The following is a 144,179-nucleotide window of genomic DNA, read 5'->3' as shown; positions in this document are numbered from 1 at the left end:
TCAGTCGCAGCCCTACCCGGTCCAGTCTGAGTAGCACCTCCTCCAGGTTGTGGAGGTTTTCTACAGTATCGCGACCCGTGATGAGGATGTCGTCTTGAAAAACCACTGTCCTTCGAATTGAATTGAGGAGGCTTTCCATATTTCGCTGAAAGATCGTGGCGGCCGAACGAATCCCAAACGGACATCTGTTATACTTAAACAATCCCTTGTGCGTCGTGATGGTGGTCAGCTTCTTCAACTCACTCGCCAGCTCCTGGGTCATGTAAGCTGAGGTCAGGTCCAATTTTGAAAAAAGTTTGCCACCGAATATCGTCGCAAAGAGGTCCTCCGCTCTCGGTAGCGGGTACTGATCTTGGAGTGACACCCGATTGATGGTGGCCACATATCCTGACCGACTCATCCGCCTTGAGCACCGGCACAATCGGGCTCGCCCAGTCACTGAATTCGACTGGCGAGATGATGCCTTCCATCAGCAGGAGGTCCAAATCGCATACTATCTTTTCCCGCATCACATACGGCACCGCTCTGGCCTTGTGGTGTACTGGCCTGGCGTCCGGGTTTATGTGAATCACTACCTTGTCACCCATGAAAGTGCCGATGCCGGGTTGAAATAATGAGTCAAATTTGTCCACGATCTGTGAGCAAGCTACTTGCTCCACAGAGGAAATTGCATTGAAATCGCCTCATTTCCAGTTCATGACAACAAGCCAATTCCTCCCCAGGGTGGGACCGTCCCCTGGGACAATCCAGAGTGGCAACCTGTTCTCTGAATCTTTGTGGGTCACGACTATCGTGGTGCTGCCTAGCACCGGAATGATCTCCTTTGTATATGTCCATAGCTGTGCGTCAATCGGCAATAATTTTGGCCTCCTGGCCTTGGACATCCACAACCTTTCGAACTGTTTGATACTCATCAGGGACTGGCTGGCCCCCGTGTCTAGCTCCATTAATACTAGGATGCCATTGAGGAACACTTTCATCATTATCGGTGGCATCCTGGTATATGAACTGTAAATGTGCTCCACATGAACTCGCTGAACTTCAGCTTCCAGCGATTTCCCCTAATATTCATTTGGCCTCGTAGGGCTTACATCGGGCCCGTCCTGCTCGTACATCAACCTGGCTGCAGGCTTCCTACACATACGCGCCAAGTGACAGCTGACGTTGCAGTTTCTGCAGGTATATTGCTGATACTTGCAAGCTCTGGCTGGGTGTTTGCCTCCACACCTCCAGCATGAGCTGAAGGCCCCATTGTTGGAAACAAAAGGTTCATTACCAGTCGATCGTCTCTGACTGTCTCTGTAACTCTCCTTAAGTGCACCATTAACAGGTGTTGATGGCCCCATTACTGGTCGCATTGTCCATTGCGATGGCATGAATTGCCGTTCAGCTAGCCATTGTCTCTGTTGAATTCCCCTTTTGGGTTCGACTACATGCTGGGGCATGTCCGATTGCCCTTGTCTGCCTAGAGAACTGTGTGCCACGTTAACAATGTTGACTCCCTGGCCGTTTGCCACTTTTGAGCCAAGTTTTTTGTCATGCATGATTCTGGTCTCTTCCTCCCCTGAGATAAATGTCTGGGCTATCAGAGCCACCGCTTCCAAGGTCAAGTCTTTGGTCTCAATCAGTTTCCTGAAAAGCCTAGCGTGCTTGATGCCCTCAATAAAAAAAAGTCTCGCAGCATCTCCGCTCTGCATGCATCTGGGAACTTACATAGGCTCGCCAGTCGCCGGAGATCTGCCACGAAGTCAGGAACGCTTTGCCCTTCTCGCCGTCGGTGCGTATAAAACCGGTGTCTCGCCATGTGCATGCTGCTCGCTGGTTTAAGGTGTTCCCCGATCAACTTACTGAGCTCTTTGAACATCTTGTCCGCCGGCTTCTCTGGCGCTAGAAGGTCCTTCATCAGGGAGTACGTTCTGGATCCACAAACCATCAGGAGATGAGCCCTGCGTTTGTCGGCCGAATCCTGTCCCAACCATTCCTTAGTGACAAAACTTTGCTGTAGTCTCTCAATACAGTTGTCCCAATCATCACCAACACAGTATCTCTCTTCTGTGCTGCTAGTGGCCATGCTCGCGTGGTTTAAATCCCAGTTTCTTGTTGCCAATGATATGTCCTTACTGTACAGTATAGATGCACACGAGGCCCATACTTGAGAGAAGGTCACTCACACTTTCCAACAATACTCTATCTGCCAAATTTTTGCCCACTCACTTAGCCTGTCTATGTCCTTTTGCAGGTTTTGTGTGTCCTCCTCACACATTGCTTTTTCTCACATCTTTGTACCATCAGCAAATTTGGCTACATTACACTCAGTCCCGTCATCCAAGTCGTTAATATAGATTGCTAATAGTTGGGGTCCCAGCATTGATCCCTGCGGCACCCCACTAGTTACTGATTGCCAACCTGAGAATGAACCATGTGTTCAGGTGATGGTTAATGCCCAGGCAGTGAAGATGAAATTTATCCTCTCTCTCTTTCATCTCTTTTCCCTATTTTTTCTAGCTCCAGCCTTTCACCTTCCTCTCTCTCTGATTCAAGTCTCATGTTCTCACTATCACCCTCTCTCTCCCTTAAATTGGTATACCTTTTAGAAAACTAAAAATTACAACAGGATTGTGCCAGAAGACTGTTTTTTCTCTCGTACAGACACGCAAACAACCTCTTTTAAAAAAAAACACACAATAAAAATGTTACCTCAGCAAAGCTTTTAAAATTTGCCCTCTTGTTTTCAAAATTATTTGAAGTAAAGCTACTGGACAGAATATGCTAGGAGGTTAAAAAAAAAATCCCATCAGTACAGCTGACTGGTTCTGATGCATCCTGGGAGATCACTCATGCATAAATGGCATAATCCAAATTCAGCTTAGAGTCACAGCCCCGGGCAAAATATTAACTCTAAGCTGGCTTTGTGGAGAAGTTAAGTTCTTCAAGTAAAATCTATAACAAAGGCATTATAATAGAAGATAATTCAATTATACATTTAATTATGTTAACATTTATTTTAGTTCAATCCTTATTTTCAACAATAGAAATTTCTGTTATGAGATGGTAGCCGAAAAGGGTCTAGAGAGATTAGATAGAGACTGTTCACATTGGTGGAAGGATCGAGAACCAGAGGACACAGATTTAAGGTGATTGGCAGAAAAACCAAAGGCGATAAGAGGCAAAACATTTTTATGCAGTAAGTAGCTGTGATCTGGAATGTACAGACTGAAAGGATGGTGGAGGCAGATTCAATTGTGGCTTTCAAAAGAGAATTGGATAAGTACCTGAAGAGAAAAAAAATGCAGGTCTACGGGAAAAGGGCAGGGGAGTGGGGCTAGCTGAAGTGCTCTTGCAGAGAGCCAGCACGGGCTCAATGGGCCAAGTGGCTTCCTTCTGCGCTATAACCATTCTATGATTCTATGTTTTTTTGAGAAAACATTTTAGATTGCACAGATTGGCCAGATTGTACAGATTTGGGGTAAAATATGAGTTATTGTGTGTCACACAGTGTGACAGCTTTAACATTGAAAATACCTATGACAGTGCTAGCTATTGGAGTAACAGCTACTGCAATGAGATTTCAATGAGCTTCATGCTCCACATAAAGAAGTTAACATAAAATAAATAGTTATCGATGAATGAGGCTTAAGCATAATGTGAAATGGTAATCAGGAATGTATCTGTCTATGATTTTCCAATACGCAATGTTGGGCGGCAAAGATCCTTGCTGCCAGTGTGTACTGGTAACATTTATATCTCTGAAAGATTTATTGATGAGGGCTAAGCATAACATGTAAAAACCAGATTCTAAAACCGAATTTATATTAATTATATGGTAGATATGTTAGAAATGAAAGTATTGTAATTGGAGATTTAAAGCAGATATGGGTTTGGTACTGTGCAGTGATTTAAAAATACAGATGCTTTGTCATCACAACATTATCTGATGTACCATTGTACCATATTAGATGTAGAGCACATTGTTTATAGTTCTTTTAAATGAGGAATCACATAAATGCCCTCGCTAATAAAGAAAGACTTACATTTATATAGCGCCTTTCACGATCACTGGACGTCTCAAAGTGCTTTACAGCCAATGAAGTACTTTTGGAGTGTAGTCACTGTGGTAATGTGGGAAATAATGGGGTTGAAATTGGTCGACATACCGCCCCCTACCACCCGCGTACTGCCCGGGTACAACCCAAGAATGCGATTTTGGTCAAAAAACACCTACTTACCACTGACGTACCGCTGGGCGAAATATTCATCATTGACATACCGCCAAATGGTATGCACACCATTCGCCATGCAGGACCACCTGCATACCGCCCAAAAAGTCCGATTTTCATCGCATACCGCCGAAATACCACTGGAGCTGCATACCGTCCTGAAAAAGGTGGTTTTACGTGATGGCAAGTGGGCGGGAATGGGCGGAGTGCACAGATCCTCCATTTTGGAAATCGAGAACTGTCAGCTCAAGCGGCAGCTGTGTATTTCTGAGGTGAACAGTGATTTTACACTGTGATTTTGATTGGAAAAGGAACATTTACTATTACTGAGTAACTTATTAAGATAGAAAGGCATTTTAGTTATATTTTTTTCAAGAATGGGGCTTGTATTATCTCAGCCTGGATTACTGACAACCTGTCTAATGGAGGAACCAGACATGAGGAAGTTTATTCAGCATAGTTATAAGTGTAATGGAAGAGGTCGCAGAATGATGATGATGAAGAGGAGGAGGAGGCCTTACCCACAAATGATCTTCAGGGAGAAGTGTTCATACTTGGACCTGACTGATCAACGGTGTGTTCAGAGGCTGTGCTTCCTAAAAGAGGTCATCACTGAGATTTGCCAGTTCATTAAGGCAGACCTGCAGCCCAGTACCAGCAACATTACTGCACTCTCTGGTGAGATGAAGGTGACTGTGGCACTTTCCTTTTATGCATGTGGGTCTTTTCAGGCATCAATTGGGGACATATGCTCTATTTCTCAATATGCTGCTCATCGGTGCATTCGACAGGTAACCGAAGCACTGTATGCACGCCAGATGGAATTTATAAACTTCCCAATGACCAGGGAGGCACAGAGTGACAGGGCTTTGGGATTTGCACGCATTGCCAGCTTCCCCAAGGTGCAGGGTGCTATTGGCTGTACCCATATTGCCCTGCGAGCACCATTACAAAAGGAGGAGGCGTACCGAAATGTGCAGCTCTTATGTGACCATACACAGCAGTGAATGCCAACTTTCCAGGGAGCATCCATGATGTGCACATCTTGCGGTAGAGCACTGTGTCCGACCTGTTCAAGTCTGTGCTGGATGCTGGGGGACAAAGAGTTCGGCCTCGGCACCTGGCTCTTGATACCCCTATGGAACCCTCAGACAGAAGCCGAGCAACGATACAGTAAGAGCCATATAGCCACATGTAACATAATTGAAAAGACAATTGCAGTGCTGAAGCAACACTTTTGTTGCTTGGATCTCTCGGGAGGCAGGCTGCAATACCACCCTGAACAGGTTGCTCTGTTCACAGTGGTGTGCTGCATGTTGCATAACAAACTCTATGGTGGAGGATGTTCCAGCTGTCCCACATGGAGCTGATGTATCCTCCTCTGCCTCCACCCCACCTCCAACTTCACTGGCTGCCGGATCAGCGGCTCTTCATCTTCTTCATCTCTGCCAGTGGTAAAGTCGGGAGAGAGCTTGGTGATGTCAGAGTGGAGGCAGTGGGTCTGTCATCTGTGTTGCTGTGGTCTGAATCATCCGAGTCTGGAAGTACAAAACAACATTTAAAAAAGCTTGACACCAGGGGAGGGGTCAGGGTTACAATAGGACATAGTACAGTGACTTATCACAGTCTTGCTTAAAAGTCCACCACTGCTGCAGTACTGCATAACATATCACAGACAGACAATACATATATGAGTTGCATTATATGCCTCCAACATTCCAGTACATCACATGAGGCCAACATTACAGTGCAATAAACTGACATTACATTACATCAGGCCAACATTACAGTTACAGTTACATTACATGACATGAGAGGACCGCAACACAGACTGCACTTTATTCAACTTACCATCTTGTGTGACTGGGTCAGCTCCAATGCCAGTGGTGGCACGGTTGCTATCCCCAACCAGGGACAAGGCACGGATCTCGATGTCAGTCAGAGGCTCCTGGGTTGTGGGTCCTCCCCCCAAGTGCCACTGATCCGCTGCTATTGCAGATGTCTTCTTCTGCAGAAAGTAAAGTAAATCAAAGTAAAAATCTTCAATCCATTTACCATCGCACACACACACACACAAAAAACACTGCGTGGATCCTTTGTCATTGCCTGAAAAGCACGAATACATCGCCATAACCATAAGATAAATAACATCATCTGTGTGACACTGAAGCTACATTTACATGGTACATAGCACATGGGGGGGAGCGCATAAATAAAATCATTAGTTACTCTTGCTACCCTCACCAATGTAAGAATAAAAGTGTTTAGTAATGACAACATTGATTCTGTATATATATAAATGTTAAAAAATGAGATTATATGAAAAGACAGTTCTGAAAGAGACAAAATGGAAACTCACAGACTTCCAGCATGTTGTTTGTATATTGTCTTCTGGGTGGACAGAGCTTAAAGGAACAAAGGTGTTAATTGGAAAGCCATTAACCTTGTCAAGGAGTGGCGCTGGCCCTCCAGACAGACACATGTATGAGGAGAAGCCAATCAGGAACGGCACTGGAACCAAGATCCAATCCTGAGGCTTCCTGAGAAACAATGGCTTTAAGAGATATAAAAACTCAAGCCAAAGATTGCTCTCTCTCTTCTCCTTAGCACATGGCAAAAGCAGGACCTCCCTCTACAGAAAAAGAAGCAGGCCGTGTGCTTTGCCAGAGGGAAGTAAAATATACCGTTTTTATAGTAACATCATTGTATCTGTTGTAACTAGGTCGATCTGTAGGATAGCTGATGACTGCTGATAGATGTGTATGTGTGTGTGTTTAATAAACTATTCCAAACTATTTTAAAAGAATCGGTCTCGCTGTCAACTTAATGCCAGAGATTTAGAAATCTTACAAATTGGGGGCTTGTCTGGGATCTGGCGAGACAGCTTTTGATGATTCTTTTGAACAATTGGAAATTTCGGGAGTTGCGATTCTAACCTATGTTATGAAGTATAAACTATAAACGGTTAAGCGGATCAGGAGAGTTGCGTCTTAAGGAGCAGTCATCTCAAGAGTTGTAACTGTTTAAGTGGGGACCCACCAGTAGTTTAATTCAAAAGACACAGAATGAAGGGATCGATCATGAACAGAAAGCCAACAAAAAGAAATGTTGAGATAGTTTATCAGGAGAAGTTATCCAAAACGGTATCCATAACGGACATAGAAGAGTTCCAGGCACAGGCACCATACTTCCATAAGGGCCAACGTGCGTCCTTTGGGGAGTTCTTGGCATTTATCCAGGAGAAAGTAGATCAAGGAGAGCTAAGGCCAAAACAGGCAAACGGTCTCTTGCCATTCAGTGCATTTTATTGTGCCCGGAGAGATGAGAAATTAATGAGGCAGGACACCAAAGTGATCCAAGATTTAAAAGAATTACAAGTAAAAGAGATTCAGAGTGTGAAAGAACAAAGGGCAAACGAGATATAGGATTTAAAAGAATTGCAAGTAAAAGAGATTCAACTAAAAGAAAAAGAGATTCAAGATATGAAACAACAAAAGGAAGAAGGCCTCCAACTTGTGAAGCAGTTAAAAGAGGGAGAAATACAGCATTTAAGACAAGAAATTGGTCAAATAAACCACAGTATTAGACAATTAGAAAGGAGGCTGAACAGGCACCTTCATTGCGACAACAACAAAGCCTCTCAAATTTAAATGGCACAGCAGCCGTCGTTGAAGCAAATGAAAACAAATTAGAGTTAAAAAAATATAAATTGGAAAACTTGGGGCTCCAGCAAGAGATAGAAGATGCTAGGGGAGCATTAAGGGAAGTAATTAAGAAGCCACATAGGGAGGCAGATCACTCCCAGTGCCAACTTAAATAGTGAGGCTAAAAAGTAAGTTAGAGGAGCAGCAGGCCCTGGTATCCACAGTAACATGGGGAGCCATAACAGAGACAGCAGAAGGGAACATGGGGGAGGCAGATTGGGAAGTGGAATGCAGACAGTATAATCCCCAGGGTGGTGGTGTAGGATGGGATACCTTGCAGACACAAGAGCCAATCGTAGCCGTAGTAACCACTTCTTTACGACATAATACGCATGGTCACGTCACCAGTAACCATACCGACTCACGGTCCATATCTGTTGCTGACGCCACGGTGTGTAGCCATGAGTTGGGGCCCATTAATGATAGGGATGATCCACTGGAAGTTAATAGGAGCTGGGCATATTTCAGGAGAGGTCACCCCGAGATGGAAGAGAGAGACTTACCACGAGTCCTCCTCTTGGCCTGTTCCACTTCCCTAAAAGATAATCTGCCAGATGCAGCCCTCCAGCCTGCTGCAGTGGCCGATGCACTCATGACCGAGATCCTAAACCATTTAGGGATCCAAAACTTGAAAGTGGCTCTGCTTAACCAAACCAAGCAGCTGCCAGAAGGGACCCCTAGAGCCGTCAGTAATCGCCTGTACGATATCCATCAGCGTACCCAGAACCAGGCACCTGCAAATGCTACAGTAGGAAAGAATCAGGAACAATTTAAATCGACGTTCCTGACCCAACTCCACTCTTTAGTTAAAACCACCCAGGGCATAGCCATGAGACCCACCAATCAGTGGACAGATATAGAGACCAGCACTCAAATAGCCTGGGAGACCAGTTAAAGGTGAAGTCACCACCCACTGCAAATAAACCAGTGTCAATGGTGGAGGGATCTCAAAACTAGCCCCTTTAAGGGACAGTGCTTTAATTGTAAAAAGGTAGGCCACCTAGCAAAAGATTGCAGCAGACCCAGACTGGCACCAAACCATGATGCAATGCATAGATACCTCCCAAGGGTATCCAAACCCTCTGTGATGGAACAACAATTGGCTCAGTTAGTAACTCTTCTAAAGAAGGACGAATCTAAGCCCTCCGGGCAGATCAATGATTGGACCAGTTGATAACCCTCATACAAACCCAAATTGCCATGGGGAGGATGCAAAATAATTTACCAGTACACACAATCGCCGATGCACAATCTTTAGAGAGACCCATTCAAGGATCGACCCGATGACAGAGTTCAGCCCCCAAATATTGGTCGGAAGTGGGGTTCCAACATGATGGTAGCGGGAGACCAGTAGTCCTTGTTGTCTTAAAAGGGGGCAGGCAGCAGATTATGCTTATCGATACTGACTCAGCCATTACCATCATCCACACCCCATACCCTGAATGCCATGCAGCGGCAGGTAAGGGTTGTATGACCCTTAAAGGGTTTAACAGTGATACAGCCAATGAACTTCAGTTGGGAGGCCTCACCTGTAAGGTCCCAACACCGATGTTGATGACCACCTCTGACGGAAGGGGAATTGTCGGGACTGATGTGTTGGATCTGTATGGCGTGGTGATAGATTATAATCAGGACTGTGTTTGGATGGGATTGAAAGATAAGGCAGGAGTGATAGAAATTTCAGATACTCACTCGGTTTTTGCTATTAAAAAGCCATCTGAGTATGACCCTTCGGGGAGCGAAAATGAAGCTGTGGCAAAACTAATTCAGGAACACCTAGCGGTGTTTGCCACATGCAAGCATGACTGTGGAAAAATGGCAGGCGAGGAATCTATTGAGGGACTCCCCCACTCATTCACTAAACAGTATCCCATCCCAAGGGAGAGTCACCCTTACATCCGAGACACCATAAAATCCCTAGTCGAGCAGGATGTTCTTAGGATAGGCACTTTCACGACCAATTCACCCACATGGTCGGTTAAAAAGCCTGATAGCAGCTGGCGACTGACTATTGATTATAGAAAGTTAAATTCTGTAACAGCAGCCTGCTCACCGGAAGTAAGAGAAACTCCCACCATATTATCTCAAATTCCTGCTGGTTCCAAATACTTCTCGACCCTCGCCAATAGATTCTGGAGTATCCAGAGGGAAGAGGGAAGACAAGTACAAATTTGCGTTCACATTTGAGGACCAGAGCTACACCTGGACATGCCTGCCTCAGGGGTTCCACAATGACCCCACGATATTCCACAAAAGAATGACTGCAATTTTAAAAGGCTTTTCCCGTCCTACCTGCTTGCTGCAGTCCGTAGACGACCTACTGCCGGCAACCAACAGCATGCACGAACTTTTGACATTGGTGGCTCAGGCGAGACTAAAGGTAAATCCCCGTAAGTCTCAATTAGTAACAGAACGGATCACCTTTCTAGGAGTGCCCATTTCTCCAGAGGGATCATCCCCCAACTCTCACAAGGTGGAGATAATACAGCCATTACCCACTTCCAAAACAGCCCTACAATCATTCTTGGGTTTGGTGGGGTACCAAAGGAACTTTATCCTAAGCTTTGCAGAGTGTGCAAAGCCCCTGTATGATTTAATAAAACTGCAGGGTGATGACATACGCCCGGCATGGACTGATGCTCACATCTAGTCTGTGGCTAAATTAAAAACTGCAGTGATATAGGCCGCATGTCTGATCCCTCCTGATCCCATGCAGCCCTTCCATTTGGAGGTCGGGGCCACAGAGCAAAGCCTCACTGCAATTCATGCCAAATGTGAGCTGATCAATTATAGCCCATTGCATATGTGTCTCGAATCCTGCAGGGGGCAGAAAAGATGTATACCGCATGCGAGCGCCACCTACTGGCCGTCTTCTGGTCGGTACATCACTTTACTTTTATTACTGGGTTACAAGCTACAATCCTGCACAGCGGGGACACACCTCTGAAACTACTGATGAAACCTGGAGATTGGCTAGTTTCCTCGCAGCGCCTCAGCAAATGGATATTGGAATTTATGGAAAGAGACATTGATACCATTTCCAAACCCACCACATTGCTGCCACAATTTCTGATCAATGAGGGGGACCCGCATAAATATCCGTTACCCCTGATTAACTTTGAGACCCATCCTGTGCAGAAAGAGCCCATACAGGGTGCCCCAGATGTCTATATCAATGGGTCTTCATATCACGTTGAGGGATCCCCTCACACCGGATATGCTGTGGTATTGCCAGAAAGAACCATCCAGCGAAGATGCAACAGACAGTCTTCACAATATGCAGAAATCGCTGCACTTCTAACTGCTGTAAAGGAGACCTCAGATAGACCTGTGAATATTTGGTCCGATACTGCCTATGCTATAAACACCATGCTCTCCCTGCCCCTATACCACAAAAATGACTATCGTACGATAGACGGTAAGGCCCTGGTCCATGGGCCCTGGTTACGCCTGCTCTGGTCATACATTAAACAGTGATCTCAGCCCTGCTTCATAGGAAAGATAGCAGCCCATAGAAAAGGAGGGCCACATAGTGAGGGAAATTCCAGAGCAGACAGAGCAGCCAAGGACGCTGCAATTGATGGGGAGCTAGAGGATATAATTGTTGAGCCCTGCAATGCTGTTAGCAAGGCCTCTCCAACAGATCACCTAGATGTAAAATCCCTCCAGCAACAATACTGATCATATGCTATTGTAAGCGTCTGGCATGAGGAAGGCAGACCCCTTCCTCAACCAACAGCCTGGGCTCCCAATACCATACTTGCCACTGCCCCTGACTCAGATGAGCAGTTGCTGATGTTCAAAAGAAAGTCAAATGCCTGCCCGGTGGTGTGTGTTCCACCAGAGGTGGGTCAGGAACTGCTCTCCCTCTTTCACTCCCACCCCACAGCAGGGCACTATTCGGCCCTGGTAACCTTCGATAAGGTAGCATTCACAGCTTGGTGGCCTTCCATGAGATAAACAATCAACCAATACGTGGCACGATGCCTACCGTGCCTGCAACACAATCCTCCCACATGCACTAACTGAGCCTTGCTTCAAAGCGCACCCCACCTCAAGGGTCATGGACTCACCTCCAGATAGACTTCATTGGTCAACTTCCACAGGCGCAAGGCAATTTTCACCATGCCCTAGTGGTGGTGGTTCAATTCACTAAATGGATCGAAGCATTCCCCTGCCGCTCCAACACCGCAATCACAGCAGCCAAAACATTATTGAATCATGTGTTTTGTAGGTGGGGAGTACCAGTACAAGTGGACAGCGATCAAGGTTCATATTTTACCGATAAAATTTTTACCCACCTGCAGGAAATGTTGGAGATAAAACACAAATTACATATTGCTCACCACCCCCAGTCGTCCGGAGGGGTCGAAAGAGGGAACAGGACCCTCAAGTTAATGTTAAAAAATTGCACGCAGACCACCCCACTCAATGGGCTAACATGCTGCCAATGTGCTTAATGGCGATGAGGTCCACACCTCATAGAACAACAGAGGTCTCCCCATATCAGGCCATGACGGAGAGGCTCATGGGAACACCAGGCCAGCTAACACTAACAGGGATGAGTCCCCTGACAATGAAACCACGTAGTTCCAAGTGGCTGGAACAAGTGGTAGATCACACCGAGCAGATCAATCGATTTGTGGCCACCAAATTGGGGAAGTCAAAAAGACAAATTAAAAGGTACTTTGACAAGAAAGTATGTCCCTTTGAATATGAGGTGGTAGACTCAGTAATGATTCCAAATTATGGGAAAAAGACACATGCCTTTGAGCCCAGGTGGTGAGGACCACATAAGATTATAGACCGATTGAACCTTGCGGTTTGTTTGATTCAGTTATTGGGGAAAAGGGCGTTAAGTACAAGAAGTGGTTTCACATTAATCAGTTAAAAATGCCAAAGAGTAAATACTGCACTGATCTTGTTTCCCACAGACCATGTTACGGATCCTCACGATTGTCAGGATGATACGGGTCACGACCAAAGCCGAGGGAAGATGGAGATGCGGGAGCTGCAGCATGACTCACGAACATCATCAATCATCAATGTGCTTTGGGAAGCGACGGTGCACTGAAGATTGTATTATAGTAAATCCCATAAGCATACACCTTATGAGTTGGGGACCGAGTCAGGCCATCCACCTTTATCTCTCTCTCTCTCTCTCTCTCTCAGTTTAAAACCCATTATACAGCAGTCATCCATCTCACAGAAACATAAACAGCCGAGCTATCAGAACCCCCTCAATGTTTATGATATGTGAGCCCTGAGGAGATAAAAACATATGAGGAGTCAATAAGGATATTTCCCCCTCAAGGTGGGGAGTTTGTAAGAATAAAAGTGTTTAGTAATGACAAAATTGATTCTGTATATATATAAATGTTAAAAAATGAGATTATATGAAAAGACAGTTCTGAAAGAGACAAAATGGAAGCTCACAGACTTCTTGCATGTTGTTTGTATATTGTCTTCTGGCTGGACAGAGCTTAAAGGAACAAAGGTGTTAATTGGAAAGCCATTAACCTCGTCAAGGAGTGGTGCTGGCCTTCCAGACAGACACATGTATGAGGAGAAGCCAATCAGGAACGGCACTGGAACCAAGATCCAATCCTGAGGCTTCCTGAGAAACAATGGCTTTAAGAAATATAAAAACTCAAGCCAAAGATTGCTCTCTCTCTTCTCCTTAGCACATGGCAAAAGCAGAACCTCCCTCTACAGAAAAAGAAGCAGGCTGTGTGCAGTATACCGTTTTTATAGTAACATCATTGTATCTGTTGTAACTAGGTCGATCCGTAGGATAGCTGATGACTGCTGATAGATGTGCATGTGTGCATAGTAATAAATTATTCCAAACTGTTTTAAAAGAATCAGTCTTGCTGTCAACTTAATGCCAGAGATTTAAAAATCTTACACCAGGTCGTTCCACCTCTTACGGCACCTTTCCCTGGTGCGTACCATCGTACTTTGAAAGGACCCAGCCTGCCCGATCTCGTCCCATATTTGGTTGTACTCCTTTGGGGAGTGCTTTCCATGACCATTGGTTAGCTCAGAGTACCTCTCTGTTGTATGCTCCAGAAGGGCCGGTAACTCCATCTCATCGAAGGCAGGCACCCTCAACCTCTCCTCCTTCTCAATGTTCTGCGCTTGGATGTCTTTTTTAACATTGCTATAATCTTTGTATTTGTATGATTTTTGTTTTGCTAAATATCTCTTCTTAGTCTTCAAACTGAAGAATTATTAGTTGGTAGGAATATATTTGGTATTTTTCAAGTAACTGCCCATCGACTAGCTTGCTGCTCCTTCTTACTCTCTCTCGCTCCTCTTCAACTCACTGTGCATGTGTGGGTGACCCCTGACCCCCGAAATCGCGGGTAAAACGCTTGTGTAAATAAAAACGGGGAAAAAAAATTCGCGAATGTGCAGTTCCGTGCCACACCGCTCATCAAGGAGATACTAGGATACATACTGCCCGATGTAGACCGCTGACATACCGGCAAAAAAAATGTTGTTCTCTTCGGTCTCGGCAGTATGCCGACGGTGTGAAACGATGCACCCCTGGCATAACGCCCAGAAATTTTGGGCTCAATGCACTTTATGCATGGTTTCCAAAGACAGTGTTGCTAAGAGGGTCTACTTAATGTTAATAAAGCATATAATGAAGGCAAGAGTAAGGTAAAAATAGAAAAGACAATATAAAAGTGAGTCAGAGTTGTTATACATATCTTTGAATGCACAAAGAATTAGGAATATAGTCAATTAGAAACCAATGATGTACAATAAAATAGTGTCAACCTTGACCCAGTGATAGCACATTGCTTCTGAGTCAGAAGGTTGTGGGTTCAAGACACAGAGACTTGAGCACAAAATCTGGGCTGAAACTTCAGTGCAGTACTGAGGGAGCACTGCACTGTCGGAGGTACTCTATTTTGGCTGAGGCGTTAAACCAAGGCCCCTTCTGCCCTCTCAGGTGGGTGTAATACATCCCATGGTACTACTTAAAGAAGAGCAGGGGAATTTGCCTGGTGTCTTGGCCATCATTTATACAGAACCAACACCATTAAAACAAATTACCCGGCCATGTATTTTACTGCTTTTGTCGTACCTTGCAGTTGAATATTGGCTATCATTTTCCCTACATTACAACAGGGACTACACTTTAAAAAAGTATTTAATTTGCTGCCAAGACCTCTGGAATGTTCTGAGGCCATGAAAGATGTTACATAAATACAAGCTCATTCTTCCTTTACTCATGGGAATTAACCAAGGGTCATTATTATGGGGAGAAATGCCATTACTTTGAAAGACATTTGGCTTCAGCCAGAACAAACCTACAGATAAATATTCCTGACTAAAAATATCTTAGAAGAGATAGATAAAGCAAAAAGAAAGGACAGGTAGCACAAAGGATACAATTATAGACTTAGCAAGAAAGAATGGGGTTCTGACTGAATCTCTCTGGATTGATACGACTTAATCATAGAATCATAGAATCATAGAAACTTACGGCACCGAAGGAGGCCATTTGGCCCATCGTGTCTGCGTCGGTTGAAAAAGAGCTACCCAGTCTAATCCCACCTTCCAGCACTAGGTCTATAGGTCTGTAGATCACAGCTCTTTAAGTGCACATTCAAGTACTTTTTAAATGTGACGAGGTTTTCTGCCTCTACCACCCTTTCAGCCTATGAGTTCCAGACCCCCACCGCCCTCTGGGTCAAAATCTTTTTCCTCATTGTAATAGAGCTCCACCTAGTGGACTACTGATGCAATACAACTAGTGATGCAAAGTAACATGATGACAGTTTCTGGAGCCATCTTGTAGAGTGTGCTTGTTAGTGATTCTGTAAAGATATCACAGATGGTGATGAGCATAGGATATTTGGATTTCCTAGCTGATATTTTTGTTGGTGGATATTCCTGCCAACCGACAGAGACTTTGAGAGGTTCTTTGTTTTGCAGAACAGCTAAAAATACAAGGTAAATTTCAAGCACACTTGGCTGAACTGTCGACGTTGCCAGAATCCAGATGGCTATGTCTATGTGAATAATAGGGAGCTTGAGTGAGTTCCATCATGACCGAGAGACTATCGGAGCATATGTGGAGTGGCTAGAAATGTTTTTCAACACGAATAGTACCGTTGAAGTACCCGATGATGAAAACCCTAACCGGGTGGATTTGGAAAGAAAACAGGCTATTTTCTTGACTGAAGCAGGCTCCGAGGTGTATGAAACCATGGTAGATTTGCTTGTTCTTGTAAAGCCAAAGGACACACCACTGACAGAGATCAGCACTACAGTCCTGAGCCCCTGGAAATTGCTGAAATTTATCATTTTGGAACAAAAAATCAATTAATTGATGAGAGTATCAGTGCATATATTGTAGCTTTAAAAAAGCTATTCATTCACTCTCATTTCGGAAACTTTCAAGACTGAGAATTGCGTGACCACTTTGTTTGTGGGTTGAAAAATGAACAAATCAGAAGGAAGTTGTTGACAACCCCTATCTTAACTTTTGATTGAGCTTGTCAGACAGCTATGTCGATGGATATGGTCGACCAATACTCCCAAGAATTTTGTGCCATTTCCAGTCATCAGACAACTGAGATTAATTTCTTCAGGCTAAAAGTAAAAGGCAGTTGGGCCCCAAGCCTCAGCAACTGGCAAAAGTAACAGAGCATTGAAGTCGTGCTATCGGTGCCTGGGACAACACATTGCTCAAACTTCCATATGTGAAGGCTGAGTGTTTCTGCTGCAGGAAAGCTGGACATCTTGCGAAGGCGTGCTGACTGAAGAATAAACCAACTTTCCATGCTAGAAGTAGAAATCGGCAGACACTACATAGCATTGAATAGAAGCAACAGGACGAGGAGGTTCTGGAGATACATGTCATCAGAAGCACGAGGGTATCTAGCAGCAATTGGTGAAGTATTATCATCGAAGTAGATGTTGCAGTACCAGGATACCCATGAAAATCGACACTGGTGCATCCATGAGCGTAGTACTGGAATCGCTATATCTTGACAAGTTGCGACTGGAGAAATCGAAGACACAGCTGCGAGGTTACTCAGGAGAGCAAATCCCTGTTGTCGGAAGTATGACCTTACTGATTAAATTCCACGATCAGTTTCAGAGCTTGCCTCTCATAGTAGTGTCAGTAGACAAACTTGCCTTGTTAGATAGAAATTGGTTGGGATCAATGAAGCTGGATTAGAATGAGATTTTTCGTGTCGAAACAAAATTTGCATCAAAAGATGACGTCATCAAGCAGTATCCGAAGGTATTCTGTGAAACAGGCAGTTCAATCCAAGGCTTCAAGGTGAGTATCAGAGTGCAGAAGGACGCTAGATCGGTTTATTGCAAGCCACGTCCCGTACCATACACAATGAAGGAGAAAGTTGAGTAAGAACTCAAAAGACTAGAGACTGAGAACATTATCCCTAAGGTAGATCTAAGTAATTGGGCTACACCCATTGTTGTTGTACCTAAGTTAGATGGTAAGGTAAGGTTGTGTAGTGATTATAAAGTAACCATAAACCAGGATCTAGAGGGTAATCTACCCAATACATTGCCAAATGTAGAAGATTTGTTCATAATGCTGACAGGTGGCCAGATCTTCTCAAAATTGGATCTCACAAATGCCTACTTACAACTTGAGCTAGATGAGGTGTCCAAGTCATCGAGGCCTATATCAGTTTAATAGGCTACCATTTGGAATGTCTCCCGCCCCCGCCATATTCCAAGGGGTGGTGAACCAGTTTTTGCAAGGCATTGAAGGAGTGGTATGTTATTTAGATGGCATACTAATTTCAGCACCAAACAGGCAAATTCATAACGACATATTGAATGAAGTTCTCAAACGGCTAGAGAAGCATAGAGTACGAGTGTCTGCTCGTAAGTATGACTTATTTAAAAACTCAGTGGAGTACTTAGGGTACAGAGTAGACAAAGATAGTTTACATCCAACCATGGAAAAATTGGATGCAATTAAAAATGCACCCACTCCCAGGAATGTCACTGAACTTTGATCATTTTGGGATCTTTTGAATTATTATGGGAAGTTCCTACCAAATTTGACTACAGTGTTACATCCACTGAATGAGCTGTTGAAAAAAACTGATCCATTGGAAGTGGTCAGAAGAATGCGACACAGCAGTCAAGGAGTGTAAAAGCCAATTGGTAAAGATTACCATGTTACTATGACCGTATCTAAGGAGATCAAGCTAGCATGTGACACCTCTCCATTTGTATTTGGGGCAGTGATCACTCATGTACTAGATAGTGGAGAGGAGAGACCAATTGCTTTTGCTTCACACGCTCTCAGTGCCAGTGAGTGGAATAATGTGCAGATCGAAAGGGAAGCATTGGCATTGATCTTTGGGGTCAAGAAGTTCCACAAATACTTGTATCGTCATAAGTTTACCATAGTTACTGACCATAAGCCCCTGACAGCAATCCTCCATCAACATTACTAATTCCAACCTTAGCTGCAGCCCGAATGCAGAGATGGGCTTTGATTTTGTCAGCATATACGTATGATATTGAGTACAGATGATCAGCTGATCACAGTAATGCTGATGCTATGTCTAGGTTGCCATCCCCATCACAAGTTACACCCAATAGGGAAGAAGTTCATACATTGAAGAGTTTGGTAGAGCAACCAAACTTGACACAGTTATGTCAAAGGTGTATGATTACATAGCAAATGGCTGGCCAAACCAGGTATCAGAGGAAGATATTCATCCATACATCGTTCGTAGGAATGAATTGTCAGTGGATAAAGATTGTATCATGTGGGGTTCAAGAGTAGTTATCCCAAATAAGTTCAGGTCAAAATTGTTCGGAGATCTTCATGACCAGTACCTGGGAATGTGCTTCACCAAGAGTTTTGCGCGCCATTACTAATGGTGGCCTAGTTTAGATAAAGGTATAGAGCTAGATTTTCCACTTTTTTTCATGCATAACGCCCACTTAACGTCCATTTTAATGCTGAAATGACGTATAATGCCAGAGATCACCTATTTAGCTACAAAATGGAAACAGGCGCCCATTTTTCAGACATTTATCGCCGAGCGTTATTTTCCCCATGTGTGTAACGCCGGGGAAAAAATAATACCGCTCGCCCACTTTTTTTGGGCGGAATCATCAGAATGGGCAAAACCAACGCCCATAATATCACCCAGCGTTGCTTTCCGCACATAATTAATGCCAAGATTCAATAATACCGACCGTCCACTTTATTTTATTATAAAGATCACATTTGCCGAAACTAACGCCCAGAGATCGCCCAGCGTCACTTTCACCACCTCGCACACATCTCGCCCACAATATCACTCACCCAAAAAACCGTCGGGAAGAAGTGGAACTAACCGGAACTACTCACAGTGTTATGGACGCCATGTTCTAAATCACATGTCACATCATTTAAAAGGCTGCTCTGCTTCAACCTCGGGGGAGTTCGGATGTACTCTGGAGGTCTTTGGAGGTGATGTGAATATCTGAACAAACATCTTTATCATACTGTGAACGATTGGAATTTAATAGGTGTCTTCGTCGAGACATTCATTCTTTGTGACCAATCGGTGGAAAACAGATAGCTATTGGAATGGGGCCTGTCCTTTCTCACCCTCTCTTGATGACCAATTACATGCTGCAGACTCGAGATGGCAGAAGGTATGCTCCACAGCATTATGTGCCCAATGTAAGACATACCAGACTGATGAGGAGGACCAGACATTACACCCCCCGCAAGTACAGGAAGACGTGGTCTTACCTCGACTTGCCTGACACCACTTGCCTTCGGAGACTGCGCTTCCACAAAGAGGTTATCACTGAGGTATGCTAGCTCATAAGGGGAGATCAGCAGCCTGCCAGCACCATCAGTACTGCACTGTCCGTCGAGGTCAAAGTCACCGCAGCATTGTCGTTCTACGCGTTGAGTTCTTTTCAGGCTTCAGCTGGCGACATTTGCGCTATATCTCAGCATGTCACACATTGCTGCATTAGACAGGTCACTGAAGCCCTGTACGCACGCAGGAGGGACTTGATCAGCTTCCCTATGACCAGGGAGGCTCGGACTGAGAGGGCTTTAGGATTCCACTGAATTCCTAACTTCCCCAAGGTGCAGGGAACAAGAGACTGTACGCACATCGCGATGTGGGCACCTTTTCAGGATGCAGAGGTTTTCAGGAACCGCAAGGGATTCCACTCCCTGAATGTGCAACTCATTGTCAACCACCAGCAAGTTATTATGGCAGTGAATGCTACATTTCCGGGCAGCATCCATGATGCTCACATCCTGCGTGAGTGCACTGTATTTGACTTGTTTAACAATCAGCCACAAGGTCAATGTTGGATGCTTGGTGACAAAGGATATGGCCTCGCCACCTGGCTGGGCTGATGACCCCCCCTACGTGACACCCACACCGAGGCTGAGAAGCGATACAATGAGAGCCACAGAGCAACTCGCAATATCATGGAGAAAACCATTGGAGTCCTTAAGCAGCACTTTAGATGCCTGGACCATTCATGAAGCGAGCTACAATACCACCCTGAGCAGGTAGCTCAATTCGTGGTGGTATGCTCCATGCTGCACAACTTGGCTATCAGGAGGGGACAAGAATTGCCAGTAGGGTCTGACAGTCCACCTCAGCAGAGAGAGGACGAGGAGGACATCGGCCCACATAATCAGGCTGACACTGAAGCCATGCCCCCGCCCTCTTGTAGACCACATGAAAGGACCCGTGATTGCATGATAGCTGCAAGGCTCTTACATCAGGAGCTCATAAATGAGCGCTTTGCCTGAAAGAACGTTGGTGGTATTTACAAGGCTGACGCACTGCTGGGTGTGCAGGTCATACATCAATGGTGGGCATCACCTTGGTGACAGTTAAAGTTCAAGTTGATTGAAGTTGTGTAACTATACCCTTTGATATTAAGGAATCACCAGCGTGTAACGGTGAAGCTATCTGAGCTAAGGCGCAACAAGGTTTTGTTAAATAAAAAACATTTAAATTGAACATTTGTCTGAAATCATAAGTATTTCTGTAAAAATCAACCCTCCGCAACCCCCACCCCCCCCCCAGCTTCTCCTCCCCACCTCTACCCCTTCCCCTCCTGACTCCAAGCCGTCTGGCCGAAGTGCTCCTCAGGTGATGCTTCATTTGGGGGGCGGGGGGGGGGGGGGGGAAGAAAGCCGAACCGCTGCTTGGACGGATACGGGAGAGGATGGTCCTGAAGTGGGAACATGCTCTGAGCCAGAAGCAATATGTTGCTCCTGGCTCTCATGTGTCGTTGGCAATGGGGGCGCGACACCTTGGGGTGCAGTGCTGCTCTCCGGGACAACTGGGAGCCCTCTCCCACTAGAGTTCTTGGCTAATAGCTCCAGGGCCTCCTCCATCTTTTCCATGTTATATATTATTTGTTGGACAAAAACTACGTGCCAACTATGTTCTTGGTGCTTAGTAGGCTTTTTGCTGCTGGTGAATCTCCCTCGTGCCTCCCACAACAGCCAAATAAGCACACACCACATCCACACACGCTTTCAGTCCCTCTCAGCTCCCTCTCTGTTCCTCTTATGCGCATGTCATGATGACCCTTGACCTCCTGAATTGCAGGAATCGAACATTGCCATGCCGTTGCTAAGGACAGCAACACTTTACGGCAGAAGGTCAAAGAGATATAAGCTAACGCCCATTTCATATCGCTCGCGGTAACGCCCAATTTCAAAAATGGAGACTAGGGGCTTTGAGAATGGGTGACAAGCCAGCAATCTGAAAACCCATTTTTAACACCCACACCGGAAATACCACCCATTTTTGGGCGTTCTGCACAAAAGTGTAAAATCTAGTCCATTGACTACATCATCAGTCAATGTACAACATGTCAATCAGTAAGCAAGAAACCACCATCAATACTATTATAACCATGGAACTGGCATCCCAGGATGTGGCAAAGGTTACATGTAGATTTTGCTGAGCTAGAAGGACAGCAATTATTCATTGTGATAGATAGTCATTCGAAGTGGGTAAAGGTGTTTCTGATGTGGAAATTAACAACAGGTAAAACAATAAACAATTTGAGAAGAATTTTTTCTTCATATGGCCTCCCAGAAGAAATTGTGTCTGATAATGGGCCACAATGTTGTTCAGAAGAATTTTCACAGTTCATGAGCAGAAACGTCGTGAAACATACTGAAGTTCCACCATATCACCCTGCTACAGCGCACAGTGCAAATTGTAAAACGTGCCCTCATCAAACAAATGTTGGATCCAATTCAAAGAAATGGCAGTTGTGTTAGACCACAATTTAGCAAATTTTCTGATTACTTATCGTAATACTCCTCATACAACTACTGGTAGAACACCAGCAGAGTTGTTTTTCAAACAACAGCCACGAATAAGGTTCTCGTTGTTAAAGCCAAACTTGGCACAGTCAGTAAAGAGATACAATTAAGTCAGAAAAAGAATCATGATAGAGGTAGAGTAAGTGAGAGAAGTGTGACATTGAATCAGAAGATTAGAGTGAAGAATTATCACCATAAATGGTTAAAGTGGTTACCAGGAAGAATAGTGACGATATGTGGCCCTTGCACATATTTGGTCAAGATGTTTGATCATGGAAAGGTTTGGCTTGTTCACATTGATCATATTTTACCTACAGATGTGGAAGGAGTTGGAATGATTCGATTACTTTTGATGAGTAAAGTAGTCTTGTTACAAGTAGAGTACCAGTAGCAAATGCTACATCAGATGTTCTGGAAACAAGTCCACGAGAAATTCAGAAATTAAGTTTGAGTCCGAGTCAGGCAGACAAACAGTATGAAGTTGTATAGATACCAAATGTAGATCAAGGGTTGCCCTTGGAGAAAATCTCTCCTCGGGCTCAGCTAAAATGAGTCTAAGTTCGACATCAAGTTTGGAAAGTACTGTTAGAGAGCGAAGGTATCCTCTTCGAAACAGAAAACCAGTGGTTACGTTTGATTTGTAAATATGGCAAAATAAGTCCATATCTTTTGTTATGTATAACTATGCAAGTTATGTACAATGATTAATTTGTTCTGATCACTTCTTCATTAAGGAAGGAGAAGTATAATAGAGCTCCCCCTAGTGGACTACTGCTCCACCTAATGGACGACTGATGTAATGCAAATACTGATATAAATATAATAAAAGGGTCATGTGTCAAAGTCACATAATGACAGTTTCTGTGCTAAGAGCTATCGGGGCTGAAATTCAGCTCCCCAAAAAGTCCGCTTGCTGCCAGAAAGTGGCGGCCAGGCGGCGGAGTTGAGTGGCTGCTGACTTCCGGTCCAATGGCCACCGCCAGCGAAATTTGGCTTGAGGATTTTTCTGGTGGTCCCAAATTCCGCCCCATTGCTGCCGACCGTCCTAAGTGCATCATCAAAAGGCGCACCGCTGATCTCCCGCACCTCCATCCCACGAAATTTAGCTGCAAAAATCTGTAATTCACCGCGCATTGCCTCCGACAGTGCACCTTGCTTTCACTCTGTGAGCCATGGCAGCGCGGCCAAGTGCCAGGTCAGGCCAGCAATTATGCCCCAGGGTTCAGCTGGGCCGCCAACAGGCAACCTGGCACCCACTCTTGGGTGCCAGAACACTGGCCCGGCCGAATCACTCCCTGGTGCCAAAGTGGACTGAAGTTTCAAAGTGCCAAAGGCTCTCCCCTTTAAGTAAAGGGGGAGCATGGTGACACACACACGTAATGACATCATCTCCGCTCTGTTGCTAACTGACAGTGGCGGAGACTCCATCCCACCTCCACTTCCGCCCCTCTAGAGTACTTACTGCCCACTTCCGTCCCACTAGAGTACTTACTGCCCACTTCCGTCCCACTAGAGTACTTACTGCCCACTTCCGCCCCCATTATGACTGACTTCTGGTCCGCCAGAAAAAAAACCGACAAAGAGCTGAATTTACCTAAAGAGTCGACCTCATTCGACGTGGTGGAAAAAACACTTCAGGAGCAGAGGTGCTAGCCGTTTTAGGCGGCGGTAAATTTCGGCCCCATCTTGTGTGGGCTGTGTTAGTGATGTCATAAGAATACATCACAGTCACAACGCCAGGGGATTCATCTGCAAGTTACACACCTCACAAAACTACTTTCAGCTATCTTAAATTTTTAAAAGTAATTACTTATCACTTTTGACAATCCTATTGTTAAGATAATTGGGAAAGATTTTATTTTATGGCAGTTTATACACCTGCTGTTTGATGAAGCAAAATCATGAAAGACTCTTGGAGGTAAAATCTACATCAAAATGTGTTTGATAAAGATTTCACTTGCTGGCTTACAACCACAGAATTCAATTATTCAAACGACATCAATACACATCACTGTGTCTCCAGCAAATGGTGTCAGTGTCACTCTTCTGCTTTTTTCCCACTATAAGCAGCAATTTATGAATATGCTGGTTTCTGTGGGCAGGTCACAATGTGTTGAATGCATGCACAGATCCACGTGACTTTCCTGTGATAACCGTAAAATGTTATGCTATGGAAAAGAAAGACTTGCATTTTGTATCGCGCCTTTCATGACCTCAGGACCCTCCCCCCCCCCCCCCCCTCCCAAAGCACATTATAGCCAATGATGTACTTTTGAAGTGCAGTTACTGTTGAATAATTATTGATGGGATAATTGCTGCTTTTTTGGTGAATATTGATATTATTGAGAGATACTGGGGTAGAAAGTTGGTCCATCAAGCTTGTCCCACACCAGCAAATATATAATTTCCTGGGAAAGGCAAAAACATCAGAGGAAAACCTCAGAGCCAATCAGGGAAAAAGTACTCTGTGAAATTCCTCTCCAACCCTCTCAGGCAATTGAAACCAGTCCAGGAGATCACATGGAGCAAACTTTACCTATAAAGCCACTTACCTTCAATATGATGCAATCTCAACCCCAGTCAAGAACCAGTCCAGCTCCCTCTTAAAGGAATACATGGACTCAGCACCCACCACACCAGCCAGCAATGTATTCCAGAGGCTCACATAAGAACATAAAAACATAAGAAATAGGAGCAGGAGTAGGCCATTTGTCCCCTCGAACCTGCTCCATCATTTAATACGATCATGGCTGATCCGATCATGGACTCAGGTCCATTTCCCTGCCCGCTCCCCATAACTCTTTAGTCCCTTATCGCTCAAAAATCTGTCTATCTCCGCCTTAAATATATTCAATGACCGAGCATCCACAGCTCTCTGGGGCAAAAAATTCCATAGATTTACAACCCTCTGACAGAAGAAAGTCCTCATTATCTCAGTTTTAAATGGGTAACCCCTTATTCTGAGACTATGTCCCCTAGTTTTAGCTTCCCCTATGTGGAAATGTCCTCTTTGCATCCACCTTGTCGAGCCCCCTGATTATCTTATATGTTTAATAAGATCACCTCTCATTCTTCTGAACTCCAATGAGTATAGGCCCAACCTATTCAACCTATCTTCATAAGTCATCCCCCTCATCTCTGGATTCAACCTAGTGAACCTTCTCTGAACAGCTTCCAATGCAAGTATATCCTTTCTTAAATACAGAGATCAAAACTGTATGGAGTATTCTAGGTGTGGCCTCATCAATACCTTGTACAGTTGTAGCAGGACTTCTCTGCTTTTATACTCTATCTCCCTTGCAATAAAGGCCAATATTCCATTTACCTTCCTGATTACTTGCTGTACCTGCATACTAACTTTTTGTGTTTCATGCACAAGAACCCCCAGGTCCCTCTGGCAGGACTGTCGTATGAGGAGAGATTGGGTCGACTTGGCTTGTATTCATTAGAGTTTAGAAGAATGAGAGGAGATCTAATTGAAACGTATAAAATTCTGACTGGGTTGGATAGACTGGATGTGGGGAGAATGTTTCCCCTGGCTGGGAAGTCTAGAACAAGGGGTCACAGTCTCAGGATACGGGGTAGGAAATTTAGGACCGAGATGAGGAGAAATTTTTTCACTCAGAGTGTGGTGAACCTGTGGAATTCTCTACCATAGAAGACTGTGGAGGCCAAGTCACTGAATATATTTAAGAGGGAGATAGACAGATTTCTAGAAACAAAAGGCATCAAGGGGTATGGGGAAAAAGCGGGAATATGGTGTTGAGATAGAGGATCAGCCATGATCATATTGAATGGTGGCGCAGACTCGAAGGCCCCAAGTTTTGCCATGATTTGCTCCTGATTTTTAGGAGCAACTGGTGTAGAACGGAGTATCTTAGAAATCGGAATTCTCGCCATTTAGTTTGCTCAGTTCTAGTCAGTTAGAACAGTTTCACTTTGGAACAGAATTTTTCTTTCAAAAGGGGGCGTGTCCGGCCACTTACGCCTGTTTTCAAAGTTTCGTCAGTGAAAACTTACTCCAAACTAACTTAGAATGGAGTAAGTGAAGATTTTTGTACGCTCGAAAAAACCTTGTCTACACTTTAGAAAATCAGGCGCAGGTTACAAATCAGGCGTAGGGAATGGGAGGGGTGTTTAAAGGGAAGTTTACAAACATTAAACACTTCAGTTTTACAAATAAAGAGCCATCATCAATAATAAATGATAAAAACATCAATAAATCAACCAACAAATCAATCAAAAAAAATGAATAAGAAATAATTTTTTTTTAAATCAATAAATAAAACATTTTCTACTTACCGACTGCAGCACCGGGAGCCCTCCAACAGCATGCTGGGATCCCCCGCCCCCCACCCCCTCAATATGTCTCTGTCAGTGTTTCTATCTCTCTGTCTGTCTGTCTGTGTGTGTCTCTCATTCTCTCTGTCAGTATCTGTGTTTCTGACAGCGAGGGGAGGGGGAGGAGGGGGATAGAGGGAGAGAGGGGGGAGCAGAGGGAGGGAAGGGGGGGAGGAGGAGGGGGGGAGAAGGAGGAGGGGGGAGAAAGGGGGGGAGGGGCAGAAGGGGAGAGAAGGGGGGGAGGAGGGGAGGGGGGAGGAGGATGAGGGGGGGAGGAGGAGAAGGGGGAGGAGAAGGGGGGGAGGGGGGGAAAGGAGATGGGGGGAAGGAGAAGGGGGGGAAGGAGATGGGGAAAGAGAAGGGGGGGAAAGGAGAAGGGGGAAAGGAGAAGGGGGGAAAGGAGATAGAGATGGGGGGAAAGAGATGCAGATGGGGGGAAGGAGAAGGGGGAGGGGGGCTGAACGGGCCGGGCCTGGCCAGGCCCAAGATTTCGGGCAGGGCCCGTCCCCAGCACGAGATTTACTGGTAGATGGTGTTGGGTCGGGTCGGGGGGAGCGCGGGTCGGGGGGGGGGTGGTGGGAGGGAGGTCGGTTTGGTTCGGTTCGGGTCAGGGGGAGGGAGGGAGAGGGAGGTCAGGTCGGGTCCAGTCGTGGGGGGGGGGGGGAAAGTGGGAGTCGGGTCGGTGTCGGGTCCGGTCCGGAGACGGGGGGCGGGGGAAGCAGGAGTCAGATCGGGTCGGGTCCGGTCCGGTCCGGAGGCGAGGGGGGGTGGGGGAGCGGGAGTCGAGTCGGGTCGGGAGGAAGCAGGAGCTGGGCATGGGAGGAGCCTTATTCACGCAGTCCCAGTGAGGCCATTCGGCCAGGGCTAGGGGCTGCGTGGTTCGGGCCCCTCCCACACAGTTTTGGGCGCCTGGAGCTACTGCACATGCGCGCCCACTGTAGCGAGCATGTGCAGAGGTCCCAGCACTGTTTTCAGCGCAGGGACCTGGCTCCGCCCCCTACAGCTCCTGCTGCGCTGCGCCGAGGGCCAGAGGACCTGCAGGGAGCTGGAGAATCTGGAGGGTTTTTTTAGGCGCAATTTGTGGCGTGAAAAACGGGCGTCCAGGTCGGGACTGCGCCGTTCTAGGCGCGGCTCGAAACTTGGGCCCGAAGAGCCGAATGGCCTACTACTGCTCGTATTTTCTATGTTTCCATGTTTCTGTACTGCAGCACTTTGCAATTTTTCTCCATTTAAATTATAATTTGCTTTTCTATTTTTTCTGCCAAAGTGGATAACCTCATATTTTCCCACACTCTACTCCATCTGCCAAATTTTTGCCCACTCACTTAGCCTGTCTATATCCCTTTGCAGATTTTTTGTGTCCTCCTCACAATTTGCTTTCCCACCCATCTTTGTATCATCAGCAAACTTGGCTACATTACACTCGGTCCCTTCATGCAAGTCATTAATATAGATTGTAAACAGTGAGGCCCCAGTTTTGATCCCTGCGGCAGCCCACTAGTCACTTTTTGCCAACCGGAAAATGACCCATTTATCCCAACTCTCTGTTTTCTGTTAGTTAGCCAATCCTCTATCCATGCTAATATATTACCCCCAACCCCGTGAACTTTAATCTTGTGCAGTAACCTTTTATGTGGCACCTTATCGAATGCCTTTGGAAATTCAAATACACCACATCCACTGGTTCCGCCTTATCCACCCAGCTCGTTGCATCCTCAAAGAACTCCAGCAAATTTGTCAAACATGATTTCCCTTTCATAAAGCCATGTTGATTCTGCTTTTCCAAATACTTCCTTAATAATGGACTTCAACATTTTCCCAACGACAGGTATTAGGTAACTGGTCTATAGTTTCCTGCTTTCTGTCTGCTTCCTTTTTTAAATAGGGGCGTAACATTTGCGGTTTTCCAATCCGTTGGGACCTCCCCAGAATACAGGGAATTTTGGTAGATTACAACCAATGCATCCACTATCTCTGCAGCCACTTCTTTTAAGACCCTAGGGTGTAAGTTATCAGGTCCAGGGGACTTGTCCATCTTTAGTCCCATTAGTTTACCTGGGAAAAGAAGAATCGCCTATCATTCAGTCTATTGCTCCTTTCACATAGTTCAAACTCATGTCCCCAACTGTTAAACTGAAATAAACTATCAATAGGCATGCTATCCAGCCCTTTAATTATTTTTTAGACCTCTATCAGGTCACCACGCTACTCTAGAGTAAATTGACCAAGTTCCTTGAGCCTATTTGAGTAGTTGAGGTTCTTTCAGCTTGGAATCATTCTTACAGTTCTCCTCTGGACCTTTTCCAAGGCAACTATATCACCCACCATGTGGGGGGACTAAAACTAAAAGCGATGCGGTCTGACCAGTGACCTGTGTAGTGAGAAAATGGTGTCCTTTGATTTATACCAATACCCTCTTTGCTTTAACTACAGCTTCTCTGTATTCGTCATGAACCTTCAGTGATTTGTGTGCATTAACATTTGGACGTTTTAACTCCCAACCTCCTTCAGTATTGTTCCCTGCAAATGATACATGCAATCTCTGTTGGCCCTACCAATATGCATGACACTACATTTTTCTAAATTAAAAGCCATTTCCCATTGTGTGGCCCACTCCCCTTGCACATCGAGATCTTTTTGCATTTGAGTGCGTCCCTCTGCAGTTTTAACTCTTACATGGTTTTGGTGTCATTTGCTGACCATACTTCCAAAACCACTGTCCAGGTTATTAATGAAGACAGTGAACAGTAATGGGCCTGGGACTAACCCCTGGGGAGCACCACAAATAATGTGCCTCCAGGCTGAAACACATCTGTTAACTACAACTTTTTGGCTACAGGATTGGAGCCAATTCAAAATCCACATTTCAATTGCTACTGATACCACAAGATTCTATCTTGTGAAGTAACCTACTTTGAGATACTTTAACAGAGGCTTTCTCAATGTTCAGGTAGACAATGTCAATTGGATTTCCCTCAGCCACTGCCCTAGTGACTTCTTCAAAAAAAATTAGCAAATTTGCAAGGAATGATCTATTTTTCTAAAAGCTGTGTTGTGAATGTCTGATGGTCCCTTCCCTTTCCCAGTGATCCTAAAGGGCATCTCTTATGATCCCTTCTAGCATCTTCCCAATAATGGATGTCAAGCTGCAGTTCTCTCACTCTGATTTGTCCCCTGTTTTGAAAATAGGAACTACATGAGCTAGCTTCCAATCTAAGGAAAATATCTCTGACGCTATTGAACAATTGAAGATACGGGCAAAGGACTCCCAGAACACCTGTCATAGCCCTTTAATCACTCTTGGATGGATATTGTCCGGACCTGGAGCTCTATCAATTTTGAGCTTTCCTATTCTATCAAAGATGAGATTACTGTCTATTTTAATATTAATAATGCTATTCAATACAAAGTACCCACCAACTGAAACATAAGCATCATTTACATGAGTATAGACTGATAAGAAATGGTCATTTAGCAGCTCTGACATAACTTCATAATCAGTTTAAATCCACCCTACTGTATCCTTTAGTAGCCCTATATGGTCTTTAATGGTCTTCTGATTTCTGACACAGTTGAAAACCTTTTGCTGTTTCTGCCAAAGTTGCGCACCATCTTCTTTTTTCCAGAGATCTCTTGGCTGCTCCTATGGCTGTTTTTTGTCTCCCTCAATTACATGTGATACTTTTCCCTGTTCTCCTGTGAGTTAAATTCCTTAAGTGAGTAGAACGCCTTCTGTTTCAATCTGATTTGCCTCTATACATTCCTTGTCAAGCATAATGGTTTTGTTTTGCTATGTGCCCTTCTCTTAACCACTGGGACATATATGGCTTCATTCTGTTTGAGAATGGTTTAAAATAGAACCCGTTTGTCCTCAGTACTTGATTGCCTACCTAGTAGGGTTACCCACTCAACTTTTGCCAGATATTCAGACACTTTTTGTAAAGTTAGCCCTCTTAAAATCTGAGGCCAGCATTCGATTGGCTGCAGGCTTAGATTGGCTAATTAGAGTAAACCTAATTATATTATGATTAAAGCTGGCCAGGTGTTTTCCCACATGGAGGTTTGATACAGCACTTGGCGCCGGAGGGACTGGAGTGCATCATCACCCCCGGTAACCAAACTTTAATTTGATCATTTAAGTTTAAAGTTTAATTTGTTTAATTTGCTGGTTTTCGTGCCCCCCCCCCCCCGCTTTTAGCCAGGGGGCACTTGTATAATTTGTGTGTTGGTGCCCTAAAAAAAAAAGGGGGCACTGGAAAACATTTATTTTGGAGTGTGAACCCCCCCCTTGCAGGGGGCATTTGTTTAAAGTGCACAACTAAAATAGTTGATACAGTACTTGGTTCAGCCCAACTGCCTGCCTCTCTTCCGCGGTTACATCCGAGCTAGGGTTGTCCCTGGAGATGGAGCACGCGGTGTTCACCGGTACGCTCGCAGCCTTCCGCGAAAGGTGGGTGCCAGAGGGACTGGAGTGCATCATCACCCCCAGCAACCAAATTTTAATTTGATTTTATGTCTAAAGTTTAATTTGTTTAATTTGCCGGTTTTAGTGCCCCCCCCCTCCCTTTTAACCAGGGGGCACGTATAATTTCTGTTTTTAGTGCCCTAAAAATACCCCCTCCCAAGAAAAGGGGGCACTGGAAAAAAATGTATTTTGGAGTGTGACCCCCCTTTGCAGGGGGCATTTGTTTAAAGCGCACATTAAAATAGTTGATACAGCATTTGACACCATCGAGGAGCTCGGGTAAAAATTGGTTGGTGGCTTCTGGGCAGCTTTCCATCATGTAAGTAACCTAGGCCCACCTGCTGGGTTTCCATCAGAGGGGTAGGGTTAAAATTGCCCCTTATTTTTCACTGTTCTTTGTTAGCACTATAATGCAAAAGTTTTCTCCCTTCTATTTTGTATTAGTTTTCTAGTCATGAGTAAATTCATCTCCTAATTCAGCTCTAGGTTGCCTAGTGAGATGTTATGTAATTTTAGTCAGCAAACAATAAGTTAAATAAAAAAGTTAGAGGGGCATACAGAGAATGTAACCTGCTCCCATGACTACATCATATGATTCCTCAGGCACTGCCCTATGAGGTAATGTGTTTTTGCTTCACTTCTCTGATTAAATTATTGCTGAATCATCTCACGTTGACATTGCTTTCTGTTCCTTTCTCATTGTTTTAAATTATATTTAACTAAAAATATCTTTATGTTCGAAAACTGCTAGAAGCTGGAAATTTAGTTTTTCTACCAGGGAGGCTATCTCTGCCCTGCTGCAACAGATTTCCAAGGGTCAGTTCGGAGCAACTAATAATGTTATTTAAAGTGATGATTTTCTCCTCGCCCAAATCATGTAGTTTAAAGCTGGTAAAAAGAACGCCAGTGCACCACGTTCAGGGGATGATTTTCACCACATACTTTAGGTGCGAAAGAGCCTCCAGGGTAATCAAGATGGGTCTTAAGCTATAACGCCGGTTTAGCCCACGTTTAGCGCAAGATGCCATCTTGGTAAAGGCATTGAAGCCAACGCTAGGAACGGCCGATTGGAGGCTCATTAAGGGGCTGATTGCCATTTAAAATGTCTGCCAGTGTTCATTAGAGAGGCTGCACGTTGCGTGCTCTCGCCACGCACATGTAAATATGCAGATTGTGATGTCAATTGGTGTGCAATGCCTGAATTCACGAATAACTGTGATTTTGGATGTTGTCGCTCTGGACGCTGCTCTCTCCAGAACACGCACAAAAGAATGTACATGCAACAGTACTACAGAGACATTGCTAGCGCTTCTTAAAGGGACACACACATCTTTCAGGTAAGTTTAGATTTTAGCTTTTGGACTTTTTAAAATATTTTATTGGAGTAGTGCCTTGGTGCACTACATTTAAAACATTGTTAAAGTGTCTAGGGAGTGCTGCTGGATGCTTGCAAGGTGTTGGATGTTAAAGGAAGGCTCTGAGAACACCACTTACTCACAGTCCTGGGCGCTCTAGTTGCAGTCACCTTGGGCTGCAACATCACATGGAGATTAAGCAGAGGCAGCAAAGGGGACAAGCTGCTTGCAGAGGGAAGAGGGGGAAGCAGAATGAGGAGGAAGCAGAACGAGGGGGAAGCAGAACGAGGGGGAAGCAGAACGAGGGGGAAGCAGAATGAGGAGGAAGCAGAACGAGAGGAAAACAGAACGAGGAAGAAGCAGAACGAGGGGGAAGCAGAACGAGGGGGAAGCAGAACGAGGAAGAAGCAGAACGAGGGGGAAGCAGAACGAGGGGGAAGCAGAACGAGGGGGAAGCAGAACAAGGGGGAAGCAGAACGAGGGGGAAGCAGAACGAGGAAGAAGCAGAACGAGGGGGAAGCAGAACGAGGGGGAAGCAGAACGAGGGGGAAGCAGAACGAGGGGGAAGCAGAACGAGGGGGAAGCAGAATGAGGGGTAAGTAGAATGAGGGGGAAGCAGAAGGAAGGATGAAACCCAGACAGCTCCTTTCTGACCGTGATATCCAGGATGGAATTATCCACCTGCGGTACCAGTGACCAGAACTCCAGTCTCGATGGACCAGATGGTCTTTACCTGTCCATCATTGTTCGTATATGAGGATAACAGCTTCTTGCATTCTTTCAGACACGGCTGTCCTTTACCATCCGAGGCCTTGGAAGCATCCAACTGCACTCCCTGCATTCCCTGCAGACTTAAAAACTTTTAACATGTAGTGCACCAAAAATCCAGTCCAAAAGCTTAAATGCAAACTTACCTGAAAGATGTGTGTGTCCCTTTAAGAGGTGCTGACAGCAGTTCTGTCAGTTTGCTGAACAATGGGTTTTCGGGGCAAGCTTAGGACCCAGCGCTGAACTCAGTGTTAAGGTCCAGGTTCGCTGCTATTGGCAGCGCTAAGGCCCTTACCAAAATGGCGGCCACCGAGTCCCATGCCAGAGAAGTGTGCTAGAGTGGCGGCCGCAATTTTCTGACTGGATAACAGCAAAAACTCATGGCAGTAAGTGGCCTAATTTCCAGGCTTCGGTTTCTTATTAGCCTTGGCTCAATGGTAACACTCTTGCCTCTGAGCCAGAAGTTTGTGGGTTCAAGCCCCACTCCAGAGACTTGAGCACATAGTCAAATCTCACACTTCTGTGGAGTTCTGAGGGAGCGCTGGACTGTCAAAGGTGCCGTCTTTAAGATGAGACTTTAAACTGAGCTCCTGTCTGCCCTCTGAAGTGGAAACTGGAGTCAAATTAGTGCACATACGTTGCATAAATTTTGGAGGAACAGACTAGGTGCAGGCTGAAAGGTCAGTGATCGGTGTGAAGGGTGAGTCAGGGAAATTTGTATCTCTTGGCTGAGTTTATGGACTAATACTGATAAGATAATATTATAATAATAAAATCAGTCATACATGAGCCATTTTATTGTTGATATTAATCTTAAACTAATGAATAGATGAAACAAAAATGAAACACTTTGAGCTAGCCTTGTTGCCCCTTTTTTCCTCTTACTATATTTTTTCACCGATATTTATAGGAAAGAGCATAAAAAAGCCAGAGATCCCTCCATAACTAGTACATTCATTCTCCCATCACAGAGATTGGTTGTTTTTTGAATAACCACCATGGATTTGCCTCTATTACTTTCCTGATAAATTATTTCAAAAATGTATCAACAATTTGTATTTATATAGCGCCTTTAAGAGAGTAACCATCCCAAGGCACTTCACAAGAGTGTTATCAAACAAAAATTTGACACTGAGCCACCTTAGGAGATAATGGGCAGATGATCAAAAGCTTGGTCGAAAAGATAGGTTTAAGGAGCATCTTAAAGGAGGAAAAAGAGGTAGAAAGGCGAAGAGATTTAGGGAGGGAATTCCAGAGCTTAGAGCCTAGGCAGCTGAAGGCATGGCTGCCAATGGTGGAGCGATTAAAATCATTTTTGAGTAAAGACATTTTCCTGATATATTGATTCTAAACTTACTTTTCAATAACATCCATTTATGTTCTCTGTTCCTACATTCCTGGTATAATCTGGGTTTACCTTATTTATCCAGTTTAATATTTTATATACTTTTATGAAGCCTTATCTTTTCTCTAGAGGGTAATGGTTAGGCTACTCTGATATTTTATTATGGCTCATCTCCTTTAAGTGTATAAACAGTCTTGTTGCTCATTTCTGTACCCTTTGAATAGCAAGAATATCGTTCTTGTAAGTATAATTCGACCAGTGTATTGTAAAACCTGAATGCAGCTTCTGTACCCTTACATTCCATGGTTTTGGCTATATACCCTTATTTGCTTCGCCTATTCTGTGGCAGTTGAAAATGATGAGGTAGAAATGGGTCTGGGCCCATTTTTGGGCAGCACAGGCCCTGTCAGAGAGACCCAAGGCCTCGGACCTCATCTATTACTTTGTGGCCCCTGGCACGCCCCCACAAGCTGCTGACCCCACAAGAAAAATGAATTTAGTGCTAATGGCCACAGCCACCACCGGCATTGCAGCTGACTCACCCACACAGGATGGTCAGTTCAATACAATCCCCGGTCTGTGTTGCTGTCATATAATGTCATGTAATGTAACTAACTGTAATGTTGGCCTCATGTAATTTAATGTAAGTTTATTGCACTGTAATGTTGGGTTCATGTGATGCACAGCAATGTTGGGGGCATGTAACACAATACATATGTATATGTATATATGTATTGTCTATCTGTTATATGTAATGCAGTAATGCAGCAGTGATGGACATTTAAGTAAGACTGCGCTACTTCTGTACTTATGTACTCATGTAACCCTGACCGCTCCCCTGGTGCCAAGCACATTTAAATGTTGTTTTGTACTTTCAGACTCGGAGGATTCAGATCAGTGGAGGTGGAGCTGGGGGTGGAGATGGAGGAGGATACACCAGTTCCATCTGGGCTAGCTGTAACATCCTCCACCACCGACTCTATATTCATGGGATTCCCGCATGCATCCTCTGATTCTGCGGGACCAAGCGGTGTGCAGCAACATACCCACAGCATTGCAGCGCCTTTGCCACAGTGACAGAGATTGGTGCAGAAAAGGTCTGTTGCTGCAAGACAGATAGGTGCGTACCAGGACATGGTGCGTCTGTCACAGGCCAGAGTCGACATAGGTCAAGAGCTGCTCAAGGCCATGGCTATGATAGCTGGAAACACCGCGCACTCTCAGAACGACAGTCGGAGGATATGTCGCATCTGATCACCGCGATGGAGGAAACCGCCGACTCTGTCGATGCCATGCGGCAATAGACGGGATCGGGATATGGTGCGGAGTCCCCCGTGCCATAGTAGTCGGGTCGGCAGCACCTAAGGGTGGGGAGCCAGCAGCTTCCAGCCCTGAAGCCGTGCCTTCCGGATCACGAGCTTCTCCTGATGCCCCATTCATTGCGCCTGCATTGTCTGACCCCCAACCACAGCAATAGCACTCAGGGTGCCTTGCTGCACGCCAGCTTGGTACCACCACGGGGAGATCCAGGCTCAGGGGCAGTGGGAAAGGGAAGGGCGGGAGTAAGAAAAGGGGGGTGAGTCCGAAGGGTGGGGGAGTACACGGTCGAGGTCGAGGACAGCAAAGGGTGCTTTGTTGTAGCCAATTCATTGTTAATTTAAAATAGTTGAAGTTTGATTTTTAAAAATTCAAGTTGTTAAAGTTGTTACAGTTGTTCAAAGTTATAGTTATAAGTTTTACAAAGTTTTACAATTGTTTTATATTTTTTACATTTTAACATAAACTTTTCAATTGAATTTAAGTACTGTTGTACAGTGTCAAACTTTTGGGGTAACAGTATTCAGGGTCTCACACACTGTGAGCAGGAAAAGATGAAACGCAGCTCTCCACACTCAAGCAAAGCGTTCATTTATGATCTGTTGACGTAACAATTTTGCAGTGGCATAAGCTCCGCGTGCCTTCTGCTGTGGTGTTGGGGGTGGGGGCGTGGAGGTTGGTGGTGCCATGGGTTCATCTGGAAGCTCCTCCTTATCCTCCTCCCCCTCATTTTCCTCTTCTTCCTCCTCTGTCTCCTGCACGCTCTCTCCTCAGGTGGTCCAGCAGTCCCCTATTGCAAGTCCCTGCATGATTGCTAAATTATGAAACATGCAACACACCATTGTGAACTGAGCAACCTTTTCAGGGTGGTATTGCAGCCTACCTCCTGAGTGGTCCAAGCATCGAAAGCATTGCTTCAGCACTCTAATTGTCTTTTCAATAATATTATGTGTGGCTATATGTCTCTTAATATATCGTTGCTCGGCTTCTGTCTGAGGGTTCTGCAGGCGGGGTCAGGAGCCAGGTGGCGAGGCCGTACCCTTTGTCCCCCAGCATCCAGTATTTACCTTGTGGCAACAGGTCAGGCACAGTGCTCTCACGCAAGATGTGCGCATCATGGATGCTCCCTGGAAAGTAGGCATTCACTGCCATTATGCGCTGCTTTTGGTTGCAGATGAGCTGCACTTGAGGGAATGGAATCCCTTACGGTTTCGGTATACCTCCACCTCCTTTAATGGTGCTCACAGGGCAATATGGGTGCAGTCAACAGCACCCTGCACCTTGGGGAAGCCGGTAAAGTGAGCAAATCCCAAAGCCCTCTCACTCTGTGCCTCCCTGGTCATTGGGAAGTTTATAAATTCCATCTGGCGTGCATACAGTGTTTCAGTTACCTGTCGAATGCAGCGATGAGTAGCGTGATGATAAATGCAGCATATGTCCCCAGCTGATGCTTGAAAAGAGCTGCATGCATAAAAAGAAAGTACCGCAGTCACCTTCACCTCGACAGAGAGTGCAGTAATGTTGGTGGTACTGGGCTGCAGGTCTGCCTTAATGAGCTGGCAAATCTCACTGATCGCCTCTTTTCAGAAGCGCAGCCTTCGAATGCACTGTCGATCAGTCAGGTCCAAGTATGAGTGCTTCTCCGTGAAAATCCTTTGGGGGTAAGGCCTCCTCCTCCTCATCAGTCTGCGTCCTCCTCCATTACCCTGATAACTCTGCTCAATAAACCTTCACCCATCTGGATCCTGCATTAGACAAGTAGTCAGCAATACAAGCTGAGATAGTACAGGCCCCATTCTTTTTAAATTTCCAGAATCTCCTTAAATATCCTGAGATAAACTCAAATGATTTTTCAATTAAAAAAATATTAACTCCAAAGCCTTCTATCTTAATAATGTACTCAGTGCCAATAAAACTGTAAATCTCACTGTAAATTCACTATTCACCTCTGAAATACTGAGGTGCTGCTTTTGCTGACTGTTCACGATTTCAAAATGGTGGCACTGAATACTACCGTCCATTCCCGCCCACTGAAGATCGAGTAAAACCATCTTCTTCAGGACGGTATGCAGCTCCGGTGGTATGTCGGCGGGATGTCATGAAACTTGCACTTTTTGGGCGGTATGCGGGCAGTTCTACATGATGGTGTGCATACCACTCGGCGGTATGTCAATGATGAATCTTCTGTCGAGCAGCATGTCGGCGGTATATACCTGTTTTTTTGACAAAACTTGTATTTTTCGACGGTACGCAGGCGGTAAGCGGGCAGTATGCCGATGAATTTCGGGCCCCTTATCATTTTCCTTCTCTAAAATAAAGTAACTAATATAAAGGGAGTACATATCAGGACTTTGGGACTTTGGGCTAGATGTTCCACTTTTATGTAGATCACCCAAAAATGGGTGTTATTTCCAGCGTGGGCGGGAAATATGGGTTTTGAGATCGCCGGATTATTGCCCATTTTCAAAACCCTAACTTTCCATTTTTTTAAATGAGTGTTACCACGAGCAATCTGAAATGGGCGTTAGCATTACATTTTCTTGACCTTCTGCCGTAAAGTGTGGCTGTCGGTAGTCGATAGCAACGGCATGGCACCGCTCGTTTCCTGCGTTTCCGGAGGTCAGGGGTCATCATTACATGTGCAGAAGTGGAGACAGAGAGAGAGAGGGAGCAGAGAGGAACTGAAAGTGTGTGTGGGTGTGGTGTGTGCTTGTTTGGCTGTTTTGATAGGAGGTAGGAGGGAGATTTTCAACCAGCAGAAAGAATTCTGAGCAAAAATTAAGTTGTTGCCACCGAGACATTTGCGGAAATGTGGTTGTTACAATGGAAGGGATGGAGGAGGCGACACAGCAGGCTGTGGATACTGATGCTGGCGAGAGCAGTGAGTTGGGAGAGGAACAATTAGGAGGACCAAAAAGGGCAAGAAGATTCTCGGACGAGGCAAATGCCACCCTCATGCAGGAGGTTGAGTCACGCTGGGGTCAATTGACCCAGGGTGGGCATGGGAAACCCACCCCAAAGGCCTACCAGAAGATAAGGGCCAACAGAGGTGGTCTCGTCGGTGACCAACGAGGTGCATGAGGGCAACCAGTGCCGCAAGTGGTGGAACGACCTTGTCGGATCCGACAGAGTACGTATCACATTTATTTACATGTACTTATATATTTATATAATTTGATTTTTAAGTGTAATGAGTGATTAAAATCAGATGTGATGGCTTGCACTTATACCAGGAATGTTGTACTCAAAGCCTGCATTCACGTTGTATGTCTTTAGGTAAAGAATGATAAGTTTCATAATAATCATGATTACATCTGTCAGTTATGTGTTGTATCAGTCTCTGTGGCAGTACCTAGCAATGATCTCATGCCATGTCATGCTGTTACCTTTTACAGAAGAAACTTTCCAAGAATAGGGCCGAGCAGAGGCGAACAAGTGGCGGGCCACCAATCATCAGCGACCTCACCGACATCGAGGAGCGGGTGCTGGCACTATTGGGGAGTCACCCCCGGTCTGCCACGCAAGCAGCTGCAGAACCTGATGTGATGCCACGTGAGTAAGGTATACACTATTGCATGTTGGAGATGCCACACCCACTATATCCGACCAATAATATATGAAAGATGATTGATAAAAGTGTTCTCTAAATAATGGCCTCATGAGAATCATTGCAATGCAGACTTTGGTGATGGTCATGAAATGTGATGTCTGTGATGATTTTGATAGTGGTGGTGCTTTTGTCATGCATATGCTGTGTGTAGCGTTGGAATCACCTTGTGACCCGAGCACCCCCTTCTCCTTTAATAACCTAATTTGTGTTTTGTAGCTCAGCCAGCAGCACGGCCCAGGCAACACTATCGAGGTCAGAAGCTAGGGGTGTGGAGCCGGACTCGCTGGACGATCGGACATCTGGTGCTGAGGAGCACCGTTTCTCACCCGTGGATCTGCTGGTTCCATTCTCCATGGATGACAGTGCAGACTTTGAGGAGCCTGCATCACCAGACTCCATAATGCATTCCACCCCAAAGCCATCTAGTGCTCCTGCGGCCATTCCCACCTCCACCATGGAGGTACCGGGCCAAAGAACCTCACCACAGGGCATCCGAGGTGTTTCCAGGATGGCGTCGACCAAGCGGAAGTTGGTTAGACGTGGCAGGTCTGCTCCATAGCGGCAGATCTGAGCAATGACATGATAGACTTGTCCAGGAGGAGTGTTGACATCTGTCAGCACATCCTACAGACAATGGGGGCATATCCCACCAGCTGGCCAGCAGGTCCGCCACCATGACGGAGTACGTGCTACGGATGGCGGAGGTTCTGGAGGTGATAGACAGGAACACTGGTGACAGAGACCTCCCAGTGGTCCCAGAGCGCGGCACTGCACCCCAAGGTGCCGCACCCCCATTGCCAACGACATATGACAGCCAGGAGGAAGATCTTGCTTCTGGCTCAGAGTATATTTCCCCTTGGGACTGTCCTCTCCCGTATCCGTCCACCTCCAGTTCTGCCGTCATCCTCCCCAATGAAGCAGCACCTGAGGAGAACCTCGGCCAGGCGGCTTGGTGTCAGGAGGGGAAGGGGAAGGGGTGGAGGTGGGGCAAAGAAGCGGAGGGGGGTGGCGAGGGAAGGAAAGTGAGGTGCATGGCCGCAGATGATGGCTTGGTAATATTTCCACGTTGTTGTAGCAATTTTGTTGGGCGGTTTGGAGGAAGGGGGGAGGGGGCTATCTTGTTGGTTTGCATTTGTGTTCTGTGCACCTGGAAATATTGACCATTTGATTGATGTAAATGTGCTAAATTTGTTGTAGCGTGGGGTGGGGGTGGGGTGGGGTGTTTTTTACAATATAATTATGATTTCACACAAATGTTTGGGTTAAATGTTTTTGATTTAACATAACCTTGTTGTGCATTGTCTCAGATAGCTGCACTGTTACACACTGGTGAATCCTTAACATGATAAGGTATAATTAAACTTAACTTTAATCAACTTAAACTTTAATTGTCACCAAGGTGATGCACACCATTGATGTATGAGCTGCACACAGCAGTGTTGCAGCTTTGTAAATACCAACAACATTCTTTCAAGCAAAGCGCTTATTTATGAGCTGCTGTCGTAAGAATTTTGCAGCTATGTAGCCATCACGGGCCCTTTCCTGCCGTCTAGAGGGGGGCGGGCGCATGATTTCAGCGTCAGCCTGATTGTCGAGGTCAGCTTCCACCTCCTCGTCCTCCTCTTCCTCTCTCTCCTGAGGTGGACCGTCAGTCCCTTCTCACAATTCTTGTCCCCTCCTGATAGCCAAGTTGTGCAGCATGAAGCACACCACCACGAATTGAGCTACCTGCTCAGGGTGGTATTGGAGCTCTCTTTCTGAGTGGTCCAGGCATCTAAAGTGCTGGTTAAGCACTCCAATGGTTTTCTCGACGATATTGTGTGTGGTTCTGTGGCTCTCATTGTATCGCTTCTCGGCTTCTGTGTGGGTGTTACGCAGGGGATCATCAACCAGGTGTCGAGGCCCTTTCCTTTGTCACCAAGCATCCAGCATTGACCTTGTGGCTTACTGGTAAACATGTCAGTTCTCACACAGGATGTGAGCATCATGGGTGCTTCCAGGAAATTTGGCATTCACTGCCCATAATTATTTGCTGGTGGTTCACAATGAGTTGCACATTCAGGGAGTGGAATCCCTTTCAGTTCCGAAAAGCCTCTGCATCCTGAAAAGATGCCCGCACCGCGATGTGCGTGCAGTCTATTGCTCCCTGCATCTTGGGGAAGTTAGCAATTCGGTAGAATCCTAGAGCCCTCTCAGTCTCCATGGTCATAGGGAAGTTGATAAAGTCCATCCTGTGTGCGTAAAGGGCTCAGTGACCTGTCGAATGCAGCAGTGTGTGGCATGCTGAGATATAGCGCAAATGTCACCAGCTGAGGCCTGAAAGGCGTACTTGTGCAGCTACAGGGAGAAGGCAAAAAAGAAGTAGAAAGAAACAGAAAGGTGACGTCACAGCCAAAGGGGTAAGTGATTGGCTGGTGATTGGTGAGTAGTTTTTCTTTTTCTTTTTTATATTAGTCAGTAACTTTTAACATTGTTGTTGCCAATTTAAGTGTATCTAAGGGTTAAGTCATGGCAGGAGAGCTCGGTCGGGTGTTATGCTCCTCCTGTACCATGTAGGAACTCAGGGACACTTCCGGTGTCCCTGACGACTACGTGTGCGGGAAGTGTATCTGCCTCGAGCTCCTGACGGTCCGCGTTGCGGAATTGGAGCTGAGGGTGGATTCACTCTGGAGCATCCACGATGCTGAGAATGACGTGAGTAGCACGTGTAGTGAGTTGGTCTTACCGCAGGAGAAGGGTCCACAGCCAGATAGGGAATGGAAGACCAGCAGGAAGAGTAGTGCAAGGAAGGTAGTGCAGGGGTCCCCTGTGGTCATCCCCCTGCAAAACAGATACACCGCTTTGAGTACTGTTGGGGGGGATGACTCATCAGGGGAGGGCAGCAGCAGCCAAGTTCATGGCACCGTGGCTGGCTCTGCTGCACAGGAGGGCAGGAAAAAGAGTGGGAGCGCGATAGTGATAGGGGATTCAATGGTGAGGGGAATAGATAGGCGTTTCTGCGGCCGCAACCGAGACTCCAGGATGGTATGTTGCCTCCCTGGTGCAAGGGTCAAGGATGTCTCGGAGCGGGTGCAGGACATTCTGAAATGGGAGGGAGAACAGCCAGTTGTCATGGTGCACATTGGTACCAACGACATAGGTAAAAAAAGGGATGAGGTCCTACGAAACGAATTTAAGGAGCTAGGAGCTAAATTAAAAAGTAGGACCTCAAAAGTAGTAATCTCGGGATTGCTACCAGTGCCACGTGCTAGTCAGAGTAGGAATCGCAGGATAGCGCAGATGAATACGTGGCTTGAGCAGTGGTACAGCAGGGAGGGATTCAAATTCCTGGGGCATTGGAACCGGTTCTGGGGGAGGTGGGACCAGTACAAACCGGACGGTCTGCACCTGGGCAGGACCGGAACCAATGTCCTAGGGGGAGTGTTTGCTAGTGCTGTTGGGAAGGAGTTAAACTAATATGGCAGGGGGATGGGAATCAATGCAGGGAGGCAGAGGGAGACAAAAGGAGGCAAAAGCAAAAGACAGAAAGGAGATGAGGAAAAGTGGAGGGCAGAGAAACCCAAGGCAAAGAACAAAAAGGGCCACTGTACAGCAAAATTCTAAAAGGACAAAGGGTGTTAAAAAAGCAAGCCTGATGGCTTTGTGTCTTAATGCAAGGTGGATGAATTAACTGTGCAAATAGATGTTAACAAATATGATGTGATTGGGATTATGGAGACGTGGCTCCAGGATGATCAGGGCTGGGAACTCAACATCCAGGGGTATTCAACATTCAGGAAGGATAGAATAAAAGGAAAAGGAGGTGGGGTAGCATTGCTGGTTAAAGAGGAGATTAACGCAACAGTTAGGAAAGACATTAGCTTGGATGATGTGAATCTATATGGGTAGAGCTGCAGAACACCAAAAGGCAAAAAACGTTAGTGGGAGTTGTGTACAGACCTCCAAACAGTAGTAGTGATGTTGGGGAGGGCATCAAACAGGAAATTAGGGGTGCATGCAATAAAGGTGCAGCAGTTATAATGGGTGACTTTAATATGTACATAGATTGGGCTAGCCAAACTGGAAGCAATACGGTGGAGGAGGATTTCCTGGAGTGCATAAGGGATGGTTTTCTAGATCAATATGTCGAGGAACCAACTAGGGGGGAGGTCATCTTAGACTGGGTGTTGTGTAATGCGAGAGGATTAATTAGCAATCTCATTGTGCGAGGCCCCTTGGGGAAGAGTGACCATAATATGGTGGAATTCTGCATTAGGATGGAGAATGAAACAGTTAATTCAGAGACCATGGTCCAGAACTTAAAGAAGGGTAACTTTGAAGGTATGAGGTGTGAATTGGCTAGGATAGATTGGCGAATGATACTTAGGGGGCTGACTGTGGATGGGCAATGGCAGACATTTAGAGACCGCATGGATGAATTACAACAATTGTACATTCCTGTCTGGCGTAAAAATAAAAAAGGGAAGGTGGCTCAACCGTGGCTATCTAGGGAAATCAGGGATAGTATTAAAGCCAAGGAAGTGGCATACAAATTGGCCAGAAATAGCAGCGAATTCGGGGACTGGGAGAAATTTAGAATTCAGCAGAGGAGGACAAAGGGTTTGAATAGGGCAGGGAAAATGGAGTACGAGAAGAAGGTTACAGGGAACATTAAGGCGGATTGCAAAAGTTTCTATAGGTATATAAAGAGAAAAAGGTTAGTAAAGACAAACGTAGGTCCCCTGCAGTCAGAATCAGGGGAAGTCATAACGGGGAACAAAGAAATGGCAGACCAATTGAACAAGTACTTTGGTTCGGTATTCACTAAGAAGGACACTAACAACCTTCCGGATATAAAAGGGGTCAGAGGGTCTAGTAAGGAGGAGGAACTGAGGGAAATCTTTATTAGTCGGGAAATTGTGTTGGGGAAATTGATGGGATTGAAGGCCGATAAATCCCCAGGGCCTGATGGACTGCATCCCAGAGTACTTAAGGAGGTGGCCTTGGAAATAGCGGATACATTGACAGTCATTTTCCAACATTCCATTGACTCTGGATCAGTTCCTATCGAGTGGAGGGTAGCCAATGTAACCCCACTTTTTAAAAAAGGAGGGAGAGAGAAAACAGGGTATTATAGACCGGTCAGCCTGACCTCAGTAGTGGGTAAAATGATGGAATCAATTATTAAGGATGTCATAGCAGCGCATTTGGAAAATGGTGACATGATAGGTCCAAGTCAGCATGGATTTGTGAAAGGGAAATCATGCTTGACAAATCTTCTGGAATTTTTTGAGGATGTTTCCAGTAAAGTGGACAAAGGAGAACCAGTTGATGTGGTATATTTGGACTTTCAGAAGGCTTTCGACAAGGTCCCACACAAGAGATTAATGTGCAAAGTTGGGGTAAATGGGGGTAGTGTGCTGACGTGGATTGAGAACTGGTTGTCAGACAGGAAGCAAAGAGTTGGAGTAAATGGGTACTTTTCAGAATGGCAGGCAGTGACTAGTGGGGTACCGCAAGGTTCTGTGCTGGGGCCCCAGCTGTTTACATTGTACATTAATGATTTAGACGAGGGGATTAAATGTAGTATCTCCAAATTTGCGGATGACACTAAGTTGGGTGGCAGTGTGAGCTGCGAGGAGGATGCTATGAGGCTGCAGAGTGACTTGGATAGGTTAGGTGAGTGGGCAAATGCATGGCAGATGAAGTATAATGTGGATAAATGTGAGGTTATCCACTTTGGTGGTAAAAACAGAAAGACAGACTATTATCTGAATGGTGACAGATTAGGAAAAGGGAAGGTGCAACGAGACCTGGGTGTCATGGTACATCAGTCATTGAAGGTTAGCATGCAGGTACAGCAGGCGGTTAAGAAAGCAAATGGCATGTTGGCCTTCATAGCGAGGGGATTTGAGTACAGGGGCAGGGAGGTGTTGCTACAGTTGTACAGGGCCTTGGTGAGGCCACACCTGGAGTATTGTGTACAGTTTTGGTCTCCTAACTTGAGGAAGGACATTCTTGCTATTGAGGGAGTGCAGCGAAGATTCACCAGACTGATTCCCGGGATGGTGGGACTGACCTATCAAGAAAGACTGGATCAACTGGGCTTATATTCACTGGAGTTCAGAAGAATGAGAGGGGACCTCATAGAAACGTTTAAAATTCTGACGGGTTTAGACAGGTTAGATGCAGGAAGAATGTTCCCAATGTTGGGGACTTCCAGAACCAGGGGTCACAGTCTAAAGATAAGGTGTAAGCCATTTAGGACCGAGATGAGGAGAAACTTCTTCACCCAGAGAGTGGTGAACCTGTGGAATTCTCTACCACAGAAAGTAGTTGAGGCCAATTCACTAAATATATTCAAAAGGGAGTTAGATGAAGTCCTTACTACTCGGGGGATCAAGGGGTATGGCGAGAAAGCAGGAAGGGGGTACTGAAGTTTCATGTTCAGCCATGAACTCATTGAATGGCGGTGCAGGCTAGAAGGGCTGAATGGCCTGCTCCTGCACCTATTTTCTATGTTTCTATGTTTCTATGAACCCGACGCATAGAACAAAAGTGCCGCGGTGACCTTGACCTCGACGGAAAGTGCGATCCTGATGGTGCTGGCAGGCTGCAGATCACCCCTGATGAGCTGGCATATCTCACTGATAACCTCTTTGTGGAAGCGCAGTCTCCTAAAGCAGGTGTTATCGGACAAGTTAAGGTAAGACCGCTTCTCCCTGTAGGTGCGGGTGGTGTAAGGTCTGGTCCTCCTCATCAGTCTGGCATGTCTTAGATTGGGCACATAATGCTGTTGAATATACCTTCTGCCATCTCTAGTCTGCAGCATGTGCCTGGTCATCAAGACAAGCTGAGAAATGACAGGCCTCATTCTAATAACTATCAGTATTATACTAATTATTCACAAACAATAAATTTCCCCACTAAGACACCTAAACTAAATTCCAATCAACCTCAGTATGATAAGATGTTTGTTCAGATGTTCACATCACCTTAAAAGAACTCCAGAGTACATCAAAACTCCCCAGAAGTTGAAGCAGCCTTTTAAATGAATTGACCTGCGATATTGAAAATGGCGTCTATACCGCTGTGATTAGTTCACGTGGAGCATCTTGTTCACAGCGTTTTTTTCAGCGAGCGATATTTTCGGCGATTGTGTGCGAGGTGCCGAAAGTAACGCTCGGTGATATTTCGGGCATTAATTTTGGTAACTGTGATCTTTATGACAAAAAAAAGTAGGCGGGCGGTATTATTAAATCTTGGCGTTAATTAAATGCCGAAAATAACGCTCGGCAACATTATGGGTGTTGGTTTCGCCTATTCTGATCTTTGCGCCAAAAAAAAGTGGGCGGGCGGTATTATTTTCTATCACCGTTAATATATGCCGCAAGTAACGCTCGCCGATAAGTGACTGAGAAATGGGCATTAATTTCCATTTTGTGGCTAAATGGGTGATATATGGGCGTTATACCTCATTTCAGCGTTAAAATGAACGTTAAGTGAGCGGTATACATACAAAAATAATGCAAAGTCTAGCCCTATGTCTCCATGGGCCCGAACTTGGTGGCCTTACTGCCCACTGTCGCCAGCTGCTGCCGAGCTTTTTGGGCGGTCTCCCCTTAGTGCCATTTTCGTGGAGACCTCCCGCCGGCGGGAGGGGAGTACTGCTGGGAATCGCTCGCTGACAGCCGCTAGTGAGCAAGGCACGTAAGGTTCCTCCCGCCTGCTGAGTTGCCAGTTTGCTCCAGGCAGGAGTCGGCAACAGCAGGGGGAAGGACCACTGCGTGAAGGCAGGTCGAACCCCAACGGTAAGTAAGAAGACCTGCAAAAAAAGGTTAGTGAACTTCTTTTATAAATTGTTTTTCCAGTGATTTATGTGTATGGGGTCCCCTGCAGGTCTTCCAGTGTTTTGTTTTGGTGAAAGTTTTTATTATTATGTGCTCCCCCGTCCCTGGGCCCGACTCGATCCTCGGTGGCACTTTGACGAGGATTGCATTTGCCGCCGAGATTGGGAGCTCAAGCCTGCTGCTGCCCAGAATCACAGTGTAACTCGTTATTTTGCTGCCAGGCAGTACTGGCAGATCTTTCAGAGGAATCTTCCTGGCAAAGTACCGCCAGGTTTCTCAGTGGTACTTGGGTGGGCCTTGGCTTTGACCAAGTTCGGGCCCCATGATTTTTCATTATAATGGAAAGAAAATCATGGGAGGTCCACATCCAAATTCTCAATATGACCCTGAATTCATCATATTAGCCTTGAATCAGGTTCTTTCACAGAGGAATATTATCACTACATTTTTGAGTAATTTTAACAGAAGCCAGAAGAAATACGCCATTGATTGATAACCTAATTTGTTTGAAATCAAGATGCATGATGATGAATGGACTGACTGGATGAGCTTGTGTTATGTGTAAACACGTAGGTGAGCTCGACCAAAAGTATATTTTATTGCCTATCCTCGTAAGTATGAATTTTGTAGAACTATTAATAACTATTTTCTATGTAGCTGCTTGCTTAAATAATGTCAGCCTTTGATCAGTGGTAGCACGCTCGCCTCAGAGTCAGAAGGTAGTGGATTCAAGACCCATTCCAGAGCTTTGAGCACAGACTCTAGTCTGACACTTAAATGCAGTACTGAGGGAGTGCTGCACTGTCAGAGGTGCTATTTTCCAGATGAGATGTTAATCCGAGGTCCTGTCTACCCTCTCAGGTGGGCGTAAAAGATCCCATTACACTATTCAAAAAGAGAGCAGGGGAGTTCTCCCAGTGTCCTGGCCGATATTTATCCCTCAACCAACATCACTGTTGTAGATTATCTGGCTATTATCTCATTGCTGTTTGTGGAGCCTTGCTGTGTGTAAATTGGCTGTCGCATTTCCCTACAACTGTAACTACACTTCAAAAGTACTTCATTAGCTTTCAAGCACTTTGGGATGTCCTGAGGTCATGAAAGGTGCTGCAAAAATGCAAATTATTTCTTCCTTCTTAATTACCATTATAATAACTGATAGTCTTGTAGGTTAAATGAACATAAGAACATAAGAATTAGGAACAGGAGTAGGCCATCTAGCCCCTCGAGCCTGCTCCGCCATTCAACAAGATCATGGCTGATCTGGCCATGGACTCTGTCATGTATTCAACCAGCAATGTAACCCATGTATAATCTGACCTAAGTTGTACACTGTGAGAACAATGACCGCAAGGTGGTGAATTTGTGGGAGACACTCCTAACCTGGACCTTCAGATATAAAAGGGGAAGCTCCACCCACTTCCATCACTTGAGTGCTAAGGAATAAAGGACAGGTCACAGACTGACCTTCTCTCAAGCATAGGCCTCGTGTGCATTTATACTGTATAGTAAGGACGTATCAGACTCAGCTCCACTTACCCGCCTGCTCCCTGTAACCCTTAATTCCCTTATTGGTTAAAAATCTATCTATCTGTGATTTGAATACATTCAATGAGCTAGCCTCAACTGCTTCCTTGGGCAGAGAATTCCACAGATTCACAACCCTCTGGGAGAAGAAATTCCTTCTCAACTCGGTTTTAAATTGGCTCCCCCGTATTTTGAGGCTGTGCCCCCTAGTTCTAGTCTCCCTGACCAGTGGAAACAACATCTCTGCCTCGATCTTATCTATCCCTTTCATTATTTTAATTGTTTCTGTAAGATCACCCCTCATCCTTCTGAACTCCAACGAGTAAAGACCCAGTCTATTCAATCTATCATCATAAGGTAACCCCCTCATCTCCGGAATCAGCCTGGTGAATCGTCTCTGTACCCCCTCCAAAACTAGTATATCCTTCCTTAAGTAAGGTGACCAAAACTGCGCACAATACTCCAAGTGCAGCCTCACAGTTGCAGCAGGACCTCCCTGCTTTTGTACTCCATCCCATTTGCCTTCCTGATTACCTGCTGCACCTGCAAAATAACTTTTTGGGATTCACGCACAAGGACCCCCAGGTCCCTCTGCACTGCAGCATGTTGTAATTTCTCCCCATTCAAATAATAATCCCTTTTATTGTTTTTTTCCAAGGTGGATGACCTCACATTTTCCAATATTGTATTCCATCTGCCAAACCTTAGCCCATTCTCTTAACCTATCTAAATCTCTTTGCAGCCTCTCTGTGTCCTCTACACAACCCGCTTTCCCACTAATCTTTGTGTCATCTGCAAATTTTGTTACACTACACTCTGTCCCCTCTTCCAGGTCATCAATGTATATTGTAAACAGTTGTGGTCCCAGCACTGATCCCTGTGGCACACCACTAACCACCGATTGCCAACCTGAAAAGGACCCATTTATCCCGACTCTCTGCTTTCTGTTAGCCAGCCAATTCTCTATCCATGCTAATACATTTCCTCTGACTCCGTGTACCTTTATCTTCTGCAGTAACCTTTTGTGTGGCACCTTATCGAATGCCTTTTGGAAATCCAAATACACCACATCCATCGGTATACCTCTATCCACCATGCTTGTTATATCCTCAAAGAATTCCAGTAAATTAGTTAAACATGATTTCCCCTTCATGAATCCATGTTGCGTCTGCTTGATCGCACTATTCCTATCTAGATGTCCCACTATTTCTTCCTTAATGATAGCTTCAAGTATTTTCCCCACTACAGATGTTAAACTAACCGGCCTGTAGGTACCTGCCTTTTGTCTGCCCCCTTTTTTAAACAGAGGCGTTACATTAGCTGCTTTCCAATCCAATGGTACCTCCCCAGAATCCAGAGAATTTTGGTAGATTATAACGAATGCATCTGCTATAACTTCCGCCATCTCTTTTAATACCCTGGGATGCATTTCATCAGGACCAGGGGACTTGTCTACCTTGAGTCCCATTAGCCTGTCCAGCACTACCTCCCTAGTGATAGTGTTTGTCTCAAGGTCCTCCCTTCCCACATTTCCGTGGCCAGCAATTTTTGGCATGGTTTTTGTGTCTTCCACTATGAAGACTGAAGCAAAATAATTGTTTAAGGTCTCAGCCATTTCCACATTTCCCATTATTAAATCCCCCTTCTCATCTTCTAAGGGACCAACATTTACTTTAGTCACTCTTTTCTGTTTTATATATCGGTAAAAGCTTTTACTATCTGTTTTTATGTTTTGCGCAAGTTTACTTTCATCATCTATCTTTCCTTTCTTTATTGCTTTCTTAGTCCTTCTTTGCCTCATGAAATATAGAGTGTATACTATCTCTTCTATTTAGAATGAATTGATACTGAGTTTTAAATATATCCAGATATAACTCATTCAGTACACAATAGAAACGTCAGTGGAATGGAAAATTTTGATTATAAATCTGCTTTTAATTGGATTTATCTCATTAATATTCAGGATCTGTGGTAACATGAAAACCTAACCAATAAAACAGTAAAATAATTACTAGTCCAAAATATCGGATATCTAATGATGTTGCAACACGATAAATTAATGACAGGGCAAGAACATGAATCAGCAGAATTACACTGAACTGGAACATTTGTAGAAACTGGATCATTAAAAAACTAGTATAATGTTCCTGAAAGTTTTAGTATTTGTTTCTTTCATTTCAGTTTATAAATGTCACATTGGATTGTCTGGTGGATGTCAAGTTGAGCTGCTCCAAAAGCTACCTCCACAGTCACTCTTCTTCCTCCAAGTACCTCTTCCTAATTTCCGAAATTCAGAAATGCACCGTTTCCCCTCTGGAGCCAGTTACATAGTAGTAATATTTACAACACGGAAACAGGCCATTCGGCCTTACAGGTCCATGCAGGTGTTTATGCTCCAAATAAGCATCCTTCTGTATCTAACCCCATCAACATATCCTTCTATTTCTTTCTCCCTCATTTGTTTATCTAGCTTCCCCTTAAGTGCATCTATGCTAGTTGCCTCCACTACATCCTGTGGTAGCGAGTTCCACATTCTAACCATTCTCTGGGTAAAGAAGTTTCTCCTTCATTCCAGATTGGGTTTATTAGTGACTATCTTATATTTATGGCCCCTAGTTCTGGTCTCGACCGCAAGTGGAAACATCTTCTCTATGTCTACCCTATCAAATCCTTTCATAATCTTAACAACCTCTATCAGGTCGCCCCTGAGTCTTCACTTTTTTAGAGAAAAGAGCACCAGGCTGTCTAATCTCTCCTGATAGGTATCAGTTGTGGTATCATTCTCGTAAATCTTCTTTGCACCTTCTTCAGTACCTCTATATCCTTTTTACAATATGGAGGCCAGAATTGTGCAGAATACTCCAAGTGTGGTCTAACCAAGGACTGACCACACTTGATCAGCTCCGCTGGGCAGGCCACATAGTTCGCATGCCAGACATGAGACTCCTAAAGCACGCGCTCTACTCGAAACTCTTTCATGGCAAATGAGCCAAAGGTGGACAGCGGAAATGTTACAAGGACACCCTCAAAGTCTCCCTGATAAAGTGCAACATCCCCACCGACACCTGGGAGACCCTGGCTAAAGACCACCCTAAGTGGAGGAAGCGCATCCGGGAAGGCGCTGAGCACCTCGAGTCTCATCACTAAGAGCATGCAAAAATCAAGTACAGGCAGCGGAAAGAGTGTGCGGCAAATCTATCCCACCCACCCCTTCCCTTATCGACTATCTGTCCCACCCATGGCAGAGACTGTGGTTCTCGTATTGGACTGTACAGCCACCTAAGAACTCATGTTAAGAGTGGAAGCAAGTCTTCCTCGATTCCAAGGGACTGCCTATGATGATGATAATACAAGAGTAATATAACTTCTCCGCTTTTCAATTAAATCCCTCTAGATATGAACCCCAGTGCATTGTTTGACATTCTTCTCCCACCCTCCACCCCCACAATTCATTTGGCACTTTACTTCTCTCCAATCAGTCAAAGCTCCTTCCTCAGTTAAAAGTAGCAGTTTTTTTCCCTATTTCCCTCTAGATTGCTGCTCTCAGCTTCACTCCTCTTTTCCCTTCTCCAAAGTGCCATTATTCCCTTTTCCCATCTCCTCGTCTCAAAGCTAAGGAGAGTCAAAGGTAGTTACCTCCTGTGGTAACTGCTGCTGTAAGTGATTCACTCCAATGCACACTGTGGGTGGAAATCCGTTATCTTGCAGGAATTCTGCCAACAGTGCGGAGCAACGTTCAATCACTTTCAGCAGTAGTGACAGCAGGTAAGTGCCGAGACCTGAACTCTGGAGTGGGTGGGGCATGGGAGGAGAGAAACCAGGAGTAGCACATTGAGGAGAGAAGTATGATCTGCAGTTATTTTTATCTGCGAGTACAGACATGTAGACATTGCCCCAGTTGTGTTTCGGTCTGTGCCAAACATGGAAAGTTGGCCTGTAAGCTGGTTTGCTTATGGACATTGACTATACTCCAACTATATTCTTCTGGTCCTACAACATAGAAGAGGAACATATATCAAATGTTGCCTCCAAGAAGCACTTTTCAACAGTACTTGCATAGTATGTTTGATAATTTTGCTTGTATGTTGGTGAGTGAAAATGCTACAAGATATGACAAGAATCAGGTGGTATCCTTGGAGAAAGTCTCTGGTGTCACCCTCTCCTATCTACTCCCTCAATGTTCTCTTTGGGGGCAAAAACACGAAGGCAGATTATTATCTGAATAGCGGCAGATTATGAAAAGGGGAGGTGCAACGAGACCTGGGTGTCATGGTTCATCAGTCACTGAAAGTGGGCATGCAGGTACAACAGGCGGTAAAGACGGCAAATGGTATGTTGGCCTTCATAGCTAGGGGATTTGAGTATTGGAGCAGGGAGGTCTTACTGCAGTTGTACAGGGCCTTAGTGAGGCCTCACCTGGAATATTGTGTTCAGTTTTGGTCTCCTAGTCTGAGGAAGGACGTTCTTGCTCTTGAGGGAGTGCAGCGAAGGTTCACCAGACTAATTCCAGGGATGGCTGGACTGTCATAGGAGGAGAGACTGGATCAACTGGGCCTTTATTCACTGGAGTTTAGAAGGATGAGAGGGGATCTCAGAAACGTATAAGATTCTGATGGGACTGGACAGGTTAGATGTGAGAAGACTATTCCCGATGTTGGGGAAGTCCAGAACCAGGGGACATAGCCTTAGGATAAGGGGTAGGCCATTTAGGACTGAGATGAGGAGAAACTTCTTCACTCAGAGAGTTGTTAACCTGTGGAATTCCCGGTTGCAGAGTGTTGTTGATGCCAGTTCATTGGATATATTTAAGAGGGAGTTAGATATAGCCCTTATGGCTAAGGGGATCAAGAGGTATGGAGAAAAAACAGGAAAGGGGTACTGAAGGTGTTAAGTCCTGACTCTAATGTACTGACTTACACGAGACACATGCTGAAGTCAAGGTCAATCTGGACCTTTAATTCCAGCTCTCCAGTGCTGCACTTGCCTGAGACCTCCCTTTATATACCACAGTGGGACAGGTATGGAGTGTCTCCTGCAAGTGCACCCCTAGTGGTAAGGTATGCTTATTGTTATAGGTCATATCCAGTTACAGTCATGTATAGCATGGTAAGATACAGTTATATACAGTAATGTGAGATACATGACATCACCCTCCCCCAAGGTCTTATTGCCTTTATAGATTCAGTCTCTCAGGTGGTCTGCACTCTCGCGTGGAGCGTCTTAGTTGTGATTAAGTTGTTTGCCTTGGTGCCTGTTTTTCGTTCGGTGTGATTGCTGGTATCTCGCCTGGGCTGTCTGTTTCGTTCGGTGTGATTGCTGGTATCTCGCCTGGGCTGACTGTTGAGACTGCCCTTTCCTCAGGTTGTTCCCTCTGTCTGTCCACCAGGTGTGGTGTGAGTTCCACATTGTAGCCTGCCTCTGGTTCTTCAGTGAATCTACTTTTTACTTGGTCTACATGCCTCCGGCAGGTTTGGCCATTGTCCATTTGTACAACCAGTAGCCTGTTTCCCTCTTTGTCTGTAACTGTCCCTGCAAGCCATTTGGGACCCCGGCCATAGTTTAGCACAAACACTTTGTCCCCTATCTCATTCCACCTCCCCCTCAAATTTCAGTCATGGTACTCAGTTAGCTTTTGACGCTTAGCCTCAACAATTTCATGCATGTCTGGGAGGATTAACGAGAGCCTGGTCTTTAAGGTTCGTTTCATCAATAGTTGCGCGGGGGGAACCCCAGTCAACGAATGCAGACGAGATCTGTATGCCAGCAGCAATCACGACAGGCGGCTCTGCAGGGTGGGACCTTGGATTCTGAGCAGGCGTTGTTTAATGATCTGCACTGCTCGCTTCGCCTGGCCATTAGAGGCCGGCTTGAAAGGTGCCATCTTAACGTGATTTATGCCGTGGTCAACTATAAAATTGTGAAATTCTGCACTGGTGAAGCACGGACCATTATCACTGACCAATATGTCAGGAATGCCGTGCGTTGCAAACATGGTTCTAAGGCTCTCCACAGTGGTGGAGGTAGTGCTTGAGTTTAAAATGGTGCACTCGATCCATTTTGAAAATGCATCAACGACTACGAGGAACATTTTGCCCATGAATGGGCCCGCATAGTCTACATGCACCCGTGACCACGGTTTGGTGGGCCAGGGCCAGGGGCTTAGGGGGGCCTCCTTGGGGGCATTACTGAGTTGGGCACAAATGGTGCACCGATGGACGCAGAGCTCCAAGTCCATGTCAATGCCAGGCCACCAGACATGAGATCAGGCTATGGCCTTCATAAGGATGATCCCCGGGTGCTCACGATGGAGCTCCCGGTCAAACGCCTCCCTGCCTTGTAAGGGCATAACTACTCGGCTGCCCCACATCAGGCAGTCTGCCTTTATTGAGAGTTCATGCATGCGCCTATGGAAGGGTTTGACCTCCTCGGGGCAGGCATCGCGAGCCTCTGCCCAGTCACCGGTTAGGACACATCTTTTAACTAGAGATAACGTGGGGTCGCTGGACGTCCAGGCTCTGATTTGGCGAGCCGTCATGGGCGAACCTATGGATTCAAAGGCATTGATTGCCATGACCATCTCACAGTCCTGTTCGTCGGACCCTTCTGTGGTCACCAGGGGTAGCCTGCTAAGTGCGTCGGCACAGTTGTCTGTGCCTGGCCTGTGCCTTATCGTGTAGTTGTAAGTCACCAGCATGAGTGCTCACCGCTGAATGCGCGCCGAGGCATTGGTGTTGATTGCCTTGCACTCGGATAGTAGGGACGTGAGGGGTTTGTGGTCGGTTTCTAATGCAAATTTGGCCCCGAAAAGTTATTGGTGCATCTTTTTGACACCGTACATGCATGAGAACGCCTCCTTCTCAACCATACCGTACCCGCTCTCTGCCCGTGAAAGTGACCTGGAGGCATAAGCAACAGGCTGCAATTTACCCACATCATTGACGTGCTGTAAAATGCACCCGACCCCGTACGCTGATACATCACACGTAAGGACTAACTTTTTACCTGTGTCAAAAAAGGCTAAAACACTCTTGGAACATAGAAGGTTGCGTGCCTTATTGAAGGCGCGTCTTGGGCGTTCCCCCCAAAACCAATCGCACCCCTTTCTGAGTAGCATGTGGAGAGGCTCCAGCAGCGTGCTCAAGTTCTGCATAAAGTTCCCAAAGTAATTGAGTAGCCCGAGAAAGGCGCGCAGTTCCGAGACATTCCGGGGCCTGGGTGCCAGGCGAATCACTTTGGTTTTAGATTCGGTTGGGCGGATTCCATCAGCGGCAATCCTTCTGCCCAAAAATTCAACCTCAGGTGCGAGAAACAGACACTTGGATTTCTTAACTCTTAGGCCTACCCGATTCAATCGACTTAGTACTTCCTCAAGATTGCGGAGATAAGAGTCGGTGTCCCTGCCCGTGATGAGTATGTCATCTTGAAACACAACCGTCCCCGGGATGGACTTGAGCAGACTCTCCATGTTGCGCTGGAATATAGCAGCTGCCGACCTGATGCCGAATGGGCATCGATTGTACACAAAAAGGCCTCGATGTGTGTTGATGGTGGTGAGCAGCTTAGACTCTTCGGTCAGTTCTTGCATCATATACGCAGATGTGAGGTCAAGTTTCGAGAAAAGTTTTCCTCCAGCCAACGTGGCAAATAGGTCCTCCGCTCTGGGCAGCAGGTATTGGTCCTGTAGGGAGACTCTGCTTATGGTAAACTTGTAATCCCCACAGATTTGCACGGATCCATCAGGCTTCATGATGGGGATGATGGGGCTTGCCCAGTCGCTGAATTCCATGGGAGAAATTATGCCTTCCCGCAGAAGCCGGTCCAGTTCATTTTCAATCTTTTCCCTCATCACTTAAGGCACAGCTCTAGCCTTGTGATGGACCGGTCTGGCATTCTGTGTGATGTAGATTCTAACTTTAGCCCCTTTGAAGGTGCCCACACTTGGCTGAAAAAGATGTTCAAAACGGCTTAGAACTGTTGAGCAGGAGGTCCGTTCCTCTGACGACATGGCGTGAACATCATCCCATTTCCAATTAAGTTCTGCTAGCCAGCTTCTCCCCAACAGAGCTGGGAGATCACCGGGGACAATCCACAGGGAAAGTCAGTGCACCATCCCTTTGTGTGTGACTGAGAGCATGGCGCTGCCAAGGACTGGGACGATTTCTTTAGTATAGGTCCTTAGTTTGGTGTCGATCTTTGTGAATTTTGGTCTGTTGCTTTTGTGCGGCCACAGCAGTTCAAATTGTTGAACGCTCATGAGGGATTGACTGGCCCCCGTGTCCAGTTCCATGTTGATGGGTATCCCATTGAGTAGAACCCTCATCATAATTGGAGGCATCTTGGTGTAAGAACAGTGGACATTGATCGTGTTGACCCGCTGTACCTCGGCGTCCCGTGCACTGTTCCAACCGTCTTCTGGTCCGCTTTCCGACCCTTCCGATTCGTATACCAGCCGAGCTGCTGTTTTTCTGCACAGGTGAGCCAGATGCCCTGTGTACTTGCAGTTTCTGCAAACGGCATGCTGAAATCGACACACCCCGGTTGAGTGCCTTCCCCCACATCTCCAACACTGACCATTTCCATTGTTTCCGAAGGATGAGCTGTGTCTGGCTGATCTCCCTTGAGCTTCTCTCAATCTGTTGTTGATTGCTCGCATTGTGGGTTGATGAGGTGTGATCGGCCGTTCATGTGGCTCTTGATTTTGATGGCTTCTGGTGCCACTGTCTGCTGTTGAACGCCTGCTCTCCTGTCTTTATCTGTGTGTGGGGCTAGCAGTTTGTTTCACAATTTGAACCCCTTGTTCCGATGCCTCGTTGGTTGTCGTACCCGAAGTATAGATCAGCCTCGTTTCTTCTTCGCCTGCCAAGAACGTCTGTGTGACCAGTGCCGCTGCCTCTAGAGTCAAGTTCTTAGTCTCTATAAGCTTTCGAATATGCCTGCGTGACCAATTCCTTCAATAAAAAAGTCTCTCAGTACTTCTCTCCTTAGTTCATCGGGGAACTCACATTAACTAGCCAGCCTCCAAAGTTCCGCCACGAAGTCGGGTATGCTTTGGCCCACACAGCGTCTGTCGTTATAGAACCTGTGTCTGGCCATGTGTAGGCTGCTCGCTGGCTTCAGGTGTTCTCTCATCAGTGTGCTCAACTCCTCAAACGACTTTGTTGCTGGTTTCTCGGATGCCAGCAGGTCTTTCATTAAAGCGTATGTTTTCAAGCCACAGCTGGTCAAGAGATGGGCTCTTCTCTTGTCTGCCTTATCATCGCCCAGCCAGTCTTTGGTCACAAAGCTTTGCTGGACCCTTTCTATAAAATCATCCCAATTGTGTCCAGCATTGTATTTCTCATCTGAGCTGTTGGTAGCCATTCTGTGGATTCTGTGCTCCCATAACTCGTCGCCACTGTTAAGTCCTGACTCTAATGTACTGACTTACACGAGACACATGCTGAAGTCAAGGTCAATCTGGACCTGCACCTTTAATTCCAGCTCTCCAGTGCTGCACTTGCCTGAGACCTCCCTTTATATACCACAGTGGGACAGGTATGGAGTGTCTCCTGCAAGTACACCCCTGGTGGTAAGGTATGCTTATTGTTACAGGTCATATCTAGTTACAGTCATGTATAGCATGATAAGATACATTTATATACAGTAATGTAAGATACATGACAGAAGGAATGATCAGCCATGATCTTATTGACTGGCGGTGCAGGCTCGAAGGGCCGAATGGCCTACTCCTGCACCTATTTTCTATGTTTCTATGTTTCTATATTTGCCTAATATGTGCAAGGTGACCTTCTCAAATAGGTTTTTGGGCATGAAACTCTTGGGATCGTCTCCAGTGCTGCTATTCTCCTTTTTACTCTGTGCTACCTTATCCTAAAAGAAGAGAAGTAGTCCTGACATTTTTATAGTAACATATAGCTGCCCATCCTGCAGCCCTTCCTATTTGACACTAAATCAACAATCTTAATACAGCAAGGTAGTGTTGCAGGATTTCTTGTGTCAAACCCGCTTGACAGTTCTGTTTCGCAAGTTGCTGCTTATAATTGTGCATTCTGCAGTATAGCTATGCAAGGGTAGTAGTTTCTGTCCTACCAGGACGACACAGAATAAGCTTCGATAAATGTTTGGGATGGGATAGCACAAAATATGTTAATCATTTATGAAGGTATGCTTTTTTGGCATGCATATTTGAGGCAGGTATTTGGCATCTTCCATCTTCTCCTTGACCTGTATTCAGGTCCGCTAGGTGGCACAAACAACATTGACTATCTGCTGCCATGTTTGCTGGGAGCAGCTGATTTTGAGAAGGATAATCTTGTGCAGGACATTCGTCCTTTGCCAAACATCCTAGATTAGGAACCATAGTACTTGATAGAAACATAGAAACATAGAAAATAGGTGCAGGAGTAGGCCATTCAGCCCTTCTAGCCTGCACCGCCATTCAATGAGTTCATGGCTGAACATGAAGCTTCAGTACCCCCTTCCTGCTTTCTCGCCATACCCCTTGATCCCCCGAGTAGTAAGGACTTCATCTAACTCCCTTTTGAATATATTTAGTGAATTGGCCTCAATTACTTTCTGTGGTGGAGAATTCCACAGGTTCACCACTCTCTGGGTGAAGAAGTTTCTCCTCATCTCGGTCCTAAATGGCTTACCCCTTATCCTTAGACTGTGACCTCCCTTTATATACCACAGTGGGACAGGTATGGAGTGTTTCATTCAAGTACACCCCTGGGTCAGAGCAAGCAGTTTTTACTCTGAAAACCCCCATATGACAGCAATGAAATAGTATTACCTCTTCCCCTATAAAAATGCAAGGTGCTTAAGTGGCTGCTTACACTATTTTATTGTGTTGTGCCACCAAATTATTCCTGTTTTTTTATTGGTCACCCTACCATGTGATTGGAAGCTTCCAAAATGTTCACATGCAGCCCAAAACAACATCAGGAGTTAATGGACAGCTGAAGATTCTCCAAAGCACCTTCAGTAAACCACCAACGTAAGTAAAGGACATGCTAGTTCAGTTTAACTGGAGCCATTAGCAATGCATTCTGGTTGAGAAAATGGTGCTCATAATCTGAAGCATCTGTTGCAGCAAAAGAAAATGTTAGGAATGCACAGTAGATCGGTCAGCATCTTAAAGAGGCAGGAGGTTTAACATTTGTTGTAACACTAGAAGCATTAACCATGCCTTCTCTTTCAAATACTGGACAGATGTTGTGAATTTTCAGTTTTTATTTCCTATTTCTGATTTTCTTTTTAGCTTGTTACATTTGATTATACTAGTAAAATAATTGATTGCTATAATGTTGATTTTTATAGTTTTTTCACTCAACTGAAAAACTACAAAGTCACCTAACCATCACTTTAAAGGACTCTTAGGGATTACATCTGCAGCTAATGTGGAAGGATAGTCAATGGTTTACATTGGGTACTCAATTGTGTTACATTGAGGCCACATTTGGGCACTTATAGCCCCAATTGTCATTTATTAATTCATTCTTCTCTCAGGTTGATTAGCTCAGTGCCATTTAATGAGGATCCAACTTGAACTGGCAATAATAACTCATACAATATGAAAACTTTGCAGCTCATGAGTTTTTATGTCTGCTAATGTTTATATTTTATGTTTAGTAACTTTTCTGGTTAAATAATGAAAAGTACATTTATTTTTCCTCCGTTAAGATATGCTTGGGGTAATTTGGCAAGTATGATAGTGGAAGCAAAACACTGGGACCATTCAAAATATAGCTGGATGCTAATTTATGAACATACAAACAATGATGAACAGGTAAAGAGGCAGCTCGTGCAGAGCACGGAGTGCAGCAGCAAAAGTGGCATTCATGAGTTTGATAAGTGGGTGAGTTTTAAGGGTTATTCTCTTTAAACCATTTGGAGGCTGGAGTAAATTGTTAGTGGCAATTGCCAGTAGCTTCTAAGTAAGTAGCAGTTTAATTTAAAGGGGAAAAGTTAAATAGTTGGGAATCTTTCAGGTTTAGGCAGAGAAAAACAAGGTAACTCTCCAGTAGGAGGCAATTAGCAGCTAGTTAAAACCAGCTCTGTAAACAACTGACCAGTAGTGAGTCATCTGACCTAGGTACATTTTATAAGAGGCAACTTGTGCAGAGCGTGGAGTGCAGCAGCAAAGAGTGGCATTCGTGAGTTTGGTAAGTGGGTGAGTTCGGGCAAGTGGGGGTGGCAGATGGTGTTTTGTCTTGTTTTTCCTACCAGTGCTGACACTAGAGCAGCTGATAAGGAGTGGGAGAGTAGGAGACGGAGGCCCAGAGACCAGCCCAACCAGCTGCAGACAAAGATAGAGGGGTGCGAAATCAAGAGGTGACGTCACAGCCTAGCTGGTAAGTGGTTGGCTGTTCGACTGGTAAGTATAACTCTCTTTTAGACTGACTTTTAGGTTGGTTTAATTGGCAGTGAACTACTAAGTAGCTGTTTGGTGTTTAAGTAAATTTTAGTAAGTAAATTAATTTAAGGGTTAAGTCAGGGCAGGAGAGCTCGGACCCATGTCATGCTCCTCCTGTGCTATGTGGGAAGTCAGGGACACTTCCAGTGTCCCTGACTACTATGTGTGCGGGAAGTGTGTCCAGCTGCAGCTCCTGACAGACTGCATGACCGCACTGGAGCTGCGGATGGACTCACTCTGGAGCATGCGCGATGCTGAGAATGTTGCGGATAGCACATTTAGTGAGTTGGTCACCCCGCAGGTAAGGGTTAGGACAGATAGTGAATGGGTGACCAAGAGACAAGGCAAGAGCAGGAAGGTAGTGCAGGAGTCCCCTGCGGTCATCTCCCTCCAAAATAGATATACCGTTTTGGATACTGTTGGGGGAGATGACTTACCAGGGGAAGGCACCAGCAGCCAGGTTCATGGCACATGGGTGGCTCTGCTGCACAAAAGGGCGGGAAAAAGAGTGGGAGAGCTATAGCGATAGGGGACTCTATTGTAAGGGGAATAGATAGGAGTTTCTGCGGCTGCAACCGAGACCAAGACTCCAGGATTGTATGTTGCCTCCCTGGTGCAAGGGTCAAGGATGTCTTGGAGCGGCTGCAGAGCATTCTGGAGAGGGAGGATAAACAGCCAGTTGTCGTGGTACATGTAGGTACCAACGATATAGGTAAGAAGCGGGAAGAGGTCCTGCAAGCTGAATTTAGGGAGCTAGGAGTTAAATTAACAAGTAGGATCTCAAAGGTAGTAATCTCTGGATTGCTACCAGTGCCATGTGCTAATCAGAGTAGAGGGAACAGGATAGTTAGAATAAATATGTGGCTTGAGCAGTGGTGCAAGAGAGAGGGATTCAAATTCCTGGGACATTGGAACCAGTTCTGGGGGAAGTGGGACCTGTACAAAAGGGACGGTCTGCACTTGGGCAGGACTGGAACTTATGTCCTGGGGGTAACATTTGCTAATGCAGTTCGGGAGTGTTTAAACTAATATGGTAGAGGGATGGGAACCTATGCAGCGAGACAGGGCAAAGTAATATGGAGTCAGAAACAGATGGTAGAAAGGTAAAAAGCAATAGTGGAAGGCCGAGTAAACAAAGGCAACAAACAAAAAGGGCCACACTGCATCATAATTCTAAAAGGACAAAGGGTGTTAAAAAAACAAGCCTGAAGGCTTTGTGTCTTAATGCAAGGAGCATCCGTAATAAGGTGCATGAATTAACTGTGCAAATAGATGTTTTTACAGATGTGATGTGATTGGGATTACAGAGCCGTGGCTCCAGGAAGATCAGGGCTGAGAACTCAACATCCAAGGGTATTCAACATTCAGGAAGGATAGAATAAAAGGAAAAGGAAGTGGGGTAGCATTGCTGGTTAAAGAGGAGATTAATGCAATAGTTAGGAAGGACATTAGCTTGGATGATGTGGAATCTATATGGGTAGAGCTGCAGAACACCAAAGGGCAAAAAACGTTAGTGGGAGTTGTGTACAGACCTCCCATCAGTAGTAGTGATGTTGGGGAGGGCATCAAACAGGAAATTAGGAATGCATGCAATAAAGGTGCAGCAGTTATCATGGGTGACTTTAATATGCATATAGATTGGGCTAACCAAACTGGAAGCAATACAGTAGAGGAAGATTTCCTGGAGTGCATAAGGGATGGTTTTCTAGACCAATATGTCGAGGAACCAACTAGGGGGGAGGCCATCTTAGACTGGGTGTTGTGTAATGAGAGAGGATTAATTAGCAATCTCGTTGTGCGAGGCCCCTTGGGGAAGAGTGACCATAATATGGTGGAATTCTACATTAGGATGGAGAATGAAACAGTTAATTCAGAGACCATGGTCCAGAACTTAAAGAAGAGTAACTTTGAAGGTATGAGGCGTGAATTGGCTAGGATAGATTGGCGAATGATATTTAAGGGGTTGACAGTGGATGGGCAATGGCAGACATTTAGAGACCACATGGATGAACTACAACAATTGTACATTCCTGTCTGGCGTAAAAATAAAAAAGGGAAGGTGGCTCAACCGTGGCTATCAAGGGAAATCAGGGATAGTATTAAAACCAAGGAAGTGGCATACAAATTGGCCAGAAATAGCAGTGAACCCGAGGACTGGGAGAAATTTAGAACTCAGCAGAGGAGGACAAAGAGTTTGATTAGAGCAGGGAAAATAGAGTACGAGAGGAAGCTTGCAGGGAACATTAAGACGGACTGCAAAAGCTTCTATAGATATGTAAAGAAAAAAAGGTTAGTAAAGACAAACGTAGGTCCTCTGCAGTCAGAATCAGGGGAAGTCATAGCAGGGAACAAAGAAATGGCAGGCCAATTGAACAAGTACTTTGGTTCAGTATTCACTAAGGAGGACACAAACAACCTTCCGGATATAAAAGGGGTCAGAGCGTCGAGTAAGAAGGAGGAACTGAGGAAAATCCTTATTAGTTGTGAAATTGTGTTGGGGAAATTGATGGGATTGAAGGCCAATAAATCCCTGGGGCCTGATGGACTGCATCCCAGAGTATTTAAGGAGATGGCTTTGGAAATAGCGGATGCATTGACAGTCATTTTCCAACATTCCATAGACTCTGGATCAGTTCCTATGGAGTGGAGGGTAGCCAATGTAACCCCACTTTTTAAAAAAGGAGGAGGAGAGAAAACAGGGAATTATAGACCGGTCAGCCTGACATCAGTAGTGGCTAAAATGATGAAATCAATTATTAAGGATGTCATAGCAGCGCATTTGGAAAGAGGTGACATGATAGGTCCAAGTCAGCATGGATTTGTGAAAGGGAAATCATGCTTGACAAATCTTCTGGAATTTTTTGAGGATGTTTCCAGTAAAGTGGATAAGGGAGAACCAGTTGATGTGGTGTATTTGGACTTTCAGAAGGCTTTCGACAAGGTCCCACACAAGAGATTAATGTGCAAAGTTAAAGCACATGGGATTGGGGGTAGTGTGCTGACGTGGATTGAGAACTGGTTGTCAGACAGGAAGCAAAGAGTAGGAGTAAATGGGTACTTTTCAGAATGGCAGGCAGTGACTAGTGGGGTACCGCAAGATTCTGTGCTGGGGCCCCAGCTGTTTACATTGTACATTAATGATTTAGACGAGGGGATTAAATGTCGTATCTCCAAATTTGCAGATGACACTAAGTTGGGTGGCAGTGTGAGCTGTGAGGAGGATGCTATGAGGCTGCAGAGTGACTTGGATAGGTTAGGTGAATGGGCAAATGCATGGCAGATGAAGTATAATGTGGATAAATGTGAGGTTATCCACTTTGGTGCTAAAAACAGAGAGACAGACTATTATCTGAATGGTGACAGATTGGGAAAAGGGGAGGTGCAACGAGACCTGGGTGTCATGGTACATCAGTCATTGAAGGTTGGCATGCAGGTACAGCAGGCGGTTAAGAAAGCAAATGGCATGTTGGCCTTCATAGCGAGGGGATTTGAGTACAGGGGCAGGGAGGTGTTACTACAGTTGTATAGGGCCTTGGTGAGGCCACACCTGGAGTATTGTGTACAGTTTTGGTCTCCTAACTTGAGGAAGGACATTCTTGCTATTGAGGGAGTGCAGCGAAGGTTCACCAGACTGATTCCCGGATGGCGGGACTGACATATCAAGAAAGACTGGATCAACTGGGTTTGTATTCACTGGAGTTCAGAAGAATGAGAGGGGACCTCATAGAAACGTTTAAAATTCTGACGGGATTAGACAGGTTAGATGCAGGAAGAATGTTCCCAATGTTGGGGACTTCCAGAACCAGGGGTTACAGTCTAAGTATAAGGGATAAGCCATTTCGGACCGAGATGAGGAGAAACTTCTTCACCCAGAGAGTGGTGTACCTGTGGAATTCTCTACCACAGAAAGTTTTTGAGGCCAATTCACTAAATATATTCAAAAAGGAGTTAGATGTAGTCCTTACTACTAGGGGGATCAAGGGGTATGGCGAGAAAGCAGGAATGGGTTACTGAAGTTGCATGTTCAGCCATGAACTCATTGAATGGCGGTGCTGAACTCGAAGGGCCGAATGGCCTACTCCTGCACCTATTTTCTATGTTTCTATGGTCCATCCAGCCTGTCCGACACAATTGTGAACACATTTGCACATAGCAAGGTCCCACAAACAGCAAAGAAATAAATGACTAGCCTATTTGTTTTTTGTGTTGGTTGAAGCATTAATATTGGCCAGGAGACTGAGACCACCCCTGCTCTTCTTTGAATTGTGCTGTCGGATCTTTTACCCCCACGTGATAGGACAGACAACACAGGGAATTATCAGAGATGCAAGAAAATTGGCCAAGAAAGCACATCAATTTCCTATTTTGAATGAACTTGCCTATTATATAGTACTTTTCAAGGCTGCCCCAAAGTGCTTTACAGTCAATGAAGTACCTTTGAAATGTACGGCTGGATTTTACCAAGCTCGGCGGGTCCATGGCGGTTGACCCCGGTGGCAGGTCCCAGTCTTGCTCGCCGCTCCAGCCTGCTGTTCAAAATGATTTTCACTTGATTGGTCTTATTTAGCCCGCCGAGTGCATTTCCCAGCCAATTGAAGGAGGCGGGTCTGATGATAGCATTTGATGACACATCATCAGCCGGTTTCCTGAAAGGAACCATGTGCAAATTAGTTTTGACACTTGTGTTGTCAGTGTTCTATGGCATTGAGGTGCTGCAACCACTGAGAAGGCTGCACCCAAGCTCTCCCATGACTCCTTCCATATGCTTATGGAGGGAGTCACAGCACACAGGGAGGTTCTCTTCCCTTCCCATTGGCGGAAGAGACCTCCCCAGGAGATCAACATCGCCTGGTTGCACATTGCACAGGAGGACACAGCAAGGATGTCATCAGGAGAATCAGGCAGCAGCGGTGCAAGCCTTTCAACAATCTCAGTAGATCATGAAACGTTACTGCAAAGCCCCACTCAACCTTATCCTGCTGTGCCACTCATCACATCCCCATCACTCTGCCTTCCCTACCCTACTTCTGCACATCCTTACTCACACCAACTGATCTTGCACCTCTACTCATCCCTCTCTATCTACATTATCACTTCCCCATCTCACTATCCACCCCTCACACTCAAACTCATCCTCGTGCAATCATACCAACTAACAAGGGTAGGCACTTGGGTTTTTTTAACCAATGTTCATGTGAAGTTTCTGTTCATGTGCTGTCAAACTTGAAATCTTTATTTTCAACACTTTGTGTTCTTAGACAGATGTGTGCACACCTTTAGAAGTGGCTTAGTGAGGTTCAGTGAATGGTGAAACATAAAGGTACCCCCTGTATTGCTGATGAATGTGAAATGAATGGCTTTGGTATTGTATGGATGCATTATAGTGTTGTTGTGGGGTGGTGCCTACCTGGCGCATCATCTGGCAGCCAGGATGTACAGCGTCAAGTAAAGTAAATCGGGTCATGATGAGGCCATCCCTGGCATCCCTGGCAGCAATGTGGATGGGTGCTGATGCCCTGTGTCCTGTGCAGCATCAGTTGATTGCGGAGAAAATTGGTGTTGTTGGTGCTGCTGGTGTTGGGGCTGATTGTGGTGGGATTCTGAGGACCAAGGTGAGACAGTATAAACCGTATCCATTCTGATGTAATAGATTGCAGGTGAACTTGAGATGACAGAAGTGATCTGTCAATGGTGAGAGAGTATGTTCCAATGAGGTGACACTGGATAGAGAGTTTACGCCAAACATTTGCAACCTGCATAAAGCTCAACCTCTCTTCCAAATGCAGTAAGCAACAACTTCTGAGCTTGGAAACTGAACAGTTGTGAGATGACAGCTTTTATAGCACATTTCCAGTTGTCGAGTAATGAGATAATTCCATGGCCATTCAACTCCCACCCTGCTTACCTCGAGCAGTGTGGACCCTGTGGGTGACCTGGTAAATTCTGAAGGTAAGCCTTAAATAGTTGTTTATCCTCTGTTAACAAGGCCATAATGACCTGAATTACCTCCCCATCTGCTGGGTGTCGGGTCTGCTCAGCGCTGACAGACCCGACATTTAGGAAAGGCACGTAGCGGTGTGTTGACAGTGGGGTCCCTACCCGCTGTCAAAAAAATCCCCCCCCCCTCAATTGCACCCGCTGAACCCCTGCAAAATTCTGCCCCGAGTCACTGCTGTAGGAAATGTGGCAGCCAATTTATGCACAGCAAGGTCCCACAAATCTATAAAGATATATTAGATTGTAGATATATTATATACCCTCCGCATACCCCGACGGTTTGCTTGTCTCGCATATGGTATGGTACATAAGTATTGAAGTCCTGGGTCCTTTCTTATTCTTGCAGTACTCAGTTCTCAAAGAGCGGAAAATGCACTTAAAGCAACAGGAAAGGTCCGCTGTTCCCTGGTGCAGCCATACGTGTGTAAGAAGAAGCGGAAGCGGTGGGGGGAGCAGTGGTGATCCAGTCACTGTACATTTGTTCTGTGCAGTACTGGGGCTCCAGCTCGGACTTTACATGGTTTCCGTTATCAGTTAGCAAGGCTTTTCTGTCTTGGTGCACGTCACGGGGGCGGCTCTGTTCTCAGGAAATACCTTTGAACAGAGCTTTCAAAGCTGTCAAATGATGTGAACTGTTCGAATTTGGGACCCGGACCGAACGGCTGGTCTCATGGAAGTGTTAGGGTTCAGACCTAACATTGCATTTTAGCGACAACACTTTTCCGACTTCAGCTACAGTGCTAGCTAAGTCTGGAAATCGAATTAACAAAACAACCAGCGGCGCTTGCCATTTCAGAAACTGTTTTAGGCGACTTTTTAAAAATCAGAGTTTTTAAAAACTATTGTAGTAAGAGCTAGAATCGGACTGCAAGTAACTTGCCAAGGGCAACACAAATTGGTTTAAACATGGAGAAGACTGAAACCAAGGCTAATAAGAAGAGTTGCTACGGTAAGTGTTTTGGCCATCCATTACTTGGACAATTTTACACTTGAACTTTTAATGCGACGTTATCGTAATTATTTAAGAATATTTAATATATTCAACCAACAAACATCAATATTAGATATATTTTGATGGGAGTACATAAAGATGGCCTTTATTTTTAATGGATGTAACTTGGAATTTATATACTTTTCTCCTCCTTTAAACGACAGCCTCTTTTGTGGGATACTTCAAGACCACCGGGTTTCTCATTTACCTGTGCCACGGACTGTCCACATGGGTAAGTTCGGCTGCACAGCTCAGACTGCTGCTCGCTTTGTTTTTGTTCTGCTCCCATTATATGATAGCGAGTTAGTAAGGTAAGGGATCCATCTGGTAGCTGCTGCGTTGCAACATCGTAAACGGATGGGTGTCAAGATTTTCTGTGTTCAGTACTGCCCGTGGAATGGTGACTTTGTTCCTTTTAGAATGTGTTTAGGATTTTGATGGAAATGGTGAACAGAGGAAATCTTCACATTTATGAAGCAGCTACACATAGGGGCCAGAAGAAATCATATCCCAGTGACATTTTATAACTGTATTTACACAGAACTGAATTACTTCACACTTCCAGGTACTGAACAGGTGGCTTCTATGTGTTCTAGCTGAAACATTCAGAAAATAAATAGGAGAAATTGTTCATTCATCAGGGATTAGAAATACAAGCTCATCCTGAAAACAGGAGAGAGATGAAAAAGGTCATTGTGGTCTCCTTGGCAAGTTTGGAAAAGACCAGGATAAGCGATATAGACCGGATGGTCTTTTGTTGACTGAACCTGATTTTTTTGGCAAGTCTATGAAATATGTAAAATGAAAGTAAAAGGTCCAATCATCATCATAAGCAGCCCTTCGAAATTGAGGAAGACTTGCTTCCACTCTAAAAGTGAGTTCTCAGGTGAATGAACAGTCCAATATGGGAATTACAGTCTCTGTCACAGGTGGGACAGACAGTCGTTGAAGGAAAGGGTGGGTGGGGAGTCTGGTTTGCCGTACACTCCTTCCACTGCCTGTGCTTGTTTTATGCATGCTCTCGGCGACGAGACTCGAGGTGCACAGCGCCCTCCCGGATGCTTTTTCTCCACTTAGGGCGGTCTTGGGCCAGGGACTCCCAAGTGTCGGTGGGGATGTTGCATTTTATCAAGGAGACTTTGAGGGTGTCCTTGAAATGTTTCCTCTGCCCACCTGGGGCTCGCTTGCCGTGTAGGAGCTCCGAGTAGAGCGCTTGCTTTGGGAGTCTTGTGTCAGGCATGTGAACAATGTGGCCCGCCCATCAGAGCTGGTCGAGTGTGGTCAGTGCTTCGATGCTGGGGATGTTGGCCTGATCGAGAACACTGACGTTGGTGCGTCTATCCTCCCAGGGGATTTGCAGAATCTTGCGGCGGCATGGTTGGTGGTATTTCTCCAGCGATTTGAGATGTCTAATGTATATGGTCCACGTCTCTGAGCCATACAGGAGGGTGGGTATCATCATCATCATCATCATCAATCATCATAGGCAGTCCTTCGGAATTGAGGAAGACTTGCTTCCACTCCTGAAGTGTATTCTTTGGTGGCTGAACAGTCCAATACGAGAGCCAGAGACTCTGTCACAGGTGGGACAGATAGTCGTGAGGGAAGAGGTGGGTGGGACTGGTTTGCCACATGCTCCTTCCGCTGCCTGCGCTTGATTTCTGCATGCTCTCGGCATTGAAACTCGAGGTGCTCAGTGCTCTCTTGGATGTACTTCCTCCACTTAGGGCGGTCTTGGGCCAGGGACTCCCAGGTGTCAGTGGAGATGTTACACTTTATCAGGGAGGCTTTGAGGGTGTCCTTGTAGTGTTTGTGCTGTCCACCTTTGGCTTGTTTGCCGTGAAGGAGCTCCGAGTAGAGAACTTGCTTTGGGAGTCTCGTATCTGGCATGTGGACTATGTGGCCTGCCCAGCGGAGCTGATCGAGTGTGGTTAATGCTTCAATGCTGGGGATGTTAGCCTGGATGAGGACATTGATGTTGGTGCACCTGTCCTCCCAGGGGATTTGTAGGATCTTGCAGAGACATCGTTGGTGATATTTCTCCAGTAACTTGAGGTGTCTACTGTACATGGTCCATGTCTCTGAGCCATACAGGAGGGCAGGTATTACTACAGCACTGTAGATCATGAGCTTGGTGGCAGTTTTGAGGGCCTGGTCTTCAAACACTCTTTTCCTCAGGCGGCCGAGGGCTGCACTGGCTCACTGGAGGCGGTGTTGGATCTCGTCGTCGATACCCGCTCTTGTTGAGAGGAAGCTCCCGAGATATGGGAAATGGTCCACATTGTCCAGGGCTGCGCCGTGGATCTTGATGACTGGGGCGCAGTGCTGTGCGGTGAGGAAAGGCTGGTGGGGGACCTTTGTCATACGGATGTTTAGCAGAAGGCCCATGCTTTCATACGCCTCAGTAAATATGTTGACTATGTCCTGGAATGCAGCCTCTGTATGTGCGCAGATGCAGGCGACATCCGTGTACTGTAGCTCGACGACAGAGGTTGGGATGGTCTTGGATCTGGCCTGGAGACGGCGCAGGTTGAACAGGTTCCCACTGGTTCTGTAGTTTAGTTTCACTCCAGTGGGGAGCTTGTTGACTGTGAGGTGGAGCATGGAGGCTAGAAAGATTGAGAAGAGGGTTGAGGCGATGACGCAGCCCTGTTTGACCCTGGTCCGGACATGGATTGGGTCTGTGATGGATCCGTTGGTAAGGATCACAGCCTACATGTCGTTGTGGAGCAGGCGGAGGATGGTGAACTTTTGGGGGCATCCGAAATGGAGGAGGACGTTCCATAGACCCTCACGGTTGACAGTGTCAAAGGCCTTTGTAAGGTTGAAGATGGTCATGTATAAGGGCAGGTGCTGTTCCCTGCATTTTTCCTGTAGCTGTTGCGCTGCAAAAATCATGTAGGGGAGTAGATCCGCACTGTGTCACTACAGCCCTGTAGACCATAAGGTGCAATACAGGTGCAGTGCATTACAGTCTATGGAACCACAGGAATGAGGCAGCAGTTAGGTTGGAAAACTGAATCGTGGCCAGGAAAGACTTCATAGCAGGAAGGGACTCACTAACGAATCACTGAAAATGAAAATTTCAGTCATCTAAAGAAGGTGGTTTTGTGGCTCTGATAATCCTACTTATTTTCTGAATATGCCAACTCAGTATTCTGTCTCATTTCCAAGGAAGGTACTTGGCTGCAAACAGTTAGGAACTTTAACCATTATTTAATTTTAAATGGCCTAGAACACCAAAACCAAAAATGTTTTCTATTTTATCTTAATCGTAATTTTTACTGATTCAATTAACATGCAATAGCCTAAATATCAGTATGACTCACTCTTGTCTCTGAATCAGTAGGTTGTGGCTTCAAGGAACACCCTGGAAATTCAGTATATAATCCAGGCTGACATTTCAGTGCAGTACTGAGGGGTACTGCATTATCAGATCTGTTTTTTTGGATGAGAAGTTAAATCAGGCCCTGTTTTCCTGTTCAACTGAATGTAAAAGCTCTCACAGCACTATTCAAAGAAGGGCAGGGAGCTCTCCTGGTTCCTGGCCAACATTCTTCAACCAACACCTCCAAAGCACGATTAATTGGTCAGTCATTTCATTGCTATTTGTGGAATCTTGCTATGCAGAATTTGGTTGCCATGTTTGCATAAAGAACAACATTGACTTCAATTCAAAAATAATTCATTGACTGTGAAACACTTTGGGAAGTCCCGAAGACATTGATTCTCAGCATTATGTATGTAAACCTGTAAATACCATATCTTAATGTTTGGTACTAGCATGTGATGCGTCGTCGTACGGGGTCAGTTGTGTATTGCAGCAAGCTAAGGAATTTGGGAAATTGCAACTGGTTGCTTATGCATCCAGAAGTCTGTCTAAGGCCGAGAGGGCCTACAGTATGGTCGAAAAAGAAGTGTTAGCGTGTGTTTACGGGGTAAAGAAAATGCCTCAATATCTGTTCGGGCTCAAATTTGAATTGGAAACCGACCATAAGCAGCTTATATCTTTTCTAAAAGAGAGGGGATAAATACGAATGCATTGGCCCGCATCCAGAGATGGGTGCTCACGTTGTCCACATACAGCTACATCATCCACCACAGGCCAGGCACAGAAAACTGTGCTGATGCTCTCAGTAGGCTGCCATTCCTCATCACGGGTGGAGATGGCACAGCCCGCAGATTTAGTCATGGAAATGGACGCATTTGAGAGTGAGCAATCACCTGTTACCGCCCGACAGATTAGAACCTGGATGAGCCAGGACCCCTTACTGTCCTTAGTAAAAAAAACTGTGTGCTCCCATTAGAGATGCAGGAGGAGGTACAGCCGTACCAGCGGTGCAAAGATGAAACGTCTATACAGGCAGACCACCTCCTATGGGGTATTCGGGTAGTAGTGCCTAAAAAGGCCAGGGACACTTTCATCAGTGATCTCCACAGCACCCACCCAGGCATCATAATGATGAAAGCGATAGCCAGATCCCACGTGTGATGGCCCGGTATCGATGCAGACTTAGAGTCCTGCGTGCACAAATGTAATATATGTTCACAGTTAAGCAATGCACCCAGGGAGGTGCCACTAAGTTTATGGTCCTGGCCCTCCAAACCATGGTCCAGGGTCCATGTCGACTATGCAGGCCCATTCTTGGAAAAAATTTTCTTAGTGGTGGGTAGATGCATACTCCAAGTGGATTGAATGTGTGATAATGTCAGCAAGCACGTCCATTGCCACCATTGAAAGCCTACGGGCCATGTTTGCCTTGCACAACCTGCCTGATATCCTTGTAAGTGACAATGGGCCGTGCTTTACCAGTGCCGAGTTCAAGGAGTTCATGACCCACAATGGGATCAAACATGTCACATATGCCCCGTTTAAACCAACGTCCAACGGTCAGGCAGAACGAGCAGTTCAAACAATCAAGGAGAGCTTGAAGAGGGTAACTGAAGGCTCACTGCAGACTCGCTTATTCCGAGTCCTGTTTAGTTACCGCACAAGACCCCACTCGCTTACTTGGGTCCCTCCCACTGAACTGCTCATGAAAAGGGCACTTAAGACAAGGCTCTTGTTAGTACACCCTGATCTACACAAACAGGTAGAGAGCAGGCGGCTTCAACAGAATACATATCATGATCGCGCAAATGTGTCACGCGAAATTGAGATAAATGATCCTGTATTTGTGTTGAACTATGGACAAGGTCCCAAGTGGCTTCCTGGCACTGTTTTGGCCAAAGAGGAGAGTAGGGTGTTTGTGGTCAAACTCTCAAATGGACTCACCTGCAGGAAACCAAATTCAGATTTACGGACTATCCAGAACAACCCACAATCGACTCCACCATTTTCAACCCTCCAACACACACACAAGTGGCAACCAACCCAGCGGTTGACCACGAAGCAGAACCCATCACCCGCAACAGCCCAGCAGGACTCACCACCCCCAGCAGCCCAGCAAGGCCAGCTGTGCAGCAGCCCAGCGAGGACCCAACAAACGACTCACCAAAACCAGCATTTGCACTGATACGATCAACCAGGGAAAGGAAAGCTCCAGATCAACTCACATTGTAAATAGTTGCACTATTGACTTTGTGGAGGAGTGTTGTTATGTATGTAAACCTGTAAATATCATGTCTAACCACCAGAGGGCTTATCCCCTGGAGTCCCAATGGATCCCACAATCCCTTGGGAGCACCAGTATATCAGGAGGCCTCACAGGCTGGAGAGGCACTCTGAGATCTGTAAGAAAGGACTATGGTCACACCTTACTTTGAGCTTGCAGTATCTGGTCTGACTCTTTATTCAAGACATAACAGACATGAAATACCTTATGTAAATACAAGTTATTTTATTCTTTTCTAAATCTGCTGGAGAAAAAGACATTTACCTTTCAGGCACCAATATATTTTAACCTAATTCCACATTCAGACCCAAAAGGCAAGGCACAGGAAAGATTTTGTAACGGGAATAACCATGTCCGAGAATCTCTCAGTGGATTGTCTTTTATTTGCTCTTCAAAACTCCTTGGGGACGAAATTGCTCCTTATTATAGCCCGGTTAGCACCTCCGGTGGATGCAAGGCAGTTTTCGCCCAGGGGACGGAGGCGCTACTGCCTCCCGGAAAATTGCCCGGGAGGTTTCGGAGATGATGACCCAGCAGCGCCGCGCCCCGTGGTTAGTGTCCCGGGCCAATGCGCCATCATTGCCATGCATGGCAACCCTGCACCACCCTGCGCCGAAGCCTTACCACTCTGCAGGGGAAATTGAACCGTGGGCCGTGAGGCTGGTGTGGGTCGATGTCAACGCCAGCTTTGCAAATCACGGAAATCCATTCTCTGGACACTGTTTAAATGGGAGGCCTGAAGCACCCCGGGCCGCCATCTTTTTCGGCTGACTCGCAGGTTATCTCGACCATGGCGGTCCTAGCGTGGTCCGGGCCACCATCATGCAGCCCGGCACTCTGTCTTTGGTGCCGGGCTGCAGGCTCGGTCCCATGCTGGCCTGGTGGCCCAGTGGCAGCCATCAAAGGGCCTGCAGAGTTCACAGCGGTCCTCCCCTTTAATCCAAGGGGAGGAGCATTGTAGCACATCAGCATTACATGGAGCATCCATGTAGTGCAGGACACATCAACGCAGTAACGCCCCGGGACACGCCCCCAAAGAAAGCGGAGCAACAGAGACAGCGCTCCACTTCCTTCGGCCCAATTCAGCGCTGGGGGCGGGACTTCAGGGCTGGGCGCTAAAAGTTGTGGCCCCGAAAGGTTACCGTCCCAAATCCGGGTGCGGGGCAATTTCACCCCCTTATAATTTCCTTTATCTTAACTTTTTCTGGTTCTCTTATCTTCATGTTATTTTGAATAATTTTAGTTGTGTTTCAATCTAGTTTCTTTATGGAAGCCTGCTTCAAATTTTGCTTGTAATTCCCCCTTTTTCTGCATTGTAACTTTGCTCTTTTTTGTCTAATTCTGTTTTACAATTCTTTGTTTCACCTCAATTCTTGTCTTGTGGCTGTTTTCCACTTTTTTTCCTGTTTAGCCACCAGGAGAGAGTGCAGTGGTTCTAGAACAGATGAGCTTTTCTGTGCAACAGACACACTTTACATTATATTTCTAGAGGGATAGAATTGAAAAGTAGGGAAGTTATGCTAAACCTGTATCGAACCTTCATTAGACCACGCTTGGAGTACTGCATAAAGTTCTGGATGACATATTATAAAAAGGATATAGAGGCACTGGAGCGGGTGCAGAGTGGATTTACAAGGATGATACCAGAAATGCGAGGATATAAATATCAGGAAAGGATAAACAGGCTGGGTCTCTTTTCTCTTAAAAAAAGAAGGCTGAGGGGTCACCTAATAGAGATCTTTAAAATTATGAAAGGTTTTGATTGGGTGGATACAGAGTGAATATTTCCACTTGCGGAGAAGAGCATAACTAGAGGCCATCAATATAAGATAGTCTTTCTTCTTTTTTCTTTTTGTTTATTGTGCCTTTCATGACCATTGGACATCTCAAAGCACTTTACAGCCAATGAAATACTTTTTTTGGAGCGTAGTCTGTTATAATGTGGGAAATACGGCAGTTAATTTGCGGACAGCAAGCTCCCACAAACAGCAATGTGATGATGACCAGGTAATCTGTTTTAGTGATGTTGATTGAGGGATAAATATTGACCAGGACACCAAGAAATCCAATAGGGAATTCAGAAGAAACATCTTTACCCAAAGAATGGTGAGAATATGGAACTCGCTACCACAGGGAGTGGTTGAAGCGAATAGTGGTTGATGCATTTAAGGGGAGGCTAGACAAGCATATGAGGGAGAAGGGAATAGAGGGTTATGCTGATAGATTTAGATGAGGAAAGACGGGAGGGGGCTCGAGTGGAGCATAAATGCCAACATGGACTGGTTGGGCCGAATGGCCTGTTTCTGTGCCGTATATCCTATGTAATTTTAAGTAATACAAAATACAAGCAGCCATACAGAGTGAGAACAAAACTTTTAATTCTATTTAAATATGTTGTGCATCTCAGTCTTTGTCCCAAAAAGACTATCTAGTGGGTGTTTGCTTAAAATGTTTTCTTATCTGTGCAGAAATCTGGACAGTCTATGTTGCAAGTGGCTCTCACTCAGAAAGTTTCACAATTGCAAATGCCGAGCAGCATTATTGTTCTGTGGTGCAGATGACGAATCTAAGAGATAAAGCAGGCGATTTGAATGCTAAAAGCACCATGGCCACAACATTATCTGCTTTAGTGGTTCCTGTGGCCTTTCCTGTCTAGAATATGGGCCTCTTCTCCCAGGTTTAACAGTCTAGCACCTTTTCTAGTTCAATGCAGTAGCATATCCGTCGCAAATCTGTGTTACATGCCTCCAGTGAGGGATAACTTCCAGAAACAGACCTGACTAGTTTACACTACTGGAATCAGCAAGACAAGATTCCATCATCAACAGGAATAAGCTCCTGATGAAAATGGACATTTTAAGATAATACTGCACTGATATATGAGATTATCCAAATCGTATATATATTGCCTAGGCTCGATATCTATAATCACTACACAGTAAGATAACAGCAAAATATTTAATTATCTCATTTGTATTAAAGACCAAGGGGCCAAAATTGTCCCTTTCCTTAAGGCCTGTAACAGCCGGAAATTGCAGCGGAGTGCAATGTTCGCCGATTTTTCATGGAATAGCCGCCATTTTGAAAATTCGGCTGCTGTGGTATCCCGGCGGTGACCCGCTCCCCCCACTACTGCTCCGCTGCTGCCTATCCATCCTAAGTGTGTCATCAGAGCGCGCACTGCCAATGTTCCCCCTCCGATCGTGAAATTCCGTGGAGCAAATCTGTCATTAAAGGGGAGGACCTACTGCCACAGCCCCATCTTTTTTGTTTGTCAGCTGACTGCCATGTCGGGCCGATAATTATGCCCCCGGGTTCGGCCGGAGTGCCAATAGGCAGCCTGGCACCCTCTCTTGGGTGCCAGGCTGTTGGCCCGGTCGAAACGCTTCCTGGTGGCCCACTGGCCCGAACCTAAAGAATCGCAGCGTCTTTTCCCTTTAATTGAAGGGGAGAGACGTGGTGACGCAGCACTGTAATGACATCATCAGCGGCGGACACTCCGCCTGCCCCCCTAACTTCCACCCCTCTAGTGTGCGAACTTCCGCTCACCGCTGCACATCCGCCCCCATTATGACCGACTTCCGGTCCACTGAAAAAAAGCCTAAGAGTGGAATTTCGCTCAAGAGGCCATCACATCCACATGGTTGGCCTGAAGGTATTTACCTAAAGTAAGAGCCATTTAGCTTTCCGTTGGAGTGAAGTTTACCATTGGAGGCAATTGTAATTAATTATTCTAGAGTACCTTTTCTATCGGAGGACTGCCATTTGAAGTTTAATTAAAGGCCTATTTTTCTTGAGTGGGGTTAGAGGCACCACAAACATACCTCATAAATTATGTTTTTAAAAATTATCTTCCTGCTTCCCAATCTCCCCCAAATTAATGTGAAGGTGAAACATTTTCAGAAGATTAGAGGTGCACTTGCATTGTTTCATCCCTCACCAGACTTGCTTTTTAATCTAATCTGAGTTTGGGGGAGGTACAACCCTTCCATCGTACCTACCAACAGCCTGCCCCAGTTTCCTCTGATAATGTATGGTCAGTAATAGGTGTAGCTGGCTTTCCATAAACGCGCCATTTGTCTGCAGACCATCTCCAAATTGGTGTCACTGAGAGTGTGCTATCCTAATTAATTCTTCAGCAAATTTAAATTTTATTGATTAATAATTTTAATTAAAAAGAATGAAGATCTTTAGCTGGAAATCAGATGAATAAACATGTGTTACAAAATGCACCTTTACATTTTTGACCTGTGCTAAATGTACTTTGTGTTTTGTTACAGGGAGATAGGATGTGGCACTTTGCTGTGTCAGTGTTTTTGGTGGAGCTTTATGGCAACAGTCTGCTTCTGACTGCTGTCTATGGACTGGTCGTGGCAGGGTCTGTCCTATTGCTGGGAGCTATCATTGGTGACTGGGTGGACAAAACCCCCAGGCTTAAAGGTATGGCCTAGCCCAATGTGATTTTACCTCTGTGGTGCATCCCTTTTAAATGTATAGCTTTGAAAAAGCCCAATTCTTCTCCACTTATTGCTACTGGACCATGTTGTGCAAAGTATATAATAATGTGAGCCGTATTCTGTTATGGGAACATAGAAACAGGAGTAGGCCATTCAGCCTATTGAACCTGCTCTGCCTTTCAATTAAAATATGGTTGAATAGTACTTCAATTCCATTTAACCATCTTTGCTCATATCCTTTGGTACCCTTACCCAACTAAAAAATGTATCAATCTCAGTCTTGAAAATTTCAATTGATCCACCATCCACAGCCTTTTGGGGAGTGAGTTCCAGATTTTCACAACACTTTGGGCCCAAGTTTCCACACGATAAAAAACGGGCGCCACTCCGAGCTGGGCGCCCATTTTTCGCGCCTAAAACGGCGCTGGAAAAAAAACGCGCGATTCTGGAGCGCTTTGCAGCTCCTTGTCTGTTTGGCGCGGCGCCCAGGGGGGCGGAGCCTACACTCGCGCCGATTTTGTAAGTGGGAATGGGCGGGTACTATTTCAATTAGTTTTTTTCCTGCCGGCAACGCTGCGCGTTGGAGCGTTCGCGCACACGCAGTGTGAAGGAAACATTGGCACTCGGCCATTTTTGTAGTTCTTTGTAGCTGTTTAATTTTTTAACATTTTTTAATAAAAGCTCATTGCCATCAGCACATCAGCACTGAGGCTTCTTGCAGCCTTCTCACTTCTCCTTCCCCCCTCCCCCGCGGGAAGAACGGGTGCCTCCTCCCCCCCCCCCGTGGGAAGAACGGGCGCCTCCTCCCCCCCCCCGCGGGAATAACGGGCGCCTCAGGCTGACTGTAGCATTCTCCGTGCCTGAAGCACTTTCACACAGGTAAGAAGATGGTTTATTTAATCTTTTCTTTGCTTATAAATGTTTATTCAGGTTGGATTTATTTGTATAATATTTGTATAAGTATAAATAAGGATTTATTGTAGAATTTAATGACTTCCCTTCAACCCCCCCCCCCACCTCGTTCTGGACGCCTAATTTGTAACCTGCGCCTGATTTTTTAATGTCTAGAACAGGTTTTTTCAGTTCTACAAAAATCTTCACTTGCTCCATTCTAAGTTAGTTTGGAGTACGTTTTCACTGTGGAAACTTTGAAATCAGGCGTCAGTGGCCGGACACGCCCCCTTTTGAAGAAAAAATTCTGTTCCAAAGTAGAACTGTTCTACCTGACTAGAACTGCAGAAAAAAAATGTGGAGAATTGCGATTTCTAAGATAGTCCGTTCTCCACCAGTTGCTCCTAAAAATCAGGCGCAAATCATGTGGAAACTAGGACCCATTGTGTGAAGAATAGCTTCCTCACTCGTAAATGGCCTAAATCATATTTTATAACCCCTTGTTTTGGATTCCCTCACCAGAGGAAATAGTTTTTCTGTATTTACCCTGTTGAATCCTTTCATCATTTAAAAATTATTATCCTTTTTATCATTTTAAAGACCTCCAGTAGATCACCCGTCAACCTTCTAAACTCAAGGGGTCACAGTCTAAGGATAAGGGGTAAGCCATTTAGGACCGAGATGAGGAGAAACTTTTTCACCCAGAGAGTGGTGAGCCTGTGGAATTCTCTACAACAGAAGGTTGTTGAGGCCAATTCACTAAATATATTCAAAAAGGAGTTAGATGTAGTCCTTACTACTAGGGGGATCAAGAGGTATGGCGAGAAAGCAGGAATGGGTTACTGAAGTTGCATGTTCAGCCATGAACTCATTGAATGGCGGTGCAGGCTCGAAAGGCCGAATGGCCTACTCCTGCACCTATTTTCTATGTTTCTATGTTTCTATGTTTCAAGTAATACAAGCCAAGTTAATGAAACCTGTCCTCATAATTTCACCCTGTAAGTCCTGGTATAATTCTGGTGACTCTTTCCTGTGGTTCAGTGCCCAACACTGAATGCAGTACTCAAGATGGGGTCTGACCAAGGCTCTGTACAACTGAAGCATCACTTTTTCACTTTTGTTTTCCAGCCTCCTTGAGATAAAGGACAATATTCAATTAGCTGTTTTGATTACTTTTGATAATTAGTTTAGTAATTTGTGTACATGGACACCCAAATCACTTTTGTTCCACCACAATTCCTAGGGGGTCATTTTGGGCAAAAGGAGAAAATAGGAACTAAATGGACGTTGTGCCTGTTTGAAAGTCTGGATTTAGCATGTGATTTTGGTCTTAATTGCCAATTATGATAATTTGAACTTGCCTGGAGGTGCTAAACCTGAAACCTGCAGGTTTAGCACCCAAGTGCTGCCTAGATGCAATTTTTGTGGAGCAGTATATGTGGGCTCCTCGCACTCACTTCCACTGAAGGTATGGCGTTGTCTGGCTGACAAACGGCAGCACGTTGCAGGATGGCTCAGGGACCAAGTGAAAGGGTGCACAGGTTCTCGGATGTGGCATTGGAGGTCCTGGTGGCGGTCCAGAGCAGGAGGGATGTCCTGTACCCACAAGGAGGAAGGATGCCACTTCACCCTCTTGTCCCTCTCTCCTGCAACAGGCTGCTCTGCCTGGTCTCAGATTCTCCTCCCATTGCTCGTCCAGAACCAAGGGAGACCCCTAACAAGATGCCCATGACCAAGCACTCCCTTTCTCCTGGTGACACCTATAAGGTGACCAATAAGGTGGAGTAGCACAGCACTTACTCTTTTTAGGTAAAGTCGTCACAAAATTTAAGAACATAAGAAATAGGAGCAGGAGAAGGCCATTTGGCCACTCGAGCCTGCTCTGCCTTTCAATGAGATCTGCACAGGCTCAGCTCCATGACCCTGCCTGCTCCCCATAACCCATAAGAACATAAAAACATAAGAAATATGAGCAAGAGTAGGCCATTTGGCCTCTCGAGCCTGCTCCATCATTCAATAAGATCGTGGCTGATCTGATCATGGACTCAGTGTAGGCTGTTTGTTTTGTTCACTCTACTCTGATTCTTAGACCTCGGAACTTATAGTGGGAAAGGACAAGATGTGACACAAAATTTAGGCTTAAGCCAGTGTTCGTTTTAGTACGCAACAAAAACCAACTAAAAACTACAGGATTAGACTACTGAGAGAAATTTGACATTAGACATACAATTGCCAGAGATTCGTGGTTGTTGATTCCATGACCTGTTGGTTCGTCTTCTGGCCGTTCTCTGCAGCTTCTGTTCCTTTCCTTCCATGCCTGCTTGTTGTTTCTTCCTGTGTTCTTCCTCCTGCTTCTGCTTAACCTGCTTATGTGTCCATGTCCGTATATTTATATCCAGGTTTTGAATAAGTTTCCCGCTGGGACGAAATTCGATTATTGATCTGTTTAACTGTTTGGTGATGAGTTTGAATGGCTACTAATTTGCACACGGAGTCGACATTGCAAAAGATATTTCCTTATGCTGAATGCTGTTATCCAAAAATTTGCATTCTGTGCGATCTTTTGTTGTCTGGTCTTATTACAGACTCGATGTCTTCAGTGGTTGTTTTCTCCACCCTGGTCAATCAAGTTCAAAGCCTCACATAACAACTCCATTGTTGTTATACATAAAGTCAGTTTTATGTCCTTGAGAGAATGTTCTTAATTGTCCAGCTTAATTCAAAAGGCTTGGATCAATCAATTTTTTGGTTCATGGTCTGCGTTTTTCTGAAGATTAGTAACATTACATCAGCTCCACTCCCCTGCCCGCTCCCCATAACCCTTTACTCCCTTATCGCTCAAACATCTGTCTATCTCCACCTTAAATATATTCAATGACCCAGCCTCCACAACTCTCTGGGGCAGAGAATTCCACAGATTTACAACCCTTTCAGAGAAGAAATTCCTCCTCATCTCAGTTTTAAGTGGGCAACCCATTATTTTGAAACTATGCCCCCAGTTCTAGATTCCTCCACGAGGAGAAATATCCTCTCTGCATCTATCTTGTCGAGCCCTCTCAGTATCTTACATGCTTCAATAAGATCACCTCTCATTCTTCTAAACTCCAATGAGCCTAACCTACTCAACTTTTCCTCATAAGTCAACCCTTTCATCTCAGGAATCAACCTAGTGAACCTTCTCTGAACTGCCTCCAATTCAAGTATATCCTTAAATACAGAGACCAAAACTGTACGCAGTACTCCAGGTGTGGCCTCACCAATACCTTGTACAGTTGCAGCAGGACTTCTCTGTTTTTATACTCTATCCCCTTTGCAATAAAGGCCAATATTCTATTTGCCTTCCTGATTATCTGCTGTACCTGTATACTAATTTTTTTTGTTTCATGCACAAGGATCCCCCAGGTCCCTCTATACTGCAGCCTTTTGTAATTTATCTCCATTTAAATAATAATTAGCTTTTTTATTTTTCCTGCCAAAGTGGATAACCTCACATCTCAAATTATATTCCGTCTGCCAAATGTTTGTCCACTCACTAAGCCTGTCTATATCCCTTTGCAGATTTCTTGTGTCCTCCTCACAACTTGCTTTCCCACCTATCTTTGTATCATCTGCAAACTTGGCTACATTACACTCGGACCCTTCATTGAAATAAATTGTGCCCCAGCACTGATCCCTGTGGCATCCCACTAGTCACCGTTTGCCAACTGGAAAATGACCCATTTATCCCTACGCTCTGTTTTTTGTTAGTTAGCCAATCCGCTATCCAAGCTAATATATTACCCCCAACCCCATGAGCTTTTATCTTGTGCAGTAATCTTTTATGTGGCTTATCGAATGCCTTCTGGAAATCCAAATACACCACATCCACTGGTTCCCCCATATCCACCCTGCCCATTAAATCCTCAAAGAACTCCAGCAAATTTGTCAAACATGATTTCGCTTTCATAAAACCATGCTGACTCTGCTTGACTGTATTATGCGTTTCCAAATATCCTGCTACTGCTTCCTTAATAATGGACTCCAGCATTTTCCCAATGACAGATGTTAGGCTAACTGGTCTATAGTTTCCTGCTTTCTGTCTGCCTCCATTTTTAAATAGGGGCGTTGCATTTGCGGTTTTCCAAGCTGCTGGGACCTCCCCAGAATCCAGGCAATTTTAGTAGATTACAAAAAATGCATCCACTATCTCTGCAGCCACTTCTTTTAAGACCCTAGGATGCAAGCCATCAGGTCCAGAGGACTTGTCCAACTTTAGTCCCATTATTTTACTGAATACTTCTTCTTTAATGATAGTGATTGTTTTAATTTTCTCCCTCCCTATAGCCCCTTGATTATCCATTATTGGGATGTTTTTAGTGTCTTCTATCATGAAGACCGATACAAAATATTTGTTCAAAGTCTCTGCCATTTCCCTGTTCCCCATTATTAATTTCCTAGTCTCATCCTCCAAGGGATCAACATTTACTTTAGCCACTCTCTTTTTATATCCCCGTAGAAACTCTTACTATCTGTTTTTATATTTTTTGCTAGTTTACTTTCATAATCTATCTTCCCTCTCTTTATTATTTTTTTAGTCATCCTTTCCTGTTTTTTTTTAATTTTCCAATCTTCTGGCTTCCCACTAATCTTGGCAACTTTGTATGCCATTGTTTTCAATTTGATACCATGCTTTATTTTCTTAGTTAGCCACGGATGGTTATTCCTTCTCTCAAAGTCTTTCCTTCTCACTGGAATATATTTTTGTTGAGAGTTATGAAATGTCTCCTTAAGTGGCCACCACTGCTCATCAACCGTCTTACAATTTAATCTATTTTCCCAGTCCACTTTAGCCAACTCTGCCTTCATACCTTTGTAGTCTCCTTTATTGAAGCTGAGGACACTAGTTTGAGATCCATCTTTCTCACCCTACATTTGAATTTGAAATTCAACCATGTTATGATCACTCTTTCCGAGAGAATCCTTTTCTAGGAGATCATTTATTAATCCTGTCTCATTACACTGTACCAAATCTAAGATAGCCTGCATCCTGGTTGGTTCTGCAATTTACTGTTCAAAGAAATCATCTCGGATACACTCTAGGAACTCTTCCTCAAGGCTACCTTGGCCAATTTGATTTGTCCAATCAATATGAAGATTAAAATCGCCCATGATTATTGCCATTCGTTTTTTACAAGCCTCCATTATTTCTTGATTTATCTCCATCCAACAGTATAGCTACTGTTAGGGGACTTATAGACTACACCCACCTGTGAATTCTTCCCCTTATCATTTCTTATCTCCACCCAAACTGATTCTACATCGTGATCTTCTGAACCAATATCATTTCTCACTACTGCAAATACCCTGAATATTCAGTTCCCAGCCTTGGTCACCTTGCAACCACGTCTCTGTAATGGCTATCAGATCATACCCATTTATATCTATTTGTGCCATCAATTCATCTCTTTTGTTACGAATGCTGCGTGCATTCAGATAAAGAGCTTTTAATTTTTTTATTTTTTTTACCATTTTTCAGTGCTTTGACCCCACTTTCTGATACACTCTTTACATTTATACATTCTGTCCCTTCCTGTCATGCTCTGGTTAGCGTTTCTCCCAGTGCTACCCTGCTCTATTGCCTTCTCCTTGCTCTTTGACTTTTTAATTTCTGCTCATCTGAACCCTCTCCCCCCACTATTTAGTTTAAAGACCTCACTACAGCCCTAGTTATTTGATTCGCCAGGACACGAGTCCCAGCCTGGTTCAAGTGAAGCCCGTCCCAATAGAACAGCTCCCTCAGATCAGCCATGATCTTATTAAATGGTGGAACAGGCTCAAGGGACCAAATGGCCTACTCCTGCTCCTATTTCTTATGTTCTTACCCCAGTACTGGTGCCAGTGCCCCATGAACCAAAGCCCATTTCTCCCACACCAGTCTTTGAGCCACGTGTTTATCTCTCTGATCTTATTTGCCTTATGCAAATTTGCTTGTGGCTTAGGTAGTAATCCAGAGATTATTACCTTTGTGGTTCTGCTTTTTAATTTAGCTGCTCATACTCCCTCAGCAGAACCTCTTTCTTTGTCCTATCTATGTCGTTGGTATCCACGTGGACCACGGCAACTAGATCATCCCCCTCCCACTCCAAATTCCTTTGCGGAATTTGCAGAATAAATGTTGCTCGAGTGTTGTTGAAGTCTTGACAAAGTGTCCCAGAAAGTCTCCCGATGTGTTTCAGAGGTCCTCTTCACAGCTCCAGCAGCAGTGAACATGAAATGGTGAGTATCCCTTTAAGTAGCATTTGAAATCCACATCAAAGGCATGTTTAGTCCCAAACAGCTGGTTGCTGGTAGGAGAGGGCATTAGGACAAGCGTTGGCCACCAAAATGCTGCACAGGCTCCTTAATGAATGCTAGCAGGCATTTTAAGTAACAATCAGAACCTTAATGGGCCTGTGGGTGGCTGTTCTTAGCATAGGCTTCAACCCCTTTAACAAGATAGCGTCTTGCACTAAATGCGGGCTAAATCAGCATTGCAGCTCAAGACCCCACCTTGACCACCTTAGACAATCGTTAGCGCCTGAACGAACTGCGGTAAATCACCCACCTCATTGCTTAAGGAAATATTCTAAGTTGTCTTTCTCGGATCCAAAGTAGATGACCTCACACTCGCATTCCAGTTTATTCCATGATTGACAAAGATCTCATATCCTAGGGATGAATTATTAATGTCTAGTTATAAATATAAGTAAGTGTATTTGTCACTATTGCCTGCATTCATTTATGTTAAAGTTGTATTTTCAAATTTTTTAAATTAATAAATGAAAAATTACATTTTTATTCATGGTGATTGTCCAGGAAGCTCTATAATGTGAAGCATCTCCTCTGGTCAGACAACATAAGAACATAAGAAATAGGAACAGGAGTAGGCCATTTGGCCCCTCGAGCCTGCTCTGCCATTTAACAAGATCATGGCTGATCTGATCATGGACTCAGCTCTACTTCCCTGCCCGCTCCCCATAATCCTTTATTCCCTTATCACTCAAAAATTTGTCTATCTCCGCCTTAAATATATTCAATGACTCAGCCTCCACAGCTCTCTGGGGCAGAGAATTCCATAGATTTACAACCCTCTGAGAGAAGAAATTCCTCTTCATTTCAGTTTTAAATGGGCGGCCCCTTATTCTGAGACTTTTGTCCCCTAGTTTTAGTTGCCCCCATGAGTGGAAATATCCTCTCTGCATCCCCCTTGTCGAGTCCCCTCATTATCTTATAAGTTTCGATAAGATCACCTCTCATTCTTCTGAACTCCAATGTGTGTAGGCCCAACCTGCTCAACCTATCTTCATAAGTCAACACCCTCATCTCCGGAATCAACCTGATGAACCTTCTCTGAACAGCCTCCAATGCAAGCATATTCTTCCTTAAATAGGGAGACCAAACTGTACACAGTACTCTAGGTGTGGCCTCACCAATACCTTGTACAGTTGTAACAGGACTTCTCTGCTTTTATACTCTATCCTCCTTGCAATAAAGGCCAACACTCCATTTGCCTTCCTGATCACTTGCTGTACCTGCATACTAACTTTTTGTGTTTCATGCACAAGAACCCCCCAGGTCCCTCTGTACTGCAGCACTTTGTAATTTTTCTCCATTTAAATTATAATTTGTTTTCCTATTTTTTCTGCCAAAGTGGATAACATCACATTTTCATACATTATACTCTTATCTGCCAAATTTTTGCCCACTCACTAAGCCTGTCTATATCCCTTTGCAGATTTTTTGTGTCCACTTCACAATTTGCTTTCCCATCCATCTTTGTATCATCAGCAAACTTGGCTACATTATACTCGGTCCCTTCATCCAAGTCATTAATATAGATTGTAAATAGTTGAGGACCCAGCACCAATCCCTGCGGCACTTCACTAGTCACTGTTTGCCAACTGGAAAATGACCCATTTATCCCGACTCTTTGTTTTCTGTTAGTTAGCCAATCCTCTATCCATGCTAATATATTACCACCAACCCCGTGAACTTTAATCTTGTGCAGTAACCTTTTATGTGGCACCTTATCGAATGCCTTCTGGAAATATAAATACAGCACATCCACTGGTTACCCCTTATCCACCCTACTCATTATAACCTCAAAGAACTCCAGCAAATTTGTTAAACATGATTTCCCTTTCATAAAACCATGCTGACTCTCCTTATTGAATTATGCTTTTCCAAATGTCCCGCTACTGCTTCCTTTATAATGTACTCCCAATGTATTTTCCCAATGACAGATGTTAGGCTAACTGGTCTATAGTTTCCTGCTTTTTGTCTGCTTCCTTTTTTAAATAGGGGCGTTATATTTGCTGTTTTCCAATCTGCTGGGACCTCCCCATAATCCAGGGAATTTTGGTAGATTACAACCAGTGCATCCACTATCTCTGCAGTCACTTTTTTTTAAGACCCTAGGATGTAAGCCATCAGGTCCAGGGGACTTGTCTGCCTTTAGTCCCATTATTTTACCTAATACTACTTCATTAGTGATAGTGATTATATTAAGTTCCTCCCTCCCTATAGCCCCTTAATTATCTGTAGAAACTTCATATTAATCCAGAGGTCTCTAATAGGAAGATTCAGACCCATAAGGAGAAGAATAGAATCACTATTACAAATATCTTACTTTATAACAACTTATAGTTTTTGTATAACATTAAAGAAAGATCTGGAAAATAAGAGGCGGGACTATTGTTTTCATCCAGCACAAAGATTGGTAAGCTATTGTATGTGGTAGAGGAAGCAGTGGTGCTGGCACATACAATAGAAGCATAGTAGGAAGCTCAGAAGCTAAACATTTCAATTCTTTATCATTGCTGCTTGTTGTCTGATGTCACCTGGGGTTGCTGTGCGTCAATCACTCCTGCAGTCTTTTTGATTGTCCTGTTAGGCCTTTGTGATTCTAATTTGTTTCTTCTTGATCTTTTTGTCCCTGACTCAGATTTTGTTTGCGTCCCCTTGACTTTGTCTATCTTTTTCTCTCCTTTCATCGTTATGATTCTATAAATGAATCTTTCTCTGTTTATCTCTCCAGTTTGGCCTTTATATCAATGCAGCTTGGTCTTTATGGGGATGAAATTAATGGTTGCACCCGATGTGCATTATTGGGCAGTAATTTGGTGCGTAACAGTAACAGATGATTAGAACATTTTTGTTAACATTCCCCAAATTCCTAAAAGGTTTAGTACATGTTAACAGACCCAGCATTCATATTGTTTTTTGCATTTATTAAACACCAGTTAAAGACAAATGTGCAAATTTGCACATGTTTGCCCTCTCATCCACATTGCATTAATTGTACCTGCTCTAATGGTGGCATTAAGGCAGTGGGGAGAGTCAGCAGAGATCCACCATGCAAAAGATGAGGCAATGAAAGAGTAGCTTAGTTGTTTTTGGCCCACACAGTAGTATGGAGTGTATTAAAGACAAGTCTTCATTTACAGAACATGTTGGAGGTGGAGGACGAGCAGCATGTTAGGGTTAGTGGTCAAAGGTCATTGGAGAAAAAAAACAGGATTCTCTACTGTTCACTGGTAAAGAGCTACTTTGATCTGACCAAGGAGCAAGGTGTAAGGAGATTATGTGTCCCTAAAGAAGCCATAGATGAATTGTTCCATTTCCTGGAACCAAACATGCAGCCAAGGAGCAACATTCGCATGGCGCTGGCAAAGATGGTAAATTGACAACGGCATTCAAAATCTTTGCCACAGGTTCCTTCCAGGCATGGCTAGAATTTATACCCTGAGTCAGTTAGTTTGTGGTGCACTCGTAAATTAGCCAGGGCACAGATGTCCTGTTTTGACATTAAAATTGGTATAGTAGAGTGATAGGAGAGGCTGACAGGGGTGTTCCCAGGAAGCTATCAACTGCACTCATTTGGCCATTAAAATACCTATGCAAAAATTCCATGGCACTCATCAACAGAAAATAATGTCCATTGATGAATAACCAAACAGTCTGTAACAACTACAAAATAATTAAGCGTGTGAATGCAGTTTCCAAGGAATATTCACATTGCCATATTGTAAGGAAGTAACAAATTTCAGAATGAAGACAAGTTGATTGGCTGACTACTCAAAGATATAATTACCGGTTCAAAACGTGATCTGTATAAACCCCTAGAAAACAGCATACAATAAAGCACATTCTAGATGTGGGATTATTTTGCAGTCATTTTATGAGATAAAACATTGGTACCAGTATCTTGACTGCAGCAAGGATCCCCTACAGTGTGACCCAGAGAGAGTTGGCAGGATATTAGTGGTGTACTACATTCTGCAGAGAGCAGCCATAACAAGAGGCTAAGACATATTTGAGGAGAATGAATAGAAATAAATCATGGCACAGGAGTTGGGAGGGAGGTGGAAGATGATAACAAAGGTTTGCTGGGCTCTCATTGAGAAATTCTTTCCCAGATATCTGCTTTTATGTTTAATTGGACTTTTTGCCCCTAAAAAATGCCACCTTGGCTCAGTAGTAGCACTCTTACCTCTAGGTTGAAAAGTTATGGGTGTAAGTTCCACTCCAGGACGCATGCATTTAATCTAGGCTGACACTTCAGTGCAGTACTGAGAGAGTGCTGCATTGTCAGAGATACCATCTTTTGAATAAACTGAGATCTCCTCTGCCTGTTCAGGTTGAGATAAAAGATCACATACCATTTTTGTGAGGAGAGCAGGGAGCCAAGGTCTGAGATTCCTCCATCACCATCCCTGGGTATGGCCTGTCCCACGGGCAGGACAGACCCACCAGAGGTGGCAGCACAATGGTATACAGTCAGGAGGGAATCCTCAACATTGACTCCGGATCCCATGAAGTCTCAAGGCATCATGTCAAACATGGGCTAGGAAACCTCCTGCTGATTACCACCTATCGCTCTCCCTCAGCTGATGAATCAGTACTCTTCCATGTTGAACACCACTTGGAAGCAGGACTGAGGGTAGCAAGTGCACAGAATGTACCAAGAGTGGCTCGGTAGCACCACTACTGACCAAGCTGGCCGAGTCCTGAAGGACATAGCTGTCAGATTGGGCAATGTGAGAACCAACATGTGGGAAATACCTACTTGATTTCGTCCTCACCAATCTACCTGTCACAAATGCATCTGCCCATGACAGTATTTGTAAGAATGACCACTGCATAGTTCTGGTGGAGAAAAAGTCCCGTCTTCACACCATCGTGTTGAGTGGCACTAGCACCGTGCTAAATGGGATAGATTCAGAACAGATTTAGCAGCTCAAAAATGGGCATCCATGAGACATTGTTGGCCATCACCAGCAGCAGAATTGTATTCCATCACAATCTGAAATCTAATGGCCTGGCATACCCCTCACTCTACCATTATTACCATTGACATCAAGCCAGGCGACCAATCCTGGTTCAATGAGGAGTGTAGAAGAGCATGCTGGGTGCAGCACCAAACATACCTAAAAATGAGGTGCCAACTTGATGAAGCTACAACACAGGACTGCATTCATGCTAAACAGCAGAAGCAGCATGCTATAGACAGAGCTAAGTGATCCTACAACAACAACAACAACAACTTGCATTTATAAAGCGCCTTTAACGTAGTAAAAAGTCACAAGGTGTTTCACAGGAGCGTTATCAAACAATTTTGACTCTGACTTACATAAGGAGATATTACAACAGGTGTCCAAAAGCTTAACCAAATTGTTGGGTTTTAAGAAGAGTCTTAAAGGAGGAGAGAGATGGAGAGGCAGAGAGGTTTAGGAAGGGAATTCCAGAGTCTAGGACCTAGGCAGCTGAAAGCTTGGCCACCAATGGTGGAGCGATGAAAATCAGTGATGTGCAAGAGGCCAGAATTGGAGGAGCGCAGAGATCTTGGAGGATTGTAGGGCTGGAGGAGGTTACAACAACAACAACAACTTGCATTTATAGAGCACATTTAATGTAGCAAAACATCCCAAGGAACTTAACAAGAGCAATATCAATAAAAACATTTTTCACACCGTATCACAGAAGGAGATATTAGGACAGATGACCAAAAGCTTGGTCAAAGAGGTAAGTTTTAATGAGCATCTTAAAGGAAGAGAGAGAGTTGGAGAGGTTTAAGGACAGAATGTCAGAGCTTAGGGCCAAGGTATCTGAAAGCACGGCCGCCAATGGTGGAGTGATTAAAATCGGGCATCTGCAAGAGGCCAGAATTGGAGGAGCGCAGAGATCTCGAAGGCTTGGAGAAGGTTACAGAGATAGGGAAGAGTGAGGCCATGGAGAGATTTGTAAAGGATGAGGATTTTAAAATTGAGTCATTGTCGGACCGGGAAGAAGTGAAGGTCAGCAAGCACAGGGGTGAATGAGACTTGGAGCGAGTTAAGATACAGGCAGTAGAGTTTTGGAGCAACGCAACAAATCAGATCAAAGCTCTGCAGTCTTGCCTCATCCAGTCATGAATGGCGGTAGACAATTAAACAACTAACTGGAGGAGGAGGCCCCATGAACATCCCCATCCTCAATAATGACGGAGCCCAGCACATGAGTGCAAAAGACAAGTCTGAAGCGTTTGCAACCATCTTCAGTCAGAAGTGCCGAGTGGATGATTCATCTCGGACTCCTCTTGAGGTCCCCACCATCACAGAAGCCAGTCTTCAGCCAATTTGATTCACTCCACATGATATCAAGAATCAACTGAGCGCATTGAATACAACAAAGACTATGAGCCCCAACAATATCTCAGCTGTAGCTCAGAAGACTTGTGCTCTGGAACTAGTCGCATCGCTGACCAAGCTGTTCCAGTACAGCTACAATCTGCCCGACAAAATGGAAAATTGCCCAGGTATGTCCTGTCCACAAAAAGCAGGATAAATCCAATCTGGCCAATTACTGCCTCATCAGTCTACTCTCAATCATCAAAAAGTGATGGAAGATGTCATCAACAGTCCTATCAAACAGCACTTACCAATAGCCTGCTCACTGATGCTCAGTTTGAGTTTCGCCAGGACCACTCGGCTCCAGACCTCATTACAGCCTTGGACCAAACATGGACAAAAGACTAAATTCCCAGAGTGAGGTAGGAGTGACTGCTCTTGACATCAAGACAGCATTTGGTCAAGTGTGGCACCAAGACGCCCTAGTAAAATTGAAGTCAATAGGAATCATAGGGAAAACTCTCCACTGACTGGAGTCATACTGAGCACAAAGGAAGATGTTTTGGTTGTCTCAGCCCCAGAACAATCGCTGCAGGAGTTCATCAGGGCAGTGTCTTAGGCCCAAACATCTTCAGCTGCTTCATCAATGACCTTCCCTCCATCATAAGGTCAGAAGTGGGGCTGTTCGCTGATGACTGCACAATGTTCAGTGCCATTCACAACTCCTCAGATAATGAAGCAATCCATGCCCACATGCAGGGTGACCTGGACAACATTCAGGCTTGGGCTGATAAATGGCAAGTAACATTTGCGCCACACAATTGCCAGGCAACGACCATCTCCAACAAGAGAAAGTCTAACTATCTACCCTTGACATTCAACGGCATTACCATCATTGAATCCCCCATCCATCAACATCCTGGGGGTCACCATTGACCAGAAATGTAACTGGACCAGCCACATAAATACTGTGGCTACAAGAGCAGGTCAGAGGCTAGGTATTCTGTGGTGAGTGTCTCATCTCCTGATTCCCCAAAGCCTTTCCACCATCTACAAGGCACAAGTCAGGAGTGTGATGGAATACTCTCCACTTGCCTGGATGAGTGCAGCTCCAACAACACTCATGAAGCTCGCCACCATCCAGGACAAAGCAGCCCGTTTGATTGGTACCCCATCTACCACCTTAAATATTCACTCCCTCCACAAACAGCGCAACATGGCTGCAGTGTTTACAAGATGCACTGCAGTAACTCACCAAGGCTTTTTCCACAGAACCTCCCAAATCTGTGATCTCTACCACTTAGAAGGACAAGGGTACATGGGAACACCACTATCTCCAAGTTCCCCTCCAAATTACACACCATCCTGACTTGGAAATATATCACCATTCCTTCATTGTTGCTGGGTCAAAACCCTGCACCTCTCTCCCAAACAGCTCTGTGTACCTTCAACACACGGACTGCAGCGATTTAAGAAGGCAGCTTAGCGCCAACTTCTCAAGCACAATTAGGGATTGTCAATAAATGCTGGCCTTGCCAGTGATGTCCACATCCTGTGACTGAAATTTTTTTTAAGTTCTCCTGGGGACCAAAATTGCCCATTGCCCGAAATGAGTCGCACCTACTGTTCTTGAAGCGTTCCCACCGCCCCAATGCATGGGGCTGCTAATGTGGAGCAATTCAGCACTTTGTGTTTTTTTTTGGCATGGGGCAGAAGTGGCCTCATCTTCGGGGTGGAAGTGGAGGTGGGTCAGAGTAGCCGTCACTAGTGGGGTGGAAGTGCAAGGCATCAGCGCCACACTTATGTCGTCATCGCGGTGGTGCGTCACAAAGTTCCTCTCCTTCACTTAAAGGGGAAGGCCGCTGCAAACTCTGCAACCACTTCAGTGGTAAATACTGGGCCACCAGGGAGGGTTTTGACCGGGCCAGTGGCCTGGCACCCAAGAGGAGGTGCCAGGCTGCCTGTTGGCAGCCCGGCCGACAAAATAAAAAAAGAATCCCCAGCAGCGCCACCTCCCCTTTAAGGGGGGCTGCGCCACCAAGCCACAGAAAGGGCACTGACAGCAAAGCTATCAGTACCGACCGGTGGCGCCACTACCACAGGGCAATTTTCAAAAGGAGAAATTTCCCGAGAGGCAATTTCGGGAAGGGGTTGCCGCCAGAAGGTAAGGGGTCGGTGCGTACATGACGCAATGGGAAAATGGGCGGAGTGGTCCTGTACACCACTCCAAAACTGAGAAAGGCCAATTTAGAAAATTGCGGCTCCTCTGCAGAGACATGCAGCCAGTCCGCACCCATCCATGGTCGCCACTTTCAGGCGGCCACGGGCCTTATAGAAACGGGCAATTTCAGCCCCTTGGTGTCTTGGCCAACATTGATTCTGAAACTAAAACCACCAACACAGATTAACTGGTTATCCATCTCATTGCTGTTTGCGGTTCAAATTTTCAAAGAATCAGACAATGATACAGCACAGAAGGAGGCCATTTGACCAGTCGTGCCTGTGCCGGCTCTCCGGCTCTTTCCCCATAGCCCGGCAAATTTTTACCCTTCAAGTATTTAACCAATTCCCTTTTGAAAGTTGCTGTTGAATCTGCTTCCATCAACCATTCAGATAATGCATTCTAGATCATAACAACTTGCTGTGTAAATTATTTTTTCCTCATGTCAACAACAATAGCCTGTACTTATATTACACCTTTAACATAGTAAAACGTCCCACAACGCTACACAGGAGTGTTCTAAGACAAAAATTTGACAACCGAGCCAGTAAGGAGAAATTAGTGCAGATGACCAAAAGGTTTGTCAAAGAGGTAGGTTTTAAGCAGCATCTTAAAGGAGGAAAGAGAGGTAGAGAGGCGGAGAGGTCCAGGGACAGAATTCCAGAGCTTAGGGCCTAGGCAGCTGAAGGCACGGCCAGTGATGGTCGAGCGATTATAATCAGGGATGCTCAAGAGGGCAGAATTAGAGGAGCGCAGACATCGCGGGTGGTTGTGGGGCTGCAGGAGATTACAGAGTTAGGGAGGGGCGAGGTTCTGGAGGGATTTGAAAACAAGGTTGAAAATTTTGAAATCAAGGCATTGCTTAACCGTTAGCCAATGTAAGTCAGCAAGCACAGGGGTGATGGGTGAATGGGATTTGGTGTTCAAGGATAGAACGTGGGAAGCCAGCTAGGAATGCGTTCAAATAGTCAAGTCTAGATGTAACAAAGGAATGGATGAGGGTTTCAGCAGCAGCTGAGCTGAGGCAGGGGCGGAGGCGGGCAATGTTATGGAGGCGGTCTTAGTTATGCCGCGGATAAGTGGTCGGAAGCTCATTTCAGGGTCAAATATGGTACTATGGTTGAAACAGTCTGGTTCAGCCTCAGACAGATGCTATGGCGAGGGATGGAGTCAGTGGCTAGGGAACGGAGTTTGTGGCTACTGTTTCCTTTGCCAATTACCTTAAATCTGTGTCCTCTGATTACCGACCTTTCTGTCACTTATACAAAAGCAAAGTACTATGGATGCTAGAAATCTGAAATAAAAACAGAAAATGCTGAAAATACTCAGCAGGTCAAGCAGAATCTGGTGGGAGAGAAACAAAGTTAATCAGGTTGATGACCTTTCAACCTCTTACATGCAACAGTGTTGAATAAAGCCTACTTTCTTTCTTGTATGGAAAACAATAGGTAAATAGAGCTGTTGCAGAGAATCTCACCTACTTGAAGTACATATCAGAAATTTGCAGGCATTTGATTAATTGATGGAAAATCTGGGTTGCGGGGTGAGGGTTGGAAGGAGAGGGGGGAAGCCGGCCCACGATTCCTCTATGTATGCTCCCAGTGAGGTTCCCTGCTGGCCGCAAATAATTTCATAAAATGGATTCATCAATGCAAGTAATCCTAAACGGGGTGAAATTCCACCTGTTTACTGAAATCCTATTCTGTACTCATGCTTTTTCAATAAAATTATTGACTCAGGACTTTCGCTCCCAAAGAGTCTTGTTGCTTTTTTCTGAATACTTGCAAGATATTTTATTTATACTTATTGATCTGTGTATAGAAATTGTGAAACATTAGTATAATGGTGTAAATGACTAAATTGTGGGCAAACAGCACTGCACTGATATTCATAGGTTTTTATTTTACAAAATAATTTTGTGAACAATCGTAATTCATTTCAGTATAACTAACGCAAGTCTTTTTTTAATCCTGCGATAGTTGCCCAAACATCCTTGATTGTTCAGAATGTCTCAGTCATCATTTGTGGTGTTATCCTGATGATGGTTTTCCTGTTTAAATCTCCTCTTAACACCATGTTCCATGGATGGTTACTTGTAAGTCTTCATTATTAATTGTTCAATGCTTCAGTTTTGACATTTTCAACTGTGCCAGTCTTTAACTGAAATAATGTAAATATAAACACACATACATCAATATGTTATTTCAAACAATGTAAGCCCCCATGTTAACCCTGCCCCTTCAGCAGCAATGGTGCAGGCAAAGGTGATAAAATGGCAGGCGGGTGCTACCTGCTGCATTCTTACAGCATCTGTGCCCCTGCCATTCTAACTCCTGTGTTTTAGAGAGCGCCGAGTCCGTCTGCTCCCGGGGCCTCATAAATATTTAAATGATTGGAAACCGATGATGTAATTTAGACCCCAACGCGAATTTAATTAAAAATTTACAAATCACGCTCAGTCCCGGACCTGCCAGAAATAGCTGCCAACAAGCCACACCGGAGCCAGAAGAGACACAGGTAAATGCAATTGAATATTTTGTTTTAACATTTCTTTGTGGGCTAGAAGGAGCATTCCTGCACTCTTGGGCCTCCTGGGCTCCAGGCTTCCCTCCCCACCCCTCCTCTAACTGTGATCATCTCAGACCTTCCCCCAGCCAACTTACCTTGTCGGCGCTCCCGTTTCCTTAGGACCACGGTGATGACCCACAGCTGTGCGATTTCTTGCTCCCGCCCACTGGCCTCCATGCCATCCCCATCGGCTTCGGTTGGGATTCATCGTGGACCGATTTAAATGAGGCCCAGGAGTTAAGGTGACCTGGACTTCATGCTGGCCCTCGCAATCCCTCCCCAGGCTAAAATGGGGGCTCTAGTCTTTGCCCTAATGATATCAAGAGCTGTGAGAGTGTGTGATAATTGAAATTGTTTCCAATGCTTTCCAGTACTTTTGTTTTACTGTTTTGAATTAACCTCCTTTAGACCATTGTACTGCTTAACAACATAGTAAATGCAAGTGCAGGCTAACATTTATAACTATGTGTTGTCCATTGTCCAGTGTTTTAGCAAACTAGCAGTTTTCCTAGTCATTACAAAACGCTGTCTGTGGAGGTCATGAGAGAGGTTACACTGACATAAAAAGTCATTCTAGCTAACTCTGCTTGTATTAAATTGAAGGGTGTATATTGTCAGAGATCTTTTGCACATTTTTGAATTACTGTTCAAGTTGGACAATTAAATATGGCAGGGGGAATCCTAAAATGCCACAAGCAGTAAGAATGTTTGAGGAATTTCAGATGAAAGTTACATTTTTAACAACTTTTTGTATTATTAATCCAAACCTCTGCTGGTCTCTTTAATTGTACAGACTGCTGATGTTAAAAGAACAGGCCACTCTGTACTGTTATTTAAATCATGCCTTTCCCTACGATGGTGTCCAGCCTTCTAACTTGGGGGATGATGTCCAGAGAACAAGTAGCAAGTCCTGTTAACCCCATGAGAGAGATCAACAGGAGATACATAGGGTGCCTGACCTGTTGACTTGAAGCCCTCGATATGAGTTAATTTTTCTCATGTTAGCAAATGCTCAAACATTATCATTCATTTAAACCAAACTAGTATCCATCGAAGAAAACTAGAATGTAATGTTGATGTTATTTTTTAAAACACAAATGTGAGTCTTTTAGCGGTTTCCCCTAATGCTATTTTTGTTTACATTTATTATAGACGGCTTGCTACATTTTGGTCATTACCATTGCCAACATTGCAAATCTAGCGAGTACTGCTATGGGAATCACCATTCAGAGAGACTGGATTGTTGTTGTTGCGGGTGAAGACAGAAGCAAATTGGCAGGTAAAAGTCAATGCGGTACTCTTTAATCCCGATGCTGTATGAAGAGCGTACATTCTGGAACTGCACAGAAACATTTGGTCATTTCTGATGAATCTGCAGATTAGTGCATTCTTTGTCTAGAATTAGAAGCTCTGGTTTGGTGTGAAAACTGCTCACTAGATAACATTGCAAAAAAAAGCAGATCATGATGTCATAACTCATAAAAGCCAAAAGACAAATGAAGGTCAGCTTAATCTTGTAATTCAGTGCTTGCATTGGGTAATTATATTGGCAATTCTTCCATATCTGATCATCTGTTAATAAATAACCTGTGCTCATGCTACCAAGAGTGTTATGTGCAGCACTGTTTGATATCATGTTCTGTTTAGGGCTCCTCTATGTTTTATCTTGGACCAGTTTGTAAAGAATAAATCAATTATACTGCAAGTCAAGGCCTAAGTCTTTCCCAATAGATTTACTCAAGGATAATCATTGATGAATTTGTTAAAAGTGGCAGTATGTTGTATCAGCTGTTCTATATGTGAAGCAGCCATCGTGATCTATTTTAGTGGGGAAGATGGTAATTATAGAGCACTCAGCCCCTTCAAACCTCAACCATATCAGCTCTACAACGACGTAGTTGGGAAAGTCAGAATGAAATGGAACTATACAGACCAGCTAATAGCTGACACTGCAATTGGCCTCGGCGCTCCTGGGCTAAAAAGGGCAAAATCAGGCATGATACCTGCTTTTCGGCATCCTCTCGTGATCCCTGCTGGATATTGCACTCCTGTCAATACCAGACAATGACAGGATTGGGTTTGGCTGTGAAGCATTTCTCCATAACCCCATGGAACTGCACCCCAGCAAAGGCTTCTGTCATGTATGTATGCTTGGGGTTACTAGCCACCAGTTGGCGCCTCTGTCGGAGGTCATTGGGCTGTACGCACGTGTGTGCGGCCCAGGTATAAAAGGCAAGCCACTTTGGGCCCTAATAAAGCAGAACCAGGTTTGTACTTGTGTTAGTTTACAGTATTCAGTCTATCGAGTTATTACATACATAACATTTGGCGACGAGGTAAGTTAAGAACCTTCACATGCAAAAATGAGCACAATTGGAATTCTGGAAAGATTCATGGAGGGAGAGTACTGGGCAGATTTTGTAGCTCATCTGGACCAGTATTTGGTGGTCAACAAAATGGAAGAATCCACTGACGCAGTTAGGGCGGTCTTCCTCACGTTTTGCGGTCCGAAAATCTATGGACTCATAAAGAATCTTCTCTCGCCTGCAAGTTCAATGGACAAGGACTATGAGGAATTGTATGCTCTGGTACGTGACCATCTCAAACCAGAAGAAGGCATCATCATCTCAAGATATCGATTTTACAAGCACATTCGTTCTGAGGGCCAGGATGTGTCGGAATTTGTTGCTGACCTAAGACATCTAGCTGGACTGTATAAGTTCGAAAACGTGTTGGGAGACATGCTGCGGGACTTTTTTGTAATCGACATCAACCACGAGCTACTGGCGGTGGAGATGCTGGATTTGAGCAAGGCCATCACGATTACCCAGGCATGCATGACGACAGACAAAAACTTAAAGCAGATATCATCGAAAAATCGGAACTCGACAAGTACTGTAAACAAGATTGTATCATCGTTTGGCAGAGCTGCATATGGCATGGCCTACTCGACTGCGTATGCGAAACCTGTGCTGCCCAAAGTTTGCCAACGGAAATGAATCCGATTTCACCATGTTGGCATTGTGGAGGCAATCATCGGCCTCATCAGTGTCAGTTTAAACCGTACATTTGTAAAGGCTGCTCGAGACTGAGGCATCTCCAGCACATGTGTCCGCAACTGAGCAAGCGGGCTGCAACACATCACATGGAGGATGATGACCAGTATAGTGCAGATCAGGATATGCAATCCGAGATACCAGAGGAGGAAGTGTATGGACTGTATTCATTCCTAACAAAGAGCCAACCGATAATGATTAATAACTTAACGGTGTGCCAGTACCGTTGGAATTGGACACGGCTGTGAGTCAATCAATAATGAGCCAGAGGACATTCAACAAGCTGTGGAATATTAAGGCTGTGTCGCCTCGGCTGAGTCCAGTCAATGCCAAGTTGCGTACGTACACTAAAGAACTCATAATGGTGATTGGCAGTGCAGTAGTCAAGGTGTCGTATGATGGTGCGGTTCATGATTTACCGTTTTGGATTGTTCCAGGCAATGGTCCAAAGCTGTTCGGCAGGACTTGGCTAGAAAAAATCAAATGGAATTGGAACGATATCAAAGTGTTGTCGTCGGAGGATGATACTCCATGTGCTCTCGTGCTGAGCAAATTCCCCTCGCTGTTTGAACCAGGCATCGGCAATTTCACGGGAGCCAAGGTGCAGATCCACATGGACTTGGATGCAAGACCCATCCATCATAAAGTTCGGGCAGTTCTGTACATGATGAGGGAGAAGGTCGAAATCGAATTGGACAGACTTCAACGTGAAGGGGTTATATCACCGGTCGAATTTAACAAATGGGCTAGCCCCATTGTTTCTGTATTGAAGAGTGATGGCACTGTCAGAATTTGTGGAGACTACAAGGTTACGATCAACTGAGTTTCGAAACAGGATCAATACCCGTTACCGAAGGCTGATGACCTGTTTGCAACACTAGCCGAGGGGAAGTTGTTTACTAAACTGGATCTGACATCGACCTACATGACACACGAGCTGGTCGAGACGTCGAAGAAACTTACGTGCATCAACACTCATAAAGGACTGCTTATCTACAACAGGTGTCCTTTCGGAATTCGCTCGGATGCAGCCATATTTCAGAGGAACATGGAGAGTCTACTGAAGTCCGTCCCTAGAACTATCGTGTTCCAAGATGACATCCTGGTCACAGGTCGTGACACCGCCGAACATCTGAACAACCTGGAAGAGGTTCTACATCGTCTGGACAAAGTGGGACTCAGACTGAAACTTTCGAAGTGCATCTTCATGGCAGGGGAAGTCGAATTCCTGGGGAGGAAAATTGCTGCTGACGGCATCAGGCCTACGGACTCGAAAGGCCATCAAAAATGCACCCAAGCCTCAGAATATGACGGAGCTGCGTTCGTTCCTTGGTCTACTCAACTAATTCAGTAATTTCCTACCTAGATTGAGCACTTCATTAGAGGCACTGCACATGTGCTAAGAAAAGGCGACAACTGGATTTGGGGTGCGTCTCATGATAGAGCTTTTGAGATAGCTACTAATCTGCTTTGCTCTAACAAGCTGCTGGTACATTATGATCCATGTAAGCGTCTAGTATTGGCCTGTGATGCTTCGTCATATGGAGTTGGTTGCGTGCTCCAACAAGCTAATGAGTCGGGTAAACTACAACCTGTTGCATATGCTTCTAAAAGTTTGTCAAAGGTGGAAAGAGCCTACAACATGGTAGAAAAAGAAGCATTTGCCTGTGTGTATGGGGTTAAATAGATGCATCAGTACTGTTTGATCTTCGGTTTGAACTGGAAACAGATCACAAGCCACTCATTTCATTGTTTTCGGAAAACAAAGGTATAAATACCAATGCATCGTCCTGCATCCAGAGGTGAGCGCTGACATTATCTGCCTATGATTATGTCATTCACCATAGACCTGGCACCGAGAATTGTGCTGATGCATTGAGCCGTCTGTCATTGCCCACACCGGAGATGGAGACGCCACAACCTGCTGTTAGTTATGAATGCTTTTGAAAGTGAAGGAACCCCTGTCACGGCTCACCAAGTTAAGACCTGGACCAGCCAGGACCCAATATTATCGGTTGTGAAACGTTGTATCCTTAGTGGTGATTAGTCTGCCATACTCAAGCAAATGGGTGATGAGATCAAACCTTACAACCGTCGCAAAGATGAATTATCCATTCAGTCAGATTGTTTACTGTGGGGTAATCTGCCTAAGAAAGGCAGAGAGAAATTTGTACATGATCTAGCACTCATCCCGGTATTGTCATGATGAAAACCATTGCCAGGTCTCATGTATGGTGGCCTAGAATTGACTCTGATCTGGAATCATGTGTGCATCAGTGCAACACTTGCATGCAGCTAAGTAAAGCACCAGCAGAATCGCCGCTGAGTCTGTGGTCGTGGCCATCTAAACCATGGTCCAGGATCCACATCGACTTTGCAGGTCCCTTCCTGGGAAAGATGTTTTTAATTGTGGTGGATGCATATTTCAAGTGGGTAGGGTGTATAATCATGTCATCCAGTACATCCACAGCTACCATTGAGAGCCTTTGCGTCATGTTTGCCACTCGTGGTCTGCCCGACATCGTTATAAGTGACAGGCGGACCTTGCTTCACTAGTCTGGAGTTTCAAGAGTTCATGAAACTCAATGGTATCAAACATGTGAGGTCAGCACCATTCAAACCCGCATCCAATGGTCAAGCAGAGCGTGCTGTCCAAACCATTAAGCAGAGTATGAAACGTGTAACTCAAGGTTCACTGCTTGTCATGCACATTGTTTAGTTACAGGACAAGGCCCCACACACTTACCGGGGTCTCCCCTGCTGAACTATTGATGAAGAGAAGCCTGAAACTCTGCTCTTCTCCCATGAAAACAAAAAATGATGACTGGCCTCTGTGATAAAGTTCAGTGGCTCAAAATTGCCATTTTATTTTCTGTGCATTGGTCAAAATTGATTTTACGAAAAGAAGAATAGTGTATAAAGTATAATTAAAAAAGATGAATACCTACATGCATTATTATTAACGGAGGAAGAGACTCCCTATTAAAACACCCACTCTGGGGAGGTTAATTTAATTTTTAAAGAGGCTGAGGTCCCAGCACTGAGCCCTGCGGCACTCCACTAGTCACTGCCTGCCATTCTGAAAAGGACCCGTTTATCCCGACTCTCTGCTTCCTGTCTGCCAACCAGTTCTCTATTAACATCAGTGCATTACCCCCAATATCATGCGCTTTGATTTTGCACACCAATCTCTTGTGCGGGACCTTGTCAAAAGCCTTTTGAAAGTCCAAATACACCACATCCACTGGTTCTCCCTTGTCCACTCTGCTAGTTACATCCTCAAAAAATTCCAGAAGATTTGTCAAACATGATTTCCCTTTCATAAATCCATGCTGACTTGGTCCAATCCTGTCACTGCTTTCCAAATGCGCTGTTATTTCATCCTTAATGATTGATTCCAACATTTTCCCCACTACTGATGTCTTGCTAACCGGTTTATAATTACCCATTTTCTCTCTCCATTTTTAAAAAAGTGGTGTTACATTAGCTACCCTCCAGTTCATAGGAACTGATCCAGAATCAATAGACTGTTGAAAAATGATCACCAATGCATCCACTATTTCTATGGCCACTTCCTTAAGTACTCTGGGATGCAGACTATCATGCCCTGGGGATTTATCGGCCTTCAATCCCATCATTTTCTCTAACACAATTTCCCGCCTGATAAGGATATCCTTCAGTTCCTCCTTCTCACTAGACCTACTGTCCCCTAGTACATTCGGAAGGTTATTTGTGTCTTCCTTCGTGAAGACAGAACCGAAGTATTTGTTCAATTGATCTTCCATTTCTTTGTTCCCCATTATAAATTCACCTGAATCCGACTGCAAGCGACCTACGTTTGTCTTCACTAATCTTTTTCTCTTCACATATTTATAGAAGCTTTTGCAGTCAGTTTTTATGTTCCATGCAAGCTTCCTTTCGTACTCTATTTTCCCCCTCTAAATTGAACCCTTAGTCCTCCTCTGTTGAATTTTAAATTTCTCCCAGTTCTCAGGTTTGTTGCTTTTTCTAGCCAATTCCAAAGATTCACAACCCTCTGAGAGAAGAAATTCCTCCTCATTTCTGTTTTAAATGAGCAACCCCTTATTCTGAAACTATGTCCACTAGTTCTAGATTCTCCCAGCCTTGGTCTAGACGACACTGAGACCAAGGCTGACCCCCAGTTTCAGAAAGGAAGAATCTTAAGGTAGACTCTAATTGACAAGTTTACTTATGTCCTTGTTCCACCCAATGTACAAACAGACCTATCCTTATGTGCACAGTGAAGTCAACCAATATAATTCCCATCATTCCTTATTTGAACTACCATAGATATCAATCTGTTCCTCTGCTGTCAACTTATTCTGGCCCATTCCAAGGAAACTCTCAGGACACAGTTAAATCAAAATAAACCCATTTCATGCTTCACTATTAATGTGTGAAGTGCATCTATGTTTGCTGTATCTCACCACAGTGTCAAACCCTTTGTCAACTACCTAACCTAGTGATTCCCCAGTGGGAGGAAGAAGTGTATTGAATGGCTGCTGGGTGTTACTGTGCCTCTTAAGATGGAAGTAACTCCAAGTTTAATGCTGCATTGGCTGCCTGGTCCTGCACTCTATCTGTCACATTTAAACACTGGCAGTAAGGCTCCCTTTCCAATTGAACTTACATGACACTACTGTGGCACGACTGTGGCACAATGAATGCCTGAGTGTCAATGAATTAGTGAGTAGGAAGGAGAAAGAATAAAAGCAAAGGATGGCACCAGCTTTGGGGAGGCCTCCCAACTATCTCCCATTTCCTTTTTTGGAGGTCTTAATCCTTGTCATCATAGGCGGTCCCTCGAATGAGGATGACTTGCTTCCACGAGTTCACAGGTGTTTCAATAAAGGACCCGATGTTCCAATCCCAAACTCCAATTGAGGGGGTGGAAGATGCCTGTGCGTGGATTCTTTTTAGCGTGTGATGACCGTTGCACACCAGCCACCACACGGGCTTGACAGAGCTAGGTCTTGGTCCAGTGGCAAGGATTAACCAAGACGACTGGAGACCTGCTCTGCTGCACGGACCTAGCGCGCACACATATCGCATGTGGGCTGGCCCGTGCTGCCCCTGAGCCCTCGGCTCTTCTGGGCCCTGTAACTTCATCTGTCGAACCTCTGCCACAAACACTCGCCGCTACTCTGCCCCAAGCTTCCCACTCCTCTGTACCTGCCGATGTTCCTGCCCACGCTCCAAAATGGCATCACCCAGTCGCCCATCTCAAAATCCTTGGAGCAGCTCGCGCTGCAGGTTAAAGTGGTATGCTGCTCCAGCTCTTTTATAGACCGACCTGCGGAGCTGTTCTCTCGCAGATCGGGGGGCTACGATGTTCCAGGACCCGCTGCTCCAGCTTCTATGAGATCCCCTCTCATTCTTCTAAATTCCAGTGAGTAAAAGGCTAGCCGATCCAGTCTTTCTTCATATGTCAGTCTTGCCATTCCGGGAATTAGTCTAGTGAACCTTCGCTGCACTCCCTCAATAGCAAGCACAGATTAGGAGACCAAAACTGCACACAATACTCAAGGTGTGGTCTCACCAAGGCCCTGTACAACTGCAATAAGACCTCCCTGCTCCTATACTCAATCCTCTCGCTATGAAGGCCAGCATGCCATTTGTTTTCTTTACTGCCTGGTGTACCTGCATGCCTACCTTCAGTGACTGATGTGCCATGACACCCAGGTCTCGTTGCACCTCCCCTTTTACTAATCTGTCACCATTCAGATAATAATCTGCCTTCCTGTTTTTGCCACCAAAGTGGATAACCTCACATTTATCCACATTATACTGCATCTGCCATGCATTTGCCTATTCACCTAACCTGTCCAAGTCACCCTGCAGCCTCTTGGCATCCTCCTCACAGCTGACATTGCCATCCAGCTTAGTGTCATCTGCAAACTTGGAGATATTACATTCAATTCCTTCGTCCAAATCATTAACATATATTGTAAATAGCTGGGGTCCCAGCACTGAGCCCTGCGGTACTCCACTAGTCACTGCCTGCCATTCTGAAAAGAACCCATTTATTCCCACTCTTTGCTTCCTGTCTGCCAACCAGTTCTCTATCCATGTCAATACATTACCCCGATTACCATGTGCCTTAATTTTGCACACTAATCTCTTGTGTGGGACCTTGTCAAAAGCCTTTTGAAAGTCCAAATACACCACATCCACTGGTTCTCCCTTATCCACTCTACTAGTTACATCCTCAAAAAACTCTAGAAGATTTGTCAAGCATGATTTCCCTTTCATAAATCATAGAAACATAGAAACATAGAAAATAGATGCAGGAGTAGGCCATTCGGCCCTTCGAGTCTGCACCACCATTCAATAAGATCATGGCTGATCATTCCCTCAGTACCCCTTTCCTGTTTTCTCTCCATACCCCTTGATCCCTTTAGCCATAAGGACCATATCTAACTCCCTCTTGAATATATCCAATGAACTGGCATCAACAACTCTCTGCGGTAGGGAATTCCACAGGTTAACAACACTCTGAGTGAAGAAGTTTGTCCTCATCTCAGTTCTAAATTACCTACCCCTTATCCTAAGACTGTGTCCACTGGTTCTTGACTTCCCCATCATTGGGAACATTCTTCCCGCATCTAACCTGTCCAGTCCCATCAGAATCTTGTAAGTTTCTATGAGATCCTTCTCTCATCCTTCTAAACTCTAGTGTATAAAGGTCCAGTTGATTCAGTCTCTCCTCATATGTCAGTCTTGCCATCCTGGGAATCAGTCTGGTGAACCTTCTCTGCACTCCCTCAATATCAAGAACATCCTTCCTCAGATTAGGAGACCAAAACTGAACACAATATTCCAGGTGAGGCCTCACCAAGGCCCTGTACAACTGCAGCAAGACCTCCCTGCTCCTATACTCAAATCCCCTAGCTATGAAGGCCAACATACCATTTGCATTCTTCACCGCCTGCTATACCTGCATGCCAATTTTCAATGACTGATGAACCATGACACCTAGGTCTTGTTGCACCTCCCCCTTTCCTAATCTGCCACCATTCAGATAATATTCTGCCTTCGTGTTTTTGCCCCCAAAGTAGATAACCTCACATTTATCCACATTATACTGCATCTGCCATGCATTTGCCCACTCACCTAACCTGTCCAAGTCATCCTGCAGCCTTTTAGGGTCCTCCTCACAACTCACACCGCCACCCAGCTTAGTGTCATCTGCAAACTTGGAGATATTACACTCAATTCCTTCATCTAAATCATTAATGTATATTGTAAAAAGCCCTGCGGTACTCCACTTGTCACTGCCTGCCATTCTGAAAAAGACCCGTTTATCCCGACTCTCTGCTTCCTGTCTGCCAACCAGTTTTCTATCCACGTCAATGCATTACCCCCAATACCATGCGCTTTGATTTTGCACACTAATCTCTTTGATGGGACCTTGTCAAAAGCCTTTTGAACGTCCAAATACACCACATCCACTGGTTCTCCCTTGTCCACTCTACTAGTTACATCCTCAAAAAATTCCAGAAGATTTGTCAAGCATGATTTCCCTTTCATAAATCCATGCTGATTTGGACCGATCCTGTCACTGCTTTCCAAATGCGTTGCTATCATATCCTTAATAATTGATTCCAGCATTTTCCCCACCACCGATGAGAGGCTAAGCGGTCTATAATTCCCTGTTATCTCTCTCCCTCCTTTTGTTAAAAGTAAGGTTACATTAGCTACCCTCCAGTCCATAGGTACTGATCCAGAGTCCATGGAATTTTGGAAATTGACCACCAATGCATCTACTATTTCTAGGGCCACTTCCTTAAGTACTCTGGGATGCAGACTATCAGGCCCTGGTGATTTATCGGCCTTCTGTCTCATCAGTTTCCCTAACACCATTTCCTGGCTAATGAGGATTTCCCTCAGTTTCTCCTTCTCGCTAGACCCTCGGTCCCCTAGTATTTTTGGGAGGTTATTCGTGTCTTCCTTTGTGAAGACAGAACCAAAGTATTTGTTCAATTGGTCTGCCATTTCCTTGTTCCCCCATTATGAATTCACCTGATTCTGACTGCAAGCGACCTACATTAGTCTTCACTAATCTTTTTCTCTTCACATATCTATAGAAGCTTTTGCAGTCAGTTTTTATGTTCCCTGCAAGCTTCCTCTCCTACTCTATTTTCCCCCTCCTAATTAAATCCTTTGTCCTCCTCTGCTGAATTCTAAATTTCTCCCAGTCCTCAGGTTTGCTGCTTTTTTTAGCCAATTTATATGCCTCTTCCTTGGATTTAACACTATCCCTAATTTCCCTTGTTAGCCACATTGAGCCACCTTTCCTGTTTTATTTTTTAAGCCAGACAGGGACGTATAATAGTTGTAATTCATCCATGTGATCTTAAAATATCTGCCATTGCCTATCCACCGTCAACCCTTTAAGTATCATTCTCCAGTCTATCCTAGCCAATTCACGTCTGATACCATCGAAGTTTCCTTTCTTTAAGTTCAGGACCCTAATCTCTGAATTAACTGTGTCGCTCTCCATCTTAATGAAGAATTCTACCATATTATGGTCACTCTTTCCCAAGGGGCCACACACGACCAGATTGCTAATTAATCCTCTCTCGTTACACAAGACCCAGTCTAGGATGGCCTGCTATCTAGTTGGTTCCTCGACATATTGGTCTAGAAAGCCATCCCGTATACACTCCAGGAAATCCTCCTCCACAGTATTGCTACCAGTTTGGTTAGCCCAATCAATATGTAGGTTAAAGTCACCCATGATAACTGCTGTACCCTTATTGCACGTGTCCCTAATTTCCTGTTTGATGCCATCCCCAAAAGCTATGTGGCCTTTTCCTGTAACCAGATTAAAATATTCAGAAAGAGCATTGGCAATGTCGCTAAAGTGTCCGGACTACATGCCACATTGTGTGAGCCCAAGGGTATACACATTAAACGGTAGGCTACTTAGAAGTGCAGATGAACAAAGGGACCTTGGAGTGCTTGTCCACAGATCCCTGAAAGTAACAGGCCAAAGGTGGTTAAGAAGGCATACGGAATGCTTGCCTTTATTGGCTGAAGCATAGAATACCAGAGCAGGGAGGTTATGCTTAAATTGTATTATACACTGGTTAGGCCACAGTTGGAATACTGCTTGCAGTTCTGGTCGCCGTATTATAGGAAGGATGCGATTGCACTGGAGAGAGTGCAGAGGAGATTTACGAGGATGCTGCCTGGAATGGAGAATCTTAGCTATGAGAGCAGATTGGATATGCTGGGTTTGTTCTCCTTAGAACAAAGGAGGTTGAGAGGAGATTTTAATGAGGTGTATAAAATTTTGAGGAGCCTGGATATAATGGATAGCAACGGCCTATTTCCCTTGATGGAAGGGTCAGTTACGAGGGGGCATAGGTTTAAGGTAGTTGGTGGAAGGTTTAGAATGGATTTGACGGGAGGTTTCTTCATGCAGAGGATTGTGGAAGTCTGTAACTCACTGTCTGGAAGGGTGGTAGAGGCAGAAATCGTCACCACATTTAAAAGGTGCTTGGATGGGCACTTGAAGAGCCATAACCTCCAGGATTACAGACCTAGAGCTGGTAAGTGGGATTAGACTGGATATCTGTTAAATTCAGAATAACTCTACAAGACTGTGTTGTAAGCTCAAACCATTGTGACCTTGGTCTCTTTAATGTAACTCCAAAGTCAGGAAGCAGCATGGTGGATTGCCTTTTATACCTGCTTGCCCAGGGTGCACAGGTGACCCTTAGGTCTCCCACAGGTGTGCCTCCTGGTGGCAAGTCTTACTCATTGGTGAGGTTTGCATACATAGCAATAACCTCTTATTGGCTGGCACAGATATGATGGTAAGAACTTCAGGGAATCTAATATGGCCAGAGTGATCTCCTGGACTAGTTTCAAACGCCTGGATGGATCGGAGAGGAAATTTCCCAGATTTTTTTTTCCCCAATTGGCCTGGGTTTTTACCTGTTTTTTTTTGTTTCTCCCAGGAGATCGCATGGCTCCAGGCGGGGTGGAGTGTAAAATGTTGCAATACATGGGGTATCGCAGTTGAGTGGGGAGGACTGGTTGGGCCGGATGCTCTTTACCTGTCTGCCATTGTTCATTGTTCATAGGTTTATATGCAGTCTTCAGAGCTACTGACCGAGGGCCGAGTGGCTCTTCGTCGGCCGGCGCGGACACAATGGGTCGAAATGGCCTCCTTCTGCGCTGTAAATAAATTTCTATGTTTCTATGAACATGCAGCTTCCAAGTAGCTTCTGCTGACATTGTGCTTGGTGGTCTCAGCTTTCAAGATTTATGTTCAACATCACTAAAAATATATTCACAGTTTTCCCTGCAGCAATGTGGGAATGCTCGTGCAAATGTGAAAGAATGAAAAGTTGCCTGAGTCCTTTGTATACTACCTTAGTGAAGCTGCACCAAGTCGATAACAAACCCGTTGTGCCATGCATCCGACAGTCATATACTTAGCCTGGGCAAATCAGCGTATTCTTACTTTGGTAATCTTCCTGAGTGCAGAATTTCTTTTCATGGTCTCCCATGGCCTGTGAATTTGAAAAATTACAATAACTTACTTGGCTACATCTACCCAGGCATTTTGGATATTGCCTGTGATAGGAGGATGCCTCTCTACTCTGATGAGTGCAATCTCCTGGAGCGACATCTTCAGGGCAGTATCCTCAAATGGAAAACTCTTTTTGTCTCTGTCCACATTTTGCCGCAACCTGAAAACTTAGAGTTCCTGAGTGCAGCTTGAAGAGCTGCCAAAATATTAAACAAAGAAACAAGCATATTAATGCATTTATTACAAATAATGCAGAATGCAATTTCAATCTCCAACATGCTTATGGATAGAACGTTACCCTTTTGGTATTTATTTGTCGTATTAATTATCATCTGTTTTGTGGAAGTTCATAGTCTAAGCAGTGTTACACCATGCTGTCTAATCTTTAGTGTCATCTCATATGATCAATAAAAGCTTAGAATATGCCCAGTGAAATTGTTGTGCTGGTATGTGGATCCCAGTGAGCACTTTACACCACTCGCACTGACATTTTTTGAACACGAACAGTGAAATTGACTGTCAACTCACAGAAATGCATAGACCGGGAAATTGAAGGTATTGTGCTGGCCAGTAAGGCCAGTTTGTAAGAAAAAATGGTGACCAACTTGCGGAACGCAGCGGCCACCATTTTGGGCAGATTAGCAGCGCTGCCATTACCTGCGCTCACTTCACATTTTTAAATGATCCAGATCATGGCGTCAATTGGCGTGCAACACTGAACTGATGCATGATCTGGGGTTTTGGATGTCGCTGCTCTTACTAACGCCCTCTCCAAACCACACAGCAGAATGTACCTGCAGCAATATAATGGAACCACTGCCACGCTTCTTAAGGGACACACATAACTTTCTGGTAAGCTTAGATTTTTGCTTTTGGACTGGTTTCTTTTCATTTTATTGGAGTAGCGGCTTGATGCAATACATTTAAAAAAAGTTGTCAAAGTATGCAGGGAATGCCGCTGGATGCTTGCAAGGCTTTGGCTCTTAAAGAAAGGCCTCTGAGAATACCACTTGTTCCAGGTCCTGGGCACTCTAGTTTCAGTCCCCCTTGGACGCCAGCATGACAGGGAGATGCAGCAGAGTCAACAAAGGGGAGAAGCTACTCACAGAGGGAGGAGAGGAAGAGGAAAATGCAGAAGAGGAGGAAGTGGAAGGAAGGATGCAACCCTGACAGCTCTTTTCTGTGTGGGATATCCGATATTGAATCATCCGCCTGTGGTACCAGTGAATACAATTCCAATTCCCCTTTCAACATTTGTCCCACACCTTACCTTCCCTCTGTTACTGACCACCACAGCATCCTCTTGGCCACAATGCTGAAATAAAATCTACCACAAAGCAAATTTTCCAATCCAATTTTATCCATATATGCATCCAATATTACATCAAAAAATCAAATAATCACCCTTGTGCATTCTCTTAGTGATTGTCTTGTGTATGCCTTTGCCTATCTTAGTGCTAATACACAGTGCTCCCCAGTGGCTGCAGCATGGCTGCTGGAAGGCTGCTGACTTTCATTGGGGGCCACTACAAATGGTCTTGCAGGACGACCTTGGGGAACTGGTGACTGGGAATGTGAAATCGAGTGATGGTGTTTCTCCTTTTTCTCTCTCTTCTCCCTCTTCTTGGACAATGACTGGCTGGATTTCTTGGATGTTTGAAATGAGGAAGGCACAAGGGTAGGGTTGTGCTAAGGGGAGGGCGAGAAAGCACAAGGTGCATGCTTACACCATGTGCAGATTGTACATCAGAAGAGATTGTGGGATGAGGGGAAGGAGGATAAGGGATGAGGATACCGGCATCCTGTATTCTTTCAGACCCACCGCTGGCTAAGGGCTCAGCCATGCCCCTGCCAAGAATGGCCAGCACCATCTCCTCTAAGGGGGTGAGGTGAAGCTAGGAATGGGAGATGTGCCTTGTGTTTGGTAGAGATTGTTGGTCAGTGAGTGATGGGGGTTCATGCATTGAGCACTGTGTGAGGCTAGTGGCGCAGTTGGTAGGAGATAGCTTGACCACACATCTGAGGTAATGAAACTTCTTTGGGCACTGGAGCTAGGTCCTAGGGGCAACACTGCTGGCAGTGATGGCCTCGTGATCTGGTCCCACATCTTTCTTTCTGGGGGGCCTTCTAGCCTACTGTGGGTACAGGACCTCTCTTCTCGGGTTAACCCCCTTGAGTTCTGTGTGTGAGACCCTGGGTGCCCTTTCCCTGGCCTGTTGAGCCATTTGTATTAGTACTGAAGCATTTTTGATCAATAGAAGGCATCTCACCTTTAAGAAATGCAGACTGCCGAGTGCTAAAGCATTTTGTACATTTTATTGTTGTTTTATAAATTTTGATTGAAATGTTTAATGTTTGCTGTTGTCTCGCATTTTAATTCGGGGGTTTTGGAAGGGATGGGCAAATTGATGTGCTGATGGGGACATCCAGAGGAATCAGGAAGTGGGACGAAAATCAGTGGAAACAAGCTTTGATGAGGCGGTCGCTGACCTCCCTTGCAGGATCGCGCTGGAGTTGCTGCCTCCTCTATCACGGGTATTGCTGCTGCTGCACCTCCTCGTCCTCCTGCTGTTGCTCCTCCTCCTGCTCCTCCTCCTGGTCCTCCTCCTCCTCCTGAGGTGGTGCAGCTATGCCTGGTAGCAATGGCTGTGCCCTCATGATGGCCAGGTTGTGCAACATGCAGATGACGACGACGAATAGGGACACCCGCTCTGACGAGTACTGCAGGACACCTCCCGAGCGGTCAATGCAGCGGAACCATTGTTTGAGCACTCTGATGGTCTGCTCAATGATGCTGCTGGTGGTGGCATGGGTCTCATTGTATGAGAGCTAGGCAAGAATGCTGGGGTTGCGGTAGGGAGACATGACCCAGGTGGAGAGCGGATAGAAACATAGAAACATAGAAAATAGGTGCAGGAGTAAGCCATTCGAGCCTGCACCACCATTCAATATGATCATGGCTGATCATTTTTTCAACTTTAATACCCCATTCCTGCTTTCTCTCCATACCCCTTGATCCCTTTAGCCATAAGGGCCACATCTAACTCCCTTTGAATATATCTAATGAACTGGCCTCAACAACTTTCTGTGGTAGAGAATTCCACAGGTTCACAATTCTCTGAGTGAAGAAGTTTCTCCTCATCTCGGTCCTAAATGGCTTACCTCTTACCCTTAGACCGTGACCCCTGGTTCTGGACTTCCCCAACTTCGGGAACATTCTTCCTGCATCTAACCTGTCCAATGCCGTCAGAATTTTATATGTTTCGATGAGATCCCCTCTCATTCTTCTAAATTCCATTGAATATAAACCTAGTCGATCCAGTCTTTCTTCATATGTCTGTCCTGCCACCCCAGGAATCAGTCCGGTGAATCTTCGCTGCACTCCCTCAATAGCAAGAATGTGCTTCCTCAGATTAGGAGACTAAAACTGTACACAATATTCAAGGTGTGGCCTCACCAAGACCCTAGAGAACTGTAGTAAGACCTCCCTGCTTCTATACTCAAATCTTCTCGCTATGAAAGCCAACATGCCATTTGCCTTCTTCATCGCCTGCTGTACCTTCTTACCAACTTTCAATGACTGATGTACCATGACACCCAGGTCTCGTTGCACCTCCCCTTTTCCTAATCTGTCACCATTCAGATAATATTCTGCATTCCTGTTTTTGCCACCAAAGTGGATAACCTCACATTTATCTACATTATACTGCATCTGCCATGCATTTGCCCACTCACCTAACCTCTCCAAGGCATCCTGCAGCCTCTTGGCATCCTCCTCACAGCTCACACTGCCACCCAGCTTAGTGTCATCTGCAAACTTGGAGATATTACACTCAATTCCTTCGTCTAAATCGTTAATGTATATTGTAAATAGCTAGGGTTCCAGCACTGAACCTTGCGGTACCCCACTAGTCACTGCCTGCCATTCTGAAAAGGATCCGTTTATTCCTACTCTTTGCTTCCTGTCTGCCAACCAGTTCTCTATTCATGTCAATACTTTACCCCAATACCATGTGCTTTAATTTTGCACACTAATCTCTTGTGTGGGACCTTGTGAAAAGCCTTTTGAAAGTCCAAATACACCACATCCACTGGTTCTCCCTTGTCCACTCTGCTAGTTACATCCTCAAAAAATTCCAGAAGATTCGTCAAGCATGATTTTCCTTTCATAAATCCATGCTGACTTGGTCCAATCCTGTCACTGCTGTCCAAATGCACTGCTGTTTCATCCTTAATGATTGATTCTAACATTTTCCCCACTACTGATGTCAGGCTAACCGGTCTATAATTAGCGTTTTCTCTCTCCCTCCTTTTTTTAAAAAGTGGTGTTACATTAGCTACCCTCCAGTACATAGGAACTGATCCAGAGTCAATAGACTGTTGGAAAATGATCATCAATGCATCCATTATTTCTAGGGCCACTTCCTTAAGTACTCTGGGATGCAGACTATCAGGCCCCGGGGATTTATTGGCCTTCAATCCCATCATTTTCTCTAACACAATTACACAATTTCCCACCTGATAAGGATATCCTTCAGTTCCTCCTTCTCACTAGACCTACTGTCCCCTAGTACATTCGATAGGTTATTTGTGTCTTCCTTCGTGAAGACAGAACCAAAGTATTTGTTCAATTGGTGTGCCATTTTTTTGTTCCCCATTATAAATTCCCCTGATTCTGACTGCAAGGGACTTACATTTTCACTAATCTTTATCTCTTCACATATTTATAGAAGCTTTTGCAGTCAGTTTTTATGTTCCCTGCAAACTTACACTCATATTCTATTTTCCCCCTCTTAATTAAACCCTTTGTCCTCCTCTGCTGAATTCTAAATTTCTCCCAGTCCTAGCCAATTTATATGCCTCTTCCTTGGATTTAACACTATCCCTAATTTTCCTTGTTGGCCACGGTTGAGCCACCTTCCCCGTTTTATTTTTACGCCAGACGGGGATGTACAATTGTTGAAGTTTATCCATGTGATCTTTAAATGTCTGCCATCACCTATCCACCATCAACCCTTTAAGTATCATTCACCAGTCTATCCTAGCCAATTCACGTCTCATACAATTGAAGTTACCTTTCCTTAAGTTCAGGACCCTAGTCTCTGAATTAACTGTGTCACTCTCCATCTTAATGAAGAATTCTATTATATTGTGGTCACTCTTCCCCAAGGCACCTCACACAACACGATTGCTAATTAATCCTTTCTCGTTAGGATGGCCAGCTCTCTATTTGGTTCCTCGACATATTGGTCTCGAAAACCATCCTTTATACACTCCAGGAAATCCTCTCCACCATATTGCTACCAGTTTGGTTAACCCAATCAATATGTAGATTAAAGTCACTCTTGATAACTACTGTTCCTTTATTGCATGCATCCCTAATTTCCGGTTTGATGCCATCATCAACCTCACTACTACTGTTTGGTGGCCTGTACACAGCTCCCACTAGCGTTTTCTGTCCTTTGGTGTTCCGCAGCTCTATCCATACAGATTCCACATCATCCAAGCTAAAGTCCTTCCTTACTATTGCGTTAATCTCCTCTTTAACCAGCAACGCTACCCCACCTCCTTTTCCTTTCTGTCTATCTTTCCTGAATATTGAATATCCCTGAATGTTGAGTTCCCAGTCTTGGTCACCCTGGAGCCATGTCTCTGTAATCTCAATTACATCATATCCGTTCGCAGCTATCTGCGCAGTTAATTCATCCACGTTATTACGAATGCTCCTCGCATTGAGACACAGATCCTTCTGGCTTGTTTTTTTAACACTCTTTGTCCTTTTAGAATTATGTTGTAATGAGGCCCTTTTTGATTTTTGCCTTTGATTTCTCTGCCCTCCACTTTTCCTTTTCTCCTTTCTACCTTTTGCTCTGCCCCCATTTTACTTCCCTCTGTCTCTCTGCATAGATTCCCAGCCCCCTGCCATATTAGTTTAAACCCTCCCCAACAGCACTAGCCAAAACTCCCTCTAGGACATTGGTTCCGATCCTGCCCAGGTGCAGACTGTCTGGTTTGTGCTGGTCCCACCTCCCCCAGAACCGGTTCCAATGTCCCAGGAATTTGAATCCCTCCCTCTTGCACCTTTTCTCAAGCCATGTATTCATCTTAACTATCCTGCTATTTCTACTCTGACTAGCACGTGGCACTGGTAGCATTCCTGAGATAACTACCTTTGAGGTCCTACTTTTTAATTTAATTCCTAGCTCCTTAAATTCAGCTTGTTGGACCTCATCCTGTTTATTACCTATATCGTTGGTACATATCTGCACCACGACAACTGGCTGTTCACCCTTCCCCTCCAGAATGTCCTGCAGCCGCTCCGAGACAGCCTTGACCCTTGCATCAGGGAGGCAACATATCTGGAGTCTCGAATGCGCTGGCAGAAACGCCTATCTATTCCCCTTACAATAGAATCCCCTACCACTATAGCTCTCCCACTCTTTTTCCTGCCCTCCTGTGCAGACACCCACGGTGCCATGAACTTGGCTGCTGCTGTCTTCCCCTGATGAGTCACCTCCCCCAACAGTACCGAAAACGGTGTATCTGTTTTGGAGGGAGATGACCTCAGGGGACCCCTGCACTACCTTCCTTCCACTGCTCTTCCTGCTGATCACCCATTCCCTACCTGCCTGTGTAACCTTTACCTATGGTGTGACCAACTTACTAAACGTGCTATTTACGACATCTTCAGTATCACGGATACTCTAGAGTGAGTCCATGCGCAGCTCCAGTGCTGCAATGTGGTCTGTCAGGAGCTGCAGCGGGACACAATTCCTGCACACATAGTAGTCAGGGACACTGGAAGCATCCCTGACTTCCCACATAGCACAGGAGGAGCATGACATGGGTCTGGGCTCACCTGCCATGACTTAACCCTTAAATTAACTTAATTTGGCAACAATGCCAAAGGTTACCTACTGATAAGAAAAGCAAAAGAAAATGAAAAAGATGAAATACTCACCAATCCACCAGCCAATCACTTACCCGCTTGGCTGTGATGTCACACTTTGATTTCTTATTACTTCTTTGTTTACTCTTGTCCCTGCACAAGCTAGCTGCTCTGACTGCCCGAACTCTTGGCATTTTATAGGCCTTGATCCTCGACTTCCCACTGCTCACAACTGCTGCTCTGACTGCCCGAGCTCCTGGCCTTTTATGGGCCTTGATCCTCGACCTCCTGCTGCTCCCGACTTCTGCTCTGACTGCCCGAACTCCTGGCCTTTTATAGACCTCAATCCTCGACTTCCCGCTGCTCCCGACAGCTGCTCCGATAGCCCTGGTCTCCGAGCAGCCATCCGCGAGCTTGATGTGGTGGCTGGCAAATAGCTGGCGCAGGATGAAGGCATTGTGGCTGCTGCCAGGATAGTGAGCATTGACAATGAGGATTCTGCGTGTGTGCTCACCAACTGCACAGTGAGTGGTAGCCTTTGCTGTTAGGGAAGATCTCAGGATTGTGATGTGGTGCCTGCAAAGCGACATGGGTGCAGTCAATGGCACCTTGCACCATGGGGAAGCCCGCTATGTTGACAAATCCACATGCACACTCGTGCTACTTCTCTCTGGTCATGGGGAAGAAAATGTTGTCCCTCCTCCTTCTGCAGAGAGCATCTGTGACCTTGTGGATGGAGTAATGGACGGCAAACTGGGAAATGTTGGAAATGTCTCCTGTTGCACCCTGAAAGGATCCATTGGTGTAGAAATTGAGTGCGATGGTGACCTTGGCTGCCACTGAGAGAGCCGTCCTCACCCTGGTTTGAGGGCAGGTTGCAGGAGCTCTGTGACCACGTCCTTGTTGAAACGCAGTCTTCAAGCACACTGTTCTTCAGTGGAATTGATGTATGAGAACTGCTGCCGGAATACCCTGGGAGGGTAAGCTCTTCTGTTGCCAGACCTGTTGCACCTTCTCCCTCTGGCCACATCTTGCTCTCCTTGTACCTGTCTTTGTCCCTCTTTCTTTGTGCCTTTCTCCTTGTCTTGTTCCCTCTCACTCTTTGTCTTTCTCCTTGTCTTGCTGCCTTTGTCTCTGCCTTTGTCTCTGCCTTTGTCTCTGCCTTTGTCTCTGCCTTTGTCTCTGCCTTTGTCTCTGCCTTTGTCTCTGCCTTTGTCTCCGTCTTTGTCTCCGCCTAAGTAGCCTCTGGCGATGACATCGGAGCAGGAGATCGAGTGCCAACACAGTCCCTATGAAACGAGAAAAATATTGGTGAGTCAAATCTGCCCTGAATGAAACAAAGCAATGCTTAAGAACCAGAACAGTCTTTGAGATCAAAACCTCTGCAATCTTTGCAAAAGGCACTCTGCCTATCTGTCAGCAAGCTGGAAATAATAATGGCGAACAGAAAATTGTTTGACAAGGCAGCACCTTTAAATAGCACTTTTCCAGCTGACTCCCATCACAACCTGACAGCTGAAGTTGTCGTTGTAAGCACCAGGCGGTAACTGAGGGGGAGAGGCCGAATTTATATTGGGGGGAGGAGGGCGGTAATGAGGTAGTGTGCTCGGCGATGACATTATCATTGCTGAGCGCACCCAAGCAGGACACTACTGGCCGGAACGGGGTGCTATCTGGTAGTGCCTCTACAAAAACCAAGGCCAATTTCACTGGGGTCGATTGCCCGGGCGAAAACAGGTTTGTGCCCCATTAGCGCCCCCGGAGGCGCTAATGGGAAGCACACAAGAGGCCAATTTCGGCTCCTTCGTATCTTAAAATATGGGTCAAATTCTTTTTATAATAACAGATTAGGTGGTTGCTACTGAGGAATAAATACCTAGAGTAATAAAGTTCAGAATGTTATCACAAAAGGCTTGCTTATTAACGGCCTTTAAACAGATCTATAATTGCATAGTCATTTTTAAACAGTAAACCAACTCATTGGGCTGCTTCTCCATATTTATAAAGCTCAATCTAAAAAGCTTTTCATACTTATTAAATATTTATAGAAACTACAATAATGTTATTAAATCGTAATTGTGCAATTGTAACTGCCTGTAAAATAAAAATATAAAAGGAATTTACAATTCTTATTATTTATTCATGCGATGTGGGCGCTTCTGAAAAGGCCAGGATTATTTGCCATCCATAATTGCTCTTGAGAAGGTGGTAGTGCGCTACCTTCTTGAATACCACTGAGTGGCTTGCTCGGTCATTTCAGAGAGCAGTTAAGAGTCAACCAGATTGTTGAGGGTCCAGAGTCACATAGAGGCCAGACCAGGTAAAGACAGCAGATTTTCATCCCTAAAGGACAGTAGTGAATCAGATGGGTTTTTACGACAATCCGGTAGTTTCATGGTCACTATTATTGTTTAAATTCCAGATTTTATTTAATTATTTCAAATTTAAATTCTCTAGCTGCTATGGTGAAATGTGAACTACGTATCTCTTTATTAGTCCAGTCTTCCAGATTACTAGTCTAATAACAGAACCACAATGCTACCGTACCCCTGAGTATGATTAATAATATTATTTTGTTATTAATGAATGAATGACAAATGCACAAACCCACTGTATGTCCAGATAATATAAACACCAGTCTTTCTGTGTCCCTATAGATATGAATGCTACAGTTCGCAGAATTGATCAGATGACAAATATTTTGGCTCCGATGGCAGTTGGACAAATAATGACATTTGGCTCTCCTGTAATTGGCTGTGGTTTTATCTCTGGTTGGAATCTCTGCTCCATGTGTCTCGAATATTATCTGCTGTGGAAAATTTATCAAAGAACACCTGCACTGGCCATCAAAGCAGGTCAGAAGGTGGATGAACAGGAGATGAAACCACTGAACAAACAAAAAGGTACTCAATAACATGTCAATGACTAATGACCAGTTAGTGTGATAGACAACAGACAGCTCAGTTATAGCTGCATACAGGATATCCGTTAATGTGAGTTATTCTATTCCCCTAACATGATTGTGTTGGCTCTAATTTGTTCTAGTCTTTTTCCTGTAGTAAGTCATAACAAAGACTGTTATTCCAATCTAACTTAAGTCAATCACAATCTGTACCATGAACTGTATTTAAGGAGACTTAAACCTTGATTTAGAAGAGAAATATAAAATATTATCAGCATGTTCTCGGAAAGGTTAGGAACAATGGGCCCAAGCTTCGAGCCGCGCCTAGACGGCGCAGTGCCAACCTGGACACCCGTTTTTCGCGCCACAAAGTGCGCCTAAAAAAAACTTTCAGATTCTCCAGCTCCCTGGAGGTTGTTTGCAGCTCGGCGCAGCGCAGCAGGAGCTGTAGGGGGCGGAGCCAGGTCCCTGTGCTGAAAACAGTGCCGGGACCTCTGCACATGCGCGCTACAGTGGGCGCACATGTGCAGTAGCTCCAGACGCCCAAAACTGTGTGGGAGGGGCCCGAAGCACGCAGCCCCTAGCCCTGGCCAAATGGCCTCACTGGGGCTGCATGAATAAGGCTCCTCCCACGCCCAGCTCCTGCTTCCTCCCGACCCGACTCAACTCCCGCTTCCTCCCCCCCCCCCCCGCCTCCGGACCGGACCCGACACCCGCTTCCCCCCCACCCACCTGGACCGGACCCGACCCCGACCCGACTCCCGCTTCCCCCCCCCCCCCGCCGCCCCCGGACCGGACCCGACACCGACCCGACTCCCGCTTCCCCCCCCACCCTGCCCCCGCCTCCGGACCGGACCCGACACCGACCCGACTCCCACTTCCCGCCACCCCCCCCCACACCGCCCCCGGACTGGACCTGACCTGACCTCCCTCCCCCCGACCTGACCTCCCTCTCCCCGACCTGACCTCCCTCTCCCTCCCTCCCTCCCCCCGACCTGAACCGAACCGACCTCCCTCCCACCACCACCCCGACCCGCGCTCCCCCCGACCCGACCCAACGCCACCTACCTGTAAATCTGGTGCTGGGGACAGACCCTGCCCGAAGTCTCGGGCCCAGCCCATTCAGCCTCACTCCCCCATTTCCTTTCCTCCCCCCCCATCTCCTTTCCTCCCCCCCCCCCCCACATCCTTTCCCCACCCCCATCTCTTTTTCCGCCCCTTCTCCTCCTCTCCCCTCCCCCCCTTCTCCTCCTCCCCCCCTCCCCCTTTTCTCCTCCCTCCCCCTTCTCCCCCTTCATCCCCATCCCTCCCCCTCTCTCCCTCTACCCCCCTCCTCCCCCTCCCCTCACTGTCAGAAACACAGACACTGACAGACAGAGAATGAGAGACACACACAGACAGAGAGATAGAGACAGTGACAGAGACACACTGTTGAAGGGCTCCCGGTGCTGCAGTCGGTAAGTAGAAAATGTTTTAATTATTGATTTAAAAAATATATATTTCTTATTAATTTTTTTGGATTGATTTATTGGTTGATTTATTGATGTTTTTTCATTTATTATTGATGATGGCTCTTTATTTGTAAAACTGAAGTGTTTAATGTTTGTAAACTTCCCTTTAAACACCCCCCCCCCCCATTCCCTACGCCTGATTTGTAACCTACGCCTGATTTTCTAAAGTGTAGACAAGGTTTTTTCGAGCGTACAAAACTCTTCACTTACTCCATTCTAAGTTAGTTTGGAGTAAGTTTTCACTGACGAAACTTTGAAAACAGGCGTAAGTGGCCGGACACGCTCCCTTTTGAAAAAAAAATTCAGTTCCAAAGTGAAACTGTTCCAACTGACTAGAACTGGAGCAAACTAAATGGCGAGAATTCCGATTTCTAAGATACTCCGTTCTACACCAGTTGCTCCTAAAAATCAGGAGCAAATCATGGCGAAACTTGGGGCCAATAATATGACAAACAGCCCATTGGTGCATAAGGCATTGGTGCATCAGCGAGTTGCAGGGGTGGAGCCTGCCTGCTATTCCTGGGGTTTAAGTGGCAGATTTGATTATATTGTGGTGCACCTCCCCAAATGCAAGAAAAGCAAATAGTGTTTGCCTCATGGGCTGCAGAGGCCTTTTTTGTCTTTTCATTTGATTTGAGTTACTGTACTTGTATGTCTGACCATTTTATTAATCACATCTATCATAAGAAGATAGAATTATGCTGGTACTTAGAAGCATGAAATAATACACAACAAAATCCTGCAATATTTGAGCCATCACTTTTGTACTTAACAAATATTGTGTATTCCCAGTGTGCTGATACGACATCATAAGAGTAAAACCCCCTGTAAATTTTATAGCCAGTAAATTACTGCAAATTTTGTAGATGCTGAGTATTTAGTAAAACTGTCGCTTGAATTCATTCTCCCTCCTCGTTCCTCTGTGTACATTATTATTATATGTCATTCTTTAACATGAAGTAGATATTCATATATTTGCCAATGTTATCCTTAAAAAATCTAAAAAATAAATAGTTGATAGCAATAAGCATGAAAAGACATTGTTCTAATCTTTAAGTGGGCTTCTGAAATTCAGTTTGAATTTGAGTGAAGTGATAACATTCTCTGCACTGACTGTAAGGGTTCCACATGAAACTAATGTGAATGGACTCAACCCAGGTGTGGCAAAACTGCCATATTGTGGTACAATGTGACACTAAGTTGGTCATCAGGATGGCTGTTGTGTTAAGAGATTGGGATCAAGAGACCTTGTTGAGGCATAGCAGAGAGAGCTTTACATTAAATCTGTGCTGCATTTGACATGGGAGTGTCTGTTGCTATCACTGTGTACAAGACATGAAAAGGTATCCCATCCTCAATATTGACAGATGCAAAAGTTTACCAATAACTGACGGCCTAATTGCATAAAGTGTTAATTCCTATTGACATTAATATCACTCTACTAATTAATCCATGGATGTTTGTTATCTGTGCAATTCTCTATTCAATGGAGCTGTGATAAAACAAACACTGTAACTGAGTTATCAGAAGGACACGACTGCTGCCAATGAACTGGAAGCGGTTTGCACATGCGCGCTGCCGGTTCAGTGCTCAGTACACTTCTGCGCATCTTCTGGTTCGTTGGCAGCAGTCACTCTGTTATCAGGAACATTGTGAGTTATGCTGATGGTGTCAACACATCAGTATACGTTAAAAAAATGAATATACTTTTATTCATTTAATTGGGGAGAAAGATTCATTCAATTTTAAATTTGCAAATGTTCTAACTGAGGGGAACTGCTTTCATATAGGATAAGGAGCTTGTGTGACAGTAGTCCAGTAAACTGATTAAATGCAGGAAATTTAAACCTGTAAACTGCTGTGTGTTTTGAAAGGTTTGATCACTACTTCTACCTAGATTGATCTGAGACTGCCACTGGATATTGATTGAAGATGTTATGTGTTTTCAGATATTGAGTGTGGCCAAACAAACACAGATGAAAAACCAGCATCTGTCTATCCAGCCGAAGGTGCTCATCTGATGAATGTGAAGACACTGGAAAAAGAAAAAGAGCAACGTTGTGGTGCTAAAGTTCTTGAGCCGTTCTATACATTAAGGGATGGGTGGGTAGCTTATTACAACCAACCTGTATTCTGGGCTGGCATGGGCCTCGCATTCCTCTACATGACTGTCCTTGGTTTTGACTGTATTACAACTGGATATGCCTACACCCAAGGTTTGAGTGGAGCTTTTCTTAGCTTGCTTATGGGGGCCTCTGCTCTCGCTGGAATTCTGGGCACTATTGCCTTTACATGGATTCGCCGAAAATGTGGCCTGATCCATACTGGCGTCATCTCTGGTGTGGCTCAGTTTTCATGTCTGATTTTGTGTGTATTTTCCGTCTTCATGCCTGGAAGCCCTTTGGATTTATCCGTATCACCTTTTGAAGAGTTCAGCAGCAGATATATGGATGCAAGTACCTTGATTGAATCTGTTACACAAACTTCGGAACCTCAGCTATTCACTACAGTCGGATATACCAACTCAACTACTGAATACACAAGTGATGAGCAATTTCAACCAGAATCTTACATCTCAGTGAGTTTGCTCTTTGCTGGCATCATTGCTGCAAGAGTTGGTAAGTATGAAACTTCTTAGTCCCAAACTTGAACCTGAATTATTTATATCACTTTGCCTCTCCCTTTCAACCTTTTGCACTAGGAGAGTAAATCTAAACTATGGATCTGTGCCACATTTAGACAGCAGGAACTAACATGGATTAGATCAGTTTTTCTTTTCTTGTGAGACAAAATGTCTTGCTGCTATATGATGGCTTATTTAACACTGTTTGAGAACTGATAATTCAACCCCTTGAGACAATCATGTTCAATTCAGAAGCAAAAATTCAAACCTCATGGACAGAAGTCGGGGAATATCTGAGTTGCTAGGCTGCTTGATCTTGGCCTTGTGATATGTACAATACACTTGATTTGTGACATTATTTCAAGATAATCTAATAGAATAACAAGGAACAATGCAAGCAGATTCAGAAGGATTTAGATATTCTATCCGGCGGTGCCAGTAGGTGACAGATGCAATGTGGGTACATATAAAATATTTGGAAATAATTAATATGGGAGCAAAAGACCAAAAGAACAAGTATGTATTAAATAGAAAGTAGTACAAAATATTGATCACAAAAATCTTGAAATTGCTATGCAATAATTAGCATATTAACATTTAACATATGCAAATATGAAGTTCTATTTTAACATGAAGTGCTCGTCCTTTTAATTCAAGCAGGTTAAAGTCTTTGCGAAAATGGTGTACTAAAATGCTAATTTTGGAACCATGTAATTCGAAAGTGAAAAAGATCTAGAAATTATAGTGGATAACTCTGCAAAACTATCAGCATAGTGCTGAGCTGCAATTAAAAATGCAAATAAATAGAACTGCATTAACCGAACGACAAAGTATAAATCAAAATCATGTTGCTATATAAGGTACTGTATTGTATTGCTGTATATGGAGGTTTGTGTAATTCTAGTCATCTAATCATAGGAAGGTGATTATTGTTCTTGGAAGGGGTATATAGGTGAGCACAAAGGTAATTCCAGGTAACAGGAATTTAAATTATGAGAAAATATCAAGGTGGCTGCCATTGTTTCTTTTGGGGAAAAGACTGAGGTGATTTAATGAATTAAATTGACAAAATTGATCCAGCAAATTATTCCTGATGGTTAAGGGTTCAAATACCAAGGTACACTATTTAGAGTTAGGATGCTAGGTGTAAATAGGGGAAGTATGCAGAAGTTTTACTCCCAAGAAACAATAGTGTTCTGGAATAAATGATCAGGGAAGGACATTGAAATGGACAGTATAAATGAGTTCAAGAGACATTAGGTATATTCATGGAGAAATAAGGGAATGTAGGTTATGGTTGAGAAGGAAGATAGACAGGGTAATTGTAATATAGAGCTACCCCTAGTGGACTGCTGCTCCACCTAGTGGATTAATGTGGCAATGCAACTTCTGATGTATATAATAAAAGGATCATGTGACAAACATAGAAACATAGAAACATAGAAAATAGGTGCAGGACTAGGCCATTCGGCCCTTCGAGCCTGCACTGCCATTCAATAAGATCATGGCTGATCATTCCCTCAGTACCCCTTTCCTGCTTTCTCTCCATACTCCTTGATCCCCTTAGCCATAAGGGCCATATTTAACTCCCTCTTGAATATATCCAGTGAACTGGCATCAACAACTCTCTGCGGCAGGGAATTCCACAGGTTAACAACTCTCTGAGTGAAGAAGTTTCTCCTCATCTCAGTCCTAAATGGCCTACCCCTTATCCTAAGACTATGTCCCCTGGTTCTGGACTTCCCCAACATCGGGAGCATTCTTCCCGCATCTAACCTGTCCAGTCCCGTCAGAATCTTATACGTTTCTATGAGATCCCCTCTCATCCTTCTAAACTCCAGTGAATAAAGGCCCAGTTGATCCAGTCTCTCCTCATATGACAGTCCAGCCATCCCTGGAATCAGTCTGGTGAACCTTCGCTGCACTCACTCAATAGCAAAAACGTCCTTCCTCAGATTAGGAGACCAAAACTGAACACAATATTCCAGGTCACCTGCCAAGGTCACTTGCCAAGTTCCTGTCGAGCCATCTTGTATATGTGAGTGTTTGGCCCTCCTATATGGATCAGAGACATGGACTATGTACAGCAGGCATCTCAAAACACTGGAGAAGTACCACCAATACTGCCTCTGCAAGATCCTGCAAATCCATTGACAGTATAAGCACTCAGGCCAACATCCCAGCATTGAACATAAGAACATAAGAACATAAGAATTAGGAACAGGAGTAGGCCATCTAGCCCCTCGAGCCTGCTCCACCATTCAACAGGATCATGGCTGATCTGGCCGTGGACTCAGCTCCACTTACCCGCCCGCTCCCCATAACCCTTAATTCCCTTATTGGTTAAAAATCTATCTATCTGTGACTTGAATACATTCAATGAACTAGCCTCAACTGCTTCCTTGGGCAGAGAATTCCACAGATTCACAACCCTCTGGGAGAAGAAATTCCTTCTGAACTCAGTTTTAAATTGGCTCCCCCGTATTTTGAGGCTGTGCCCCCTAGTTCTAGTCTCCCCGACCAGTGGAAACAACCTCTCTGCCTCTATCTTGTCTATCCCTTTCATTATTTTAAATGTTTCTATAAGATAACCCCTCATCCGTCTGAACTCCAATGAGTAAAGACCCAGTCTACTCAATCTATCATCATAAGTTAACCCCCTCATCTCCGGAATCAGCTTAGTGAATCGTCTCTGTACCCCCTCCAAAGCCAGTATATCCTTCCTTAAGTAAGGCGACCAAAACTGCACGCAGTACTCCAGGTGCGGCCTCACCAATACCCTGTACAGTTGCAGCAGGACCTCCCTGCTTTTGTACTCCATCCCTCTCGCAATGAATAGCATTGACCACACTCAATCAGCTCCGTTGGATGGGCCACATTGTTCGCATGCCCAATATGAGACTCCCAAAACAAGCGCTCTACTTGGAGCTTCGACACGGCAAGCGTCCCAGATGGACAGAGGAAACGCTTCAAGAACACCCTCAAAGCCTCTTTGGAAAAAGTGCAACATCCCCACCAACACCTGGGAATCCCTGGCCCAAGATCGCTTAAAGTGGAGGAGAAGCATCCGGGATGGCGGCGAACACCTCGAGTCTCTTCGCCGGGAGCAAGCTGAAGCCAAGCGTAAACAGCAGAAGGAGTGCACGGCAACCCAAGCGCCCCACCCACCCATTCCTTCAACCACCATCTGCCCCACCTGTGCCAGAGACTGTAGGTCCTGCATTATACTCATCAGTCACCTGAGAATTCATTTTTAGTGTGGAAGCAAGTCATCCTTGACACCGAGGGACTGCCTAAGAAGAAGATGTCATAAAGAATATAACACATTGGTGATGTAGGATAGGATAATCGGATTCCCTAGCTGAAATTTCTGTTGGCGGATAATTCTGCCAAACAACAGAGAGACTTTGAGAGGTTCTTTGTTTTGCAGCACAGCTAAAAATCCAAGGTAAATTTTAATCACACTGTTAACATTGCCAGAGTCCAGATGGTCATGCCTATGGGAACAATAGGGCACTTGGGTGAGTTCCATCATGACTGAGAGACTTTTGGAGTATATGTGGAGTGTGAAATGTTTTTCACTGCAAATAGTATCGTCGAAGTCCACGATGATGAAAATTGTAACCGGGTGGTGTTAGAAAGAAAACGGGCTATTTTCCTGACTGAAGCAGGCTCCGAGGTGTATGAAACCCGTCAAGCCAAAAGACACGCCACTAACGGAGATTCAGGATTACAGTCCTGACCCTTGGAAATTGCTGAAATTTATCATTTCGGAACACTATCAATTAACTGATGAGAGCATCGTGAGTACATTGTAGCATTACACTGTCATTTCGAAACTTTTCAGGACTGAGCATTGTGTGACCACTTTGTTTGTGGGATGGAAAATGAAGCGATCAGAAGAAAGTTGTTGACAACCCCTAACGTGACTTTTGATTTAGCTTGTCAGACAGCTATGGTCGATTGATATGGCCGACCAATACACCCGAGAATTTTGTGCCATTTCCAGTCATCAGACAACTGAGGTGAATTGCCTGCAGGCTAAAAGTAAAAGGCAGCTGGGCCCCAAGGCCTCAGCAACTGGCCAAGGCAACAGTACATTAAAGTCGTGCTATCGGTGGCTGGGACAACACATTGCTCAAAATTATCCAAAAATGAAGGTAGAGTGTTCCTTCTGCAAGAAAACAGGGCATCTTGCAAAGGCATGCCTGCTGAAGAGTAAACCAACTTTCAGTACCATAAGTAGAAATCGCTAGAGACTACATAGCATTGAAGGGAGGAAACAGGGCGAGGAGGTTCTGCAGATACACATCATCAGGAGCACAAGGGTACCTAACAACGATTCGTGATGTATCATCATCCAAGTAGATGTTGCAGGAACCAGGATACCCATGGAAATCAACACTGGTGCATCCATGAGCATAGTACCGGAATCACTATATCTCAACAATTAGGTGATTTTCCACTGGAGAAGTTGAAGATAGAGCTGTGAGGCTACTCAGGGGAGCAAATCCCTATGGTCGGATGTATAACTGTACTAGTGAAATACAAAGATCAGTTTCAGAGCTTACCTCTCTTAGTAATAGCAGGAGACAAGCCTGCCTTAGTAGGTAGAAATTGGTTGGGATCACTGAAGCTGGACTGGAATGAGATTTTTTTTGTTGAAATGAGATTTGCATTGAAGGATGATGCCATCAAGCAGTATCCAAAGGTGTTCCACAAAACAGCCAGTCTGATCCAAAACTTCAAGATGAGTGTCAGGGTACAGAAGGACACTAGACAAGTTTACTGCAAGCCTCGTCCCGTACCATACGCACTCAAGGAGAAAGTTGAGCAAGAACTCAAAAGACTAGAAACTGTGAACATTATCTCTAAGGCAGATCTAAGTAATTGGGCTAAACCCATTGTTTTTGTACCTAAGTCAGATGGTAATGCTGATGCTATGTCCAGGTTACCATCACAAGTTACACACAACAGGGAAGAAGTATTCCATTTCTCATACATTGATGAATTGCCAGTCACAGCCGAAGAAATTGGTAGAGCAACAAACATGACCCAGTTATGTCAAAGGTGTATAATTACATAGAAAATGGCAAGCACGAAACCACCATTAGTACCATTGCAGCCATGGAAATGGCCTCCCAGGAAGTGGCAAAGGTTACATGTAGATTTTGTTGAGCTAGAAGAGAAGCAATTGTTCATTGTGATTGATAACCATTCGAAGTGGGTAGAGGTGTTTCCAATGTGGAAAATAACAAGTAAAACACTAGACAATTTGCAAAGATTGTTTTCTTCATATGGCCTCCCAGAAGAAATTGTGTCTGATAATGGGTCACAATTTTGTTCAGAAGAATGTTCACAGTTCATGAGCAAAAATGGTGTGAAACATATCACAGTTCCATCGTACCACCCTGCTTCAAATGATGCAGCAGAGCACACAGTACAAATTGTAAAACGTGCTCTCATCAAGCAAATGTTGGATCCAAATCCAAAGAAACGGCAGTTGTCGTTGGACCACAAATTGGAAAATTTTCTAATTACTTATCGTAATACTCTTCATACAACTACTGGTAGAACACCAGCAGAGTTGTTTTTCAAATGACAGCCACGAATAAGATTCTCGTTGTTAAAGCCAAACTTGGCACAGTCAGTAGAGGAGATACAATTAAGACAGAAAAAGAATCATGATAGAGGTAGAGTAAGAGAGAGAAGCGTGACATTGAATCAGAAGGTTAGAGTGAAGAACGATCACCATAAATGGTTAATGTGGTTACCAGGAAGAATAGTGAAGATATGTGGCCCTTGGACATATTTGGTCAAGATGTTTGATCATGCAAAGGTTGGGTTTGTTCACATTGATAATATTTTACCTATAGATGTAGAAGGAGTTGAAAGTTGGAATAATTTGATTATTTCTGATGAGTTAGATAGTCTTATTACAAGTAGAATACCAGTAGCAAATCCCATATCAGATGTTCTAGAAACAAGTCCAAAAGAATGTCAGGATTTAAGTCTGAGTCCAAGTCAGACAGACAAACAGTCTGAAGTTGTAGAGAGTCACAATGTCGATCAAGGGTTGCCCTTGGAGAAAAATTCTCCTCAGGCTCAACCTAGAATGAGTCTAAGTTCTACAACAATTTTAAAAAGTTCTGTTTAAGTGCAATAGTATCCTTTTCGATACAGAAAACCAGTGGTAAAGTTTGATTTGTAAATATGGCAAAATAAGTCCATATCTTTTGTTGTGTATCACCATGCAAGTTATGTATAATGATTATTTTGTTATAATTACTTTTTCATTAAAAGGGAGAAGTGTAATATAGAGCTCTCACTAGTGGACTACTACTCCACCTAGTGGACTAATGTGGTAATGCAACTTCTGATGTATATAATAAAAGGATCATGTGACAAGGTCACATGACAAGTTCCTGTAGAGCCATATTGTGTATGTGTGTATTTATGATGGTGTAAAGAATATATCAAAGTAATCTATGAAGGGGGACAGAGACTTTAACCTGATGGCCTTTTCCTGTTGCTGTTAACACACATATATGGACTGAAATTGCTCCTCGCAGAAAGGCCTATTAGCATCTCCGGGAGGGGCTAACTGGGTGCTAAAGGGTTTTCTCCCAGGCGCGGCAGCAAGAGTGCTTACCCCTGGAATTGTCCTGGGGCTCGGAGTGCGAAAAGTGCTTTGCACCACACCCTGCATTTAACGCAGTTGCGCGTCGACCCCTTATCGCCCCACGTCGACCCCTTTGCGCCCCATTACTGGCAAACAACATTTTTTGGTTCCAACAGCCCAATTCCGGAACATTTCACGGCTGATCCACCGGCACTAAATTTTCTTTTAATTCGAACTGTGTGCCCAAAACCGGGCGCGGGGCAATTTCGCCCCCATGGAGTCATAACTACAATTTTATTTGGACAATTGAAACTTCAAGAAAAAATCTGGAACAATACATACAATGTTGAATTATAATGTGTTCAGAAATTACAGAAACATTTGATAAAGATACAGGAACCTAATAAATGTGAAATGTGTGTGAGAAAAAGAGTGATTATATAGATACAGTATATTTCACTCAACGTCTGAAATCCAGCAACCTCGGGACCGAGTCCGTGCTTGTTTATGGGTTTTGCTGGATTTCGGACAAGAAAATCAATAGTCCGAAATCCGGCAACCTCGGGACCGAGTCCGTGCCGGTTTTTGGGTTTTGCTGGATTTTGGACCCTGCTGTTGATGCTCCTCGCCACCTTCCACTCCTCGCTGCCCACTGATTCTCATCGCCCGCGGCCCCCAGGCGCTGCGGATTTTACCGGTTTCCTTGTCCCTTGCCGCCCGATGTCACCACCTTGGCCTCTTCAAAAATATCTGGTTTTCAGACAATTCCGGTGTTTGGAATTCCGGATTTGGGACATTGTACCTGTATTACACATTGTGGGAATTCTTGTTTGTATAATAAAAATCATAAGTTTTATAGCCTTTTCTCACTCTATCAGGCCCACTAACTCCTGTAGAGTTAAGTATCTGTTTTACTTTGTGAATCTGATAGTGACCTTTATTTATCTTTTCTCAGGGCTTTGGTCCTTTGATTTAACAGTCACACAGCTTATTCAAGAAAACGTGGATGAATCAGAACGAGGCATCATTAATGGCGTACAGGATTCCATGAATTATCTTCTAGACCTACTGCATTTTATCATGGTGATATTAGCTCCAAATCCAGAAGCATTTGGCATTCTTGTAATCATTTCAACTTCCTTTGTTGCCATGGGGCACTTGATGTATTTCAAATTTGCTTACAAATCATTAGGAAGACAGCTGTTTGCATGCACCCTCAAACACCAGGCAACTCAGTCCAACAATCCCAAAATAAGTGATTGTGTGGCAGTTAGCACTTGAGTAGTGATTAAAGAGATAATATCCCTCATCTTAACCGATGCTTTATAATTATTAGACTTATATTTTCAGGATATCTATTTTTCAAGTAGGTTAGACATCTCGAGCAGAATCCCTTTAAGGTCAAATTTTCTTAGTGCCTTTATATTTTTTTCTGTTTCAGACTATGCTAAAGTAAATATTCTGCAAATACAGCTCAAGTAGATATCTCCTATAGCATGATTCATACCTCTATCGAGTCCATTTGCAGTTTCAGTAGTGAGCAGTTGACTGAGAAATGTGTCATTATGTGTCAAGAGAATATTGCGATAATAAAATACTGCAGTGACAGATCAATATATCAACTACTGCTTTGATCAGAGAAACACAACAAAAAGGTTTTGAATGAACATGCTACATGATTTGTATTCATGTTAAAAAGGCTGAAATATGTTAAATGAGATGTGGTTGGGGTTAACATTTAAATGTAGTTTCATAATGTACTAACAAAGGGGATATGGTCTCTTTAACATTTATATGCGACAGAACAATGTATATTTGACTTTCACCAATATATTTGCTACTTTTTGCTGCTAATATCATTTAAAGAAATGTTTGCCAAACTGCCAATAATATTTTTCAAATTAATGTGGGGTTTAATGGTCCTGAAATTCCGATGTCCCGGATCTGTACGAAGTTTCTACAGACTTGGGAAGGCATCGGAAAAGCCGGTTTTCAGCGCACAATGCACATGCTGGAGCTTGACAGGTCTTGCCCATGCGATGAGTTCTCGTGCAAAATTCCGACATTTAGAGATCTTCTGCCCAGGAATAGGGCACGAAAGTTCTGCGCGAGATAAAGCAGGCATACAGCCTACATTCTGTGCACATCTACCTGAAACTTTGCTTCAAACAGCTCAATAGCCTTCAGCATAAGCAGCAGTCGATGCTGAGGAGTTCTGTAGAGTAAAGGCTAAACACAAACTAAATAAGTAGCAGGAAATGGAAACAAGCAGCTTCCTCTGAAAGTAATGAGAGATTCAGATCTTCCAACGTTGATAACATTTGAGGTACCGTGTTGTCTATGATCTTTAAAGTCAGACACTCAGTACCTAGCTCAGTAATTGTGTTGAGATAGAATGCTTTCCAAGGGCAATGCAGAAGGTAGGAGGATGGCTTCTTGAGAATAGTGCAAAGGCTTTCCAGCAAGTGTAGTGAGTCCCAAAATATGGCCAAAAGTTTCCACAAACAATCTCAGTTGAACAGCATACTTTCAACCACGTACCTTGGTGAATGGGTCCCAACAAACTGCACCTTTTACATATTGGCTCAGCTTCTTGAGAACGGATGGGAGGGCAGGAGTTTTGGAATTTAGGACAAGTGCTGTCATCCCATCCTAATCCCGTCATTTGTACGTTGCTGCACTAGGAGAGCAGTTACTTCTTCAGTGTGTTCTGTCATACATCGGTCCAGCCAACAATTCCTGTCCCTGCCAACTTACACCCTCCCCCAAACCAGAAATTTTGTGGCCATCAGTCTTATAAACATTTTCTCCTCCTTTCACTTGTACATGCAGTTTAGAAGTCGCTACTTTTTATTTGCTGGCCATGCTATTACACATTGCACAACCACGACCCGTTCAGAAATGCAAGACATTTTTAAAGTCTTTATATTGCTTCAATTAACTTTTAAAAATGTTTCAAATAAATTAGACAATCTTTAAACTATTCTAAAAGATTGAAAAACCATTGAAAAATTTCACCTTTCAAAAGCTTGTCATGATTTCTAAACCAGCTGCATCACTGAAGGTAATAAAAAGAGAAAAGGGGGCGTGGCCTATGTAAATGATCTCCTTTTGACAGCTCCTGTGGGCGGGGACAGACTGCGAAAGAAGCCACAGGCTTCGCGTGCGCTGCGTTCCCGGGCGGCATGACATCATACGTTGCCCGGGAATCTTCATCACAGAATCGGAAGTTCAAGAGGGGGCAGAAGAGAAAGGAAAGTGCGAATTTTTTTTCTTTATTTTACCAGATTGCCCGCGGGAATAGTGTTACTGGAATTTCAGGGCCAATATGTCAGAAACTAAAAACATTAAATTGTATTTTAAAGGAAGCAATATTCCCAACTAAATTGTGCCTTGATATTAAAAATGAATGAGATGCTGAAAAAAATGAATGAACATACTTTGCTGTGCATTTTTGGGTGTGCAGAAAATGTGATCATTAGTAAACATTTGATATTTTAGACTTGAAAACTTTAAGCTGACAAGTGGGTTTAATATCAATTTGTCACATTGCTCTTTCTCTTGTTAATGTAAGGATTGAATCAATGGATTCCCATACATTCAAAAGGGATTTTTTACCAAACTGATTAAGACCTTTTTTATGATATATTATTCCATTCAAATTAAAATCCATGGTGCATCTGGAAAATGGGTAATTTTTACATGAGAAATTGTTAATTTTTAGGTATTTATCGAAGTGGTGAGGCGGGGGAGGGGGAGAATAACATTGCAATTGCGTTCAAGAGGATTTCCTCTGGTCATTGCATTCAGTAAAATGGTAAACACGTTTGAAAAGAAAAATGTCACTAAGCATAGCGATCAGAATAATATCTTTACCCCTAAATGTGTAGCAGGAGATGTGGGCCTGGTCCCTAGCGTATTACCCAGTAGCCTAACACAAGTCTGAGATACTGATGCTCACAAGAAGTAAATGGGCAGACAGTACATTTTCCTCACTATTTTTCCTTGTTTAAAAGTGGACATTATACCATCACTGCAGGTGAATCATTTGTTAGGTGCAAGTGCTGGGCATCTATAGTGCGTCCAACTGAGAATCAGTTTTGTACAGTTACAACTGCTGTGATTTTATGCAAAATTATGAGAAATCAATCATAGACTGGTTATGGATTTGAATTTGAATTTCTAAAATTCCTAATTTTTTTTGTAAGTATAGCTTCAAAAAAATCATTATGGTCCAAATTTATGAGTTGTATTAGAGTTTGAAATTAAATTTCTGGTTTTCATTGTAGAAGTATATTAACCAATGTTTTGCAAACTATTTGTAATTTTACTATCCTCCTAGATGAAAACTGAAACTTTATGAACATGATACATGTGCTAAACACTCCAAAGCCACAGTTTCTGAAATTGAAAGCACTAATAAATAAAATGTTAAAATAACATGAGTTGGTTATGGTGGTATATTTATTCTGTATTTTACAATTAAACACAACAATGGCTCAATTAGTAAATTTCCTATGTAGTGTGGAACGGCACCATACAGACTAGGAAGATTCTTTACTAACCTAGAAACATAGAAAATAGGTGCAGGAGTAGGCCATTCGGCCCTTCGAGCCTGCACCGCCATTCAATAAGATCATGGCTGATCATTCCCTCAGTACTCCTTTCCCACTTTCTCACCATACCCCTTGATCCCCTTAGCTGTAAGGGTCATATCTAACTCCCTCTTGAATATATCCAATGAACTGGCATCAACAACTCTCTGCGGCAGGGAATTCCACAGGTTAACAACTCTCTGAGTGAAGAAGTTTCTCCTCATCTCAGTCCTAAATGGCCTACCCCTTATCCTAAGACTATGTCCCCTGGTTCTGGACTTCCCCAACATTGGGAACATTCTTCCCGCATCTAACCTGTCCAGTCCCGTCAGAATGTTATACATTTCTATGAGATCCCCTCTCATCCTTCTAAACTTCAGTGAATAAAGGCCCTGTTGGTCCAGTCTCTCCTCATATGACAGCCTAGCCATCCCTGGAATCAGTCTGGTGAACCTTCGCTGCACTCCCTCAATAGCAAGAATGTACTTCCTCAGATTAGGAGACCAAAACTGAACACAATATTCCAGGTGAGGCCTCACTAAGGCCCTGTACAACTGCAGTAAGACCTCCCTGATCCTATACTCAAATTCCCTAGCTATGAAAGCCAACATACCATTTGCCTTCTTCACCGCCTGCTGTACCTGCATGCCCATTTTCAGTGACTGATGAATCATGACCCCCAAGTCTCGTTGCACCTCCCCTTTTCCTAATGTGCCGCCATCCAGATAATATTCTGCCTTCATGTTTTTGCCCCCAAAATGGATAACCTCACATTTATCCACATTATACTGCATCTGCCATGCATTTGCCCACTCACCTAACCGATCCAAGTCACTCTGCAACCTCTTAGTGTCCTCCTCACAGCTCACACCGCCACCGAGTTTAGTGTCATCCGCAAACTTGGAGATATTACACTCAATTCCTTCATCTAAATCGTTAATGTATATTGTAAAGAGCTGAGGTCCCAGCACTGAGCCCTGCAGCACTCCACTAGTCACTGCCTGCCATTCTGAAAAGGACCCATTTATCCCGACTCTCTGCTTCCTGTCTGCCAACCAGTTTCTATCCACTTCAGTACATTACCCCCAATACCATGCGCTTTGATTTTGCACACCAATCTCTTGTGCGGGACCTTGTCAAAAGCCTTTTGAAAGTCCAAATACACCATATCCACTGGCTCTGCCTTGTCCACTCTGCTAGTTACATCCTCAAAAAAAATTCCAGAAGATTCGTCAAGCATGATTTCCCTTTCATAAATCCATGCTGACTTGGTCCAATTCTGTCACTGCTGTCCAAATGCACTGCTGTTTCATCCTTAATAATTGATTCCAACATTTTCCCCACTACGGATGTTAGGCTAACCAGCCTATAATTGCCCGTTTTCTCTCTCCCTCCTTTTTTTAAAAAGTGGTGTTACATTAGCTACCCTCCAGTCCATAGGAACTGTTCCAGAGTCAATAGACTGTTGGAAAATGATCACCAATGCATCCACTATTTCTAAGGCAACTGCCTTAAGTACTCTGGGATGCAGACTATCAGGCCATGGGGATTTATCGGCCTTCAATCCCATCAATTTCCCTAACACAATTTCCCGCCTGATAAGGATATCCTCCAGTTCCTCCTTCTCACAAGACCTACCTTCGTGAAGACAGAACCGAAGTATTTGTTCAATTGGTCTGCCATTTCTTTGTTCCCCATTATAAATTCACTTGAATCCGACAGCAAGGGACCTATGTTTGCCTTCACTAATCTTTTTCTCTTCACATATTTATGGAAGCTTTTGCAGTCAATTTTTATGTTCCCGGCAAGCTTCCTTTCGTACTCTATTTTCCCCCTCTTAATTAAACCCTTAGTCTTCCTCTGTTGAATTCTAAATTTCTCCCAGTCCTCAGGTTTGTTGCTTTTTCTAGCCAAATTATATGCCTCTTCCTTTGCTTTAACACTATCCTTGATTTCCCTTGTTAGCCATGGTTGAGCCACCGTCACCATTTTATTTTTACTCCAGACAGGGATGTATAATTGCTGAAGTTCATCCATGTGATCTTTAAATGTTTGCCATTACTTATCCACCGTCGACCCTTTAAGTATCCTTTGCCAGTCTATTCTAGCCAATTCATGCCTCATACCGTCAAAGTTACCTTTCCTTAAGTTCAGGACCCTAGTTTCTGAATTAACTGTGTCACTCTCCATCTTAATAAAGAATTCTACCATATTATGGTCACTCTTCCCCAAGGGGCTTTGCACAACAAGATTGCTAATTAGTCCCTTCTCATTACACATCACACAGTCTAGGATGGCCAGCTCTCTAGTTGGTTCCTCGACATATTGGTCTAGAAAACCATCCCTAATACACTCCAGGAAATGCTCCTCCACCGCATTGTTGCCAGTTTGGTTAACCCAATCAATATGTAGATTAAGACACCCATGATAACTGCTGTACCTTTATTGCACACATCTTTTATTTCTTGTTTGATGCTGTCCCCAACCTCACTACGACTGTTTGGTGGTCTGTACACAACTCCCACTAGCGTTTTCTGCCCTTTGGAATTCCGCAGCTCCACCCATACCGATTCCACATCATCCAGGCTAATGTCCCTCCTTACTATTGCATTAATTTCCTCTTTAACCAGCAACGCCACCCCACCTCCTTTTCCTTTCTGTCTATCCTTCCTAAATGCTGAATACCCTTGGATGTTGAGTTCCCAGCCTTGGTCACCCTGGAGCCATATCTCCGTGATGCCAATGATATCATACCCATTAACTGCTATCTGCGCAGTTAATTCATCAACCTTATTCCGAATACTCCTCGCATTGAGGCACGGAGCCTTCAGGCTCGTCTTTTTAACACACTTTGCCCCTTTAAAATTTTGCTGTAATATGGCTCTTTTTGTTTTTTCCCTTAGGTTTCTCTGCTCTCCACTTTTACTATTCTCCTTTCTATCTTTTGCTTCTGACTCCATTTTATTTCCCTCTGTCTCCCTGCATAGATTCCCATCCCCTTCCACATTAGTTTAACTCCTCCCCAACAGCACTAGCAAACAGTCCCCCGAGGACATTGGTTCCGGTCCTGCCCAGGTGCAGACCGTCCGGTTTGCACTGGTCCCACCTCCCCCAGAACTGGTTCCAATGTCCCAGGAATTTGAATCCCTCCCTTCTGCACCACTGCTCAAGCCACGTATTCATCTGAGCTATCCTGCGATTCCTACTCTGAGTAGCACGTGACACTGGTAGCAATCCTGAGATTACTACTTTTGAGGTCCTACTTTTTAATTTAACTCCTCGCTCCCTAAATTCGTCTTAGTACCTCATCCCGTTTTTTACCTATATCGTTGGTACCTATATGCACCATGACAACTGGCTGTTCACCCTCCCTTTTCAGAATGTCCTGAACCAGCTCCGAGACATCCTTGACCCTTGCACCAGGGAGGCAACATACCATTCTGGAGTCTCGGTTGCGGCTGCAGAAACGCCTATCTATTCCCCTTACAATTGAATCCCCTATCACTATCGCTCTTCCACTCTTTTTCCTGCCCTCCTGTGCAGCAGAGCCAGCCACGGTGCCATGAACTTGGCTGCTGCTGCTCCCCCCTGATGAATCATCCCCCTCAACAGTACACAAAGCGGTGTAACTGTTTTGCAGGGAGATGACCGCAGGGGACCCCTGCACTACCTTCCTTGCACTGCTCTTCCTGTTGGTCTTCCATTCCCTATCTGGCTGTGGACCCTTCACCTCCGGTAAGACCAACTCACTAAATGTGCTATTCACGTCATTTTCAGCATCGTGGATGCTCCAGAGTGAATCCACCCGCAGCTCCAGTTCCGCAATGCGGTTCGTCAGGTGCTGCAGGCGGATACACTTCCCGCACACGGAGGTGTCCCTGACTTCCCACATAGTACAGGAGGAGCATACGCGTGTCCGAGCTCTCCTGCCGTGACTTAACCCTTCGATACACTTAAATTGGCAACAACAATGCTAAATGTTACTTACTGATATAGAAAAGAAAAAGATAAACTACTTACCATTCGCCAGCCAATCACTTACCTCCTTGGTTGTGACGTCATCTTTCGATTTCTTTCTACTTTTTTACCTCCCCGCTGCAGTTGCACAAGCTCCGCCTTTATAGGCCTCTGCTGCTCCGACCCCGGAACTCCCGCCTCTCCTGGACTCTCCGAGACGGTCTTTGCTGGGTTAGCACCAGAGATGCTACGACTGAGCTCAGTATTCCTGTGCTAGGGATACAAATATATCAGCCAGGTTCTCACTCGGGATCACTATTCAGTGACTTCTGCTGGAAAGTGCATGTATGTGGGTTTTGGTGAAGACAGTGATGCCTCGGCTGTGATGTCCTCAGTCGTCAGATAGCCTTAAATATCCACTATTCCTACTTACAGCTGAAGAATGGTCACTTGGATGAGGTACTGGATAACAAGCAGCACCCGTGGAACTGCATCCAAGCACGTTAGTGACTTCAGGACAGGACAGAAAACTGGAAAGAAAAGATCAATGGTGGATATTGATACTGCATAAACATAATTATTTCCAAAGCCCAGTCCTTTCTGCATCATACATCAAAATCTGAAAGGTCCTGCTTCTTTCTGACAACTGAACCAACTTGTAATTATATTATGATGATAAAATAGTTCCAGTTCCAGAGTATTTATTTGAATTGCCACAATTGTAACATTATATAAAGGTGTGTTTCTGTGCGCTTACTATTATCGCTCAATCTAATCTTGTCACTGTGTTTTATGCTTTTAAAACCACTGGGTCCAGGCAACCCGGAAACAGACATTTTGTGTGAAATCCCTTTCTCAGTGACAACATGAATTGATGTTGCTACTCACAGCTGTCACAGAATCATTGAATCAAACAAACTTATAGCGCAGATGGAGGTCATTTTGGCCCATCGTGCCTGTGCTGGCTCTTTGAAAGAACAGTTGTGCTTAGTCCCACATCCCTACTTTTTGTCCGTAATCCTATAAGTGCCTCATCCTTAAGTACCTCAGGTAGAGCATTCCAGATTCTGACAACGCTGAGTGAAAAAAATTCTCCTCATCTGCCCTCTATATCTTTTTCAAATGATTTTTAATTTATGACCTCTGGTTATTAACCCACTCACCAGAATTAATATTTTTTCCCTAGTTACTCTTTCAAAACCTCTCATCATCTTGAAAACCTCTATTAGGCAACCTCTTAACCTCTCTGTTCCAAGGGGAACCGTCCTAACTTTTTCAAACTCTCCTCATAGCTAAAATCCCTCATCCCTGGTAACATCTTGGTAAACCTCCTCTGTACCCTTTCTAAGGCCTTTACATCTTACCTGAAGTGTGGTGCCCGTTGTCCACAATACTCCAGCTGAGGCTGAACCAATGATTTATAAAGTTCAAGCATGATCTCTTTGCTTTTACATTCTATTCCTCTATTTATAAACCCAAGTAACCCATATGCTTTTCCAACCAGCATATCAACCTGCCAATCCCATTCATTATGTTCCATGCAGTATCTCTAATATACATGACTGCTCCCACACTTACACTGAAAATAATTTCATTTATCCCAGCAATGTTCTCCTTTAATACCCTACATATCAGACTGTCTGAATTAAATTGCTGAATTCTGTGCAGTATTATGCTGTTTACTCATGTTCGGCAGAGATTTTCACAGATCTGTTAGAACTCATGTTATTTAGCACCAAGAACAGCTGCCAGAGACAGGAGATTTTTTATCACATCTACATGGCCTGGTTCCATAGTTGAAAAGTTGGTGTCCTAACTCAATGTACCACACAGTCTCTTACAAACATAAACCTGAAATGTCTCTGGATGTTGGGGGAGTTACTCCAGATATACAGCGGAATCTCCATTTACGCCTACACACTAGGTTTCCGACACACTTTTGGCAAAGTTACAACAGCAGAGCATGAGCAGCTCTGATGAAATTCCTGACCATGATTTCAGAGACAGAGGGGACAAAATTCGTTATTGCCCTGTTTGGGGGCGGTACCAAGGTGAAGCGGGATTTCCTGCGCCCTGGAGACGTTAACGGGAGATGCAAACAATGCGAATTTCTACCCCAGAGTCAATAAGTTACAAAGTACCAACACAAGTACAGTTGGCACAATAACAAGATAGGAATATGCTGGAACAGAATATATATGACTGGTAATGACTCTGCAATCCATCTGGCTGATCTAAAGAATAATAAACTCACCCACTCCCTTAAATATCTACCAAATTCTCCATTGCATTTTTCCACATTATTTGCCTCCACTGACTCCCTGGACAGACAGTTCAACACCATCACTACCTTCTGTGTAGTAAAATCTAAACTGCGTGTGCACCTTTGTTATTTTAAGCTTGAATTTCCTGCAATCTGAATCATATTCTCTGGGTTCCCTTAAGAATCTTGAATGCTCAAATAATTTTTTCCCAGAACCTTTTCTACTCCAAAGTAAACAAGCCCAGGCTCTTCAACCTCTTATAGCTTCATTGCATCATAGAAATTTACAGCACGGAAGGAGGCTATTTCGGCCTATCGTGTCCGTGCTGGCCGACAAAGAGCTATCCAGCCTAATCCTACTTTCCAGCTCTTGGTCCGTGGCCTTGTAAGTTACGGCACTTTAAGTGTGCATCCAAGTACTTTTTTAATGTGGTGAGAGTTTCTGCCTCTACCATCCTTTCAGGCAGTAAGTTCCAGACCCCCACCACCCTCTGGGTGAAAAGATTTCCCCTCAAATCCCCTCTAAACCTTCTACCAATTACTTTAAATCTATGCCCCCTGGTTGCTGAGCCTTCTGCTAAGGGAATAGGTCCTTCCTATCTACTCTATCTAGGCCCCTCATAATTTTATACACCCCAATAAGGTTTCTCCTCAGAATCCTTTTCCAAAGAAAATAAACCCAGCCGATGCAATCTAGCCTCATAGCTTAAATTCTCCAGTTCAGGCAACATCCTCGTAAATCTTCTCTGTACCCTCTCGAATCCAATCACTTATTTCCTGTAATGCGGTGACCATAACTGCACGCAGTACTCTAGCTGTGGCCTAACTAGCATTTTATAAAGTTCAAGCATAACCTCCCTGCTCTTGTATTCTATGCCTTGGCTAATAAATGCAAGTATTCCATATGCCTTCTTAGCCACCTTATCTACTTGGCCTGCTACCTTCAGGGATCTGCGCTCCAATGTCCCTTTGTTCCTCTACATTTCTCAGTGTCCCACCATTTAATGTGTATTCTCTTGTCTTGTTAGCCTTCCCCAAATGCATTGCTTCACACTTCTCAAGAATGAATTCCATTTGTCACTGTTCTGCCCACCTGACCAGTTCTTTGATATCTTTTGCAGTCTACAGCTTTCTTCTTCATTATCAACCACACAGCCAATTTTTGTATCATCTGAAAACTTCTAAATCTTACCCCCTACATTCAAGTCCAAATCATTGATATATATCACAAAAAGCAAGGGATCTAGTATCGAGCCTTGAGGAACCTCACTGGAAACAGCCTTCCAGTCACAAAAACTCCCATCAACCATTTATCTTAGCTTCCTGCCTCTGAGCCAATTTCAAATCCAAATTGCTACTTTGCCTTAGATCCCACAGGCTTTTACTTTCATGAACAGTCTGCCATGTGGGACCTTACCAAAAGCTTTGCCAAAATCCATATACACTACATCAAACACACTACCCTCCTTGTTACCTACTCAAAACATTCAATCAAGTTACTCAGACATGACCTTCCCTTAACAAATCCATGCTGACTTTCATCCAGGAGAGCGCTGAGCACCTCTCGTCTCGTCGCCGAGAGCATGCAGAAAGCAAGTGCAGGCAGCAGAAGGGGCTTGCGGCAAACCAGACTCCCCACCCACTCTTTCCTTCAACGACTGTCTGTCCTACCTGTGACAGAGACTGTAATTCCCATATTGGACTGTTCAGTCACCTAAGAACTCAATTTTGAAGTGGAAACAAGTCTTCCTTGTTTTCGAGAGACTGCCTATAATGGATACTGACTGTCCTTGATTAATCCGTGTCTTTCTAAATGAAGATTTATCCTATCCCTTACAATTGTTTCCAATACTTTCCCACCACCGAGATTAGGCTGACTGACCTGTAATTATTCAGTCTATCCCTTTCTCCCTTTTTAAACAATGGTACAATGTCAGCAGTCCTCCAGTCCTTCAACATCACACCTGTAGCCAGAGAGGACTGGAAAATGATGGTCAGATCTTCTGCTATTTCCTCTTTTGCTTCTCTTAACAGCCTGGGATACATTTCATCTGGGTTTGGGGATTTATCCACTTTCAAAGCTGCTAAACCCCTTAATATTTCCTCTCTCACTATGTTTGTTTCATCTAATATTTCCTACACCTCCTCCCTGATTGCAATGTTTGCATCGCCTCTCTCTTCTGTGAAAACAGATGAAAAATATTCATTAAGAACCATACCCACGTCTTCCACCTCCACACGCAGATTACCTTTATGGTCTCTGATAGGCCCTACTCTTTCTTTAGTTATCCTTTTGCTTTTAATGTATTTATAAAACTTGTTTAGTTTTCCTTGACTTTAATTGCTAATATTTTTTCATGCCCTCTCTTTGCTTTCCTAATTTCTTTTTTAATGTCACCCCTGCACTTTCTATACTCCTCTAGGGTTTCTGCAGTATTGAGCCCTCGGTATCTGTCATAAGCCTCCCTTTTTTTCTTTAACCTACCCTGTATGCCCCTTGACATCCAGGGGGCTCTAGATTTGTTAGTCCCACCCTTAAGGGAACATACTTGCTCTGACCCCTCAGGACTTCTCCTTGAATGCCTCCCACTGCTCTGACA

General features: G+C 44.6%; 1 protein-coding gene across 3 annotated transcripts; it reads left to right on the top strand.

The window, feature by feature from the left end:
* Window positions 1-67,678: 67,678 nt before the first annotated feature.
* Window positions 67,679-139,989, top strand: slc40a1 (solute carrier family 40 member 1). Of its 3 annotated transcripts, XR_011592680.1 has the most exons (9): window positions 67,679-68,174; window positions 68,381-68,448; window positions 78,112-78,271; window positions 96,006-96,121; window positions 97,747-97,873; window positions 119,764-120,009; window positions 123,469-124,137; window positions 131,720-134,022; window positions 139,752-139,989. XR_011592680.1 is itself a non-coding variant. In XM_070875845.1 (8 exons), the coding sequence occupies exons 1-8, from the start codon at window positions 68,132-68,134 to the stop codon at window positions 132,043-132,045; spliced, it is 1,755 nt and encodes a 584-aa protein (XP_070731946.1). In that variant the 5' UTR covers window positions 67,679-68,131; the 3' UTR covers window positions 132,046-135,188. The 3 variants fall into 3 exon arrangements, 2 of the variants coding, with proteins under 2 accessions (XP_070731946.1, XP_070731947.1); XM_070875845.1 differs by lacking the exon at window positions 139,752-139,989 and having other exon boundaries at window positions 131,720-135,188; XM_070875846.1 differs by lacking the exons at window positions 67,679-68,174; window positions 68,381-68,448; window positions 96,006-96,121; window positions 139,752-139,989 and having other exon boundaries at window positions 78,117-78,271; window positions 131,720-135,188.
* Window positions 139,990-144,179: the final 4,190 nt, after the last annotated feature.

Source organism: Pristiophorus japonicus, chromosome 3, assembly GCF_044704955.1.
Source record: "Pristiophorus japonicus isolate sPriJap1 chromosome 3, sPriJap1.hap1, whole genome shotgun sequence".
Lineage (NCBI taxonomy): Eukaryota > Metazoa > Chordata > Chondrichthyes > Pristiophoridae > Pristiophorus > Pristiophorus japonicus.
The sequence above is the reverse complement of the archived record's forward strand: the minus strand, read 5'-3'. Positions and strand labels throughout refer to the sequence as shown.

Bases quoted from the DNA above. Each gene is read 5' to 3' on its own strand.
- slc40a1 (XM_070875845.1), top strand. From the start codon at position 68,132: ATGGAGAAGACTGAAACCAAGGCTAATAAGAAGAGTTGCTACG. The intron at 96,122-97,746 runs GTAAGTCTTCAT...CATTTATTATAG, and splicing joins TGTTCCATGGATGGTTACTT to ACGGCTTGCTACATTTTGGT. The intron at 120,010-123,468 runs GTACTCAATAAC...ATGTGTTTTCAG, and splicing joins ACCACTGAACAAACAAAAAG to ATATTGAGTGTGGCCAAACA.